This window comes from Amblyomma mixtum, chromosome 3, assembly GCF_055824585.1.
Source record: "Amblyomma mixtum isolate Tamu chromosome 3, ASM5582458v1, whole genome shotgun sequence".
NCBI classification, from domain to species: Eukaryota; Metazoa; Arthropoda; class Arachnida; order Ixodida; family Ixodidae; genus Amblyomma; species Amblyomma mixtum.
The window spans coordinates 326707773-326851951 of NC_143014.1; the positions used below are offsets into that span (position 1 = coordinate 326707773).

Sequence of the window (144179 nt, forward strand, 5' to 3'; positions counted from 1 at the left end):
GTCGCTTTGGGACGTTAAACCCCATCAACCAAACCATAGTGGTGACTGCAGTCCGGCGAACAGGAAAACAGCGGGAATGGCTCCTAAACGACACTCCTTATTTGGGCTGACTTGCGCCCGCAAAGAAGTGAATCACTCGGCGGCGGCGCAACAACAAGCGTGCTCGGCGGTCGTCGGACAGAATGCCCGCAGCTCGCTGCATCGCTCAATTTAAATCCGGGAAGGAAACTTCGAGACAACAGGTAAAAAGTAACTACAGTAATCTGGAAAAACGTAGATGCAGTTCTTCATGGCTGTGATCAATCGAGATTAGTCCGGTCGCTTCCCGCGTCCCGAACAAAAATGGCTGAGGCTTAACTTGGTTAAGCCTGGAGAATGCGAAGCATCAACGTGTCACGTAATTTGGAGGCGCACAACCACAGCGACGGCGCGAGGTGGGCCCCCGTTTCTCCACTGTCTTGACGTCATCGTGTCACGTGGTGTGACGTCATGTATCACGTGATTTGGAGGCGCACAACCACAGCGACGGCGCGAGGTGGGCCCCCGTTTCTCCACTGTCGTCACGTCATCGTATCACGTGGTGTGACGTCATGTATCACGTGATTTGGAGGCGCACCACCACAGCGACGGCGCGAGGTGGGCCCCCGTTTCTCCACTGCCGTGACGTCATAGTGTCACGTGGTGTGACGTCATGTATCACGTGATTTGGAGGCGCATAACCACGGTGAAGGGCTGAAGTGGTAGCTAAAGTAGTATGCTTCGCATAAAAAATTGGCAGTGGCTTAGCTCTGGTTAAGCCTGGATATACAAGCGAAAAGCTGCAGTTATGCTTTCTTTGACGTCATGGCTGTCGCAGTTCGCGCACAAAGCACTGGGAGCACCACGATAACGGGGTAGGCAAGCCCTCCTTACGCATGCGTAGTAACTGTGGTAAACACGCGTCCGCAACGAAAGATATTTGAAAGGGTATGCGCTAAAAAGACGTACACAGGAAAAGGATCCTTTTCCTGTGTACGTCTTTTTAGCGCATATCCTTTCAAATATGAATATGTACCAACTAGCCCGTCAAAAAGCTTTACCAACGAAAGATGAAACGGTGGCGAGGAGGCGAGAGCGCGGTAGTAGCGTCGGTGAGGAGGCGGCGTAAGTACATGCTGACTGGCGCGCGGTGCGCCGAAAGGTCAGGCGGCGGAGTCGGCGCGGCGGCGGCTGCGGCCACCTGCGCCGCGCGTGACGTCGCTTGGTTTCGCGCATGCGCAGCTGTGGCAAATCTTGGCTCGGACGGCTCACGCGAAGCGAGGCTGTGGTACGGGTAGTGAAGCTTTCCGCTTCAAAATGATAACGCCCTGTTCCTGCGACCTTGAGCGAGGACGAACGGACGCTACAATGGTACGTGGCAGTATGAAGGTAGTTCATGCTGCCTTACAATAGCGCAGTGTTCGAATTTGGCCCTGTACTCAATGCAGCACGCCACCAGCAAACATTGTGTTTCCGCTGGGCATCCTGCGAGCACAGTGTGCTCAATTTCGCTTCAGACCACAAAAAAAAAGCACCGAATTTGCTTGCGCTGAAGCCTGCAGGGCTTTAGAGAACTTTTTCTTGGTTTCAAAAACCTACATAGCATCATCTTGTCCGCTGCTGCGAACTCCCCGTCTACATTAGCTCATCGCACTGACGTAATTAAAATTATAGTTCGTACGTCTCAGTAAATTAGGTAACTAATTCAAGTTATGTTTAACTAACTGATGTCCATCACGAGTTAGTGTGTTTCTAAAAAACAAAAAATAGCGCTATTTCAAACACCTTATCTTCAGAAATTTTCTTATTGCCAGGTACTAATAAATAAAAAAAGTGCTCACAGATACACTCATTATTAGAGTTTTAGCATAGCAGAGAAGCATTAAGCTTATACTGGATTACCGGACCTGGTCTCATCCTTGCCACTGCGCGTGCGCAGGAAGCGTCCGGTAATTCGGTATACGTCTGCGGTAAATAAGTCCCTGTTGCGCTAAAGCTATCTATCATATGGCAGTTTTCAGCGGCGCAGAACGCGTGAACAACCGCCGCTAATGTGAATTAAACATTATGCCCAAATGCACAGCCTACCATGAGAAATGGCATATTCATTGGCATTTATTTATTTATTTCAATTCTGTCTGCTCGCCCCCCCCCCCCCCCTCTCCTTGATGCTCTTTCCATCCTTCGGACAGTCTCAATCGATACCCGCGCACTTTCCATCATCTGGATGCCCGCTCACACTGCTCCCGCACCGGGAAACACGCACGTACACGGCGCTGCTCGAGGTATCACCTGCCGAGCAGGGCCGTTGGCCGACTCCGTGCACCCGTGTTCTCCGCGAAGGGTCGCGTGGTCGCCTCCCACGCCACCACTGTGCATTAGAGACGCTGACTACACCGGTTTCCACCGGGTGATAAATCTCTTACAACACCTGAAACAGTCCTTTGGCGACAGCTTCAAGCGTTGTCTCTTCCTATATAAGACGACCGAGTGTGCCGCCTTGCATCCCGGCGGCTACAGCCCCTACTAAGCCCCCTGCGGCGAACGTGCCGATAAAACCCATATCCTACGGGCTTGCTCCGCTGATTTCACTAAACCAGAGCTGCGTCCCATTACTTTTGTGCGGTGGGAGGCCACGCTGCGCAGCTCGGACATGGCTGTCCAACTCCGGGACTTCGAACGATCCACCGAGGTTGTCACAAAGCAGTCTTCCGATCCCCTAGCGTTGACTTCAAGCTCCGTTTTTCTTTTTTTTGGTACTGATTAAGTTTCTCCTTGCCCTCCTGTGTCTGCATAACCGTTCTGATGACATAGCGTTAATGAACGGGCAGTGTGCCAGTGTGAAACGACGGAGTTCTACCAGGCTAAAAGCAGGCGGCCTAATGAGCTTCAAAAATAGCGTTACTCAATTGGTATATCCCGGGCCTGAAACTCAGCACCGCAATTATTTAACTCATGAAAAGAGAATTTCGATGTGCACACGCGCTAAAAATCGTAAGTCCTTCTTTAGAACTCGCGCAATACCAACCACAACACTGACGTAATGCGTGTTCTGTTTGCACAATCGGCGTTAAAGACGTTTCAGCGTAGTACACTATATTCCGGCGTTAAAGAGGAACTAGCCGGTGACACCATCATGTCCACTGGCCCAGGGCTGCGCGGAGAGCTGCGTCACCGCGCGCTCGATGCTGCCCCAATGTATTGGAGCGAAAGCGCTTTTTTATCCTTTTTGCCTGAGCGGGTGTCACAGAAGTGGCGGTGTCTTGTAATTGACTTATATTTATATATAAAACTGATGCGACTACGTTTATTTAAGCATAGTGTGTCCATGTAGCCTGTATGTGTCTCTGGAAGAGCACAAATACGTGCAGGCTGTTTCAGTTAGTTAGACAGCCCCCTCACAGTGCGCTAGCGGCAACGTACATGCTGCTTGTTTTGTGTATCTCTTACTTTTTCCAAGCTGAAGGTCACCCCCTAACACTGCCAAAGCCTTGAGCTGCTTTTGTGTATTGGTAAATTTTTCTCGTCCGCAGGGTGATTGCTAGTAGGACAGAAGTTGTGGGGTACATGTCTCTTTTGGCTGTGTCCTACTTTTTTCTGTTCTAAGGTCACCGAATCCGCTGTCGAAGCCTAGGGCTTCTTTTAGTTATCCTTTAATTTTTTCCTCCTCCAAGGGGGCGGCCATGCAGTGTCAAAGTGTAGGCGCCTACGTGTTTACTCTTTTATGTTTTAACTACTTAGTGCGCTTTTTGCTGTTTGCTTTTTCGACGCCGACTCTCTGCGCTCCGCGAGTGCCTTGTCTCATAACGCCCGAGTACTTAAAAGGGGGCCGTATGGGAATGATTTTCCGTCCGCTCCTCGGAGGAAAAGCCGGCGTTGCGTAATCCCGGCACTCCGAGCCTCTGCACCGCATCCTCAAAACCGCAAGCTGCTGCCGAATTACCGTCGTCTTCGGGGGTCGCCCTGCCCGTGTCTTTGTGGATGGACTGTCGTCGCGCTCCCCGGTCAACTGTATATTCGTTCCCGTTCTGAACTTTCTCTACAGCTGTCCCTAACTGGACTCTCGCCTTAGTTCTGACCTGTGTAGAGGAGTGTTCTTTTCCAATGTATAACTTAATTCAGTGTATTTAATGTGATGCGTTTTTCCGCAACTGTTTTGTAGGATGTCCATTACGCCCTTGTAAAAGCTGTCGTAGTCTTCGTACCGAACCTGTAAACGTTGTTTTGTTGTTGTTACCTCTTAACACGCCTCTGTCTCACTCACTACGTTTTGTTACCGGCTGCGCTGGGCATCGAACGACCAGCTCCTCATTTTCATGACTCGGTGATGACCTCGCGTGATCCCCGAACCCGTGACAGCGAGACTGACTGAACCAACTAGCGACAATCCTACAAAGTAATGCACCAGTGTAGTAGAAGTTATGGGCTTCAAATGCCTAACGATTATTTGCAACAATAGAGACTACGTAAATTTTATTAAGTCAAAATTTACAGCTGTACAAATGTTTTATAACAAAATTTTACATTCGTTTAGAAATTTACACTTTGTTGGCAGACGTACGTGAATAACCTTGGTGGCCAGATTTCTGAACCAAAACTATCATTTTCCACTTTTAATAAAAATGCTTAAAAAATGCTTAATGACAACATAATATTTGCTAAGTCAAGAACAACCACATTTCTGCAGCAACCAAAACAGCATAAGTTCGAATCTCATTACAAAGACATTCCTGTTGAGCTTTCTAATTTTTCATGCAGTGTGGCTTGACGTTCGTGCTCATAATGGCAATTTCTTTTCACGGGTATGTTTTGCGTTTTATTAACTGAATATTTGGAACCGTCTAAATTTTTGAAACAAAATTCTACATTTGATTAAACAGTTTGACTTTGTTGCCAGACGTACATGAATAACCTTGGTGGCCAGATTTCTGAACCAAAGCTATCACTTCACGCTTTTACTAAAAATGCTTAGTGGCAGCATATTGTTTGTCGAGTCAGAAACGACCACATTTCTGCAGCAATCAAAAAGCAAAAGTCCCAACCTCATAACAAAGACATTGTTGTTGAGCTTTCAAATTTTTGATGCAGTGTGGCCAGACGATTCTGGTCACAATGGGAACTTTTTCTTTTTGCAGATATGTTTCGCGTTACAGTAAAAAGTATTATTTTATTTTTCTGTTGTGAGGTGGCAATAATTTATGCAACACCTAGTCTAAATCTTAGTGAGTCGACTGCATCAACGATGTTACAGCAGCACCTAGGATCGAGCAGAGATCGAGCGCCCGTACCCGCGACCCGATGCAGCATTTAGCCCTGCAGAGGACCTGGCCAACCCATATGATGTTCGCATGCGCCCAATCCACCACTTCAGTGGATAGTAAGGAGTCACGGGAGGTTTTGCTCAGACGGTCATAAGACAAGTCTTCGAAGCCGCCAGGTCCCGAGGGATCTCGGCCGTCTGACAAGGACAAGTCCGCCCTCCTGCCACTTATCTGAACTCAATAAAGTTTTTCTATGCTAGCTATGCCCGTAGCGCGTTCCAAGTGTTGTTAGCCCTCCGCTACCGACTAGCAGATTGTTCATTTTTCTTTAATTTTGCTGCTCTGCCTTGCGGCCAAAACAAATTGAATATTTTCTCTATAACGGCGGTGCAGCGGCAGTGGGATTGACCAAGTCGGTGCGCTTTTGGAGGACAAGACGGAGGTGGGTGGGGAGCACATACATCAGAACTCCAGAAGCGTGCACGGTGGGGTCCGATGAGCTAATCGCGCGTGTACTTCTGAGCGACGCGCAAAATTTTCTGTGTATGCAGTACCAAGCGAAGAAGCAAGCGACACGGGCAGAACACTTCACACGACGGCGCTTCTCTAACAGCGCCTACGAGGTCCACAAAGAGTGTTAATTATTTATAGTCCCAAGTTCCTGCTATGCAGCCCGCGGGGCTGGAGGGAAGCAGCGGAGTACTTGCCCTTTGAAAAGAAATGCATAGGAAAAGAAAATGCATATGAAGACAAAAACAAATGAGCACGCGCTGAGGCGCTGATTAACGGGGAGGACTCTGCGTAGACCTTCGTCAGTGCATGCTGCTGTGTTTGCAAAGCCATAAAGGCGATCTAGTAGCGCCCACCACCTACTGAATACACGCCGCCGTGAAATCAAATGACTCCATTGTCCCAGCCGCCTGTCCCGGCGGCCGCCGGCGCACTCGCTCAACGCCGAGCATGCGCAGAGAGCAGTGGGGGCGATATGTAGTGCGGAAAACCACCTGCAGCTAGCGAACTGTGCCCGTCGTGCTTTTCAAACATCGGTGCTAGTTGTTGTCTGCCGAAGGCGTCGTCGCGCGCGCGGAGGAGCAGAAAAATTGAGCGGCAGCACCCCCGAACTGGATGCCGCCGAGCAGTGCTTCGCGCAACATGGCCGCTGAACACGGCCATGTCTGGTTTGGGAACACGGGGCTCTTCCTGACAATTGGTGCGCGGCAGTCATTTCTCCGTTCGTCCCGAACCAAGGCAGGACGCCCACGCACGGAGCTGACCGTATACCGACCAGTGGATACCGGCCAGTGGATGGGAAGTTGTTCAATGACAGGGAGCGAGCTTCCGTGGGATGCACTGCATGGCCCATTCGATCGCCGACATAGCCGAGCTCGAGCACGCCGCGGCGGCGAGGCAAGTTGCAACACCTGCTGCTGTTGCTGTTAGACGTGTCGAGTGCATTTCATACCCGACACTTGAGTGGGCCGGAGTGGCGGCGGCCGTCAATTACGCTGTGTATGGGCTGGTACGGGGCTTTTTGAGCGGGCGCGTTTAGGCGTACGGGTTCGAGGCGCACTCTCCGAGCCTGCCCCTAGACCTAGGCTTGCCGTGGGGCTTGTATTTGCACCCTTTCTGTTTCATGTGGCTATGTCGTTGGTTACGGGCTACCTTTCCTAGGGCGCTCTACACAATGTGTACCAGGGGCATAGCTAGGGAAGGAGGCTTATGGGGCTTCAGCCTCCCCCCGAAATGTTTTCGAGCTGTCTCGCACCGCTGACCAAACAACCATCGGCGCCGGAAGTCATTCTGAATTTTGTCACCTACAATGTCTTTTTCAGACTAGAAAAGACATTTTGGCACGAGCATTGCTAACTCTGGTTGGATTTCGTGTCAATGCCCATGCACCTTGAGTCACGTAACGTAACCATAATTTAGCATCATGATCAAAATTACCATGCGAATACGAAAATTTAAGACATCAATAACCGATCATGATTGACCTTGCTTAGTGAATGCCCTGCCCACGCGGCGTTTTCCAACATACACACTCGGATATCGGTTATTTCAACTTGCGGCATCATTCGTGGCTTTCGTTTGTCCTTCTCTTTCGTTTTATGTAACTGCTTTTACTTTTTCTTTGAACCAAAAGAATACCCTTCTGTAATTATAGGCGCAGAGTAATTGTCGTCGTGTAGGTAGTTATAAATTACATACTTTGGATTTATTTCTGCGTTGTTCTTCTATTATTCTAACCATATGGTTGAGCCGTCGCGGTGGCTTAGTGGCTATGGTGCTCGGCTGCTGGCCCGAAAGACGCGGGTTCGATCCCGGCTGCGGCGGCTGAGTTTCTTTGGAGGAGAAATTCGAGGCCCGTGTACTGTGCGATGTCAGTGCACGTTAAAGAACCCCAGCTGGTCGAAATTTCCGGAGCCCTCCACTACGGCGTCTCTCATAGCCTCAGTCGCTTTGGGACGTTAAACCCCATAAAACCATAAACCATAACCATATGGTTAGAGAGGCTGGCTAGCTGTCCTTGACTGGTAGCGGCCTCTTGCGCTGGATGGATTGTGGTGCGCTCAAGCTCAGGGTCCGGGCTTCTTAACAGGGTCTCCCAGGCTTCTGCTCTATTGGCAGGTTTACCGCAGAGGGCGCAGTAGGGGCTGTAACCGCCGGGTAACATGTCGGCATAATGTCCAATGTAGCGAGAGACAGCGTCTGAAGCTGTCGCCAAAGGACTGTTTCAGGTGTTGTAAGAGCTTTAGTCGGTAATGCACAGTGATGGCGAGGGAGGTGTCCAAGCGGTCCTTCGCGGAAAACACCGGGTGCACAGGAGCCGGCCAATGGCCCTGTCCGGTGGGTGAGACCTCGAGCAGCGTCGTTTGCGTGTGTTTCCCGGTGCGGGTGCAGTGTGAGCGGGGATCCAGATGATGGAAATGATGTGGCCATCGATTAAGGCTGTCCGAAGGATGAAAAGAGCATCACGGGCAGAATGCCGGCCTTTGGCAATGCTGAGTAATGGAACCAGAAAAAAAAATTAAAAAAGGGCAAGGAACCTGTCTTTTCTCAGAGTAGGCTATGCATTTGGGTCGAATTTTGAGTTCATATTTGTGGTGGTTGCTCAAGCGTTCTACAGCGGAGCAAACCACCGCAGGAAAATGCTACATAATAGAGAGTTTTAGCATATTGATTTACCCTAGAGCGCGCCTGAGCTAGAGCGCGCCTGAATTATTTCCCCTAGACGGTACTGAGCTCACATGCCAAACCAGTCGCAGGATGATCACTTGTGACGTCACCTGGCGTTACCGCACTCACCCAATGTGTAATCATATTTTATCCGCCTTGTGCGGGATATCAAAATAATCGGCTCTGCATATACTACTGAGCCGACAGATAGTATAGCCAAAGCATTACTCCACTGATGGCCTCAAATGACATGACATTAAATTATGGAGTCAGAACATTTTAAGCCACCTAGTGTAAGATATCGAAGTGATCAGTTGTGTATGCCCTACTTAGCTGACATGACGCAGCAGTCGTAGGTCTACGCCACTCGTGACGTCACCTGACGCGCCGACATCACGGGGTATCATATTTTACACCACCTTAGGATAGCAAAATGACCGGCACCGCATGCTGTACTGGACCGACATGACAGTATATACCATTATTATTACGCCATTCATAGCGTCACGGGATAGGACATGAAATCAAGGATTGAGCACGTTTTAAGCCGTCTTGCGTAAGATATCAATATGATCAATTTTGCATGAGCTACAGACCTACCATGACCAAACAGCTGTAGGGCTGAGCCAAGTGACGCGGCCACTATCACAGTGTCAACATATTTTGAACAATCTCGCGCGGGATGTCAGGACAACCAGCGGTGCATGGTATATTGGGCTCGAAAAATAGTATCATCAGATTATTGCGTCACTGATGACGCCACGTGACAAGAATTCAAAGCGTCAGAACATGTTAAGCCATATTGAGCAAAATATTGGAGTGACGGTTTCTGCATGCCCTATACTCCGTTTCATACATAGCAGTCAACGCAGCTGCGAAGGCTGCGGCGCCTCTTTACGCTCCTTGTCCGCATCGTAATGTAGTGCGTCGAAAGTTAAAAGAGTAATGAACTTAAAATTAAAGTAAATGTTGATAGATATTGTATTATAATAATAAAAGTGTTTTATTTTGCAAAAAGATTGCTTTTTTCATGTTCTTCAAAACAGAGTGCCTTAGGTTTCTGGTTTTTTTCCGGCTCCTCCTGTATCAGGTTTTCGCAGCTACACCGGCCAATGATGTCTGCTTTCGTCTTTCGGTTTCTCAGTCCGCGAAAATGGCACCGCTATTTCCTACTCGCTTGTTTTCTTCGCCCACTACGGCTTCCAACACATCTCCTGCTCAACTATTCTCCAAGCTGAAGTCTCCGAAAATTTCGAAAGACTGCAAGCAGGTGATTGTCAACGTTACTCTAGCGTAAGGAAGCGCTTCCCGGAGAAGACTGTGTGTGAAAGGCCTTTGTACTAGAATAAGATCACCGCAAAAACGACCTAGCGGGGTGACAATATCTAGCTCTCGCAGTGCTAAATATGACAGCTTTGCACTGAACGCCATCCGACTCAAGTTACATCGTATGTATGCCTGCCTTTTCCCTTCGAAGCAAGTAAACAGCGCTGTGTTTTTCAAAGTAGGCATTAGAGTTTGACAGTTTCGAGTTTCTACCTAATGAATCTTTTAAGAAAAATAAAAAATAAACAAAAAAACCCAGACAAGCCGGGAGTCGAACCTTGGCCACTTATAAAATGATCAGACAGGCGCGACCTTCGTACCACTCAGCCACGACGCGAGGCGGACGAATTTTTTTCTTTATTGCATGGAAGAACTTCCGTAGAAATGAGGAAAACTTCAATCAGACTGGTTCGCGTCTCAAGTTACCGGGCTGCTTAATAGGAGCCCGCCGTAGCCCTAACTCACCAATGCATCCCCATCAAAACATCAAAATTCAGGGAGGCACACACATGCATCTAGGCACGGCAGCCAGCTTGGAGGTTCTTCGCGTGCAGCATATACACTCCTCACCAAAGCACACTGTTCCCGAAACAGAGATTTGGACGACCTTGGTGGCTCGGCATTTCTGCCCATCATACGGCTTTTCCAAAGACTGAATAGTCCCATCAACATAAACAGATCATAAGGCACAACAGAGTTTTTGTCAACAGGCAGAAATCTAATAGTGTATGGTGTAATTTCAATGTACTTCTTAAGAGTTCGTTGTAGTATGTCCCAAAAGAACATGGCATCACGGCACAGGATGAAGCAATGATCAATTGTCTCAGGCACGTTACATAGACGGCAATTCACATTCCAGGGTACAAACATCCCCTTGTCATTAAGAAATGTCTTGACAGGCAGCGTCGCTGTATGTAGTTTGAAAAAGAACGTTTTAGCGGCTGCCTGAATGCACATCCGCCTAACACGCTTTAGAACACTGATGTCCAAAGACCCCAGATAAGGCTGCCGATACAATGGTGTAGGGAACAAAGACTCAGTGAGAGCCTGGGTCATCTGTTTTCTCGAGAGGCTATACAGGTAATCTAAAGAGAAGCGCACAGCGAGGAAATTGAAAGTGTCAGCAACCTCCTTAAGGAATCCCCATAAAGTCCCCTCACGAGCCTGCACAGTCGGTGTGAATAAGTAACGCAAATGAAAACTAAGCCGCCTAATGAGCACAGCTACCAGAAACGGGTGGTTTGCCGATTTGAAAAAGAAAAAACGGGAAACAAGTTGATGCACGAACAGGTGAACAAGGCCGACTCCACCACCCTCTAAGGGAAGGAACAAGTTGTCACGCCTCATGGGCTCCCATTGAGAGCGCCAAACGAATGTTGCAAATATTCTGTGTATTGCTTGCACCTTCCTCCTCGCACAATGCAGGACTTGAAGGACATACGCGAGCTTTGCAAACAAAAATATGTTACAGACCTGTGCCCTCGCAAACACTGAGAGTTCCCTACCCATCCAAGCCTGTGTTTGCCGCCGTAGAGTTACAATTTGTGAATCCCAGCAGGCTGTACTGTTGCGAACTTGGTGCTGCGGAACGCCTAGGTACTCAAGAGGGCTACAGTCCCAGCACATGCCACCGAACTGGCTTGGCTTAGTTCCCCAATAACCCAACCAAAAGCCTTTGGATTTCTCTAAATTAAGAGCCGCGCCTGATACATCGCAGAACTGTTTAGTCAAGTTTAGAGCCTCAAGTACACTCTTTTTGTCAGAACAAAAGAGGGCGACATCATCAGCGTAGGCTAAAACTTTAACTTCACATTGAGCCAGAGAGAAACCGCGGATAGCTGCGCTGTTAATACATTTTGCTTGTTTTTACGGTGGACTATTTTCGTACCTTTGGCAGCGTTGACTGCTATGTATGGAACGGAGTATACTTAGCCCATATCACCAACAGGAACATGACTACGTCATGTGTCACGTGTACTCTTACGTGACGTGACGTGTGACTTCAGTCATTACTGCGTCAGCCTATTTAAGGTACAGGAAGGAAACCTCTGCTCAGTTGTTCTTTTCAGTAAAAATTGATCATCCGGCTGTTGCTGGCCGTGTTGATGTTCCTCCCGCAGCAAAAGCCGCTATCTGCGAGAAAAAGTTATTTAATATTCTCCTGACATTCCATTGAAACAAGTGACGTCATTGCGGAAACGAACTGGTTGCCATCGTTTTGAAGGAGATGGCAGTGTAGCTCAGCTTCTATGATCCGCGCCAAAGAAAAAAAGTCGCTGCTGACGCATGCATTTTACTTATGAAAATGACCGGTGATGGAGGCACCTGTATTTCCTTTCTTTTTCTTTTCGACCGCATAAAATTCCCTTTTTTGGTGAGATCGGACTCTGAGAGATCACACTGCGGTACCCTATATGTAGTACAGGGCAACTACTGTTTTACTTCAGAGTCCTTTTAAGGGACCATGGATGCCAAATTCACCGGATCTGTTTTCTGTACGGCACTAACACGATTTTGCTGTCATATGACTTTATCGCTTATGGTGTTACCTGTCATGATTATTTATTTATTTATTTATTTATTTATTTATTTATTTATTTATTTATTTATTTATTTATTTATTTATTTATTTATTTATTTTTTGTTTCCTCAAGGGTCCACAGGGGACATTACATGAGGGATGGGCAAACAAAAGAGTTAGTATGAACAGAGATGGTCTTCAATGGCGGTTTTGAATGGAACAGGATTGATGATGGTCGCCACTTCGGATGGAAGGTCATTCCAGTCGTTGGCTGTTCGAAGAAAAAATGACTTTTTATATGTTTCGGTGCGGGCCCGTTCAGGGTAGACGGCGTTAGGGTGACTGTTACGAGAAAAGCGATGAGCGCGTGTCATCGGGGCAGTTTCATGATCGGAAGTGTGATAAAATTGTGATTGTCATTGTGAAGTGTGATAAATGATACAGCGAAAGACGGGCGATTTTACGCCGGCAGGTCAGTGTTGGTAGATTAAGCTGAGATTTTAATGCTGTAACGCTAGTATAATGAGAGTAGTCTGAGCAAATAAATCTGGCGGCGCGGTTTTGGACTGCTTCGAGCGTGATGATTAGGTTAGTATCGTGGGGATCATATGTAGCACATGCGTAATCAAGTTTAGGACGTATGAAAGTTATGTAAGCAAGAAGCTTAATGGGAGGGGGAGCTAAGGATAGGTTACGGCGTAAATACCCTAGAACTTGATTAGCTGAATTGGTGACGTGTGAATATGATGCGACCAGGTTAAATCTTTACTTAAATGGATACCAAGATGCTTGTATGAGTCAACGGACGAAATAGGATTGTTGAGAATTGTATAAGTATTTTCACGGTGGTTGCGCCGGCGATGCAAAAGAATAAGTGGCGTTTTACTGCTATTTAGGGACATGAGCCAGGGACTAAACCATTCTTCGACGCGTGCAAGATCTTCTTGAAGAATGGTGGCGTCGGAAGAATTATGTATTGGGCGGTAGATAACGCAATAATCCGCGAAGAGTCGAACATTAGATCTGATGTTAAAGGGTAAATTATTTATGTAGATAAGGAAGAGAAGAGGACCTAAAACGGTCCCCTGAGGGACGCCAGACAAGCCAGGGGAGAGGGATGACGAGTGTGAGTTAGCATGAACAAATTGATAACGATCAGTAAGGAAGGCTCAAATCCAATCCAGAACTAGGGGATGAAGGTTTAGGCGTGACAGTTTAAGACTTAGGCGCGCATGTGGGACTTCATCAAATGCTTTTTTCGAAATCCAGAAATATTGCATCCGTGGGAATGTTACGATCTAGGCATGCGTGTAGATCATGAAGAAAGAGAACAAGTTGCGTGTCACAGGAATGGTCTTTACGAAAGCCGTGTTGGTTAGAATGAAAAAAATTGCGAGATGATAAAAACTTGGCAGTATGAGAATATATGATATGTTCCATAATTTTACAACAAACACAGGTTAATGAGATTGGCCTATAGTTGAGTGGTGAAGATCTGTTACCTTTCTTGTAGACTGGAATGACCTTCCCAATGCGCCAGTCCCGTGGTAATGAGCACGAAGAAAATGACTGCTGAAAAATCAGAGACAATATGATACTGCACAGGTCTCTGGTGTTTTTGAGGATTTCGGCATTGATGCCGTCAATAGCGGCGGATGAAGAATTTTTTAGTTTATCGATGACCTTGGCGATGCCGCGCAGTTCAAATGCAATGTTATCCATTGGCGTGTGAAGAAAACTGGACGCATCAGGGAGGTTATTAAGTGGTTCGTTTGTGAATATAGAACAAAATGCGTCATTTAGAATATTTGGAACCTGTGATTCGGAAGAGGAAACACCAGAATTATCAGTCAGAGAAATTATGCTGGAAGTGGAGGGGCAAATAGTTTTCCAGAAACGCTTCCGGTTTTCATGCAGCATGTTAGGCAAGGTGGATGAGTAGAAGTTATTCTTAGTTTTGATGACCTCGGTATCGTAATTAGCAGCGGCTAATTATGGCATGAGTCAGCATACCTCCAGTACAATCCGCGAGCCATACGTGCTTAATGGCTGTTTTTTTTGTGATTTGCAGGCTGGCTACAGGTGCGGAATATAGGTATGCTGTGTATCTGACTCCGCAGCGACGCGCGCGCTTCTAACGTCGGCGCGAGCGTCTGGAGGGGGAATGGCGACGGTGATGGAGCAGCTTCTGCGGTTTGTCGCAGAGTTTATTTCAGGCACCTATGGAGCCTAGCAAGAGTAACCACAACTGCTGTGTTGTTGGCTGCAACAGCACAGGTCGGAATTCGCCAGGTGCCAAGTTTTGCCGCTTTCCGACGAGACACTGGGAGCACGAACGGCGAAAACTTCGCATGGGTTCAAATCGTTTGTTGTCAGAAGTAAGCTCTTGTTACAATCTTTGTGCGTAACTGTTTTCATCATACATGCTTTTGTGGTCGTCTTATAAAGACGACATCTATAAAAGGTTATCTATAAGATCTATTAATGGTTGCTTTCCTTTTTCATATGCGCTGTTTGGAGTGAAATAATGTAGTAAGCTAATAATTCCCTAGCTATTTTTCTTTGCCGTGGCTCCTTTGTCGTCGGCCAGTGGCAGATGGCCACGTTACTTCCCTCACATTTTGGTTCATAAAGGGACACTGAAGCACTTTCTTTGAAAATCGGGCTCGAAGAGGCGTCCTATAGTTTTTCGTGCTGTATGCTAGAATATCGCATCCGAATAAAGCAAAAACAAGCGCGAATTGCATTTTTTAGCAGAAATATGCGGCCTGTGAAGCGGGGCATGCCGTGCGGCGCGTCGTCAACTGCGACTGGTCAAGAGGTCGTGACGACACTTTGAGGACCGGAGAAGCTGCCGATATTGCTCTGGCGCTGCGTTGGGTGCCTATCGCGGCTTTCCGTGGCGTTGGAAAAACGAATATGGCGATTGTATCGGGCATGGGCTGTCTGCCTTATCATGACAACGCATGGACTGTCTTATCATGTTGTGACAGTGCTACCGTAAACTGTACGCTTGCACTGCTACTGGCCCGCCCCCATTGCCTATAAAAAGGCGTGCTAATAAACCCTGCTGGTTCGTCTTGTTCCTGCTACCATGTAGTTGTCTCTGTCCTTAGCGCGCCACACATCACGTTACATGGTGTCCGAAGTGGGCCTCAGCGACAACGATAGAGCTTCTAAAGGAGCAGTCACACTAGGCCGACGATCGGCCGATTTCAGTCTGGCGACGGTCAGCGGCAGCGATTTTCGTGCCGTCGGCACGTCTGTCACACTGCGCAGACGCCGACCGAGCGCCGATCATCGCCCGACGAGCGCATCGCCGTCGCGTTGGCGAGATAGCAGCCGTCGGCCGACCCGTGTGTCACACACTGCAGACAACAGCGCCGACCTCGCGCCGGCGTTGTACTACGCCGACAGCTCCACGCTGCTGCTTCGTGCGCGCGGCTCGCATGGTATCTTTGTGCCGCAGAAACGGACTCGGAAAGCCGGTGCAATGGGTTACGTTCAAGCAGCGTGCACGGCTGTTGCAGCATTGCTGCTGCGCTAGGTGACTTACGAACCACCGAAGAAAAAACCAAGAACTTGTCGCCAAGTGCAACTGCTATTTCACTGTAGGCGACTTGTTTAATATCGCGTCGATGATAGTGCTTGTGCCACATGCCTCAAATCAAGCGCCTTTCTTCAATGAGCCCGATCCGTTCAGCCTCCTCTTCGGTTGATATCAACGCTGTCGGTGACAGGATGATGACAGCAGTCGGTGGAGCAGAGCAGAACTCGTGCAGTCGTTCGCACGTGCAGTGGAATTTCAAAAACGGGCGAAGTTTTTTAAACCCGTGATAGCGGCGATGGCCATATGGCTTGATGTTGCTGGGCGTGCATTATTTGTTTAAATAATGACTGCACTTCGTGCTCTGAGCTGAGTATTCGCTTTTGGTCGGCGAATGTTTTCGCTCGGCCACCGATTTGCCCAAGACACGTCGGCCGACGGGTCTCGTCGGCATCTTTGGTCACCGACGTTGTCACACTAGGACGACGTTTGGTCGTTGGGGGCGTAATCGTCGTCGTCAGTGCAGTGTGACTGACCAGGTTGGACGAAGCGACCGCCGATTGTCGGCGTCGCCGTCGCGTCGGCATCGAGGTCTCGTCGGCCTAGTGTGACCGCGCCTTAACGGCCCCGCCACCCTTGAAACTGACCCGCAGTCTCTCTGAAAAGTGGAAACGCTTCAAACAGAACTTCGACCTGTTCCTGCAGGCGACCACAACGAAGGAGTAACCTCGAAGCGAAGCTGCAAAAGCCGCGCTCGTGCTGAGCGTAGCCGGTGATGAAGCGCTGGACGTGTTCAACACGTTCATGTTCGTGGCAGCAGAAAGCAAGGACGAGTATGCAACGCTGGTTGGGGAAATTCGAGTCCTACTGTGCCGAGGTGAGCAACGAAGTTCCTGAACGTTATGTCTTTCGCTCGAGAAAGCCGGTAGAGGGAGAGCCTTTTGAGAAATTTGTACGGGACCTCAAAAAGCAAGGCGCGCAGTGCAATTTCGGAGATCAGCGCAATTCACTGATCAGGGGCGAAATCGTGTTTAGCACGAATGACTGAAAGCTGCGCGGGAAAATGCTTCGAAAAAAGCCTTTAACATTGCTGAAAGCTGAAGAATTCTGCCAGGTAGCAGAGTCTCTCGCACAACGAAACGAATTCTGGAAAGCTGCGGAAGACCGCGTCGATGCCGTTTCAAAGCACGCGCCACCGTCACGAAGCAAAAGTGGTGACGAGTCCCGCAGGCAGTACCGTTGCAAAAACTGAAACCGACGGCACAGGCTCAGACGGTGCCCAGCCTACAGGAAAAGGTGCCACGAATGCCGCAAGCTTCACCAGTTCGCAGTTTTCTGACAAGGATTGTCTAAGGTTGGACACGTTAGCAAAGACAGCAGTGACGACGACTCGGACATCCTAGAAGTTGGAATTGACAAAGGAAGCAACAAAGACTGGGTAGTGGGAGCTCAAGTTTCCGGAAGAAACATTTTCTTAAAAGTGGACACCGGGTCGCAGGCCAGCCTGCTACCGTTCTCGGTGTACTAGAGAGGCACAGGAGTTGATCCCTACCAGTGCGGTGCTACGAGCTTGCAGCGGGAGCGCCCGAATGCTGAGGGAGTTGAATACGCTGCACCAGTTGTTTCATTGTAGAAACCGTAAATATTGCCGCGAATCTTTGTAGCGTTCGTTTGTAGTGTTTGTTTGTTCATGCTTCAAGGCTGCCGACACGCCGCTTTATCGCTTCGTTTGTGACGCAAGACGCGCCTAGATCTATATCGATTGATCGCGTCCAGACGGAGCCGATTCTACTTTGCGCCAGAATGTTCTAGTAACTTTCCAAGCTTTATCTTGAGTGTTCGCTATCAGCTTTAAAAAGAGCACGGCCGAGAGCGGCGGGCGGTCTGTTCGACGACCGCCGAGGCACGCTTGTTGATACGCCGCCGCCGAGTGATTCAGTTCTTTGCGGGCGCAAGTCAGTCCAAATAAAGAGTTCTGTTTCGAACACATCCTCGTTGTTTTCCTGTTCGCGGGTTGCAGCCACCACTACGCGACAATATTAATAGCTTCGATAGTGTTAAATGTGCGTTTGCTGTTTTGTATGCGTGGTTTGTTGGTCTTAACCATTTACACTGAAGCACCAGCTGAATGTATGAGAGTTCAGTTGACTTTGCTGATTATTGAACTTAATGTCTGATCCCCCTCCCTAAAATGCTTTAGATTAATTATTTTAAGCGCCGTTTGAGCGCTGTTTTCCTGTTCGCGGGTCTGCAGTCACCACTACGTGACATTTGGTGGAGGTGCTAGCGGATGTCCCTGTCGCCCTCACCCCCTGGGAGCCGTCAGAGCAGCCCAAGCCGTCTCGAAGCAGATCACGCGAAAGCCGCAGAAGCCGTCCCCTCCGCAGGCGAAGGGCGCAACAGCCGTCGTCTCCAGAGGTGTCCACCAGAATTCGGACTGCTACCGGACCACACGCGAGCGAAGAAGGACCCCTCAATTTCGACTTCAGCCATGGCTACGACACCAGCCCCCATTATTTTACACCAGCCCCGACTGCCGCCCACGTTCTACGCTTCACGGGCGAGTATCCCGAGGAATGGCTGGAACAGCTTGAGCGTGTCGCCGTGTTCAACAGTTGGGACGACCAGACTAAAATGAGCCATATTTTCTTCGCCTTTGAAGGACCAACGAGAACTTGGTTCGAAAACCTAGAAGCTTCTCTAGCCACGTGGGAATTATTCAAACGGGAGTTCCTGAAGGCCTTCACGAGCATCATCAGGAAAGAAAGAGCTCAGCTGCTTCTACAGTCACGCATCCAACACCCGAACGAGTCAGTGACCGCATACGTAGAAGATATGAAGCGCCTTTTTCGACGAGTCGATCCTGACATGACGGAGGAGAAGAAGGTGGAGCTTTTGATGCGTGGTGCTAACGAGGCACTTTTCGGCGGTCTGACCCGCAACCCGCCGAAGACGGTCGCGGAATTCACCAGTGAAGCAGCCGCCATTGAGAGAACCTTGGAAGCACGAGCCCGTCATTTTCCTCGACAGCCCCAAGTGACCTCGACTGCCCTCTCGGATGGCACAGCATTCGGAGGCAACCTGCGGGATGTTATCCGCGAAATTGTACGGGAAGAGCTGCGTCGCCTGCTACCATCTTCCAACCAGCCTCAAGTAGCGACCCTTGAGAAAATCAAATGCGAAGAAGTGCAGAATGCGCTTGGCACCCCGTCATCTTCACCTCCAGCTGAAGCTCCAGCCTTAACGTACGCCGCTGCACTACTCAGTCCTCAGCCCCAACGCGAGAGCCTAATTCCGCCTCTTCGACATGAACCAGCTGTACCCGAACGCCGTCCCCCTGCCCCCGCCCGCCCAGCCTACGAACGACGCCCAAGCCCCTGGAAGTGCGACGCATGGAGGACTTCCAACAACCGCTCGCTTTGCTTCAATTGCGGCTAAGCCGGTCATGTACTTCGCCACTGCCCGTACAGACGCATCGGGCTGCGTGGTTTCGCCATGGATGCCCCACGACCATTCCCTGGCCAGCGACCACGGGAAATCGACGACTACCTGCACAGAGGGGAGTACGTGTCGTCAAACCCTCTTTCCCGCTCGCGGTCGCCATCCACCGCACGTTTTGCATCACCGGGCCGCAGCTTCGCTGCGGCTGTCCGAGGAAGGTCCCCTAGCCCACGTAGGGGAAACTAAACAAAGCAACCTGTGGAGGTCAGGTTGCTTGCCGAGGAAACGACGAAGATCCTCCAGCGACCACGCCGTATGAAGACGTCGCACCCACTACGCCGACGCCGCATCCAATGACAACCTCGACCACGACGTGAACCACCTTCGAAACGACGCCGTCATCAGGAAAAGCTTCGACCGTACGCCCCACCCACAATTCACATATCCGACGAAGCCATGGCCCGACGCCGAAGACGACGTGCAACGCCAGAGCCAGGACATCCGACTTAGAATTCGTTATCGACGGCCGGAAAGTTACCGCTCTGGTCGACACAGGAGCCGATTATTCGGTGATGAATGGACCATTCGCTGCGCAGCTGAGGAAAGTAACGACCGCTTGGGACGGCCCACAAATTCGCACCGCAGGGGGCCACATCATTACGCCATCAGGACGGTGAACAGCGCGAGTTACTCTCAAGGGATATATCTATCCCGCGACCTTCGTAGTGATACGGCAATGTTCCCGCGAAGTGATCTTGGGCATGGATTTCCTTACTGAGCATCAGGCGATCATCGACCTGCGATCCAAGATGATCACGCTTTCCAAGGACGAGGCCATCCCATCGATTAGAACTCCGGAATATCACGTTGCGCTTAGTGTCCTACAGGAACAAGTGAGTGTCCCACCCCGCTCAAGTGTCATCGTCACCGTAGGCTCCAAAGGAGCGAATAACACTGAAGCCGTTATCGAGGGGAACATGCAGTTGCCTCTCGACCGAGGAATCGGCATCGCAAGAGGCATCGCACATTTCTGCAAAGGACAAGCCGATGTACTGCTGACTAACTTCAGCGAAGAATAGCGGCACGTTAAAGGGGTGGAGACACCAAAATTTTGAGGCTATAAAAAGCCTGTTATGGGATTTCTCTCTACACAAGGGCACTCACAGCCAGATATTGGACACAACAAACGCTTAAAAAATATTTTAATTCGGTTCCAAAGATTACCTAAATGCTCACTCTCACGATCTATGCCCATCGCTAGCGCAATCAACGCTGACGTCACAAGGGGGAAAAATAAGAAACGTTTTAGTGACGTCATATTAAAATACAGTGACGTAAGATGAGCGGGGCACAGCCGCAGCCATGAGGCACGAGTGACGAGCCACGTGAGCGCAGCTGACGCACCAGCGAGCTTGATTTGCTGCGAGCCGCCACTCGTTCGGTTATTTTTGTGAACTTATTCCCGAACTAGCCAGGCTTATTGGAGTTTCGCAAAGTGCTTCGCATCCTCACGTGAACCCGCGAAGGCGATATTAGCGTGCGATCGTGCTCGTGTCGGGACAACCGGACGATTGCTCGCTCAACGACCGTCATGCCTTTACATTACTGTGCGGTGGACTTCTGCTCCAGCAAATCCGGAGACCCTGTGAGTTTTCATAAGTTCCCCTGGGACGATGCCCAAAGAAACGCCTGGACAGACTTTGTTCGGGCTACTGGGCGGCACTATTGGACGCCGGGGAGATCGAGCATGCTTTGCTATCTGCACTTCTGCTCGGACTCGTACGAGCACAAGTATGCGGCCAGTTTCGGGATTCCGAAGAAGCGTTGTCTCATGCCCGGTGCCGTGCCGACGGTGTATCCCACTGCTGCACAACGTCTCCTACCGCCTGTAAGTTGAGCAACAGCGCCAAAGCGTCAGGTTTGTATTACATCCGATTGTCTGCGGCCATGTTCATTGAGAGCGGCGGTAATGCTGGCGTATTGATGTTTTGCGCAGTGTGTGGCTGAGGTTGGCAGCGATGATGGTGATCTCTGCGAGGAAACGGCCATGGAAGAGTAATCTTCGAGCGCAGGTATTACTTTTCCGCTGATCAGTTTCGTTGTAAGCCTCAATCGCACTGTTATGTGCAGTGTCGAAAAATCGAACTCAAAATCATAGAGACGGTCGTTGGTTAACAAGTACACTTACCGATTCACCTACGTCGGCTAGACCACTTACAAAATAGTGCTGTGTCATTAGTCTTAAAACTTCTTGGCATGTTCAATATGGCTCATGTGCCATTTGGTGGGAAATATGTATGGAATTATCTACACTCATGGAAATGAGTGAACAGTGCGCCTGATGGACCAATCACTAACGTGATAGTTGGAGGCATGTCACATACGGTGTGGGCTTTGTGTGTAAAACTTGCCTTCAAGACTTCTCTGATAATCATATTTTGCTCCAGCACTTGGTCATCATCTGGTCATCATCACCACCACGCGGAGCCACAGCGGGCATTGAGTGCAGTACACGCGATGCCCAGACTCAGTGCACTGTGCAAGTGTCACTGAAGGCGACACAAGGTACAGTGCGTCCAAAAATTAAAAGTATTGGTGTGCAGACAGACAGTGCAACCAGGACTGTGGGTGAGTATGAAATCTCTCCGGGAAAATCTGGCGGTGGCTGTGTGTTGTATACGGCCTTTGCTCCTGACAGTACACATCTTCTTGTTTCTACTTTAATTCCATAATGTGTTCAAGAGAAGTATCAAGAGATGTGGACAATTTATTTCTGAGTAGCTTTGGCCAGGGAGTGTGATTTAGTCGCTTTTTTGACCAATCTGTGAACTGATGACTTTGATGCTAGGTTTTTTTATTGCAATGTGGCCATAGAGAGTACTGTTTCTAAAACAGTACTCTCTATGGCCACATTACAATAAGTTGTCTTAAGCAACAGGCTTAGTGCAGATGTTTCTTTTCGCTAAGGAAAACATTTTTTATAAGCAAGTGTTAAAGAAGTAGCCCCACAACTGTACAGTCATAAAATTTATTACCGTGAACTCGCCAGTATGCGGCAAGTAGCCTTGAGACCTACTTGTGGCGATACGCGACGGCTGCTTTCTGCAACGTGATGGAAAGGGTTATGCCGCCTTGCGTGCTTCCGGCGAGCTGTGGGACACACCTCCCTTTCCACTCTCTTTATGAAAGCGGCTGCCACATATCACCACAAGTAGGGTTCGAGGCTGTCTGCCACGCGCTGCCGTGTTCACGCTCATAAATTTCATGACTGTACTTGTTGCAAAATGCACGCTTTTCAAGGAGCTGTTGTGCTCCTACATTCTTCGGTATAAACATGTGCACATCCATAGCCCGCCTAACCTTCGATTCCAGAATGTCAAACCGAGTGTGATTTTGCGGACATTGCGATCTCAGAGGACCAAAAGCCGAGGTGCTCAACCCCACAGCCACCAACACCAGAGCCACCGGAGTTGCCACTGACTTTTCAGGATGACTCAATGGACATTACGTATGAGCCATCTTTGAAAAACTCGGCAGCGTAGGTGTGCCTCATGGCTCGAAGCTGATTTTTCTTTCCATGCATGGCTTACAGATATGCAAAATTTTTGGTCAAAATAGGTAGTTGAACTGTAAAAGTTTTTCGAGATATTCTCTTCAGAAAGTTAATTTTCAAGTAGTACCTCTTAAAAGCCTTGACATCTGAAGGAAAGGTGTGAATGATGCTGCATGGAAACAAAGCAAATGTGTTAAATGAAACATACATTTGCTTTACAGTTCTCTTGTTGAACCACGTCCTCGCAAAATCATTGTGTTCGAGGAAAACCTCCTGGACCTTGTGAAGTTTTGCAGGAAATGCCACCTTCCTGCAGAGTCATCAGTAGAGGTATGGAAATACTTTTTGTCTTTTAGAGCAAACAGCCAGCTTTTCTGGAATGCACCTTTTTTGAGCGATGTCCTGTGTGCGGCACACCTCTTCTCCCATCCGTCATTTTTGTCAGCCATGCCGTCCGTAAATGGGGAAGAGTTATGAAACAAAAGCTTCACTACGGGACTTCGTCCTTCGATCACTGGGTGCCCAGTTTTGACCTTCAGCTGAGTTAGAGGTCAGACTATGAAAAAGCGAGTGTTCATGAAAGCTGAGCGCGCATTTCTCTCGGACATCAGAGCTGGTCGGGTGTAAGAGTGTCGGTGCTCGCAACAAACTCTTGCTGCTCAGGAAGGCATTGACTCACGAGGGGGACTCTAGACCAAGCATGCTTGAGTGCACGTAGCAGATAAGCACTTCCTCAGACTTGAAGGCTTTTTGTATTGGGATTATTGGCGGGACGTTCTTGGCCGAGTAATCACACTTTGCAAAAAGTACAGTCACGTCCTCAGCGTTAGCGATTAGTGCTCGCGCCTTCTCGAACTTTTCACCTTTAGCTGTGGTCTCCACGAATTGTTCGATTACTTTCTTGTAAGCAAGAACATCAGTGAGTGCTTGAAAAAATAGTACCTGCGCATGGGAATCACTGTGGCCACTTGCTGAACTGGCAATCCAAGGGACGTGCAGGCAATATGAAATTCACGGCATGCCTCCCTGGAGCCTGTAAGCATTGCTGGTACATGAACAGCCAATTCTCTCACAGCACTGAAAGATGGCATCTTCATAGACTTCGTCGCAACAACGTTCAAAAGATGACAAATGTCTGTTATGGGCACCGCGACAAATTCTCAACATGACTCGTTAAGTTCGGCAGTCATTTTCTGCATATACAATGCAGAGTCGAAGACTATCGCTGAAGCACCGCTACTTTGGATTTTTGAACTGTAATGATGGTAAAGGTACTGGAAGGGAATTCGGTGTAAGGAATATGGTTTCAACAGAAAGGAATGGCCCCAAGGACAGTTCAGTGTGGCTGTGTTCCAGGTCGAGAAAAAAAGTAGTGTAGAACATTTCTTCATGTGAAAATACCAATTTGTTTTTCAAGGTCAGTTAAAATTTTGGGTTTTTCAGTTTACCATTTCAAACGAAAATGCCTCGGGGCTCATATTTTGTGGTTTATCAGTAAATACCGAAAGCATGAAACCCTAATGATTTTCTCCCTAATGCAGTAAACACTCCAGTCACGCCGTATCACCTCACGGCTTTGCCTGCTCTTCAGCTTTTTCTGCCATCCGACGTCAAGGCATCCCCTGATGAAACCCCTGACCAGAATTTCCAGTCCCCTTAGCCGCAGCCACGCCATAGCCAGCATTGAGAGCGTACTTTAGCGATGAAAGTTTTTTTCCCAATGCAATAACCCTCTGGAATGCCTCACGCAACGACACAGTCCTTTTATGCAATGTTTACAAACCATTTTGTCGGCCTCACTATGAATCATTCAACGACTTTCACTTGTGCAAACTGCTGCACATGCATTTTTTTTTCAGTATTTTGCCCGTCCTTTATCTCTAATCCCGTGGTCTTCTTCATGTTATTTTTTTAGTGCTTACAGTTTGCAGTGTTGTGTTCATTGTGCGTGCGTTTTTCTTATGCATGTATTTACACCAGTTGTACCGCTTACTTATATAATGCCGTGGGGCCTTTATGGATAAAATAAATGAAATGAAACAAGAGGCGCAGTCCTTAAATTTTGGCACATATAGGGTAATGTATAGGTCCGTTTTCTTTCTTGCGCAGGTTTCTGGCTCCCTCGCTGTGGTCACGTCCACATGCCAAGATGGCCATGTTTTGAGATGGCACAGCCAGCCAAAGAAGAGGCGCTTTGCCATGGGGAACCTTGCTCTGGCCGCTGCAATTCTATTCACAGGCGCAAGTCCAACACAATTCCTGCGGCTCTTCAAGAGTGCTGAAATTGCATGCTTTAGTAAGCGCACATACGATCGCCTGCAGAGGGACATTTTAATTCCTGCTGTGCACAAGGTGAGCATGGTTTGTCTGAAAATGTTTCTGTGTTGACCAAAACATCCTAAACACTAAGATGCGCATGAGACTAATTATGAAAATAAATTTCTGAAGTGAGTCAACGCCCAGTCCTGAGAAAATGGACAATCCTACGTAGTACTACCATGTCCATTAGTGCATTTGTATTGTTAAATGCATTGCTTCAAGGTTCTCGCTTCGTTAATTCCTTTATTTCTTTGCCTTACTTCTGGGCCTGTAACACTATATATATATATATATATATATATATATATATATATATATATATATATATATATATATATATATATATATATATATATATATATATATATATATATATATATATTGTTACGGGGATGGCCCAAACAAGAGCCAGGCACTCGCGTTCTGTGATGGAGTAATTCTTCTCGCCGGAAGAAAGAAGACGGCTGGCGTACGCAATCACGCAGTGCTGGCCGCGTTGTCGCTGAGCAAGGATGGCGCCAATTCCGTGACCACTTGCATCGGTGCGAAGATCAGTCGGGGCAGACGGGTTGAAATGGGGAAATACAGGAGGGTTGGTGAGGACGCCGATAAGGCTGGAGAATGCAGTAGCCTGCTCTGGTCCCCAGGAAAAAGGAATGCCTTTCTGCAACAGATTGGTGAGAGGGCGAGCGATGGCTGCGAAGTTCGGGACGAACCGGCGAAAGTAGGAACAGAGACCGATGAAGCTGCGGACATCGCTGGGCGAGCGGGGACAGGGAAAAGCACTGACGGCACGAACTTTATCAGGGCCAGGTTGTACGCCACTGGCATTCACCAAATGGCCGAGAACTTTGAGTTCGCGGTGGCCGAAAGTGCATTTTTTTTAGTTGAGTTGAGGACCTGCGCGGCGGAAAAGTGCCAAGATGGACGAAAGGCGAAGCAGGTGGGTTTCAAAAGAGGGCGAGAAAACAATTACATCATCTAAGTAACAAATACAGGTCGTCCACTTGAAGCCCCGGAGTAACGAGTCCATCATCCGTTCAAATGTGGCAGGGACGTTACAAAGGCCGAAGGGCATGACCTTAAATTGGTAAAGGCCATCAGGGGTGACGAAAGCTGTTTTCTCGCGGTCTCTTGCGTCAACAGAGATTTGCCAATACCCGCTACGAAAGTTGATGGCAGAAAAGTAGCGGGCGCCATGTAAACAGTCCAGGGCATCATCTATGCGCGGAAGGGGATAGACGTCTTTCTTCGTGACCGTGTTGAGATGACGATAGTCGACGCAAAACCGCCAACTTTGGTCTTTCTTTTTCACGAGCACGACAGGAGATGCCCAAGGGCTGTTTGAAGGCTCGATGATATCGTTGGCCAACATCTTGTCCACCTCCCGCTGGATGACCTGGCGCTCTGGTAGCGACACACGATAAGGACTCCGGTGTATAGGTCTTGCATCGCCGGTGTCAATGCGGTGAGTCACTACCGATGTTTGACCCAGAGGAGCAGAAGCGAAGTCAAAAATGTCGGTGTAGGACACCAAAAGGTTGTGAAGATCCTGTGCATGCTCGGGGCTCAGGTCAGAAGCAATCATCGCAGAAATGGATTGCGGAACTTTGGCCGGGATGTCGGGCGCTTGAGAGACAGTAGAAGGCGGTCCAGATGAGAGAGCAGTGACGGTACAGTCAGTGAGAGAAGACAAAGTAGCAAGCGATATGCCTGCAGGAAGAACTTGTGGTGACAAGCTGATGTTGAGGACAGGAAGGTAGGTGCTATTCTTGGTGACGCTCACGATGAGGTGCGGAAGAAAAACATTGCGGGAGAGAACGACATCGGCGAGTGGGCGGGCAAGGTAATCCCCATCAGGAACCGCAGGAAATGCTGACATAGGCAGATAAACGGCAGAGTCGGCGGGCAGGCGAGCGTACTCGATGGAGCGAAGGCGGGGCGTGGAGCTTGAGGGTGTGTCGGCTGAGCTGAGAGGCAGGTTCAATCGTAGAAGGCCGCTGGAGCAGTCGATAAGGGCAGAGTGAGGGGTTAGATAGTCTAGACCAAGGATCACATTGTGAGGGCAGTGTTCGAGGACGGTGAACAAAACTGGGATGTGATGATCGGCAAGAGTGACGCGGGCAGTGCACAGGCCAGTGACGGCAGCAGTGCTGCCATCGGCAACACGAACGGTGGGCGAAGCGGCAGGGGTCTGAACTTTTTTGAGGCGACGGCAAAAGGATGAGCTAAGAACCGAGACTTGGGCGCCAGTGTCAATGAGGGCAGAAACAGGAGCACCGTCCACAAAAACGTCGAGCAGATTACAGGGCGAAGGCTGGGTCAGTAGAGGATTTTCAGGTCGGGGCACCAATGCAGCATCACCTCCGGGAGCTGCACTGGCTAGTTTCCCGCGAAGCGGCCTGCAGAGAACGGTGAGTAACTGCGGTGCGGAAGAGGTGAGCGGGAACAGTGGGCTGTCGGGGAGGGAGAGCGGCTGGTTCTACGAGGAGGCGGTGTGGACTCGGCGCTGGGTGGGTCATTCCGAGGCGTGAAGCGACGGGGTCCATAGTCATAACGGCGGCCGACGTAGGGCAAAAGTCGGGGAGGTGCGGACCAACGGCTGCGGCAGTGGCGAGAGATGTGGCCTACGCGCGAGCACGTAAAGCAGATCGGCCGGTCGTCAGGGGTACGCCACTCATCCGGATTGCGATACCTTGTGTAACTTGGGACGAAGGTGTTGCGGGCCGTAGCAGTAGCGACCACGGGAGACATGGGGCTCGCACTCCGAGGTTCGACGGGACGATGGCTGGAGGGCATGCCCAAGTTGGCGACCTCCTGGCGGACAACAGCTTGAATAAGGGATATTGTGGCCAGGGTGTTGTCCGACAAGGGCGCGTTGGTCATAACAGGAGCCAGGGCCTCCAGTTCACGACGCACGATGCGAGTCACGTTGTCGGGGTTTGAAGGCTGCCTCAGTGTCGGCAGATCCTCGCACGTGGAACTAGCAGCTGTGTTAAGGCCCGTTCACACTTGCCCAAAAATCCGGCGAGCGAAGCGGATTCGCTCGCCGCAAAAACAAGGGCCTGTTCTCACTTGTTCACGCGCGAGCGAGGCGGATCCGCCGTGCCGCTGCTGTTTCTCGCCTTTCCACACCGCTTCGCTGATAGCGGCATACACAGATATAGTGACAAAAGAGCATAAATTTACGCTGCGTATGTACCATAAGCGTATGCATGCTTACGTACGTTAAACGCAGGCGGGTGGTGGTGGTGGTGTAAACTTTATTGCCCACGACAAATTACAGGTGGGGGGCAGAGCCCCCCTCATGGCCTGCGGGAGTGGCCCACACAGTGGGTTCCTCTCTTACAAATGGTGTGCCAGACCCTGGAGGGCCAGCCTGTTAGAGGCACTGGTGATGGCGAGTCGTTGGTCTTGGAGTGCTGAACTGGACATCAGCTGTTCCCAGTAAGTGAGTGCCACCTCTGGGGGAGGGGGGTGCGGGTAAGTGGAACAGGTTAGCAGAACATGCAGAAAGTCGCCTGGCTTGCCACATAGTCGACAGGAGGAGGAGAATAGGTCAGGGAAGCGTCCGTGCATGACTATCGGGTATGGGAGTGTGCGAGTTTGAAGCCTGCGCCAGAAAGTTGATTGCGTGGTTGATAGCGAAGGGTGAGGAGGTGCGTATATCTGTCTGTTGGAACGATAGTGTTTTAGGATGTCACTGAAATTTAACAGGCACTCCCCTTCGACGGAGGAGGCGGTGTGCTCACCCGCCCGGAGGGTAACATCTCGGGCGAGGGCATGCGCCTCCTCGTTTCCGGGTAGTCCGGCATGTGCTGGCGCCCAGATGAGCGTTACGGTTCTGGAGGGATTCCAGCGTCGGAGTATGCTGCTGGCTTGCCGAGAGATACGACCAGTGCTATAATTTAGGATTGCTGTTTGCGAATCGGATATAATTTTGGTAGCGGCTGAAGAGGAGATGGCTAGAGCGATAGCCGCATCCTCTGCCGTGGTTATGGATGAGGTAAGAATGGTTCCTGCCGTGATGGGGCGGCCGTCACTGCGAACAGCCACTATAGCTGCTTGTGCGCCTGATGCGTAGAGCGAGGCATCAGTATATGCTACATTGGGATCCTCTCCGTAAGCTCTGTGTAGTGCCCGGGCCTCTCTGCGCTTTTGATCGCGCTCCGGGTGCATGTGTTTAGGGAGGGGGGGTATCTGAACTGCAGCTCTTATGGGAGTGGGGATTGTGTCAGTGCCGGGTATAACGCCGACAGGCGATATGCGAAGAGACTGCAGCAGAGCTCGTCCTGCAGGGGTGCGTGTGAGTCTGGCTAGTTGTGCCGTTTTGGTGGCCTCACAGAGTTCCTCGAAAGTGTTATGTATTCCTAGTCGAAGAAGGCGCTCTGTGGAAGTGCATGGGGGAAGGCGTAAAGCTGTGCGCGTACTGCTCCGAATGAGGCCGTCTAGGCGTTCTCTATCTTTCGCTAAGAGGGGCAGATACGGTAGTGCATATGTTATTCTACTGGTGAAGTAAGCCTGTGTTAGTCGAAGCGTGTTTGGTTCCCGTAGGCCCGATTTTCTGTGTGCCACACGTTTGATGAGCCTAGTGGCTTGTTGTGTGTGCGTGTGTAGGCGCATTCTCACTTTTAGTTCAGCGTATGCTAGCACAGACGCCAAAATAGACTTTACCTATAGTGGCGCCACCTGGTTGTCAGGGCGGGAACCATTACTGTCAAAAAACCGACTCTGCTGTTAAGCCTAGAAGCGGCAGAATCGTCACTCTGAATAAAAAAAATAAAGCAAGTTTATCACTTATACGTCTTTGTAGAGGCGAGATGAGTCGAAGCGAAAGACTTGTGCCGAATTTCTGGCCAGTGAACGCACTGAAAAAGGCAGCAACAACGAGAATTCAATCCGAAGCGACGGGTCCGGCTTCGAAGAGCGCCGCCATGTTGGTCGCCGCGCGGCGGAAATGGGTCCAGCCCGATCGCCCTCGTCGCGCCGCTTTCCGCGTCGCTCGGCGTCAAAAGCGGCCGAATCCGCTTCGCTCGCCGGATTTTTTGGCAAGTGGGAACGGGCCTTTAGGCAGGCGGTCAAAGCGGTGTGCAATGCGCCGGTGCTTGGCCTGCTCAAAGCGTCGATACACCTGCAAAACGGAGTCAACCGTAGAGCAGTCCCGGCATAGAAGAAGGTGGAAGGCATCGTCGGCAATGCCTTTAAGAATGTGGCCTACCTTATCGTCTTCGGTCATGTTGGGATCGACCTTTCGGCACAGTGCCAAGACGTCTTGAATGTATGTAATATATGATTCAGTGGCCGTTTGGGCGCGAGCTGCAAGTTCTTTTTTGGCAGCAAGCTGACGGCCAACTGGTTTCCCAAACAGGTCGTGGAGCTTCTGCTTGCAGGCATCTCACGTGGCAATCTCTCCGTGGGTTTCGAACCAGACGCGTGCGGTGCCGGCAAGATAAAATATCACATTGGCCAGCATCAGCGTGGTGTCCCACCTGTTGTGCTGGCTAACACGCTCATAAAGCGAGAGCCAGTCCTCGACGTACACGCCATCTGTACCGCAGAATGCGCCCGGGTCGCGAGGGTGGGCTACGACGACAGTTGGCGTGGCAGGCGCAGACGGAGGGGCCGGGTCGGTAGTCGTCTCGCCGGTTCGGCCCGTCGTCTCGTCGGGTCGTCGCATGTCGGCTCGAACCCGCGACCTCCACCAAAAGATGTTACGGGGATGTTACGGCGGTAAGTCTATATTGACGGCTGCTCTGAGATGGCCAGCACTCAGCTCAGACACCGGCCCAGCTACCAACTGGCAACGTCGTCGTCGTTCAGCGCACCGCCACTTCTTCGTTCACGATTCGTCCACTTATTGAGTAACCAGTTCATTGGTAACAATATATATATATATATATATATATATATATATATATATATATATATATATATATATATATATATATATATATATATATATATATATATATATATATATATACGGGAACAGCAGTCTTTGGTGAACTGTGTGAAAAGGACTGGAGCCCAGTTGGCAGGTGACAGCGGCGCAGATTCCCCTGGCTACAGTGCTAAATACGGCAGATACTCACTGCTGGACACTCCATTGAATCGTATAATTGACATGCAACTTGTACAGGCAAGAGCTCTTTTCGGTTTTGACACGTACAGTATATTGGCTCCGATCAGATTAAACTTTTCTTTCCCTCGACCTCCCGTTGCAGTCCAATGAAGTTTCCAGCAGTGGTGGCATGGAATTAGAAGGCCTAAAGAGGGCACTGAAGGGCCTTGATGACAATAATGTCCGTGTGCTCGAGATAGTCACCGACAGGCACACTCAGGTGCGCAGCCACATGCGACAGCACCGGCCAGATATATAAACTCAGTTTTAGAAATAACCCTTGTACTCGAAGTACAGCGAGAGAGATAAAAACCGTTCAGTCACATGCCTTTATTGTCTAGCCAAACAGATGAAATAAAATCTTTGTTCATTTGCTCCACTGTACGCTGCTCGAACGCTCTATACAAGTGTGCTTACCTCTATACGTCTATAATTTCTGATCACTGCAGACTTAGCCCTGCTGTTCAGTGCATGTAGAGTGGTCATATTGTGCATACATATTGTATGCGTATATCGTATGTTCATTTTCAGGTTTGTACTGTTCTAGCGCTAAAATCCCTGGTCCCACATTTCGCCGGTGTTAGTCTATGGCATCTGGCAGGCTAAAGGCAGCCTGCTTGCAAGCCAGCCATCCAGACAGTATCCTATCTAAGATATCACCGACGTTTGTCTGAAACCTCTGGCAGACTGGTGGCAGGAAGGTTGGCTGCCTTGAGTGGGTTTTGGTTCTTAACCAGGAAAAGCAGTGCTAGCGCACCTAATTCACATTTGGTCACCTATGTAGATTGGCTGCCATTTTTTGTCCGTGCACGGTGCTATTGACTGCATTATTTTTTAGAGTATAAATCAATGTAGTGTACTCATCATTTCACAAGACTACCTCTCAAGTGCATGATGGCTTTTTCAGTGAAGTGGGTTTGCCAGTTGCTTTTAAGCAGAGCAGTCCAGAATAGTTGCCTAGTTTCCTCATTTCTTCTTTTTTCTCCAGGGCTGAAAAAAAAGCTGCACGCTGTCTCTCGGGCACGAGGCTGTGGTGTGATAGAAGAGTGGGTGACTTCTATCATCAATCACCTCTATTTTTCCGTCAAGATTGCTGCTTGGAGACAACAGACTGCTGCAGAAAGAGGTGAGCTCGCGGTAACCATCTGGCGGTCACTCCTCAACCACATGCAGAACAAGCACTGTGGCCGCAGTAAGGAGTATGCCGACTGCGAGCATGGAGACCTCTTACCCAGGAAGTGGATTTTTCAGGTACTTCTATCGGACCTGTTGACTTGCCATTTGTATCAAAGGGATATCTTTCAGTGTTATTACGCAGGACGAATAACTCTTATCAGTCACTAATGACACTTCCAAACTTGATGATAGTTCGGTTGATGCATTGCAAGCAAGAAGAGTGCGTGCCTGCTCATTGCTCTACTCTTCATTATTTATTGTTACACTAACCCTTCAGAATGTTTCTTCTTGCATTTATGTTGTATCCTTGAATTTTATGCCGCCAGGTACTGATGCCTTTGAGAAGCTGCGTGGCGTGGTTGAAAACCATCGCCTGCTTGCGGACATCAAGCAGGTGTCACCAGCTTGCCAAACTTCAAGTCTGGAGTCATTCCATTCCCTACATTCCCTACTGCATCGGTTTGCTCCAAAGAGCTACACATTTTCTTTTCATGGAATGCTCGCAAGGTATGAAGATATCAGTTTCTTCAATACGCCTCAACAGTACATTGGTGTAATTGTGTGCTAAATATTATAAACCGCCAGACTTTTGTGTTAAGTGCACCTGCATTGCTGTACAACTAAACACTTTGTTGTTCATGCATAGAGCTATCACTATTTACCAAAGTTAGGGCGGACAGTATACACAAGATTTCTCATTGTGAAATTTGCAATCATGGAAGTTGGTGTAGCTATATATGAAATTAGTGCAACTCCATGTGACCGCAAGTTGGAAAATGCGACAAGGTATTCTGTCTGACTGCACTTTTTCTTGGGTTTGCTACTGTGCCGATAACCCCCTTGCTTCATAGAATTCTTTTGGCTTCCCCTTTAACAATAAAGGACTTTCAATTTTATTGAATTCTGGAATAACATTCTCGCATGAATACCTGCAGTGACAGTCATGTCTGTTATAAAGAAGTCATAGAGATGCTGCTTTACAGCACTATGAGGCTCATGAAAGAGTGAGCAGTGATTACTGAGAAACATGTTTTGTCCAAGATGCACCGATGCTAAGAGCTGCAATAAGTTTATGATCATGTGCAGCAGTAAAGCAACACACAAAAGAAAAAAATGGCTGGCATTTAGGACAGAAATGCACCGGGCTGAGGCAGACAGCTCCGGGCTCTCCACAATGTATGACAAAGCATTTCATCGCGTTTTCCAAAAAAAAAGATTGGGGCACTTAAGCTTTGAAACGATAGCTTTAAAGGGCGAATCCCTGGGAGTCTTCATAGTACTCCTGGCATAGTGGTGCAGCGGTTTAAAGATGCCGCACTGCCCAGGATGGCAGGTGCTTCCTCCGTCCAGACTTGAGCGACCCATGTTGCTCCCCGAGCAACCTTTCGAGACCAGACCCGTCATTAATTTAAATGCCACCTGCCACGGTGGTTAGATTGCCCACCATCCGGTAGGCAGATTGTGATGGCGCCTAAAATCAACATTGCTCCTCACATTCGGCCTTTCGTGACGTCAGACCAGAACCCCGAATTGATTGATTGATTAAACTCTGCCTCTCCCGTAACCGAGAGTAGAGTAAGCATGAAATGTTTACGGGATTAATGTCATCTCGGTGGACACCCGAACCGCACCGTACAGGAAGGGAGGAACGCCACCACCCGTTCAGCGCGATGCCTTGCCATTTGAACGCAAGGTTTTTTCAGGAAAGGAAATGGCGCAGTAATTCTCTGCATCTCGGTGGACACCCGAACCGCACCGTAAAGGAAGGGAGGAACGCCACCACCCGTTCGGCGCGATGCCTTGCCATTTGAACGCAGCGCTTCTCCCCCGGGCCCCTGTGCGCCTGCGCGGCTTTGCTTCGATGCGCGAAGCCCCTAAGAGATCACGTATGACAACGAAGTGTATCGTGACATTTATGTGCTTTTTGCACGCGTTATTAGAAATCGGAAATTATAATTCCGTGCATTATCAAACGCACAGCTCAACTGATATCTTGATAAACATTGAGAAGGCACTGGCAGCAGTTATTTTTCGTGACTCCTTTGGAGACCAACCGGCGCTTGCATGCCGGTCGCGTAGGAGGGCTTAGAGAGTCTCGTTAAATCTCGTTAAGTCTCGTACGGTGCCCGGATGTTCTCGTTTCAGAGCCCGGATGACTGGAATTCAGTGCCCGGATGACTGGAATTCAGTGCCCGGATGACTGGAATTCAGTGCCCGGATGAGTGGATTTCAGTGCCCGGATTATAGCTCTCGGTCTCGGCGTGACGTCACCACACTGCCGACAACGGGAGCTAAAAGCATTTCATGCTTAAAAGTGTTTAAAGGTTTGCTCTCCTTGCAGCTTGCATGTAGGCATGCTTTTTGCAAAACTGGATGCAAAGTATGTTCTCCTTAGCAGTTGTGTAGGTTGTGGTGTGCACTTTTGATATTCAGCATCTTTTTGCACAGGTCAGAACTGGCCGCTCTGCACTACAACGAGAATGCGGACAGGGTTCAACGCAGAACTGCCATGCGAAGGCGTCAGTGAGCAGTGAAACACCCCAAAGCCAGGAAAGGCAGCCCAGTGGCATGCCCAGTCAAAGAGCCTGCAACTTTTGGTGCGTATACAACTGCAGGGGGAAGGCAAAACTTGAATGCCTACAGTTAAAACAGCATATCTAGCCCACTTTTTGCTGCAGATGCGTGCACGAAAGATTATACGAAAAATGATATTGCTTGCACCAATAGCCTTGAAGCAGTTGTGGCATGCACAAGCTGCTTCCAGCGTTACTGTACACCAGGAGGGACCACGCAGGTCGACACAAGCACGGGCTGTCGTATACCATCTTTTTTGTTGAAGTTACTGCTGTGTATAAGTTGCACCCGTGTGTAAATGACAGCTTCGCACAAAAATACGCACATTATCGCACTAGTGTACAGGACACACCTGTTCGCACATTCAGTAAGCACTGTAAAGACGCATTGGGAGAACTTTTTCCAAGAGTTTGCGATAAAAATATATGCTTCTGGCAGCTGCAGTATGCAGACATTCCTCAAACTGTGGCCCGCATGCCTGCAGTCACCCTTTTTCGTAAGCTTCATTAAGCGCATAATGTTGTCCCATGGATGACATTTCTAAAAACTTTTCTTTCCGATCATGGTTACTGGCCGTGGTAAAAAATGTGGCTCAGTGTGGCGCCCACAGCTGAATACAACACTGTGCTATCATCAACTTTTTCAGAGACAATTTCACCTTACTCTAGACCAACCTATGGTTCACTGGGACTTTTGCAGCTCAGCTCTTTGCAAAGTGCAAGGTTTAGAGAAATGCAGTTATTTTTCAGTGACGTGTTTAGAAAAGCTGCTTCTGTGCCATGCAGCAGCTATTTTTCTCAAGGATGCCAGAGGAGAGCAGGAAGCTTCAGTGTCATGTGTTTTCAACTTGTAAAAGCAATTTGGGTACTATTAAACTAAATACCTACACTGCTGCCTTGTGTACGTAAAGAAAGCAGAGAGACTGCAGGAGAAACCCTCATACTTTGTTTTTTGAATGAAGTTTGATATGTTTTTTTCATTGCTTTGTGTGTGCCTGGTGCAGGTTATGTTGGGCATCTGCTGGAAATTGTGGATGAGCTGGTGGAGAGTGGCAGTTTTGGGGCATCGCATTTGACAACTTTGCCTTGCCCACCGCCACCACTTGCAAGCGCTTTTGGAGCAGTGGACAAGGCAGCGCTCGTGCGGAACCACCTTTCAAGGTTTGAGTCGGATGAAGGCCGAGCTAGGCGCATGGAACGCACCAGTGATGAGGGTGCATGATGAGTCACACACTGTCACGTCTATGGTGGTGGCAATCTGTGTCAGCAACTTCCCACAGGTTGTGTTGAGGAAGCTTGTGTATATACTGTGTTTACCCGAGTATAACATGCCCCTGAATCTATGATGCCCAATTTACATGACCGAGAAAAGGAAAAACTTGAAGCCCCACTTCTCACATGCATGTGATTGCCACATAAGAAAAAAATGACATTTTGATATTTTCAGGTGGGAACAGGGTTTTATTCGCCTGAACTTTGTTCACTGTCGCTCTCGGACTGGTCCTTCTCACTCTCTGACCAAGTCTTGTCCTCAGTGCCGTCCATGGCATTAGAAATCCACATTTCTTGAATGCCTTCACAACCATAAGTGATGGGATCCCAAGCCAAGCTTTGGCCACCCACCTAGCCATTTCCTTGATTGAGGCATGCTTCAGCCTATTGCTTCAGCCATTCATTAGCCACTCGCTATGAAGTGCCCGAATGTGCTCTTTCATGGGCTTGTTGATACATACATCCTGTGGGTGTAGTTGAGAGGACGTTTCAGTGTGGCAAGCTGCAAGCTTTTCTTTGACATGCCAGTCTAAGTGGTCCTTGAAGGCATCCAGAACAAGCATGGAGCAGAGTCTGAACGAACAAACGTAGCGTTTAAAACAGGACACAGAAAGATGAGGACAGGACGGGGCTACAACTTACAACTGAATGAAATCGATAAACGAAAGACACATCCCTTCTCGAGCAAATACACGCATGCGCAAACTTTAAAAAATGACAAAACTGTGATAAACTAGAAAAAACCGGTAAAAGAAAAAGAAAAAGAGATGAAAAGGCGTGGAATAGCCACCGGTCATGAAACTGTTTACAAACATTAAGTGCGTCTTAGAAAGTCTCTTTCTTTTTCCATTAGATAAATAGATGGTGTGCTAATGCATGTGTCATTACCGCGTTGTGATATTTCATGAGCTTCCAGGATTTCCCTCGCCAATTGATCTTTACCCCTTCCTAAAATCTTCGTGCGGTTCAAAGAGGGAAAGCAACCTGGGCAGCTCTTGCAATGCTTTGGCAAGTGCTCTTCAGTTTGCTGACGAAGCGAAGATGCGTGTTCACTCAGCCTCACGTTTAGACATCTGCCCGTCTGCGCAATGTGCCCAATGTACAGCAGAGCCCCAAAGTAGTGCCTGGCCTCTTGCACCAGACACAGTCTGTACAGTCGAGACGAGGTCAGTGTGCACCCAATGCTTCTCGTTGGCATGCGCTATGGTGCTTTGCAGAAAGTGCACAGGCATGGGGCACTGTATTGTATTTGAACAAAAGAAAAGGAGCCAATTTAGTACCTTATGCTGTACAGGCCAGCACTGGGGCTACCTGGGCCTTCTCGTTGCTGGACGTTAGCACGCGAACTTGTTCCGCCCCTGTCGACTCCACTGTGTTATTGGGGGGGGGGGGGGGGGGGCATATCAAAATAGACTGGAGGCTTGTTGTGTTGATGTTGCCGATCTGCCCAAGTTGGTATGTGTTGCTGTGCCGCAGCGATACAACATCTCAGTGAAATGAAATAACCTTCTCCTCGAAAGCTTTCGGCAGCTTCTGGCGAGTTCAATTTTGGCTTTCGAACCATTTCTTGCTAAAGCACAAGGTAGAGGAACACCTTCATCTCTTTTTTAGCCACTGGGCCCTGATTCTTGAGGGTAGAGGCTTTGGGAAATAGCTGAAATTCTTTTTTCAGTAATTTTTGAGGGGTTTTGTAGCAGCACCACCAGCCGTGCAGAGGACAGGTGGCAGCGGCCGCCGTTGATGATGACACCGAGGTGCATCCTGGTTGGACCTCCTTCTCGCGCTGGAGCCTCTCGCGATTCTGTTCTGGCTGGCTCAAGGCAGCGCATCGAACCTTGGCACTACTGCCAATAAATCAGCCGATATTTGCCTCATCCCGGCCTCATACTGCTTGACGCGACAAACTGGCGACTACGGATGTCAGCTCGAACACCCGCACGCAGCATGGCCAAAGCCTGCACCCTGTCCTGTGGTGGCACCTCTGGCCATGTTTCTACGCTGCCTCTTCGCCTTCCCACATTCTCGGCTGCCGATCCTTAGCTGTGGCTCGCCCAAGTAAGCATCCAGTTCTCTGTGGCATGCATCACTTCCCAGACGCAGAAGTTTTACCACGTTGCTGCATCGCTTCCACCCGAAGTTGCTGCTGAGGTACATGATCTTCTCACAACCTCGGCGCCCTTTGACACGTTGGCTGCTGCACTCATCAAGTCAACAACAACGTCAGAGTACCGCCGCCTGCAACAGCTCATCTGCTCCGAAGAACTGGGGGATCGCAAACCTACACAGCTGTTGTGGTGGCTCGAGCAGCTCTTGGGTGACAAGGCTACCACCACCTTCGACCATGCCTTCCTGTGTGAGCTGTTCCTGCAGCGCTTGCCCTCGTCAGTTCGCATGGTGCTCATCGCTGCCCACGGTTTGTCTTTTGAGCAGCTCACCGAGCTTGCGGATTCCGTCATGGACATCTCCTGTTCCCCGGTTTCTCTCGGCGCTGTGTCGCGACCCCTCACCCCGCCGTCATCTTTTCCCTCCCGATTGGGCCTCCAACGCCTTCGTGATGAGTTCCACGCCCAGATTACCCGTCTCTCTTTCTCGGCGGCGGGCGTCACCTGACCGGCATGGCCCACCACCACCTGCTCCAGCCGTCGAGTGCTGGTACCATTGCACCTTCGGGGACAAAGGCGCGTTGGTGCTCTCCACCCTGTCGTTTCCAGGGAAACTCCCACGGGCACCACTAGAAGCGGCGAGTGGTGTCGGCACGGAGGCCACCTGCTTATCCTTCATTCGCACTTCTAGCCTCCGCACTTCTAGCCTCCAATTTCTAGTGGACCCCGGGGCAGAGGTGAGCATCTTACCCCGCACCCTTACATCGTCACTCCCCACCATTCTCGCCCACAGCTCCAAGCTGCCAATCTCACCCCCATCGCTATGTATGGAGGACATGCCCTCACAGTAAATTTGGGCCTCCGACGTGTATTTTGGTGAGTTTTCCTGGTCGCCGACGTGCGCTATTCAATCCTAGGAGCTCATTTCCTGTGCCACTACAATGTGCTGGTCAACATGCACTGCAAGCGTCTCGTGGACATCATGACGAACTTCCCTGTTCAGGATCTCTATCTTCGAGGACCGCTTGCCTCTATGCCCAGCGTACCCCAGGCGTCCTTTGAGACCATCCTGGACGAATACCCGTCCCTAATCTGCCCATCCTACTTCTTACTGCCCGTCCAGCACCAGGTCACGCACCACATTGGGGCCACCGGCCTGCCTGCGCACGCTTGACCTCGGCGCCTTGCTCCAGACCGGTTCCAGATTGCCCGCAACAATTTCGAGCCCATGCTTGAACTCAGCATTATCCGACCCTCCCCTAGCCCCTGAGCCTCACCTCTCCACATGGTACTGGAGAAATCACCGGGGGCTGGCGGCCATGTGGTGATTACCACGCTCTCAACAACGCAACAGTTCTGGGCCGTTATCCCATACCTCGCATCTCGGATTTCACAGCATTGCTGCATGGCGCCACCATTTTCTCCAAAATTGACCTGGTCAAAGCCTACCACCACATCCCTGTGGAACCATCTGACGTACCCAAAACTGCCTTCATTACACGCTTCGGCCTCTTTGAATATATCCACATGCCCTTCTGCCTCCGTAACTCAGGACAAACATATCAACGCTTTGTGGACACCGTAATTCGGGGTCTTCCCTTCTGCATGTCTTACATCAATGATCTCCTCGTCTTCAGAAGCAATGATGAACAACACTTGCAACACCTCTGGCAGCTTTTCCACGTCTCTCTGAATATGCCCTCATCATCAACAGAGCCAAGTGTGAATTTGGCAAGTCGGAGCTCGACTTCCTCGGCCACCGCGTTCACCGCTCGAGTACCCGTCTTCTCCCATCCAAAGTCAAGGCCATTCAAGAATTGCCGCAGCCTACTTCAATTCACAAACTCCGTGAATTTCTTGGTGTTAACAATTTTTATCGCCGATTTATCCTTCACTGTGCAGCCCTCCTCAGACAATTGATAGGCATGCTTCAAGGCAAGAAAGCCAAGTCTGCACAACTTATGTGGTCTTCCGCCGCTCTAGAGCCTTTCGAAGTTGCCAAAGTGAAGCTATCCAATGTCGCCCTCCTGGCACATCCTCGTCCTGATGCACCACTACACCTCATGACCGACACCGGCGTTGGAGTGACCGACACCGGCGTTGGAGTGACCGACACCGGCGTTGGAGTTGTACTTCACCAGCTCGTGGATGGTGCCTGGAGCCCTCTATCCTTTCTCTCCCGGAAGTTTTCCCCTGCTGAAAGCTGCCACAGTGCTATTAGCTGTGAGCTTTTAGCCATCTGCATGTCCGTTCGGCATTTCAAGCACCTCCACTAAGGTCGGCAGTTCCACATTGTCACCAACCAAAAGCCACTCACTTTTGCCACCAAGTCGGAGAGCAGTAAATTTTCGCCACGTGAAATCCGTCATTTCTTGTACGTGACGGAATTCACGACAGACATCAGACATGCGCAAGGCCTTGACAACGCCCCGGCTGATGCACTTTCACTGCTTTCCTCACTTCTGCCACCTCGTCACCCAACCTCGATTTTAGCGCTCTCACCACAGCACAGCACCAGAATGCGGAAATTAAGGAGCTTCTCAAGGGCCCCAGCTCATTGGCTCTTCGTGAAGTTCTCCTCCCTTCGTGCCCCGTGCCCATCATTTGTCACACGTCGACAGGCACTCCCCGCCTGTTGGCTCCCTTTGCGTTTCGTCGCCTTGTTTTCAAAGCCCTACACGGCCTCTCCCATCCTGGATTTCGCGCCACGCAGCATCTCATTATGCAATGCATTATGCCTGGCATCAACAAAGACATGCGCTCCTGGGCCCGTACCTGCCTAGCACGTCAACAGTCTAAAGCACAGTGACAAACGACATCTCCTTTCGACTTGGTCCCTCCGCCATCAGCACGTTTCGACATGGCCACATAGATATCTTGAGCCCTCGGACACCTTCTGCTGGATATTCCTATCTGCTTACGTGCATTGACCGTTTCACTCGCTGGCCTGAAGCTTTCCCTCTCCCCGATGCCACCAGTGACACCATCGCCAGAACATTCGTCGCCGGCTGGGTGTCACGATACGGGGTTCCCTAGACTGTCACCACCGACCGTGGCCTCCAATTTGACTCTTCCCTTTTCAAAAATTCATGGATCTACTTGGAACGTCTCAAATTCTCCCTACTGCTTACCATCCTATCGCCAACGGCATGATTGAAAAGTTCCGCCATTCGCTAAAGACAGCCCTCAAAGCACAACTGGATGCTACTCACTGGACTTCATCCCTACCACTTGTTCTGGTTAGCCTACGGGCTACTTTGAAACAAGCTCTCTGCTGGACTCCGGCAGAACTTGTCTTCGGCACACCCTTCCGTCTTCCTGGCGAACTTTTCGACGTCACTGTTTCCTCTCCAAGCCCTGAATTAGGTGACGCAGCTTCGCAGATTTTGCCGTTGTCTTCGAGCTCCTGCACCTCGACACGAGACTCGTACACCTTCGCACGTTTCTCCTGGGCTTTCAACTCGCACTCACATGTTCATTTGGCGAGACTCCATCCGCAAAACACTTCGGCGACCTTACGACAGCCTATTGCGCATAGTCGAAAGACAGTCGAAGTTTTGTATCGTGGACGTTCATGGACGCCCTGATTCCCTTTCCATGGACCGCCTGAAGCCAGCGTTTGTAGGGGACGTTCTCCCCAGTACACCTTCCTGTGCGGTTTCTCTGCCGCAAACGTCCTGCCGCCTCTCTACGCCATCTTCCCCTGCTACTCTACAGGAGCCACATGTCTCGTTCCGGCTCCCAGCTCTGGCGGGCTCCTTCACAGCCCCACCAGCCTCGCACAGCACAGGTTGCAGCGGCCACCGCTGAAGACGACACCGAGGAGCGTCCTGGTTGGACCCCCTCCTCGCTCATTGAACTTTGGCACTACTGCCAATAAATCAGCCGATGTTTGCCCAGCCTCATATTGGTTGACGCGACAGTTTCATGCAGGATTCCAGGACACTGTGGGTGGTGATGTGTGATGTTTTGTTTTTCAACTCCTATAATGGTTTGGTTTATGGGTCCTGAAGCGCCTCAGGCTATGAAAGACGCCGTAGTGAAAGGCTCCAGAACTTTCGACCCCCTGGGGCTCTTTGACGTGCACTGACATCGCACAGCACACAGGCCTCTGGAATTTCTCCTCCATCGGAATGCGACCGCTGCGGCCAGGATTGAACCCTCAACTTTTGGGTTAGCAGCCGAGCGCCATAGCCACTGCGCTGCTGCAGCGGCTCTCCACTCCTATAATGCGCCCACGGAACAAGTAATCTTATGCACACTGAGGATGGAGGGCACAGGCATGGCTATGACGAAAGGTTTCGTGCCATATGCAGCAGATGGACAAGGTGGCTGCTCAAGAAAGCAGTGATGCTGTCGAAGCCTTGCAAAAGTGCAAGTAAGGGAGGTGTTCGGTGCGTGACAAACTTTTGGGAGAATTTTTAAGAATATTGTATCCAAGTGCAATGTAGTCCCAATACTTCTTGAACATATGCTATACTACTAAAATCATCCATCACCCACCAGCAATTTTATCAAGCTGTGGTCTTCTGGTGTGACCTTGGCAGGAAATGTGAAGAGGTGAAATGTGACATGAGAGTTAAGGGCTCTGCAAAAAAAAATGACATTCAGCTGGACAGATGGGGCAGGTGCAACTCCTGGTTGTCCCTCTTGTGAATGTCTTTTGCACAACCCCTAGCCAAGGGAGTGACACTCTCATAGAGCCAATGGGGACGTTTTTTTTAGAAGGCGATGGTGGCGGCACTTGGGAGAGGCGGTAAACGCATCAAAAATCCAATATGGCGGCGCGCGTTTAGGCGGCTGGTTGTGGCCGGTTGCTCGCGCTACAGTGCACTGTACCCGCGCATTCCTGGTGCTGGCGGCCGCTAGCTCGATCCAAGCTTTGTAAATAATGGTGATTAACTGATCCCGCGCTGCATTCACGCTTGATTTCCTAAGTACTTACGGAATCTGCTCACTCGCTTTTGTATTTCGATGTGTCTGTTGATGTAGCATGGTGTATGGTGGCGAGCGGCGCGACTGCTTAGCAGCTGCGCTCGATCGAGAACGAAAAGCGTAAATGGTTTTTGTACAAAGAACAATTTATTAAAAGAACATCAGCAGTGACAATCGATGTCCAAAAAGTGATTTTAAGTATGAGTGACATTGCAGTATCAGTAACAGGCATCCTAAAAATCAAAATAAAAAAAACGCCATTATGTAAACCTAGCAGACATGAGCGCACAGAGAATATATAGGGGATAAAAAAAGGTATCAAGGTACAGTATACATAATAAAATGCTACATGACTGAATATACGTTTGTACGCGACTTTGTAAGAGATTTAGGTAAATAGCAGAGAAGTAAAACATCTGGCCTGTATTGAAACGCATCAGTCTGTGGCTATGAATAAACACACGCAGAGAAAGGCAGAGAAAATTTTCAACCTTTGACTCGTGTAGAAGAAATCACAGTGCGTTGGGCTAGGGACAACATAATATGCTGCAGTGCTAGTTCTTAGTATAAAGACTCCAAGAAAAGCTCACTGTGTGACTCGACATGACGCCAATGACGCTGCTGCAGTGCGAATGTCGCCGACGTCGCCGTTTTCGCTTGCGCGGCTGACCGTGCGTCGTCTGCTTGTCGTCTGCTGCCGCGTTACCCGCGTCGTCATCTTCGCAACTAATTTCTTTGATGTCTTATTTTTAATACCTATGGCTGGTTATAATTTAGTTCATAAGCATGTTTTTATTATTGATAGTGGTCGAAAAATTTCATTTTTATTAGGCTTAACTGCAGCCTCGTTTACCGCCGATACCAGGATCGCTGCAATCGTTTCGACCGGGGCGCCACCCTCGGCGCGGACGCGCAACTTGCAACATGCCACAGCCCTGCCCTAGCTTGGATGCTACAAAGCTACTTGCTGTGCAACATGTCCTACTGTATATGGCACACATGCAAGCTCTTGTTGCTTGCTTTTTATCAGCCTAATAGTTTGTGCCTATGTCCCTATTTTCTTTGTCATTTCCTGTTTTGTGCATTGGCGTCAAGACATATTGAGCTATCAATCAGTATTTAATGTTACAGATGTTTGTTTGCATCAGGAGTTGGCACAACTTGTTACTGTGGGGGAAAATGAGTGGTCCATTCTGGTGTTACATATATGTCGCTGTGGCAAGATTGAGACCCCAAGAACTGTTCCGTTGTCTTTCTGTTCCTTTGCTTATGTCAGCATGTCATGGCTGGTATACCAAAATCATATGTTTAGTTCTACTCTTGTCGGATTGGTGTTTGAGATGCCTATTATTGTCATTTTCCTGAAGAAGATTGGCTGCACTTCATGTCACGCTTTGAGCTTCAAGCAAGTGCCATGTCACAGTGCCCTTTTTTTGTTGTTGTATGGGGTGACCAGGAAAAGTCTTCCTATTTTATTCCAGAAGTCAAAACCAGTTTGGAAATAATTGCCTGAAAAGCAGTTGGGGTGTGTGTTGGAATATTGTCTAACCAAAGCATTTGTTACATCCTCACAGTTAAAGCAGTGATGAAGGTATATGGAGTTCTTGCTTGTGTGTATACTCCATTTCATACATAGTAGGCAACACTGCCAAAGCTAGTGTGCCTGTTCACAGAGGCTAAGTCCGTGCCCAAAAAGTAATCTGCCATACAACCAAAGTGAACACAAGCATACAGGGTATGTCCGGAAAGGAATGCAATTTTATCTGTAGAAAAATATTTATTGATGATATTGTTACAAATGTTTAAAATTCTCGAAAGTCCCCTTTGGCATCTATACATTTTTGCTTGCAACTCTGCCATGCACTGCACGCATCCTGGAAGGCGTCGACAGGAAGCTCGTTTAGAGCCTTTGCCGCAGCGGTTTGGATCGCTTCGATGTTGCCAAAACGGACTCCTTTCAGGGCGCTGTTGATTCTCAGCAACAGAAAAAGTCTGCTGGAGCAAGGTCAGGACTATAGGGGGGCTGGGGCAGCGTCGCCAAGTTGTGCTTGCCCAGGAACTCCCATACGCGCAGAGAAGTGTGGCTGGGAGTGTTGTTGTGATGCAACTGCCATGTATCAGCGATCTCCCTTTGCGCTTGGAGGACCCTTTTTCTCAGTCTCTCAAGCACACCCACGCAGTAGAGCGCTTTGACTGTCTGTCCTCAGGGTACAAATTCTTTGTGAACCACACCCTTGGCGTCAAAAAATACAATTAGTATTGTTTTCGTTTTCGACTTCTCATTCTTGCCTTCTTGGGGCAAGGGGACTTGTGTTCGCGTGCAGATGCCATCGCATGTCGTGACACAGCACTATCAGTAGGTACATGGAAACAGCGATTCTGACACTCCCAGAGCTTGGGGCAGACTGCGCAGTAATGAAAAGTTGAAAGTCCCCCCGCCTAACTCAACCAATCCGAGCGCGGTAGGGCTGATAGCAGAGCTAGAAAAAAATACTTGCATTACATTCCGGACACACTCTATATATCGTTGCGAGAAGCCTAAAGTGCCGTGGCTGGCCACATTTTCATCCTGCGACTCATCAAAGCTTCGAGAAGTAAACTTGCATGTGGCGGTATGATACGTGGTTGGTAGGGCAAACGGCTTCTACTAATTTCGCGCCCATAAAGTAGTCCACACACAGTTAAGTTACAGCCAGAGGGCCCAGACACTGAGTGCCTCATAGCTTTGACGGTGATTTCAATGCTACCACATCTTTTGATAGCGGTTTTTGTCCATACACTCACCAGAGTTTCGATATCGACAAATGATACATGGCGGAGTAATGTGGTTTAGCGGATGCACTGCTTCCGCGGCCTCCGCAGTGTTTCCTGCTATGTGTAAAACGGAGCATAGAAGTTGTGGGACAATCAGTGTCAGGCATGCTTGGACGTGTTGCATGGAGCCCATTTTTTGTTATTCGTGAGTACCAAATCAGCAATGTGGATATATTGCAATGCAGCAAGAGCAATTACAAACTGTTGCTGTCACACGTTGCTGTTTAACTGTGTGTGGGAAAACCTCCGTCTCAACTTCCTGGTTGTGGATGCATTGCAATGCGGCAAGAGCACAGGTTGCTGTCACGCGTTGCTGTTTGACAGAGTGTGAGATAACCTCTGTCTCAACTTCCAAGTGTATGAGTTGGAATTATTTCATCATGAACCTGGAAATGTACGGCTATGTGGCCACATGTATGGCGGCTGTTATTTTCCATGGCTGCCTTCAAGACCTTACCATGCAGCCTATGTGCCTAGCTGCAGCAGGGTGCAACAGCTCTCTGAACTTATGTAACTTGCTTGACCAAATTGATCAGCATGAAAGCTTGTTTTTGCGCCTAGTAACGCATGGCTTCACATTTTACCTTTGCGCTGTGTATCGTCCACCTGATGCAACGGATTCTTTCATGTCTAGTCTTTTCGATCATTTAATACATTACCAGAATCGGAATCTAATCCTTACCGGTGACTTCAATCTTCCTGCCATCGACTGGGACAAACCGTCGTATGGCCTATGTGCCTCATGTGATATTGTTTTAGTCCTGATGTTTTTTCTAAACCTTAAGCAAGCTGTTCGTGAATACACCAGACAGTCATCTGTGCTAGACCGCCGCCGCGGTGGCTCAGCGGTTATGATGCTCGGCTGCTGACCCGAAAGACGCGGGTTCGATCCCGGCCGCGGCGGCTAGAATTTCTTTGGAGGAGAAATTCTAGAGGCCCGTGTACTGTGCGATGTCAGTGCACGTTAAAGAACCTCAGGTGGTCGAAATTTCCGGAGCCCTCCACTACGGCGTCTCTCATAGCCTTAGTCGCTTTGGGACGTTAAAACCCCAATAAACCAATAAACCAATCTGTGCTAGACCTATTCTTTGTTAGCCAGACCTTTTTTGATGGAGTGCTTGACGTTGAACCGGGAATATCAGATCATTGTCTTTTGTACTTTTGTTGTGCTTCGCCTGGTGCTTCGGGGGTGCGTCCAGCTAAAATGATAAAGGACTTCGTTCGTGCTGATGATAATGCAGTCATCGACGCCTTACAGTCGCTGTTAAGCAGCTCTTCCGGGAATGACGTTCATAGTTTGTGGCATCACTTTAAGAATGCAGTGCAGTACTGTACCGAACATTTTATTCCACTTAGAAAAGTTCATATCAAGCGTCGAAATCCTTGGATAAGCCGAGAAATTCTTCAACTGAAACGCAAAGTGAAGCGACTTAGGAAGAAAAAGATATCTTCATTACAACAGTTCCAACTACTGAAACAGAAACTTGCTTTAAAGTTAAAATCAGCAAAGTTTCATTATTTTAACATGACGCTCCCCGAATTCATCAGAAGCAATCCCCAAAAGTTTTGGAATTTTTTAGGTCGAAAGAATGAGCAGTTGAGCAAGGTTCGAATTAATGACGACCTTGTGACCGACTCCACAGTGATTGCAGAGGGTTTTAACTCTTACTTTCAAAGCGTATTTCTGACGGAGAGGGCAACCACAGCTAGAATTCGAGGTGAAGATCTTGGTAACGTACCGGCTATTTCTGTGAATGGTGTTCTGTCGATGCTGCGTAAACTTGATGATAAGAAATGTTCTGGTCCTGATGTGCTTGCAAATGCTTTTCTTAGACGTTTTGCAACACAAGTATCCGAGTTTTTAACACAGATATTTCAAGTCTCGTTAATTTCTGGTGATGTGCCGGAGGACTGGAAAATGGCCCGCGTTGTACCAATCCATAAAAAAGGAGATAAGCTAAGTATTTCTAACTACAGACCGATTTCAATTACTTCTTCTTGTTGTAAGTTAATAGAACACATAGTCTCAGGGTACCTTAATTCGTTTCGAGCTGAAAATAACATTTTATCCCCTTTGCAACACGGCTTCAGAAAGGGTATGTCCACCGTTACGCAGTGGGTTTCTACGGTTAATGAATTCCAAATTGTTCTTGATAAATCCGGGCAGGTTGATGTTCTTTTTTTAGACTTCCGCAAAGCTTTCGACACTGTTTCTCATGGCAAACTCATTTCTAAATTAGATAGTATTGGCGTCCCTACTTATCTTGTCAACTGGATTCATTCTTATCTTAAACATAGAAAACAATACGTAGACGTTAATGGCTGTAGATCTAACGATCTTCCGATTACTTCAGGTGTACCTCAAGGCAGCGTCTTAGGGCCACTGCTTTTCCTAATCTATATCAACGATCTGTCTACTTTCATCCCCGGAAATGTCTCTTTAAAGCTTTTTGCAGATGATTGCATACTTTTTAATACCATAAATAACCAGAACGATCACTACATGTTGCAAAATGCGCTTCTAGCTGTTCATCAGTGGTGCGTAAAATGGGATATGCAACTAAACCTTGTAAAACTGTTCTCTTACGTATTTCGCGCAAAAAACATTTTAGTTCTTTCTCTTACACCCTGCAAAATCATTTAATCCACGAGGTTACACAATACAAATATTTAGGGGTAACGTTAACTCATGACTTAACATGGACTTCACACATTGCAGACATTTGCTCCTCGTCCTTTTCCAAGCTTTGCTACTTAAGGCGGAAGCTTAAAGATGCCCCAAGTAAAGTTAAACTCCTTGCATACTCAACATTCATTAGGTCCAAATTAGAGTACGCTTCGGTATTATGGGATCCATTCACAAAGAAAGACATATACAAGATAGAGATGGTGCAAAGGAAAGCGGTTAGGTTTATTTATAACAAATACAGGAGGTTAGACTCACCTACAACACTAATGAAAACCAACCATATTCCATTACTTGAAGTACGCAGAAAAATTTCCCGTCTGTTGTTTATGCATAACCTTTTAACACATAAGCTAAACATACCCCGCCCTGTAATTCTCAAACAATTGTCGCGCCGAACACACCATTCACGAATTCATTTGCTGGAACCCATTTTTGCAAAGACTGACTCATTCAAGCACAGTTTTTTTCCGCGGACTGTTTCCGACTGGAACTCTCTTCCCGAGGCCATTTTCCAGTCCTCAAATTTTAGTAAAGCTCTTGAGAAGCATTTTCTCGAGTGAATGAGCGTTGTATTTTTGTTATTCTCCTCATTGTTTGTAACCCCATGTATTTTTCTTTGTATTTGTCATTTTCAATGCCTTGTATAGCCCCTCCTGCATGGGCCAATCTATTGGCTTGCAGTATTATGAAATAAATAAATAAATAAATAAATAAATAAATAAATAAACAAATGCCTGGCAATGCATTCATTCACAACAATGTATCTAAAGGCATGGCATTATTCAAAGGCTTCTTAAAAGTGCGTGTGAAAGTCTCATACAGCAGATAACCTCGAACATGCTGATTGCACACCTCCATTTTTCCTCACCACTGGTCAATCCACAGCTTGTAGAAATGTAACGTGGAAATCAGTATCCTTATCACCTTTCAACAATCTGTGCAAAACATGTAAACAACTTTCCGAAATGTCTACGGTTCCTACTCCCACCTCAAGGGCTTTTTTTGGCTACCTTTTTTTTCAGTATAGTGAGTTGAAGCTGATTGTCATGCATATGAATAAAGCACTACAGTTTTTATGACTTATTTTTTTCAGGCCAGTCGATCATTGCACACCTCAAAAAGGAAATAATAGCGCACAAAGGAAGGCAGGATGAACGAGAAAAAATGGACTAGAGCTAACTTTCAACTCAGGATTCGATAAATCCTGAGATAAATGTTAGTGCATGTCCGTTTCTTCTCGTTCGTCCTGTTTTGAATATTTTCGTTTTGAAGTGTGAACCAGCAACATGCCCAAACATGCTCTCTTCTTACATGTATCACACAACTACTCGGGGTACTTAAACCCAGCATAGCGAGCGGCAGGAAAGGCGTTCCTTATCTCGCTGACGACACAGCTGGGGAGCACTTTGCGATTTTTCCGGCCGAGCCAGACCCATATCCAGTGTACAAACTGCCTGTATGCAGTGTACCTGTACCTGCTAAAGGATTGAGAAAGAATTAATTAGCAAAAATTTGGTACTAGGCTGGTACCACTTTACAATGACCAAGTGCCTCATGTCAATTACAAATGCTAACAGCTGTTATTTCTTCTGAGCATAGGTAACAGAAAATTGATAGCATAATTGTTGCTGATACCAAATGTATACTCTCGGATATACACACAAAATCTCGGACGGTGAATGTGCACATGATTTGACTCGACGCACTTATCTCGTGAATGGCGCATTTAGTCTATAGCGAGTGATGTAGAGAGCACGTGTGTACATGCAAGAATCTAATGGCGCTGCATGGCGCTCTGGATTGCATAAAACAATAGGTAAATACAGACTCATAAAAGCTAACTGATGCATTTGTAATGCAGTACAGTTTCACTACTACTACTACTACTACTGTGTTTCTGGAGCGCGCGCGGAAATATGCACGCGCCCGTGATAACGGAGAGCTTTAGCGCAGCCGGGGACAGCCGCACGGCAACGCGTTACCGTTGCTAGCTACCGTGTCTACCGTACGGCGGTGCCAGAGGTTTTTAGACAACGGCTATGTTTTCAGTTTTTTCATGAAACGGCTTTCTTCTCTATCGGTGTTAAAACTCGCTAATTAGTCGTGCCGCACGTCACATTTCACAGGCACCCTGACCGTAAATAAGTCCTCATACGTACTATCAGCGTCAATTGAAACGCGAACAAGCCATTTGAAACGCGAACAGCACAACTCGATGATATTACACTAGGGAGGCAAAATACATGAGCAGTTGATTTTCCCATCGAAGCCGAAAAGACCGCTCTTCTGAAATGTTAATAGCCCACGCCTGTATTTCATCTCCATCTTCTAACATGCTTGATTTTTTGTGCTCGCGTTTCAGGTGTTTTGTTCGCATTTGATTTGACGCTGACAGTACGTGCGGATATCGGGGGCATCGACAAGAGAAGGCCTGTCTTCTCTTAAGGCATAGTAGGCCACCGCCAGAGCATTAATGTTGAGGCATATAGGTTCAACCCCGGGGTGGTTCGTTATACACTTGGCCCCCTCAGGCACTTGGGCGGCCACCTTAGGGGACTTCTATACAGCATATGGACTCGTGTTCCATCTCCATTGGCCTACAACGACCACAGGTGCACCTGCAATAAATATACATATCAGTGTATCTCGTAGTATACCATGTCACACAGCCAGAAAACTTCGGAATAAAACCCACGTGCATGCGCGCTACCACCCGCCTGTGTACACGCTCGGAAATAAACATTGCCGAAATGTTGCGTTGCTTTGATCGCTCGCGGCCGACGTAAATAATCTATGTTTTGTTCATTAGTTCTGGCAGCGTAAGTGCAAGATAAGCGTAAAAGCGCATAGCAGTAATACCCAGAAGAGTGCACGTCAGACACTAACAGCGCAACGAGAGAAAGGACAAACTATAATGTATTGCTGCAGTGGAAACCCTAGCTCTCATGATCAATACGATGCCTGCGTTGGCATAGCATTATTTTCGAGAACGTTAATCATCGCAACTTACCAGTCGATGTTACCCCTCCGGTGAACTTCATTTACGGCCTGCGGCGCGGCATTCTGTTCCTCGTCGTCGCTGGCTAGCGAATCAAATCTAAAATGATTATCAGGGTTCTCAATGGAGCCGCATTCATCGTCGTCTTCACTGCTGCCATCAAAAAAAAAGTTGATATCCTCATTGGAATCCGATCCGTCAGAATCCGAGCTGCTGGGACTATCCATGCCGTTGTTTGTTTCCATGCGCTGGTCAGCACGTGTGTGTGAAAGCAGACGATGCAGCAGTAGGTACGTCAAAACTTTTGAGGGCCCACGTGACCAGGCGAAGTAGTTGATCTTCCCCCTCTGTGACGTCACTGTACAACTCGGCGTTCCGAAACCGAAACCGAAAATCGTTCAACTAAAAATGGGATAATAAATTATTTCCTGTGAATATATGAATCTTTGAGTGTGTATCATCCTTCCTGGAGCCATAAGAAACGTTTGAAACAAAGAACGCGCCAACCATAAATTTGATGTCTCCACCCCTTTAACACAGGAACGACGATTGCATTCCTCGACGAAATATCCCACGTACGAGACTTCTTCGCCCTCTCCGACCCATCCGAAGAAGCTTCTCCTGACCAAGAGAACTCGCCTTCTTTCGACATAAACCCAGCCCTGCCCCGGAACAGACAAGACCAGATCCGCAATCTCCTTCGAAGCTACAGCGAGTGCTTTTCGTCATCGCCGAAGTTCCGACAAACACCAATTGCCAAGCATCGCATTATAACCGACCAGCACGCCCGACCTCTCCGCCAAAGTCCCTACCGACTGTCGCCGCGGGAACGACAAGCCATCCGGGACCAAGTGGAAGAAATGCTTCGCGACGACGTCATCCAAGCTTCAAAGAGCCCCTGGGCCGCACCGGTTGTTCTAGTGAGAAAGAAAGACGGCACACTTCGATTCTGCGTTGATTACCGCCGCTTGAACAACATCACAAAGAAGGACGCCTACCCCCTCCTCCGGATCGACTACACACTGGACCGGCTGTGCAACACTAAGTATTTCTCATCGATGGACCTCAAGAGCGCCTACTGGCAAATTGAGGTCGATGAAAGAGATCGCGATCAGACCTCATCCATCACTCCAGATGGCCTCTTCGAGTTCAAGGTGATGCCGTTTGGTCTCTGATCCGCACCAGCGACATGGATACAGTTAGTAATGGATACAGTTGCTGGCAGGCCTGAAGTGGCAGATTTGTCTGGTATATTTAGATGACGTCGTTGTCTTCGCCTCGAACTTTGAGGAGCACCTAAAAGGCTTCGAACAGTACTAGACGCAATCAAGTCGTCCGGCCTAACGTTGAAAGCATAGAAGTGCCACTTTGCCTATGAAGAGCTGCTTTTTCTAGGCCACATTGTTAGCAAGGAGGGAGCACGCCCAGACCCGCAGAAAACAGCTGCTATCGCAATGTTTCCGCCACCGGCCGATAAGAAAGCTGTGCGCATATCCCTCGGACTGTGCGCGTATTACCGACGATTTGTCAAGAACTTTTCGCGCATCGCTGAGCCACTGACTCACCTGACAAAGGCATGCGTGCCATTTAAATAGGAAGCGCCGCAAGTGGAAGCCTTCAAGGAACTTCAGCGTCGTTTACAGTCCCCGCCGATCCTCGCGCACTTTGATGAAAACGCCGAGACTGAAATTCATACCGACGCAAGTAATGTGGGCCTAGGCGCTGTCCTCATTCAGAAAACTGACGGAGGGGAGAAGGTCATCGCATACGCTAGCCGTTCCCTGTCCAAAGCCGAAGCTAATTATTCGACAACTGAGAAGGAGTGCCTTGGCATCATCTGGGCTACGTCGAAATTCCGCCCCTACCTGTACGGACGACCGTTCAAGGTGGTCAGCGCGATCACCACGCAATGTGCTGGCTCGCCAGTTTGAAGGACCCCTCCGGCCTCTTCGATCGATGGAGCCTGCGGCTCCAGGAGTTTGACGTAACCGTCGTTTACAAGTCCGAACGCAAGCACTCTGACGCCGACTGCTTGTCACGAGCCCCTGTAGATGCACCACCGCCAGACGACGATGAGGACGCCTTCCTGGGGCCCATCAGCTCCAGCTCTTTTGTACAAGAACAACGCGCGGACCTCGACATAAAATGCCTCATCGAATACTTGGAAGGCAAGGTTTCTTCACCCCCCGCCTCGTTCAAGCGAGGGTTGTCTTCATTCTGTTTACAGAAGAATGTCCTTGTGAAGAAGAACTTTGCAGCGAGCAAGACAGCCTACCTCCTTGTTATACCTGTAAGTCTGCGCGGAGAAGTTCTTCAGGCCTCACACGACGAGCCGACAGCTGGACATCTCGGGTTTTCTCGCACCCTCCGCCGCATTCAAGACAAGTATTACTGGCCCCGACTGTCTGCCGATGTCGCACATTATGTGAAAACCTGCCGAGATTGTCAGCGACGAAAGACCCCTCCAACCCGACCAGCAGGATTTCTGAACCCCATTGAACCCCCCCTCAAGGCCCTTTCAGCAGATCGGCATGGACTTGCTTGGCCCTTTCCCGAAATCAACTTCTGGAAATAAGTGGATCATTATAGCGACCGACTGCCTGACCCGCTAGGCCGAGGCAAAAGCCCTACCGACGGAACAGCAGCAGAAGTCATCAAATTTTTCGTGGAGGACATTCTTCTGCGACACGGCGCCCCCGATGTGCTCATCACTGACAGAGAAACAGCATTCACAGCGGAAATGACGCAAGGCATCCTCCATTACAGACAAACCAGCCACCGGAGAACAACTGCATACCACCCGCTGACCAACGGACTGACCGAGTGCCTGAACAAAACCATCGCCGATATGCTCACCATGTATGTCGATGCCGAACACAAGACCTGGGACGTCATCTTGCCTTACGTAGTCTTCGCCTACAACACTGCAGTGCAGGAGACCACCCAGATGACGCCTTTTAGGCTCGTCCATGGTAGAGAGGCCACGACCACGCTAGACGACATGCTGCCGAACGTTACCACGTTGCCGCGTACCTTCAACGCGCAGAAACCCGAAGACTTGCCCGATTAAGGATCAAAGACCAGCAGCGGACCGACGCCAGACGCTACAACCTACGAAGACGCAACGCGGAATACAAGCCAGGAGACCGAGTCTGGGTTGGGACGCCCGTTCGCCGCCGAGGATTGAATGAAAACTTTTGCGCCGCTATTTCGGCCCGTACAAGGTTTTTCGGCGGCTAGGTGAATTCGACTATGAAGTCGTCCCTTACCAAATGACTGCATCCCAGCCACGCTGCGTACCACCAGAAGTAGTCCATGGCGTACGCCTAAAGCCCTATCATGCACGCTATAGGTGCTGTGTTTCAACATTCGGTGTTTATTTTTGCGCAGTCCGTTTTTCATTGTTTACAGCCGCATTATGTTCTAAATCAACGAGTCGATGCTTTTTTGAGAGGGGAGTAACGCCGCGAATCTTTGTAGCGTTCGTTTGTAGTTTTTGTTTGTTCATGCTTCAAGGGTTCAGACACGCCGCTTTATCGCTTCTTTTGTGACGCAAGACGCGCCTAGATTTATCTCGATTGATCGCATCCAGGCGGAGCCGATTCTACTTTGCTCCAGAATGTTCTAGTAACTTTCCAAGCTTTATCTCGAGTGTTCGCTATCAGCTTTAAAAAGAGCACGGCCGACAGCGGCGGGCATTCTGTTTGACGACCGCTGAGGCACGCTTGTTGCTACGCCACCGCCGAGTGATTCAGTTTTTTGCGGGCGCAAGTCAGCCCAAATAAAGAGTTCCGTTTCGAAGACATCCTCGTTGTTTTCCTGTTCGCGGGCTGCAGCCACCACTACGTGACAATATTAACAGCTTCGATAGTGTTAAATGTGCGTTTGCTGTTTTGTATGCGTGGTTTGTTGATCTTAACCATTTACACTGAAGCACCAGCTGAATGTATGAGAGTTCAGTTGACTTTGCTGATTATTGAACCTAATGTTGATCCCCCACCTAAAATGCTGTAATTATTTTGAGCGCCGTTTGTCCTCTAACACATTTGCTGCATAGTTGCTGCTGTTTTAAACATTTTTTAGCCTCAGGGATTCCTTTCCCAAATCGTCCTGTTTTCATACGAGTTTCCTGCGCACAAGTTCCCTGCATGTATTGTGTCAATGCGAAAATTGTCTGAAAATTATGTATGAATGAATTCACGGCGTTTCAGAAAATAAAATGCACCTGAACGTGAATGTTTTCGCAATAATGACATCCTTAATGGTGCTCTTTATTGTTTTTATAATACATTTCTCACCCTAAATATCAGGAATACAAACACAATGAAGTAAAACATTTGAACGTGTCCTTTGACAAGACGTCACCTGCGTACCAATAGCGGTGCTTGAGAACCGTCATGCTGCTAGCAATAAATGATTTTTGTAAACGGCTGCCTCATCTCTACTAAATTGCTCTGCGTTCGGGGTATTCGCAAACATGGGAATGTTTTTGCATTGTGCAATAATATGATCATCAATAATATATACTTAAGTAACCACAAACTGCCGCAGGATTGGACGCACTACCACAGGAAAGCTACACAGGACATACATTTTCCCACTGCGAGAGCGCTAATTCCATCAGTACGTATAACTAATCAGCCCATTTCGTTTTTTTTTTTCATTTTCATTTTGTTTTTTTGTTGTCTTGTGTATTGTTTTTGATTAATTTATTTCGCATATCTTTCATTATTTTTTGTGTTTCATTTGTTGTTCTTATTGTGTTTATTGTTTTTTATTTTATTATTTATTCCTTTTATTTTATTTGTGAAACGCATGCATTCATTAGATGCGCCTTTATTCATGCTCAAACCTTGAGCTTTCGTGGCGGAGTGTTAGCGTCTGCGCTAACTGCGTCCATTTCCAGCCTCGACGCAGTTACTTTTTAAGTAGTGACGCCGAAACGCGGACAAATCTGCCGAAACGGCTGCTAACGACAGTACGAGGCATTAAAGGCTCTTGCCTTAAGAACTCTCCAGATGCAACACGAGCAGCTATTCAAAAAAAACTAGCGGAGGTTTAGCGCTTGTTAAACCTACTGTTACGAGCGAAAGCTCTGTTAAGCATAGTTATGCACGGTTTGCCGACGGAGTCGCTCAAGCGCGAGCCTCATCTACTGCGAGACAGAGCGACCGAGCGCCAACGGAGAAGCTGTTATACCCCCGCTAGTCACGTGGTACAGCAACGGCGAGGCTCCGAGCGAGCGTACCTGCGTCGCCTCTTCACAGCAAGTCACATGGTATAGCGCTACTTGCCACACCTCCGCTCCGTCGGCTCAAAGGTGAAACGAGCACGAAACTTGGCCTTGGGAGCTGTGATACGCGTATTCGTTATAATAGAGTGGTGAGTGTTTGAAGTTAGCAAACGCTTCTAAGACCGCTGCCAGTCATTGCTTTCTTGTGGTGTGACAGCTGCTTTGAGATTTTCATAAAAAAAATGGCTACGTATCTTCAGAGGAAACCCGTATTTACAATAATGCCTATACCGGGTGTTTCAGCGAACACATTCAAAAATTCCTGAAACTGTTGTGTTCAGTATACCAAAAAATAGGTGCAGGATCACACTCTCTGCCCCGGCGGACACAATATGCTGCAAAACCCTCTAATTATCCAGGTAATCAACAAAAACCCACTAATTAACATTTTAATTATCGTAGCTGGGTGGTTACTCTCTTTAGAGAGTTTGATGCCGTGAACAAGACGATGTCATATCAGTTTTTTAAGCGAAGAAAAACTAAATTTCTAGAACCCTGGAGCGCTGAAAAATGCTACGCTTTTTCCCGCACGCGATCGAAACTGAGCGCACGAGGAGCGCCGCATGCATGGCGTAAGCGAAGAGTCCGCTGCTGGCGTGTCGTAATGAATGCAGCGCCCAATTCCAAGCGCGTGTGCTAACTTTACTTGCTGGAGAACTTCGGCGCTCAGCTTAGACTACGGCCGGCGTTATCGACTGCGTCGTCACTCGAAGAAAGGGAAATTAGTCATCGTCAGCTACGGGAACGTCGATTTTGAGAGCCCTGATGGGCGCATCTGCAGGCATTTTTTTATGTGTGTATGTGCGTGCCACTTCCGGTATGGCTGCCCGACAGGATCATTTTTGTGCGTCATCATGAATTCATTTACTCACTGGGTTGACCATCTGTTTTCTTACAATCGCTGCGCATCAGGAACCACGTCCGAAAAAGAAAAGCTTTGTCAGCGTGGCAAGGAGAGCTTGCGCGGTAGGGGCTGTGTGCTATCGGGTAGTTGTTCTTATGGCTGGGGTAGCCTGTGTTATCTTCAGTTTCCCAATAGAGTGCAGTCGTTTGCATTTCAGGCGCTTGTCTTGGAGACGTGCCTGTGACAAAGCCATTGCAGTGCTTGTGTTTCAAATCAGTTGAATGTGTGGAAGTGCTGCCTAGGATTAAAACGTCACGCCACTTGTGTGAATTGCTGGAATGGCCGCGCCAGCAAAACCCGAATACTCCATTGACGAGAAGGTGGACATTGTGATAGCTGATGTTAGCGCGCAGATGGACGCGGAGCTGGCATCCTGAGTGTATGCTGACCAACATGCTGGTCGTCGTGAGCCGACTTGTCCTACGTTCGTATCGCTATTTAATCGATTAAATCTACTGGATCAGTTTATGTTCAGAAAAGGAACAGACCAGGGAGCGCAACCGACGATTTTGACATGGATGTTTTCGCGTACTTTTCTGTCAGGCCAGAAGCAATTGTCAGGGAAATCGCCAACGCGTAAGGAGCCAGCCGGGCATCAGTTTGGAGGTCACTATCAATGCACAGCTACCACCCCTATAATGTGTGTCTTCACCAGGAACTGACACCGAATGACTTTCAGAAACGGTTCTATTTTTGAAACTGGTGCCTAATCAAATGTGACGAAGACCCGGAATTTTTGTACCGAGTGATTTGGAGAGACGAGGCCCAATTTTGCAGTGACTCCATTGTCAACTTGCACAATGCGCACTATTGGTACGACAAGAACCCACATTGGCTCCGTCCGCACAAGCACCAAGTAAGATGGTAGCAAATGTTTGCTGTGGCATTTATGACAGCCCTATTGTCAGTCCTTATTTCGTCGACAGAATTCTCACTGGGAAAAATTACACAGACTGAGTCCTAAAAGGCGGCGTCTCTGAATTTGTCTCAGAGCTACCTCTGGCCGGGTTTAAAAAAATGTGGTTTCAGCATGACGGAGCTCCGCCACCTTTTTTTCGTTCCGCGGTGCAATTCCTAGAGAGCATCTTTCCCAACCAATGAATTGGGCGGGAGGGAACAACAGCGTGGCCTCCAAGATCACCCGACTTGTCACCACTGCATACCTTCCTCTTGCCAGCGAACCTCGAAGACCTGAAGGAGCGTATCAAGCTATCAATTAAAAAAATTCCCCGAGAGATGCTCATTTCCGGTGTGAATTCCATCAAAGACCGCAGTCTACTGTGCATCGCAATGAACGGCAAGCATTTTGAACACGTGATGTGAAAACGGCTTCTTTTTATCCCATATGCTAGTCCTTGCCTGGAGTGTCCAAGTGACTACAACCAAATAAATCCATAAAAGGTACAAATTTCATTCATTCCTGTTTTTTACACAACTAGAAAGTGCTAAACATTAGCGGACAAGGTTTCCTAATTAAGTACAGCCTTTGTCAAAAGTTTGGAGCCCAGGGGGTTTTCTTTTGAGCCACACTGTGTCGTTCTTAAAGGATCTCTAGCGCTCCAAATTTCCTGGACATGAGAAGATTTCTGGTACTGCCTCCTGCAACAGGTAGGACTTCCATGAATGCTCCTGGAGTCCCGGTATAAAGCTTGGAAGTGAACCCCCTGGGCTCTAAAATTTTGACAAAGACTGTACTTGCACTTCTTACGGCTCGGGACGTGTCTGATCCAGCACACGGCAACCGTATTCAGCCATTGTAATATAAAGGCACCAAAAACCACACACAGACACAAGACAAGAGCCGATACGGAGCAGCTCACTGCTAAAATTTCAATGTTCTCAGTTAGAATCTTTTTCATCTACGAAGTCATTCTCATTTATTTTCGCAGTCAAGCCGATACCGCATAGAAGAAACACGCTTGACAAAAATGGTAAAATGCATGCCGATATATCGGCACTATTTAACGTTAAACAGTAATCTGCGCACTGTGAGAGAAGAGTACCTTTATCCCTTTCACGAAGCTGATGACAAAAATAAAGAAGATTAAAAAACTCCAGAATTAACCGTACAGGCCCTTACAAAAAATTCTTTTGCGATTCTTTAGAAAGTCTTTCAAATTTACTCATTATAATGTAATGTGTTTCTTTTAGATCTGTATGGAATTTTTGTCCAGAGTTTCAATAACTAATTGGCCACCGCATTGTTATAGGAACACGGCTAACGTCTGTTAAAAGAAACACTTTAATGACTTGCTTTAGAAACTCCTTGAGGAGTCTGTTTAGAAATCCTTTTGAGTGCACTCGTTTCATTGTAGCGTGCTGCTTTTGAATCTGTATAAAATTTGGGTACTGTGTTTCTATAACTAATTGGCCACCGCATTGTTATAGGAACACGGGTAATGTCGTTTAAAAGAAACACTTTAATGACTTGCTTTAGAAACTCCTTGAGGAGTCTGTTTAGAAATCCTTTAGAGTGCACTCGTTTCATTGTAGCGTGCTGCTTTTGAATCTGTATAGAATTTGGGTATGGTGTTTCAATAGAAATATTTTAATGAGTGTTTTTTGCAACTGTCTGTAGAAGTTCTTTAAGCTTCCCTCAATAGAGCTTACAGTGTAGGTATTGAACCTCTATATCAGAACGTCTATAAGTACTACCGAATGAGTTTCAATAACTAACTGGCCACCGTAGTGTTATAGAAACGCGATGAGGTGATGCTATAGAAACACTTTAATTAAAGTGTCTTTTGCAACTCTCTAAGGAGACCCAATAAAAGTTCTTTAAGCTTTCCTCAATAGAGCCTGCAGTGTAGTTATTGAACCTCTATAAGTATTACCGAATGAGTTTTAATAACTCATTCACCACCGCATTCTTTAGGAACACAAAGAATGCACTGCTACAAAAATACTTTAATGAATGTCTTTTGCAACTCCCTCAGGAGATCCAGTAGATCTCAATACAGCCTACAGTGTAGTTACGGAACCTCTATAATTGACCAGTGCATTCTTAGGGGAACATGGAGAAGTAGGTAGAAATACTCCTCACACCTTAGCTCCTTTACAACAGTTTATAGACTGAAGTCTCAGACTTGATTGGGAAAGTGAGTGAATGTGATATGTGCTGCAAAACATGCAAAAATACAAGAAGGTTTTTCATGCACCTCTTACTTTATTCATTATTTGATTTCCCGAGAGAGCAGGGAGGATAGGCTGCTCTTTAGGCGAATAGGGTCCGCCTTAAATTCCCGGACAGTGAAGCCTGCACAAAGAAGCACGCAAGTAGATCAGTAATTTGACATAAAGCTCACACACTCTTGACAGTTTTAATTGCCACCATCATAACTAACAAATTTTAACACAATGAGCTTAAAGTTAGCCACTCTGGTCGGACAGAACTTAAATCTGCAGTGAAGTTCCACCCACAGTCTTGACTACCACACTTAGATAATCACAAATTGGAATAACATGCACAAAGAAAATGGAGGGTACACTTGAGCTCCGCCTTAAGGGTATGGTGGGATTGCGGTGGGTTAATGCCCCCATATGTGGAATTGGGCATTCTTGATTCTACATTCATATCTCCTTGGGAGCCTTCACAACACTCCTGGTGCAATGGTGCAGCGGTTAGGTGATGCACCAGTGCCCTCCAATGGCAGGTGCTGTCACCGGTGTGGTTGCTCTTTCCAAGCAATCTCTCCCGACTAAGAACAACTTTAACTTCCACCTGCCATGGAAGTCAGTTTGCTCACAATCTGGCAGTCAGATTGTGATGACATCACAAGGTCACATGACCTTGAGCGGCTTCTTTGGCTGTGAAGCTTCAAATGGTGGCTAACATCGACACCGGACAACCTTTTCCGACATTTTCTCGCATTAAAATGTGGATGCATCTGACTTTAACACTGCGTCGTGAGTCACCAGGTGGTCAGGTCTTGTATGCAAGCTCTGTGGCCATGAATACTGAATCATGCGATGAAGCTTTGGGGTAGAGGTGGTTTGGGATAGAGCATGCACATCGTGTTGCTGGTGTCATCATTTGGAGGCTCAGAGAAGCTGGCCTCACAGGTAGCCTAATGGTGAATCATCCTGCACCCAAGGAAATTTAAGGCCAGTCTCCCCGTAGGATACGACGCATAGGAATTATACTCCATTTCATACATCAGGTGCAACACTGAAATGTACAGTAGTAGTCTGCAGGAAAAAAAATACAGGGAGGTGTGTTACTCCATCCTTGCTCTGTGACCGAGTGTATAGTCTGCGAGTGCATAGAGAGACTGATGTATGCACCTGATGTATGCAACTGAGCACAGTCGTGCACCAGTAATATGACCCCTGTTAATATGGACAACTGCAATTAGGGACAGTTCTTCTGGAGACCAAATTTTTGCATCATATTTATGCCTCGTTAATATGGAAGCTCACTGCCCGGACAATGGACAAGGTAGAAATGAATAAAGGCCATTGGAGCCCGTGTTTTTTCACCACAGCAATGAGAAAAAACCTTGACTATCCGAACTGATCTTTCCTTTCCTGTATTTTTGGAGGGGGGGGGAGTGAAAAAGTGGCAATGCCTGATAATGTCCTTTTCTGTTTCCATGCTTTACAGTGCTAAGGGGCCTAGTCTCATAATTATACAGGGTGTTGAAAGTTAGACTTTACTGATTTTTTTTAAGACATGCGAATCGCTGTACGATAATGCCGCTTTTGCTCCGTGGTAATGCTGCCTGGCGGACACAAATTGGGGTAATAATTGTCTGCATAAATTCAGTAATTAGCTAAAAATCATTGATTAATTTTTTATTGCCTGAAGTTAGCCTGCATATTTATATTGAGAACTTGGAGGCATTTGCTTTTCAGGGCTATTCCATTTGGTACAATTTTAGTAACACGCCTGTGCCCTGAGATAAGCATGTCTAAAATTTCATCCCAGTTCATCTAATTACGCATGCGAGACCGCGGCTCTCGGCGTGAGGCACCTCCCTCGTGTGATGCAGCTGTTGCGTATGGCACTCTGCCTTGCAAGAGTGTGGAGTGAGCGGCGACACAGATGACTTTTCGTTCTCAGCAGCGTTTTCCTTCTTGGCGCGCGAAACCAATGAATCATGAAAAGTCCCGCATCGCCGGTCGCTCTTGCAAGGCAGACTGCCATATGCAAAAGCTGCGTCACACGAGAGAGGTGCTTCATACCGAGAGCTGCAGTCGCGCATGCGAAATTAGATGAACTGGGATGAAATTTTAGACATGCGTATCTCAGGGCACAGGCGTGTTACTAAAATTGTACCAAATGGAATAGCCCTGAAAAGCAAATGCCTCCAAGTTCTCAATATAAATATGCAGGCTAACTTCAGGCAATAAAAAACTAATCAGTGATTTTTAGCTAATTACTGAATTTATGCAGACAATTATTACCCCAATTTGTGTCCGCCAGGCAGCATTACAACGGAGCAAAAGTGGCATTATCGTACAGCGATTCGCATGTCTTAAAAAAATCAGTAAAGTCTAACTTTCAACACCCTGTATATAGCACAAGATATGAAAACACAAGAAGATAGATGCTATCTTGACCCCTTCAGTACTTTTCATCCCAAACATTTACCAAATGGGCCCAGTGGCAACTGGCACTCTTGCTGCAGTTTCCTGGGTCACTCAGTGTTTAATGGGCTGACTGCAGCAGCAATGTTCAGTCCTAGTCCCTATGAGTCATGGCCAGTCTTGCACACATTACAGAATGCAACTTATTTCAGTGGTCTATTACAGCCCCAGAGGTAAACTATTACTACTGCGTTATTTTCCTTCAAAGTTTTATTGTAATTATGCCAATATACTTGGACCACAATGAACTAGAGCGGCTTGCTTGACATGTTGTCATTCACTTTTCAGTTTTTACGAGCTGTTTTTCAAAGCTAATGTAGTAATACACAACTCTAGCAGTAGTGCTGGTTTCAATAGAATTCTTGCTTTATACACTCTCGTGAGCTATATGATATCTCTGCCTACATGCTCTGCATGGAAGCTGCCAAATTCGTGTAGTAGAAGGCAAATAACGGTGCCATCCGACAGGACCAGGAGCCCCTACAGAGCAGTCACGTGATATTTTCCAGGATGAGCACCGCCAGAGACAACTATCACTCGCTCGTGGCCCAGGAAGAATTGCGCGCAATGCTTCTCCGCACCCAGTTCCATGAAGGAAAGATCCCCTGCTAGCACCAGCATTTGCCATCAAGTTCAGGTTGCCCAAGTAGTACCTCTGGTTACTTGTTTTTGGAAAAAAGTACCGAATACTAAAAAAATGAAATACCCAGAACTTGCCATTTAGCAAAAGTAATGAATTACAAACTTTCAAGAATATAGAATTTATTACAGTAATAAATTATTAGTTCATGCTTATTTATGTTTATTACATTACTGGTGTACTTTAGCGCTTATATGCTGTAAGACAACCTGACACTTCAGCCAGTTCTGTTATGCTGATCAATGCAGTTTTGTCCTTGGGAGTCTACTCCATGTTGCAGCTGGACTTGAAGTACGCTCTTACATGTGTTTTTGAGTGCACTACCACTAGAGCCCCAGTTGCAGCTTTCACCATTGTCACCGTGGGAGGTGTCTGTTCAATTAATGACTGATCGCGACAAGTTGCTTGAGAAGAGCAAGCTGTGTATCGCAAGCCCCAACAGTTGTAGCACCTGAGATCGCAGGCCAGTGGTGCATTGCTCAACTGCTGGACCACTGCGCCAGGAGTGCTACGAGAACTCCCAACAGTATGAATGAGAAGTAGAGAACAACCAATTCCATATATTTGGATATTCCCCTTAACGCTATCAGGTCATACCCTTCAGGAACAGCTTGAATCTGAGTTCACAGATCTTTGCAAAGCTGAGCCCTGAACAGGAATGAAAATGAAAACTGAAGTGCTAGTGCACCAAATTCACATTTGGCCCAGCCACGCTATGTCGTCGCTTTTGTCATTTTGTGCAGAAAACAAGAAAACAGACTATGGAAAGTCTCCCGTAGGCCATCGTCAAAATTTCTTGGGTGCGGCACAACCTGCCAGTGATCCACTACCGAAGCCAGTTTCTTTCAGCCATCAAGAGATGGGAAAAGCTAATTGGCATGCATGGTTTTGAGGGGCACTCTGAAAAATCATAGCTCTGCCATTGATTCAATGCATTACTCACTTTTGATGGCTGCATAGCATGAATACACAACGCGACTGATGCCAATGCAATCAATGCGATAAAAACTTGGTTACGCTTAGCTGGGACATCTGGTATACAGCAACCCCTTTAATTTCCAGACGTTCAAAAGAAGGGAGTTAAGGTCAGCCCCCATACAAGCATACCCAAGCTCAGATATGTGCAGTAAAATGCATGTTGCTGACTTTTCACATATGTGCACGGAAGAGGATACGAAAGAAAAGCAGTTCTAATAAATGATCAAGTGGTGAATTCGGACAGCAAAAAAGAAATGACATACCAATGATGGCGCCCACTTTCAAGGGGTCCAAGGCCTCCCTCAAGGATGCCTCAGGATGTGCATTGGACTTCTTCCCAAAAAGGGACTTCCCTTTGAGCTCCTCCACGGTGAAGAGCTGCCGCATCAGCCCTCGCGCGAACTTTGCAGGGGCTCCTGGGCAGCTGCCCCGCAATCTTTCAAGGGCGGTTTCCTCAACCAAAACACCGCCCCCAATGTCCACCTGGCAATGAAATATATATATATAACACGACTTAATGCCATGAAAAGGCAATCTACAAAATGCAAGCTGATGCACGCAAGTTACATTTGCTATGCCAGGCGTTTCAGGGAAGATTGTGAAAATAGGCATTTTAGGGTAAAAATATGGCTTTTGCTGCATAATATCACCAGTGTCGGCGGACACCGGAAAGGCTCTGAATTTTTATAAGTAGTAAGCTGGCTAACCAATTTCTGATAACCTCTTAACTATCATGGATAGGTGACTGGTTGCAATTAGAGATATGTAGCCGGCTGTTAGTAACAGTCTTATCAGTTATTAGAATTTCGAAAATGTGATTACCCTCACTGCTTTAGCTTGACAAAATTGTGGCTGCATTTGGCGAAAATACATCAAAAACATACAGACAAATCAACCCCTCCAGAACACGTAACTAGCCGAAAAAGCCAAATTTTTTTGAGCCACAGCACCAAGGATAATAGAGCTTTTAAAATTCTAGAAACTGATATGGCTATTATTAACGACCAGCTACAAATCTCCAATTGCAACTAGGTGCCTAACTGTACTAGTTAAAATATTAAAAAGTAGTTAAAAGTAGCAGTTCGGCTTAAGACGTCTGGTGTTCGTCAACACTGGTAATACTATACCGCAAAAGCCATATTTTTACCCCAAAAAGACTATTTTTGGGAACTTGAAAGAGTTTGCTGAAACATCTTATATAGAAGAAAATAAGGAACTTTATGAAGGCTTTTCACCCACATGAATAAGTGACAAAAAGCTATCGGGAAGTATTCATGTAACATCATGGCTGCCATTTTGTATAGCACATATGTTTAGAAATGCAGGCTGTAGGTGGCAATAAGACAGTTCAGCATGAAATGAAGCAGCAGTCACTGACCATAGTCCAAAAGAAGGGAAAAAGTTCTGTTCACAATGAGCAGCACAACAGTGGTGGCGAATTTATAACCAAAGAATATGATGTAACAATCGGGCATAGATGCTTGGCATAGGGCCAGCGTTTTTGTTTAAAGTCGCTTGCATCGCCTGGATGAATGGAGATTCCAGAAGAAGGCACATCACCAGGTTCCTTTCTTTGGATAAGAGAGTCACTGCTCCAGCCAATCTGGTGGCCAGTGTCATATGCATGGCCCGTGAGCGCATTTGTGGCATGGTTGTGGTTCGTCATATCACGTTGATGCTCCTTTGCAAGTCTTGAGAACTTTCCTGTCTCACCGATGTAAGCATGATTACAGTTCAGGCATGGTATCTTGTAGATGACTCCTAGAAACTGTTCATTTGGTAGTCGGTCTTTTACGTTCATTTTTGATTCCGTAGCTTGCCGACAGGCATGCGGGCCATGCACACAACACTGGCCATCAGATTGATGGAAAGAAACGAACCTGAGGACGTGCCTTCTGCTGGAATCGCCATTCATCCAGACGATGCAAGCGACTAAACAAGAATGCCAACTCCTTGCCAAGCACCTATGCCCTATCGTTACGTCACATTCTTCGCTTATAAATTTGCCACTGCTCTCATCCTGCTCATTGTGCATAAGAAAGCCGTACGGGCGTCGAAACTTCTTTCCCTCTTTTTGACTATGGTCAGTGACTGCTACTTCATTTCATTGCCATGCCTGACCAGACGGATCTCCATCAAACTCTCTACTACACAGTCAAGCACGCCACACTACCTTTGCTCATGCTTCATGTAAAACAAAATGGCGGCCACTAGACATCACTGAATACTCCCTATTCCTCCTATTACACCCCCCCCCCCCCCCCTCACAAGACTAGCTTTCCTAGTCAATGTGACTTCTAGGGCCCCGTATCAAAAGGATCACGTTCATGTCAGCCAGAAGGTGACCACAGATGCTTTCAGTCGTTGCATGCAGTAGAAACTCTATTTTAAGACTTTCAGTGGGCGGTCCTCGCGAAACTGTCCTATAATCCGGATGTCCTTTAATCGAAAAATCTCGCACAAGTGATGTATTCGCGTATAAATGCACTAACTGGGTGCGAGTTGCCTCAACTGTTTAGCACTATTGAAAAAAGCTGGCTACCGCCTAGCTGCTGTAAATCAGAAGTGCCGATACAAGGCAAACATTTTTCTTTTAGGTAAATTAAAAGCTAAAGTGCAATGCATTGCAAGTATGGCTTGTGGGAAGAATTTCTAGGAGCAGGGCTGCAAAAACTGCACAAGAAAGTCAGCAAAAAAGGTCACTGTTTTCAAGACAAAGCATTAGTACAAAGTAGAGGCTTTCAAATTGGGTTCCTGGGATTATTTTTTTTTTGATAAGGCAGGAAGGTATAGACATCAAAACACACGAGTCGCTCAGCACATTTTAAAAGCTGCTTGGGGTTCCCAGAGGCTAGAGATTGACAACCCGGTATAGCAAGGCTGGTACTTATCTTAGGCCAATACAACAAAACAATACAATACAAGACATTCATTACAACGGCATTCTCTGACAAGCAGTATAGTGTAGAACCTTTGTTTAGCTTCCCATCAATGCAGTGTAAGCCACGTCACGTGTGAAAAGCAATGAGATTTCTTTGGGCCATAATACAATCGAACCGCAATGTACAAACAGATAAAAAATCATTAAATACTTTAAATATCCTAAATGTAAAATTTCGCTAAAGCTTGTGCAGGAGAAGTGCAATGCATCAGTGAGAGGATGGCAACTGGGAGAGACCTATCCCGAAGCTCTAGCACTGTCTCAAACCATGCCAAACGCCAGTTAGTGTGGCAACCCCACATTACAGCAGTGTCGTGTGAAAAATTAAACAACAGAATGAAAACTATCGTAGTTTTTGCCAATGCCATGATAGCTGACGTAAAGATAGAATGGCTACTGGAAGGCAACAAAATTCCATGCTGCTAGTTCTGGGACACTATACATGGGTACGAGAGCCGCAAAATGGTGCTGACCGCCTGGCTGCGCACAGTTCCTGCCACTAAGCTTTTGTGGTGCTGTTAAAAAGTGCAAGTGTGAACCGTGCTGCTTGCCGCACCGGCACCGCCAGTTACTCGTTTAGCAAGGCAAAGCCTGCCACCTGTCGCCCATGCGGGAACAGCTTGGTGCTTGACAGTTCGATACATCAGTTTTATGGCAAACTGCACTCGATATACTATGAAGTAAAATTGCCTGTGTATATTCAAAATATCTAGGAGCAGTTCAGTATGCCCAACAATTCTTAATATCCATGCTAGTTATATTGGAGTGACTGCAGTGGTTTGGGTGACGGTTTGAAGCTACACTTAGCGCATGTAACCCACAGCCACCAATGCAAGGTGGCTCTCACCTGGAACGGATACCCACTTGCTTCACTGCCAAAGGGGCAGCTAGCTGTCTCTTACTGTGGCATGCTTCCTGTCGGTGCATTAGGCAATGGTGGTCTGTTAGCATGTCACTCACTCGGTGTCTCTCCTCCTGGCGTGCTTCGCATGAAAGCCACTGTGAAAGGTCTTTGAACCTTTATTTAAACAAATAAATAAAATAAAGCTTCAAAGCACCTCTCACAATGGCACTGATGTGAAGCACGCCAGGAGGAGAGACACCGAGTGAGTGACATGCTAACAGACCACCACTGCCTAATGCACCGATAGCAAGCATGCCACTGTAGGAGACACTTCTGCTAGATTGGGTGCACTTCACCCTGGCCTTCGTGTCAGATGTAAAAGTCATGCTTGCATTTTTATCTTTCCTGGGGCCAACACATATTACGCAAGACAAGTGCAAAAGCACAGAGATACTGCTGCATGGTGGCAAAGCCTTCACCTAACAGCAATTCTAGGTGGAGCCTAAATGAAATATATTATCGGCACAGTCATACCACTTGTTGCAGGCAGCTGTTGACGTCCGGTATCGCCCCATGGAACGTGCCACGTGAGGAAAACCATACACAAGTGGAAAGATATTTCTCTTTCCAAAGTTTATTTGTTTAATTATCGGCTGTCAAGTTCGGGAAAGCAGCCTTTACACAAGTGTGTATGGTAGAACCCTGTTCCCATCCAGAAGATGTAATAGCTTGTAAGGGGAAGAACTTACCTGGGGGCACGGCCGCACTGTGGAGCTTGTGTCAATGCTTTTCAAGTCATCGACAATTTTTTTCAGTTTTTTTAGAACTTTTTGAGAGTCTGAAAGAGCAGTTCACCAAAATATAAAGAACTGAAGTGACAGCATAACTCCACATTTTGCCAGCTGTTTTCTAGTGTGGCCATCTACCATGGTGCTCTACTAAAGAATGGCATGAATGAGCCGCATGATTATAATTTTTGTGAGTGCGCCTGCTAAAAGAGTTGATTTATAACTTGCTTATAGTAGCAGCTGTACATTGGACAATTACATGCAAGTGATCAGCAAGACAATAGCCATTTCAAAGCATAGGAAACTGAGAATAAGCTTCAACACAGTGGCACATCACGAAAAAGCATACGCCGTTTTAACAGTAGGTATATTGAAGATGAGTTATGAAGCCTGTTATACCATCAGGTTGAACTCAAGGCACACCAATAAACATTATCACAGCTCTTAACAGCAACATGATGATATGACATACCATGGGCAGCCTCCAGCTCCTCATTTCTTCGCTTAACTGAAGCCAGTTCTTCTTGCAAGCTTTCACACCGAGAACATGGCTGCGAATGAAAAAAAATTTGAGGACACTTAGGTTCCACGTTAAGGGTATGGCACGATAGCATAAATGACTCCCTTCAGTGGCCTAGTGTCCTCTCTGCAGACACGGACACTGTTGGACATGGCACACAAGGCCTCCCTTTAACCAAGTTGAACAAACATGCCTCAGTGGCCTAGGGGCAGAGGTTTGGTTGACGTATCACCGCAATTTTCTTTTGAGTGCAATTAATTTACATTTGTAACTGAGGAAGATGCAGTGTTATGCAAAGAAATTGGTAGTACTATCACTGATATGAGAACAAATTTAATGCAATGACAGTTTACCACAAATTAACATAAAAAAATTAACTTTGAAGGACCATGTAACATGGACAGATGGTCTGCATTGATAACACAGTGGCTTTCATAGGAAGCAAAGTGCTTCTGTGGGCACCTGAGGTAAGGAGGAGAGGCGAAGATGGAAAATATATTGGGATAGAGTGGCTGAATAATCCAGGCAAGGAACACAGCAAAAGTTCCAATGGGAGAGGCCTTTGTGCAGATGTGGATCTACCAGTTGCATACCACTCTGTGCACCGTGCTACTGGCTTACAAATGTGCCATCATGCCTGCACCTTACACACAAACGCATATACACAAAGTATTTTGCTGGTGACTCATCGTTTCTCACAGGAAATTCCCAAGCTGGCAAACAAAACACATGCTGCTCCTTTATGAGCTGCTGCTAGTGAAAATGAGTCGCATATCCGTTAGAAAAGCTCCACTGATGTAGCAGTGCGTGAAATGAAGAATAGAAACTATACTCCATTTCTTAGTTCCAATGTATATGTCAAAAGCCTCACCACTTATTGAAACAGTACACACCTGAGATTTGATGCATTATAGCCTTAGTTGCGTAGTGTCTAAAGCCTCACTGCAACATTAGGTACTGACAAATGTACATAGCAGAGATTGAAGGTACACATTTCTAGATGTGGCATCACATCCTGATATCATATGTTTGTCACGGCAATCTTTTGGGCCCGAGCAGCTCAGATGACCAACTGCCAGGCTTACAACTATCTTAATGAGATCCAGATAAGGTTTACGCTTTCAAAACACAGTTGCTTCACTCAAGGCTCTCAATCTATGCAAGCATTCTTTACACACAGCATGGGCGTGCACCATCAGCTTTGTTTTTCCTTCACATGATCATGCTTATAGGAGTTCCTGGTGGCGGAGTTAAATATATACAAAAGCTTCGATAATGTCACGATTTGGGAATATTATTTCACCAAAGCATTTGTCTTTGTGAACTCTGAGAACAAGCCCCAAGGATCCTTGCCATGCATTGTGTGAAGTGCACAAAATGCCACTGTGTTCACAAAGACAATCATTTCGGCAGAATATAATTCCCAAATAAAGTGATATTATGGAAGCTTACCTCAAGTCTTCTGGCCTGCAAATGTAGGTGCGCGATTCTTCTCTTTGGCCATGCTCCTGAAGCATGGCAGTGCATCTCTAGTTGCACATGCATGAAAGCCAAGAGCTATTGCTCAATCCTTTACATATTTTGTATTTTCTATTATAAAGCCTATTATAAAGCTTATTATACATCATTGATTCACCTTTAAATCCTTCAGGTTGGGGCATTACATAAGGGAAGGGGAGATCTAAAATATTACAGTAAATATCATAGTCCAAAAGTAAAGGTTGGATGGTGTCCTTATTGACTAATGGAGGCTGTTAGCTCAGGCAGTTGCTTTTTTAAAATTTATTGTTGCAAATGCCACATGTATTGAATTGTGCACGAAATGAGGCAATTAAATTACATGCAGTTGGTACTATGTCAAGGTGAAAAAAAATCTGAGGGCACTTAAGACTGCTTATGTGCTGTAAAGCCGAAAGCATTAGTGAGTCATCACGAGTGCTTGACCTCGGCACAGGTTGCATACTGAAAAATGAAACGAAGATGCGCCTCCGAACACAGATTCAACAAATACTGAATCCACAAAGATCCGAGTGAAACACTCACACTCAATTTGAATACCTGTAGCGAGCTGGCCTCCAACCTGACTAAGAAATGTAATATGGAACGAGAAATTGTATGATGCCAACCACAACGGTGTACGATAAACAGTTACATCAAAATTTTAATAAGAAAATTTGATTTTTCAAAAAGGAAATGGCACAACAACTGTCTTGCATCTCAGTGGACGCCTCGACCGTGCCTTAAGGAAAGAGTAAAGTCTGGAAAGGCATACAGTTGAAGCTGCATGTGTCATCGGTTCGAATCCGTGTCGCAAGCTAGCCTCCAACTTGACTAGCACATAGAATGCATTTTTTTTCAGTGCAAAAAACACGGCGAAGAATGGAGATACACATAGGACAAATGCTGTCCTTTCTTTGTCCTTTGTTTTTTGCACTAAAAAAAATGCATTCTACATACCAAGAGCAACTCGCCAGCCTTTCCACTTTGACTAGCACATGCAAGTTATATACAATGAGAAATCGTATGACACCACCCGGAATGCAGTACGACAAACAGTTGCTCACAATTTTGATATTAATGTAGTCGGGGAAACTGGAGTCATATTGAGGTCAGCCAGTGGGGGGGGCGGGATGCATACGATTGTCTGAAATGTCTGTGCTCAGCTTGCCGAGTCCATCATTATATGGCCACTTATAACATCACCCTATTTTTCATGCCGTCACTGGAATTTTCTGTACCTTCTGCGAGTAACACACACATGCACATGCCGCCGGCTTTTCTTGTAATGAGGCCAGTAAGGCTTTCACCTTGGAATATTTGTACCTATCAAGTCCATGCAGTAAACTAAAGGACGGAAGCCACATAGCTATGATTATCAGCACTTAAGTTATCACAAACCAGAGAGCAAGCCAGAAAGATGAGATACCCTGCCTGTAAATGCCAGCGATGATATTTATTTATTTATTTATTGAACCTCACAGGCCCGAACCGGCATTGTGTGAGGGGGGTTACAGTATCAAAAAGGGTTTCAGCAACAAGAGGCAAACACTGGGTATATAAGTATCAAAACAGAACATAATTCACAACAACTAACAGAAAACTAAATCGTACCTACACAGCGAAATACTTACAGGTGCACACATACATATACACAGAAAAATAAGGCTAACATGGTAACACATGTACGTTGTACAAAATAACACATGTACTTAGCGCTAGCAGTATAAGTTTAAAACATGTTCACGGAATGACGCAGGGTTAGGTAACGATGCAATTATATCAGGAAGATCATTCCAGAGTGAAATGGCACGAGGAAGTGCAGATGAATTGAACGCTTTTGTACGACCGAAGATGCGAGAAAAACTAAGATGATTATGCAAGCGTCGAGACGTGCGCAGTGGATTGCTGAGTGGCAGAGGTGATGGTCTATCTGTGAGCACGTACTTGTGTATCAAGCACAGAAGCGCGACTTGGCGGCGTTTATCTAAGGGCGGGAGATCGTGTTCTTTTTTCATTTCAGACACACTTGATTGGCGGGTATAATTGTTAGAAATAAATCTGGCAGCTCTGTTTTGTATCAATTCTAATTTTAAGTTGAGATAGTTTTGATGTGGTGACCATATCGGAGATGCATATTCAAGCTGGGGGCGAACGTAAGTCACGTAAGCTAACTTGCGAACATGCGCAGGCGCATTTTTTAGGTTGCGGCGGAGATAACCAAGCGAGCGAGATGCTTTAGCACAGATGGACGTGATATGCTCAGTCCATGAGAGGTGCGGTGATAAAAGAATGCCTAGGTATTTATAAGAGGTAGTCTGAGCCACAGGCACGTTGTTCAGGGAGTAGCAGAACTCGAATTGGAACGTTTACGGCTGAAAGTCATTGTTTTACATTTGGAGGAATTGAGCGTCATGAGCCACTTTTCACACCACTTAGAGATAATATTAAGATCCTGCTGAAGAAGGTTATGGTCATCAGTCGATTTTATTTCACGGTAAATTATACAATCATCAGCAAACAAGCGCACAACAGATGATATGTTAGTTGGTAGATCATTAATATAGATAAGGAACAACAAGGGACCAAGAACACTGCCCTGAGAAACACCAGAAGTAACAGAAGAAGACGGCGAAGAATAACTATTAACAAAGGTAAACTGTTCGCGAAAGGAAAGGAAGTTACGGAGCCATGATAAAGTTAGGGAATCAAGACGAAGTGCTGACAACTTGGAGATTAGACGGCAGTGGGCTACACGGTCAAACGCCTTCGAAAAATCAAGAAAGATGCAGTCAGTTTGTTCATTTTTATCCATATTAAAATTTAGATCAGTTGTTAGCTCGAGCAGTTGAGTGTCACACGAATAACCTTTTCTGAAGCCGTGCTGGTAGTGAAAGAAAAAGTTATTGTACTCAAGGTGGCGACGAACATTAGAAGAAACAACATGCTCAAGTAGTTTACAACATATACATGTGAGCGATATTGGTCTGTAACTGTCAGGAGAATTTCTATCACCGTTTTTAAAAACTGGAATGACTTTTGCCATTTTCCACTCTGCAGGGAGTTGACCTGTCTCTAGTGATTTCTGGAATATACGACATAATATTTCGCTAGAAATCGGCTTAGTATTTTTGAGTACCATGGAATTAATATTATCAACGCCACACGAAGTGGAAAGGTTGAGGTTGTCGATTAGAAGCGATATGCCTTCAGGAGTAACAGTAATGGGTTCCATATACGGCCAGTCAAATTCGGGGACAAATGGTACACTGGAATGATCTTCCTTAGTGAAGACGGATGAAAAACATTTGTTGAACTCAGAGGGGATATCATTGTCAGGAACAGGAACATGTGCGTCTCTACACAGAGAGATGTGATTAGTATTTTGCTGCGGCGCAATAAACTGCCAAAACTTTTTAGGCGCGGATTTTAACAATGCGGGGAGATCATGAGAAAAGAATTTATTCTTCGCGTCACGTATGGCAGCACAGTACGAATTGACACAGACTTTGTAAGACGTCCAGTCATTCTGATTGCTAGTCCGCAAGGCTCTCTTATATAATCGTTTCTTTTTATTTCTAAACCTTCTAAGGGACTTGTTAAACCAAGGATTACACTTATCATTGCTCACACGGACTAATGGGACGTGCAAGTCAACCAACTCACAGATCTTTGCCCTAAAAAGGGCCCAGTTTTCATGCACCGTTCTAGAAGAAAAATGTGGCAGAAATGTGAACCGAAAGAAAGTGTCAAGATCAGTGTTAATCCGAGAATAGTTGGCCTTATTGTAGTCCCGTATCTCTTTAGTTTCACGACCGGAGTGCCTATGACTGATACTAATTGGTAATTGCATCAACTTGTGATCACTGAAATCATCAAAATATGTAATATCGCCTATGGAATCAGGAATGCTACTAAAAATTAGGTCTAGAGTATTTGAGCCACGTGTTGGATGGTTGACAATTTGAGACAGGTTAAGGTCCAAAGTCAAATTTAGAAAATCTTGGGATGTGCTGCTAGCGGTCGATAAATTTGACCAATCAATATCTGGAAAGTTGAAGTCACCGAAAAGGTATATGTGATCGCATGGATATTTCAATATAACGGCATCAATGCTAAGGTGTAACTTCTCAACAAAGCCGTGACTCTGATCGGGGGGTCGGTAGCAGGCACCAATAAGTATCTTTGTCGATGACGAGACGAAGGCTGTCCAGACAATTTCAAGGGGAGAATGTGTTTCGACTACGAATGACCTGATGGTTTTCTTGATGGCAATCAAAACGCCTCCGCCCTTTCTTTCTGAGCGGTCACGACGATATATACAGAAAGTATTTCTGTCAGACAGAACTTCACAGCTGTTTATATCAGGGTGTAGCCAGGTTTCAGTTAGTATGATAATATCAGTGTTGTTGTCATCGATGAAAGAACAGATCTGATCGCGCTTCGGAAGCAAGCTACGAATATTAGCGAATGTTACTGATAAACTCGACCCCGATGCGCTTCTTGCAGCGCCTGCATGCGTATTAAGACCTGATTTCCGAGCTAGCTAGCTGCAAGAGATTACGGAATCGGTTTCACTGTCATATCTGTAGGTCCTGTCACCCATTCGCATTTTGTCAACAGACAACCTGAACTTTTTGTCATTTGCTTTGGCATACTGTATCAACTTTTTTCGTGCCATGCGGGTGGCAGCAGAAAAATCCTCGCTGATAGAAAATCCAGTGTCTTTTAGTTTGCGAGCAGCAGCTAAGACCGTTTGCTTATCCTTAAAATGAGCGAATTTTGCTATAATTGGTCGATGCTTTTCGGAAGCAAACTTTCCTAAACGGTGGGTGCGTTCAAATTTCGATGGGGTGATTGTAATTTCCAGGTGCTGAGAGCAAAAGTCTATTAATTTTTCTTCGGATTTTGGCCAGTCTTCTTCAGGGTCGTCCTCGATACCGAAAAATAACAAGTTGGAACGCCTAGATCTATTATCAGCGCTATCGCATCTTGAATGAATGGACTGCAGTTCTTTCGTAATATCGGACATGACATAATTAGAAGCACTGGTTGAGGAACTACTGGTAGAAGCAATAGCGGTTTCAAGGGCAGACACCCTGTCCATTAGACGTTTGATTTCATTGTCAGTGGATATTTGTTTTTCTTTAACACTTCTCAGCTCGCCTAATATTTCAGCTTGCCCTGCTTCAAGTCTTTTCACTGCGTCAAGAACAATTTCAAGGGTATCAGGACCCGGGTTCACTTCGATATCACCAGACAGAAGTAGTAAAAAATCAAGCAAGGAAGCGCGAATTTGCGACGACAACGAAAGGTATCTTCTAGTCATATCACACAGTTCTACTGGGCACGACACCGCTACAAAACAGTAATTACTGCTCTTAATACAGGTACAATGGCTCAAGTAACTAACCTGAAAAAGCAGGAAGGTTGAGTGCCCCATTCCGGCAGCAGTATCGTGCCCAGTCAAGGCCGGTGCAGGTGGGCGTTTATATGCCGCGCCGAGTATGCCGATAGCGGCTGCTGACGTTGAATGCCGGTGTTGCCAGGCGAATGTTCCGTTGTAGGCCAGGCTTGACCAAGTGTAGCATGGCCTGACCGAGCACAAAGTATGCTCCTCGAAGAAAGTGTGTCGGGTAGGTCGGACTTCAGGCGGCCAGGCCAACACACTACACAGTAGTGGCACCTGAAAAAGCAGGAAGGTTGAGTGCCCCATTCCGGCAGCAGTATCGTGCCCAGTCAAGGCCGGTGCAGGTGGGCGTTTATATGCCGCGCCGAGTATGCCGATAGCGGCTGCTGACGTTGAATGCCGGTGTTTCCAGGCGAATGTTCCGTTGTAGGCCAGGCTTGACCAAGTGTAGCATGGCCTCACCGAACACAAAGTATGCTCCTCGAAGAAAGTGTGTCGGGTAGGTCGGACTTCAGGCGGCCAGGCGAACACACTACACAGTAGTGGCACCTGAAAAAGCAGGAAGGTTGAGTGCCCCATTCCGGCAGCAGTATCGTGCCCCTGAAGAGAACACATCGAATATCACAACAATGCCATGAGTCCCACTGGGGTGCCTCAGTGGTTAAGGTGCTCAGCTGATAAGACTGAGGACCCGGGTTAATGGAAATCAATTTGAGAGTGCTAACAGACATGACAGAACAGCACAGATGCTGTGCATGCCTAGAAATCAAATGATTTATTATGACAATGCAAGGCAGCAATATGAAGGAAACTTAGTAAGTAAAACTAAAAGCATAAAACATTAAACGCAATAAATCATTTGGTTGCTAGTCAGCGCTTTTGTATGTGTTATTCGCTTAGGTTCTGTCTGTTAGCGCTGTTCAATTCGTTTCCATCCAGAGTGGCCGCATTTGGAGCTGAAAAGCAAGGCGCCCGTGTACTGCGCGATATCACTGTGAGTTAAAGAACACCACGAAGTCGAAATTAAGCCGGAGCCCTCCACTACAGCGGCCCTCAATGGCCATGTCGCTCTGGAACGATAAAACTTCATATCTCATACCATAACCATTCGGCAATTTCCTCGCTGGTGTCCCAGAACCCTCCTCGCAGCGCCGCCCCTCCTCCTCTTTTTTTCTTTCACGGCTGTTGGGCTCTTCTGTCTATTCCTCCGGCGAGTCTGCCTCTGCGCCCCGTCGCCGTGGTTTCTTGCGGTTCTGTCGTGCAAAACCGCGATTCTGCGCGTCTTCTGGACCACGCGGTCTGTGTTCTTTAATATTTTTCGTGTTTTATAGCTTAATTTCTTTATTGTTTTGTTTCTTTTCATATTCGCATTTTTTCTTTTCTTTTATTTGACTCACAAAACCCGTGCGTTCACTAGATCTGCCTTTATTCATGCTCAAACCGTGTTCGTCGCGGAATGGCAGCGACGCAGCGACTACCCTTAAAGTGCCAAATGCCCTGGTTCGATTCCCAGTCTCTAAAGTTTTTTTTTTCTTTGCCGGAACTCGAACACACTTGCTAGCATTCCCTGCTCACGACAGTATGAGGCATTAAAGGCTTTTCGCCTTAATAAAGCGATTCTGCTCGTATTTTCTTTCACAGCTGTTCTGCCCCTGGCAGCTTCTAGGGCGGCCGGCTCGCGATTTTCGCGTTGCCCTTCGAGCTATTTGTGTGGCCGGCACGTTCCTCGCGCAAAGAAGGCGACTGCGCACGTACTTAAAATGGCGTTAAAGGGCGATTCACGCGACGGCAACGCGAAAATCGCGAGCCGGCCGCCCTAGAAGCTCGCCAGGAGCAGAACAGCTGTGAAAGAAAATACGAGCAGAATCGCTTTATTAAGGCGAAAGCCTTTAATGCCTCATACTGTCGTGAGCAGGGAATGCTAGCAAGTGTGTTCGAGTTCCGGCAAAGAAAAAAAAAACTTTAGATCTAGACTGGGAATCGAACCAAGGCTAGTCGCTGCCATTCCGCCACGAACACGGTTTGAGCATGAATAAAGGCAGATCTAGTGAACGCACGGGTTTTGTGAGTCAAATAAAACAAAAGAAAAAATTGCGAGTATGAAACGAAACAAAAATATAAAGAAATTACATCATAAAAACACGAAAAATATTAAAGAAAAGGCACATCTAGTGAACGCACGGGTTTCGTGAGTGAAATAAAACAAATAAAAAAATGGAAATATGAAAAGAAACAAAACAACAAAGAAATTAAGCTATAAAACACGAAAAACATTAAAGAACACAGACCGCGTGGTCCAGAAGACGCGCAGAATCGCGGTTTTTCACGACAGAACCGCAAGAAACCGCGGCGGCGGGGCGCAGAGGCAGACTCGCCGGAGGAATAGACCGAAGAGCCCAACAGCCGTGAAAGAAAAAAAGAAAAAAAGAGGACAAGAGAGAAAAAAGGAGGAGGAAGGGCGGCGCTGCGAGGAGGGTTCTGGGACGCCAGCGAGGAAATTGCCAACCATTCATACCACGACCGTCCCACACACTGCCTGCAAAAGTGCACGCTGGGGCACTTGCCAATGAAATTACGTGCGCTCTCAGTATGCATCGCGTGCACATACCAGACAGAAATGGCACTGAATATTTCATCGCAAGTAGCAGTTTTTACATCCCTCGAAAAACAGCGCCATACAAACCAAGCAGCGCGGGTAAGTGCGCCATAAATCGCCAATAACCCAGACTTTCTCAACGCTCTAATCGATACGATGACAGCCATCGACACAATTCATTTACTAAGTACTAGGCAGTGCAACACGCCACTAACCTCTTCATTAGCGCTCAACTCTGGCGAGTCAATGGAAAACTCTTCGCTGTTGAGCCCAGCCAACGCCAGGCGCGAGCGCTTGCCCTCGAGCACGCGGGCTTTGCCTGGAACAAATAGAACAGTAAATAATGGCAAGCAGAACGATTCAAAACCCGCTAACATGAGGAAATTCGTCACCACTTACCTATGTCGAGGATCTCTGCGGGAGCAGCGGGTTCACCTTCCTGCCACTGAAATAACTCAATGGTGCCCCGCACATCGCTGATGGCGCCAGGCTCCGTTAGCAAACGGAACCCGACGGCCGTGTTTAGCATGGCGCGTATCGGGTACACGTCCCATTTATCTTCCTCAGTCCATTTTATGAGGACGTGGTCCATTGCTAACGAAGATCGAGGAGAGATGGATGCTCACTCAGAAAACTGACATCGCGAGCACCACGAACGCGCTATTTGTCAAACTTTCTGGCTTGTATTGGCTAGCGGCTACACACGGCAACAAAGCCATTGCCAAGGCCGATGGTCAAATGTAGCAAATACCTCAGTGAAAAAATATTTAAATTTACCTCATATAACTCAATTTCTTCTTTACTATTAAAACAAAAAATTGAATTTTAAAAGTAGCTAACATTTTATATTTATTTGCTTTGTTTCTTAACAACTTTTTGCTCTTTTTTGTTTGTGTTTCGGTTTCGATTACAAATTTTTGCAAAGGCCGCTACCTTCTAATGCTTCATTTTTTGCACGGGCTTTACAAGCAGCAACCGTGTTGCTGACTGTTGTGCACTAAGTTTATTTGTAGCAAGCAAAATACTGCCGAAATTCAGAAATTCTCGGTTAAGGCGCCAAATATCTTCCCGTCAGGTGCACAACAAAAAGAGAAGTATTGCGAGTCTTACGTCTCTTTTCTCGTTTTTTTTTTAAACGTATTTGTAGCGCAGTTTAGATCTAAGCATACTTGCTAATATTTAGTGCGCACCTTGCGTACTATTAATGCTCTTCTCTAGGCAATCGGTATTCATATTGCGCGGGAAAGCAAACGCCGTAAATTGCAATGTGCAGTCCCCACATCCGGTATGTTTAGCATGAAAACAATCTAGTTTTTAGGGCGCTAGCACAAGGACCCCACTCGCTTATTAAGGCGAAGCCTTTAATGCCTCATCGTTGTCCACAGAAAGCTGTCAGTAGTAGCTTGTCAGTAGAAGTGTCACGCTTTTGACGGGTGTCCACCGAAATATGTGAGACAGCTAGTTACTGAGTAATTTCCTTTCCTCAAATGCCATTTTCAGTTTCTTCATTATATACGGCCCCTCTTTCTTCTTTCACTCCCACTTCCTCCCTTCCTACTATAGGTGCGGTTATGGTGTTCACCGAGATGACAGAGAATTACTGCGCCATTTCCTTTCCTCAAAAAGCGTTCCGTTTAAAGGGCTATGCATCGCGCCGAACGGGTGGTGGCGCCGTGGACTCCCTGGCAGCGCTACAACACGCTTTCGCGCTAGGCGAAGCTTAAGCATCATTAATTAGCAACTAATTAATAGTGGTTATTAATCAGTCATTATGAATTAATTAGTAATTGGCCATTACTTAGCAATTAGTACTTAATTACGTGTGACGTCATCCAGCGGTGACGTCACCAGTGCCACAGAGGCAGTCAAAGTGGTGCGGAAAACGCTTTCGCCTCTACGCACTTTAGACAGTGAAAGTGCCCCCTGAATTTTTTTCGCTGATTTTTTCCCAGTCCCTCTGTGGCTGAGCGGCTGGGCTGCAGGTGAGCTTCCTAGGTCACGTGACCTGTAGCGTCATCGCAACGTGTCCACCGGATTGTGAGCAAACTGCTCACTGGTGCACGTGGCAGCGAAATTAATGAATAGTCGCGACAGGCTGCTCAAGAAGAGCACCTGGGATCTCACAAGCCCCGCCGGTGGCAGCACCTGCCATCGCACGGAAGTGGCGCATCGCTTAATTAAACGCTCACTACTGCACCAGGAGCGGTATGAGAACTCTCATCTATCTATGAACGCAAAGTAGAGAATGACCAAATCTGTATATGTGGGCATTAACATATCAAGTCTATCGCTTTATACTTTTAAGGCGGAGCTGAAGTGTCCCCTTCAATTTTAGTGCCACAAGGCCCCCATAAGCACAACACTAAGCGCACCTATACTGCCTCGCCTAGCCACTGAAAAATCGTCTGTCATTTTTTTATTAGACTGTCCGCTCCCGGTACATAACTTACATAATCCAGGTTCGCAAACAAGAACATATGTGCAGCCACGGCGCAAGTATCCCCCCAAAAATCACATAGAATAAGCGTAAGGAATTTCATGACATAATCGGGGTTCAAGAAAAATTATACTGTACAATCTGCACCTGTTGACAGTCTGCAAAGCGCAAAATTCGCGCTTTGTTTGTTTTATATTTACTCATTCTTTCCACTTCGCTCAAACCCACAAATATCGCAATATCGTGTTCGGAGTTAACCCATGGGAATAGTGCTTTCGCATTAAAAATAACTTTAATGTGACATGATATACATTGGTTCGTGCTGCAGACAGCCTGCATATTTTTTTTTCTCTTAGCTCTTAGTCAAATGTTATGCAAGCGAAGGTGAAAATGTGGTCACTGGTTGCGCCATGGTGTTCAGTGCTATTAAAAGCACGTCCGGGACCTGTCTGCGCGTCGATCGGTCTTTTTGATCACGCTAAGGTTGCCATTCCATGTGTAAAAATTTTTAAACGATGACAGGACACAAAATGTGATGTTAATTCAATATTTATTCCTAAAGTGCCCTGCGGAGCAGCGATTTTCTATACCGCAAAGGCTTTATAGTCGATCGTGCCAATAGCAGAGTCCAAAGGGGTAAAATATACGTCATAGTCTACGAATAGATACGAAACATGCTGTGAATTCTTCCAGTTGGCAGTCTCATGCATTAAGTCGCTTAATATTAGAGTAACCTATTGAAACAGCTACATTTTCACCCTATCACTGCAGCGTAGAGGCAGAAGAGAGTTAAAAAATATAGCTACGAAAAGATTGCAATAGGCGTGCCGCAGCAACCACACGCCCTGGGGGGTACTATGGCGATGGAAAGAAATGCGAACAGAGTGGAGCCAATATAGGCGCTCTGCTGTTCTAAAAAGACCCCAGAGTACCCTGGAATGTACCATGGACGACCCTAGCATATTTTTGCTAACATCGAGGTAAAAGCGTGATGAAAAAAAATGCGAACGGCGGAGCGCCTATATAGGCTTCCACGTGGTTCCCACGTGGTTTGTCTCTCACATTTAGTTTCTATGTTGACAATAACTAGGTTGTGCCGCTCACAGAAGTCTAGCATTAACTTCCCGTTACAATCCGTGTATCCATCCAGATCCTCGATGTGGCCATTCATGTCTCCAAGCAGAATAATATGGGCACCGCCTCCAAACTGCTGTATATCCTCATTGAGGAACTTAACTAGATCCTTGTTTTCTTGCCTGCATTTGTCCCCGGTCCCTAAATGAACTACCCCTAGCCATGTTCTTTTGCCAGCAATTGTACCTGATACCCAGACATGTTCTTTGCAAGTTGATTTTATTCTTTGCCAATTTGTTCCTTGATCTATCAGCATACCTACGCCTCCTCCCTTCTCCGTTGTTCTGTTGCACCCTTCCCAGACATAGCCATCAATTAAAGGTGGATCTTCTAGATCCGTCAGATGTGTCTCGCATAGAGCGTACACACCTACTTTGTCCTTTGTAAAAGGATTTATAATGGTCCGTCGCATTCCTTTTCCATAGGGTAAATCTGTAGTTGTGACTGGTGGCCTAATGGGGACCATTCACTCAAGCTGTGTTGTGGAATGTGCATGCCAATCGCAGTACGTTCGCTGTATGTGCAGTGGGCTACGCCCGGATTGTCGGTGATGTGTTGAGAGTTCTATTTGTACATATATAAATGCATGCAACTCGAGTTTAAACAATTGGAATGCGCATCCTTGACCTTTCATTTTTGCAGGCATTTAAATGTCTGCAGAACCACATTTCATGCATGTATGCAAAGCCTCTGTCAATCAACGACAACAGCGGAGGATCACATCAGAAGTTAATTGTCAGCAATGCACTCAAGGACGCTCAAGAACCACAAAACGTGTTCTCGTTTAAGCCCGATGCGTGCGGAAACCACGGGCGCATAAAGGTGCTAGCACTGCACCGAACTGCTGCCCTGCAATCCGTTGCGCGAACTTCCGAAAAAAACGCCGTTCGTAGAACACCAGTTCGTGCAGGGAATGCCCAGCGCAAACAGGCGAGGAGTGTGTTGGGGAGGGGAGGGGGAAGAGAGGGAAATGCGCAATGAAAACCATTGAAGCATGAGTTAGCATGCCAGCTCCACCCGCTGGAACAAATGCCAGCTGGCTGGCCAACGATACAACGCAGGAATAAGGCATATTTTTTTTTCAATTCGCATTCCGTTTGTAAGCGCAACCACGACAGTGGCACATCAGTCGCGTTGCAGTGGAACTCATGACTGCGACGGAAGTCGACTCCAGTCCACTTTTTGAGGGAAAGTGCATAAGCATCGAGGAAGAGAGTACAGGACGAGTCAAACCTCTCCTTAAAACCTGCTCTTCCTCTCTAAAAGTTATACCCCTGCTACACGGGCGTTTCGAATGCCTTCCAACCGAATGTCATTCGACTCGACTGCCAAATGTGCGCTGCTACACGACGTTTTTGAACGGCATTCGGTTGGGATGACATTCGAGTCGACGGAGCTACGCGGAGACATTCCAGATTTTGGAATGCCTTCGAGCCCGAACCGACCATTAGCCGTCGCCGCTGCCGTCGCTTCGCCCCGCCCACAGCCGAGCGACTGCTTTCGGCTCTGTAGCTGTTCATTTCGATACCCGCTGCTCGCTTTTTTCTGCTGTTTGTTTAGGAAATAGCTCGTGCTCTGTCTGAGGGAATGCTTGAAGATAATATTACACCAACGAACATTAACCACGTCAGCATGAAATTTTCACAGGAGTGCGCCGATGAGGACGACTGTACTCATACTGTTGTTTACATTGCTGCGTACGAACAGCTAGAGCTCTTTTCGTGACATAAAACGTAATCTGTGTTTTAGTTCTATTAAACAACCTGTTTTCTTTTTTACCAGCTGTACCCGTGCTTGTTTACGCAGTGCGACAATGTGTCGGAAGCGATGATGCGATCGCACGCTTGAGAAACACGACAGCCGGGTTGTTGACATCGAGCACGACCGGCGCTTCTCGCTTCTTGTCCCGGCTTCCTCCGACGTGACCAGTACTTTATTTCAAACTACTTCATGCAGAAGTATGTTTGGCGACCATTCGCTTTAACTGGAACGGCCTAACTTGTTATCCACAAGCTAGCGACGGCGACGACTGCTGCTGGCCGTAAAGCCCGACTCGGCAGTCTGGGTCACATCGGCGTTTGCCGTTCTTCGTATACGTGCCCTGCGGTGTAAGCAATAGTTGATTTCAGGTCGCTGTTGCCAAAACTACACTCGGTGACCATTTGCATTCGCCAAAGCTTGTGATTCGCTCTTCACAACCACCGCGATCATAGATCCAACCCGGCGGACTCGCTAGGCCTAGTCGTCGCGGAAGGGAAGGGAGCCGTCGTCGACTGAAATTAATTTGGCAAGCGCTTACCGCTGATGAGTGTTCAGGTGTGCACATGTGAAATGTAGCCGTTCGTATCGCTCATTTAGAAGCGCGAACATATTCACACGGCCGCCTCATCATCGTGCTTTCGCTCAGCCGCCGACAAGGCTGACCGTCCGCCGATCGGATTCGTCGGTGTCGTTGGCCTGACAAATCTGTCCCATTACAATGATATTATAGTAAACTAGATATTTCACTATAATGGCATGCTGCTGCTGAGCGTGATATATAGTGTCGTTGTCGGACTAGTGTGACCGCCGCCGTCGTCGTCGTTCTACACTGAAAACGAGCTGAGGCTTTCGAATGCGTTTGGAAAGTGTCGTGTAGCACCGCGGGAGTCTCCGCCGCCACCCAGGTGTGCTCTGCTGTGTGATTCCCGTGCCGCCATCAGCCGCCTGCAGACTCCCGCCCGTGGCACCCCGTTGCTGTGCGCGTTACGCGAGCGCATTGAGCGCCTCGCGGAGCGCAGATGCAGTATTCGCGTGCAGTGGGTGCCCGGTCACTGCGGCATCCGCGGCAACGAGCAAGCCGACGAGCTCGCCACCGCCGCACATCAGCTTCCTCCCAGCGACGAACCGCTCGCCCTGGAAGACGTGCGTGCGGTGATCTACGACCACCTCCGTCAGCAACACCCGGACCCTCGCATCGCGCGAGGAGAGCGCATTTCTCTCGTCGGCGCGCGCTCACTGTCGCGCCTCCAGCGGGCTATGATCATCCGAGTGCGCGTCGGCTGCGTGTGGCCCGGGGAAAGACGGGTGCGCCACGGACTTTCGTCAAGCGACGCGTGCGCTGAATGCGGCGCAGTGGAAACATTGGAGCACATGCTCCTTCGCTGTACCGCTTCTGCAGGGCCGCGTCGCGAGATGCTCGCGGCATACAGGGCGCTGGGAATCATCCCGGACAGTCTCGAAGCGCTCCTGTGGCCGCGCGGCAGTGCGCGCACCCGTGACAGAACAATGGTGAGCCTCAGTGCGTTCATCGAGCAGGCGGACTTGACTCCCCGCTTGCTCTACGCCAGGTAGTGCACGCGTGACACGAACGCTCCGTGGGTGCTACCTCGGACGGTATACGCGGCCGGGCGCCCCACCCCGGCCGCTAGTGCAGTGTGCCGCGCGCGCGATTAATCCGAGACAGGACGCTACGTGCGCGCGGCTATGTACATACAGTTTACTTCTTGTGTAAGTGATTGTGCGCAGTGGCCGCTCGCGCGCACTTATTTTCGGACAATGCTTGGACATTAGCGCGCGAGGGGCGCGAACTTGATTACTTTTGTATTTTGTAAATAGTGTACAAAGCTCTACCCTGTCCTTTCTCGCTGTCGCTCCCCTCTATACTTCTCCTCACTATCCTCTTCCTTTCCCTTTCGTTTCCGCCGGCTGCAGCTCGGGTGCTTAAGATATTAGATAGCAATTGCCGCGGCCGGCAACACTCTTTTGCTTCACTTTTTATTTTTTAAATAAACCACTACCACCACCACCGCGGGAGTCCGTCAAGTCCGAATGTCATTCCAATTCTCGAATGTCATTCGACTCGGATGTCATTCGAACGTTGCCGTGTAGCACAGGTATTAGCCCAAGACGCATTCTGTCGCATATACAAACGCGGCTTTTGGCGGCATACCAACTAGACAGCTTGAGACATTCCAAGAACTCCGTGCTGTATCGTAGCCGCGCTTTCGCTGGCACCTGGCGTCGCAAGCGGCTAGATGCGTTTCCCGAAATAAAAAAATAAAAAAAAGAATGCGCAGCCACTTTAAGAAAGGGCTGTGTTCGGTTCTCAGGTCTGGATGCTGAGTTCCTTCTTTCTCCACCGAGTTTCTGTGATTTTTCTTCCTGTTTTCTATTTGATTTTTATGCAGAGTTCCTTTCCTTCAGGTGAAACATATGCGCGGGAGCCCAGCGACGAGTACGCTGTCGAAACTGTCTACGCTTTCTGTGAGCATTGTTCCGTGTTCGACACTTGTCAAAAGTGAGCTTAGTCAGAAAAGAGCTGGGTAACTCCTGAAATGCAGCGAGATCCAGCAGGAATTCGAAATGCTTTCAAAAACGTGTTTTTCAGGGAAAACATGCAGCAGCGTGTTTTCTGCTTTTGTACGCACTGCTGAGTACGTGCAAAGGTAGCTTCCGGAAGCGTGGGAAGCCAGGATGCTGCATAGCTCATGAAAGGTCTCTAACCAGTGAAGGACTCCTTGGACGTAGCCAGAGGACGTAGCCACATCTCTCGCTGGGCTGTTTTGTGAATATGCGGCTCTGGTTTTGTGCACCCACGCACCTGCGCTAGCGCGGCGGAAGCATTTTTAACGCCCAGAGAGAGGGCGTAGCTGAGTTCCTTTTTTCTCCATCTGGTTTCTGTGATTTTTCTTCGTGTTTTTTATTTACTTTTTATGCAGAGTTCCTTTCCTTCAGGTGAAACATCTGCGCGGGAACCCAGCGGCGAGTACGCTGTCGAAACTGTCCACGCTTTCTGTGAGCAAGGTTCCGTGTTCGACACTTGTAAAAAGTGAGCTTAGTAAGAAAAGGGCTCGGTAATTCCTGAAATGCTGCGGAATCCAGCATACATTCGAAATATTTCCAAAAATGTGTTTTTCGGGGAAAACATGCAGCAGCGTTTTTTCTGCTTTTGTACGTACTGCTGAGTACGTGCTACGGTAGCTTCCGAAAGCATGGAAAACCAGGATTTTTTTTTTAAATAAACCACTACCACCATAGCTCTTGAAAGGTCTATAGCCAGTGAAGGCTCCAAAGACTCCTTGGACACAGCCATATCACTCGCTGGGCTGTTTTGTGCACCCGCGCTAGCGCGGCGGAAGCAGCGGCGAAAGCGGTTTGCAACAGCCCGGAGGGAGGGGGGGGGGGGGGGGGGGCGTTTCTCCATTTTCCTCGCCGGATGGAAAGGTTCGTCAACATTGCAGAGGCATGCCATATCTGCATTGCTTCGCCAAATAGCTCTTCTCCCAACGGGTTCCTGCTGTTCTGTGTTCATCTGTGAATAAAATTCTGTTTGAAAATGCGAAACATACTACCGGTCTCCTCGGCGTGAGGGTGAGGGGTGTTCGAAAGCACAGCTGCAGTGTACAGAAAGCCTGATTCGTGTTTCTGGGAAAAAGTTCTACCAAAGTACGCATTCATAAACTAATATTGTAAGGGAAAATCACTCTGCAAGGTAGAGAATGACGGTGTACGCGTTGCATTCCGGCCTGGGTGTATACCTATAAAAAGCACCGGGCGACCCAAGGGTCCGCATTCAGAGCAAGGCCACGCATGCGGCTTCCAGGCTTTCTTACAGTGTTGTCGATGCGAAGCAGTCAGGTAGCAGAGGGACTTTAGCAGTGTTACCTTGTAGACTAATGCTGAATATCTCCCCTTAATTGTTTAGTGAATTTAGTGTCTATAATTATTTACTGCACATAGTGTATAGTGCATTGCGCATTTCAAAATTCAGGAGAGTAATTTAACATGCCGTACAAGAGAAAATATGGCCGTTACTTATTTGACCCAAAGTGCGAAGTTCCGTTGCGGTCAAAGTACCGCTTTAAGAACACAGAAAATTCTAGCAGCGGATGCTTCAACGACCTCTCTGTCAAGGAGGACTGGAAGAAAAACGACGCCACAGGTGAATCTTTTCGTGCTGCCAGTGGGTCATCTGATCCAGATAAGGCGTCAGCGTTTGCAGCACCTTCAGCCATGGCAAGTGACGAACAAACAGTAGAGGGACGCACGACAGTAAGAGTGGATCCATCTGAAGATCAAACGGAGGATGAAACAGAAGAAGAAATTGGAAACGAGACTGCTGCGACTGTCGAACCATGCAGCGACTCTGCTTCTGAAAGTGGCGCGTCTGATACTTCATTCTACGGTCAAGTTCAGCGCCCCGATGACCCACAGCGTCGCCTGACTGACATGGTAAGCGAGGATTCAATTCTTTTCGCACCCTACGCTGTAGGTGCACTGATGCGATATTGAAGTTAAATATATATTTTTGCATATGGAAGTATACCTATACGTCTGGCGATCGAAATCTAAACGAAGGCTATTCAGGAACAGTCAGGCGCCGGACGTAAGTTATAAAACTGTATTTGCCCAGATAATTATAAAAAATTGCTAATTTACTGCGCGGTTAACAGTCTGGTGATTATTGCAAACAGAGTTCGTAACCAGTTTTTGAAATGAAATGCGATGAAGTGGGCGGGATGATGGTCGCCAGTTCGGAAGGAAGGCCATTCCAGTCGCTAGATTTTCTGAGAAAAGTGTAATGGTTGGTTTGTGTGCAGGCTTTTTGCGGGTTGACCCCATTAGGCCTGACTATTATTAGAAAATCCTTACGTGTGCGATATGGAGAGCTCAGCGTTAAAGTGTGATAAAATTTACGATACAAAACAGACGGCGATTATGATCTGGCCAGGTTATATCTTTACTTAACTGATTAGTAAGGCACCAAGAAGTCAACTGGCGTAATAGGATTTTTGGTAATTGTTTAAGTAGTATCCCGGTGGTTGCGCCGGCGATGGGAAGAAAGAAGGGACGTTTTAGTAGTATTTAGCGGTCAAGTGTTACACTGTGGGCAAGAAGGATAGTCATCGGCAACTACGTGGCAGCTATTTGAGAGCGACGAAGGAAAAGAAGGTGCGTGCCGAGATACAATAGAGCCCCCCGTCGTGGGTATGTGCCGTGCCACCTAGGTCACCGTGATAGGTTTCACGTTAACCAAATTGCCCGAATAAACGTAAACAAGTCAGTAGAACGAAATCAAAAGTATCGATGCGATCGGTGGCTACGAGTCGCATGATAGCTCGAGAGGACCGCTACTGGCTGAGGCATGCACACATCAGTGACGCGCTCGACGCATGAGCGTCAAGTTGCAGCGGCATGCACGTTTCATCTGCTATGGTCCCTAGAAGTATACGTGAGCTTCGGTAGGATGTTAGGAGTCTGGGATGATTTGCCTGTAGAATTATTCTGCTTTTCGAGCAGAATGACATAACGCTCTAAAGTTTGCCACAAATACGTGCACTGAGAACTGATTTTTGTGCGAACAGTTTTCACGTATATGCATTGTAAAGCAACTTTTATCTTTAAAATTGCTAGGCAGTTCGAAAACGATCTATGATATTCGTTGCATAGAAGAGGGCCTTGTATGCTGACATCAAGAACTCGTGCAGTTTCTCGTTAACTACATAATAGCCCTTTTTTGCTCAAAACGCGCATAATTTTAGTCGAAGATATGGACAGTGACCATTCCTATACTCTCGTGAAAATTTTCAGGAGACTCAGGCAAGCTGCCTATTTATAGAAAATTGCTAGAATTTCATAGGTATAGCTTTTACAATCTCTGAAACCTTCCTTCATTTTCCTTTCTGTCCTCTGGCACCCCCTCCACACCCACACACATAAGCACTCGAACGCAAATACATACACACACACACGCGCGCGCGCACGCAAATACATACACACACACGCACACACACGCGCACACATGCGCGCGCGCGCACGCAAACACATACACACATGCGCGCGCACACACACACACACACACACACACGCGCGCGCACACACACACACGCGCGCACACACGCGCGCGCACGCAAACACATACACACACGTGCGTGCGCACGCAAACACACACACACACGCGTGCGCGCACGCAAACACATACACACACGCGCGCACGCAAACACACACACGCGCGCGCGCACGCAAACACATACACGCACGCACGCACACACACACACACACACGCACACAAACACATACACACGCACGCAAACATATACACACGCACGCACAAATTGTACTGGAATATAGTACGCTGTATGCTGTCATAAATGTTAGACCAGCTTAAACCCTTTGTTGTATAAAAACAGTACGTATAGTCGTGGTTTTGTGTGTTTTGTGACGTGGAATATGTCAGTGTGGTTTCGGTGACAGTGCCGCATGAACCTATTAAGCAGTAGCATACGTGTGACATTTTGGGATGTCATTGTTTGCTCTCATTGTTGAGTAAATAAATCAACTTCAACTGCCCATCATGAATACTGACCCTTGCACTGCCATCTTGCTGCTTATTCAGTTATTTTTTGTGCATGCTAGCACGCGGAGCAGAATGAGACATGAGAAGATGCAGCTGTTTTATGCGCTGATAGCTTTTTTCCTCTATTAAATTTTCTGTAAGCTGAGGCTTGTGTTGTGTATTGTGTGTTCCAACAGGATCAATCACTTTATCCTGGTGCCCAACTGACCAAGGCTGAAAGTATCCTGCTGGTCATGGGCCATAGCCTGAGGCACTGTGCATCAAAGGAGGCAACGGAGAGTGTGCTGAAGCTTGTTGAGGCCCATCTTCCACAAGGAACAGATTTTCCGTCAACAAAGCACACTTTCTTCAAGAACTTTTCCGTGAGCGATCAGAAACGAAAACACTTCTATTGCAGTGGGTGCAATTCGTACATTGGTGAACTTGAAAAAAGCGCTTTGAATGTGTCATGTTCATACTGCAAGAAGGAGCATTGTACAGTATCTTTAAATGCACAGAGCTCTTATTTCTACACTGTAGATTTCGAAAATCAAATTAGGGACATCCTTGAAGAAAAAGGCAGTTGCCTTAAAATTCGTTCCCAGGCATATGATGTTAGTGACATCTCTCAAAGCGGTGCTTACCACAGACTGCCACTGCAGCCAGGTGATCTCACTCTTACTTTTAACACAGATGGTGTGCCACTCTACGAGAGTTCCGGTTTTGGCATGTGGCCACTACTGCTACAAGTAAATGAGCTTGAGTATAATGAACGAATGCAAAGGCTCCTGCTCGCTGGTCTTTGGTTTGGCTCCAAAAAGCCAGCCATGAACACATTTCTCTTACCTTTTGTTCAGCGCATGAACGTCCTTTCAAGTGGAGGCATCACTTGGAAGGACAGCATGGGTAAAGACAGGATAACAAAGGTGTTTCCGGGACCGTGTTCTGTTGACAGTGTGGCGAGATGTGAGGTCATGTGTATGACGCAATTCAATGGGGAGCATGGCTGTGCATGGTGCGAAGAACCTGGAGAAGTTGTTAACAAAGGCAGGGGCCACTGCCGTGTCTACCCCGCGCGTTCATGTGCTCCAGTCCTCAGAACCCACGAGTCCTTTCTCAAAAATGCAAACAAGGCAAAAACTGACCCAAAACAAGCCAGCTGCGGTGTGAAAGGGCTGAGTATCCTAAGTATGCTCACTTTTTTCAGCTTCAGCTCCAGCTTTGTTGTTGATTACATGCATGCCGTTTGCTCAGGCTTCGTAAAGACAACAACACTGCTGTGGCTTGAGTCAGAAAAATGCAGAAATTTTCGAATGCGTCAGTGCATTGAGGAGCTAAGTGCTAAGCTCGTTAACATGTCTCCTACATGGGAGCAGTCTCGCTTGCCACGCCCATTGTCTGAAGTGAGACGGTGGAAATCGTCAGAATGGAGAAACTGGCTGTTGTTTTTCTCTCCTGTTCTGCTGTCCGGCTATCTCCCAACAAAAAACTACAACAACTGGATGAATTTTGTTGAAATGATGCACTGCATGTTGGCTCCCACAATTTCTATGGAGACAGTCAGGATCTTGAGAACAAAAATGAAGAAGTTCTTAAAAGAATATGAAAGTTTGTACGGCAAAGAGTGCATGACATATAATGCTCATCTGCTTACGCATCTCATTGATAGTGTAAACCAGTGGGGCCCCCTATGGGGATACTCACTTTACCCTTTTGAATCAATGAATGGAAAGCTGGGGAAGTTCGTTTGTGGGACAAGGTTTGCAGAAAACCAGATCATTGATAAGTTTTGCCTTCTGTCGGCATTGCCTAAACTCTGGCAGCATCTATCACCGAGTCAAAGAGAAAGCCACATAAGTAGTCAATTTTGGACTCTAGTAAAGGGTTACAGCTTGAGACAAAGGTATACCAAAGTCGGCTCACTGGTACTTTATGGCAAAGGGACGACAGCTAATCATAAAGTCCTTTACAAAAAGATGAGTCTAGGTCATTTCTGCTTTTGCACAGCTGACCTTGACAAGTCTAGAAGATGCAATTCTTTTGTGAAGTCGGGGCCCACATTTGGGCGAATTCTAGATATTGATCATGTTCGCTGTTGCACAGAAAAGAGTTGTGTTTGTGATCACCAAAGAGCAAACATTAATGTTACGATGGAGGTGTTCAGAGCGAAAAAAACCTGCTGACCAGTGTTAACAGTGCCAGCAGCTTCACGCTTGTGCAGGTAGAATCCACAGGTGTGTTTATAACAGCGTCTGTATCATCCATGAGGAAGTGTATGGCCATTAAGTGCAATGAAGAAATTTACTTGTGCTCTTTGTCTGACATGATGGTTCTGGAGGCTTCGTGAATTAAACTTCTTCAACAGGCAGTCCACCACTTATATGAATTGTTATATGAGGTTTACAGTCGTGCCTCTCTAACACGACCCTTGTAAGTATGGATGACTCAATTTTTTGGACAATTTTTGCGGTGAAGGAACTTTTGCAGTGTATTTGCGCTTGGTTAATATGGAAACTTATTGTGCGGACAATGTATAGGGGGAAAATGCGAATGACTCAGTGATGGCCCTTTTCTTTAGTGGTTTCATGCTTTACAATACAATACTGCAGTTGGCACGCTTACCATATTCCGTGTTACATGCATGCATACATGCAAGCCACACTGAGCTCCTGCCAGCCGACTGAGCGCTCATATGCACTCAGGATGGGATGGTAGTCTATTACTAGGCGCGTGCACCCCATTATCTGAAGCACATGGCGACAAGGGTAATGGGCTTGTAGGTTCTAAAGTTATGTATGATTTCGTCTGCAATGGCCATGACTATGCTCTGAAGCAGACTTTATGCATAGCTGGTTATTTTTCTTCTGAATATTTGTTTCTTCGCGGTTTGTTATTGCAGATGACTCGCTTTATGAATAGTTTTTCTCGGGGAAACAAAGTATCTCTATAAAAGAGGCACGTGTGTCTCATCTATGCTATCTGCAAGGAATTTCGTAATGTATTATTGTCAAGGATAATGCTCAAGGTTTTCCGTTTAAGATTCGTGTATTTTATGTGTGCTTTGAACAAAACTGTTTCAGCCATCAAAAATCTGGCTGCAATGGAGAAAGTTTTCCGTTGTTTCGCATGGTTTTCAGTGCTGCTGCTTGTTCTCCCATCTTGTAAGATACGCGTCTGCTGTTGAGCTCTGCGTTTTACCTTGCATCTTTTCATGTGCGGAGATGTGTGGTTTTTGTTGAGGATATCTATTTTCAAGAGAAAATATGTGAGAGCTGTATCTTTCCGGTACTCACCTATGTGGCAGAAACGGACTGGATTCTAAGAGAAAGCCTCCGTAGGAGACAGTGGCAGAAAGTTAGGATTACAGATGAAACTGGGAAGTTTGCAGGAACAGGATGGCCGCAGCTGACGCAGAACAGGGTTAGTTGGCGAAATACGTAAGGCCTTCGCTCTACAGTGGACGTTGTTACTGTGATGATGATGATGTAATGGCATTATGTGCATCTTTTTAATACATGTGTTAATCATACCAGTAATTGATGCATTAGTTGCTGTACAAAGCTAATGCTTCTAAATGTATCGGGTCACAGTGTAATCGTTGAAATTTGTTTGTATTGTATGTCTGTGTTTGAGGCAGAAACATATTTCCACATGGTGCTACAAATTGACGAGCATGCATCTTTCATGCTCCAAATGACAGCTTGTGGAATGTAACACTGCATGCATGTTGTATCCATGTATTACCACACTGCTGTTTTTGCACTGGAGGATCTTCATGAGCAAGATTTGATGGAAATGCAGCAAGTGCTTAGTGCAACGAGTACTTAGGTGGAACAGAGAAAGTGCAATAATCGTTGCAGTGACGCAAATCATAAGCATCCTGTGCTTCCTGATGTCTCGTTTGCCCATGTTTTATAGTTTGTGGGAAAAAATAAATATTGATAAACATGCGGGTTTGTGCCACGGTACACAGCACATGTATCATGATCTTCTGTGAACTGCCTATTCAATTTTTTCCTTCGATCCTTCCCAAATGTCTTAGCTGGCGGCCAAGCACTTTTGTGGGCTACATGATTAGTTCTCTTGATCAAAAAACTATCACGATAAAAAGTGCATGGCAAGATCAACCGTTTGCTTGATTCAATGAGTCGACCTTCACACTCAAAGGCAGATTGCTTGACAAATGTACACATGGTGTGAATAAAAAAGGCTCTGCGGCAGGAGCTGCCCTTTCCCTTTTATTGCTGATATATACACCCCAGGAGGAAAATAAAGTGAAGGGCAATATTTGTCGGAAAGGGGCTGCCGTTACCAGTAATTTAGCGTGTATCTCTAATTAGCGAGAAGCGTGTAATTTACAGTAGCATACTAGGACTCAGACAACGAACTGTGCTTACTGCCACCAGATAACACAATCGACAATGATGAGAGGGGCGGATTGTGCAGGATAGGTCTTCTGTGTGCTCGAGCACTGCACTCGCTCCTAAAGTCCGCGTGCTATGGGTTCTTTTCAGATGAGCTGTGAATGCCATAGAGGTGTTTATTCATATGGAAAGTAAGTGTGTACTACGGTAGTTCCTATAAAATTCGACAGTTCGTATAGCGAAGGCACAAAACAAGCTCTATAAAATCTGGCTCATTATGAAGTCTTACCGAGCCAGTTCATTAGAACCTGTTTTGACTGCAAATGGAGCGAGTTTATATAGGGAATGCACGAAACAAGCTCAATAAAATGCGGCTCATTACGAAGTCTTACTGAGCCATTTCTATAGAGCCCCTTTTGACTTCGAACGGAGCGAGTTCGTATAGCGAAGGCACAAAACAAGCTCTATAAAATCTGGCTCATTATGAAGTCTTACCGAGCCAGTTCATTAGAACCTGTTTTGACTGCAAATGGAGCGAGTTTATATAGAGAATGCACGAAACAAGCTCTATAAAATTCGACTCATTACGAAGTCTTACTGAGCTATTTCTATAGAGCCCCTTTTGACTTCGAACGGAGCGAGTTCGTATAGGGAAGGCACAAAACAAGGTCTATAAAATCGGGCTCATTATGAAGTCATACCAAGCCAGTTCAATAGAACCTGTTTTGACTGCAAATGGAGCGAGTTTATATAGGGAATGCACGAAACAAGCTCTATAAAATTCGACTCATTACGAAGTCTTACTGAGCTATTTCTATAGAGCCCCTTTTGACTTCAAACGGAGCGAGTTCGTATAGCGAAGGCACAAAACAAGGTCTATAAAATCGGGCTCATCATGAAGTCTTACCGAGCCAGTTCAATAGAATCTGTTTTGACTGCATATGGAGCGAGTTTATATAGGAAATGCACGAAACAAGCTCTATAAAATTCGACTCATTACGAAGTCTTACTGAGCTATTTCTATAGAGCCCCTTTTGACTTCGAACGGAGCGAGTTCGTATAGCGAAGGCACAAAACAATTTCTATAAGGTTGACTCATTATAAAGTCTTATTGAGCTAATTTTATAGAATTCCTATGGACTGCCAACAGAGCTGAACTTTATAGTTATGTCTCATTAAAGAATACATAGACTGCTTAATGAGCTGGCTCAATAGGCAGCGAGTACCTATAGAGATCCTTTAGAATCATTAGGCTCTCTATACATGTTCAAAAGAAACTCGAAATCCATTTTTGTAAGGGGGCAGAGCTCCAGGTGTGGTTATCGGTGTTCCCAAAAGCGACGGCCGCGTAGGAGGTGTTGGCAATAATTTTTCTTACTCCGAACGATGAAGCAGTCGGTAACGCCGGCCGCGGTGTAAGGTGAGCGCCAATGTTCTCTAGCGAGGTAAGTTAGCACGCGCGTTTCGAATTAGGCGCTGCATTCATTGCGACACATCACCAGTGGAGGCTTCGCTTACGACATACTTCCGGCGCTCCTAGTGCGCTCAGTTTCGGTCGCGTGCTGGAAAAACCGTTGAATTTCTTCGAGCTGCAGGGCTCTAGAAATTGTTTTTCTTCGTTTCAAAAACTGATATGACGTTGTCTTGTCCACTGCACCAAACTCCCATTTGGGACTAACCACGCAGCTGCGATAATTAAAAAGTTAATTTGTAGGTTTTTGTTAATGACCTGGATAATTAGAGGGGTTTTGCAGCATATTGCGTCCGCCGTTCCAGAGACTGTGAACCTACACCTATTTTTTTGCTGTATTGAACTCTCAAGAGTTTTTGAAAGTGTTCGCTGAAACAGCCAGTATATGCATTAGTGTAAATACGGGCTTACTTTTGAAATTTTCATTAAAACATGATTACGTATCTGGAAGCGGCTGTAACACCAAAGGAAAACTATGACTGACAGTGTTCTTGGAAGCGTTTCCTAACTTGAAACACACACCGCTATATTAGCTTGTACTTTTAATGTATTTTAACTAATTGTAATGTAATTTATTTACATTTGTGCACTTTTCAGGTAACGGCCTTCATTACTCTTAAAAAGGAGCTTTGCCATCTATGATATTGAAGCTTTGTGTATCGCGCTGAAATTAAATTTAATGAGAAACCACTCACCAATGCTTCCTTCGGACAGAGCCTGCATCCCAACTATCCGTGCAACACGGCGCTATTGTCCACTCCCCGAAAGGAGAATGCTATCTATGGTCGCCGATATCGTTTTCAATTACTTAAACTTTTTTCACCTACTTACATGTCAGGGGAGTTCCACGTTTCCGTCATTGTTTCCAAAATCGGTGTAAAAACAGATAATACAAACATTAAATTTTTTGGCGCAAGGCTTTGAAGGGAGATCATTTCTTGAAAGGAGTACAAGCGCCCAAATCTTTAGCTGGCGTGCGCGAGCGGCGACTTTTCTGTGCGTCAGCGCCATATGACGCAGCGAAGTTGGAAACAGGATGAGGCTAAGCGCATGCTCACAAAGCACGCTCAGCTCGGCGCGTCGTCTGCCAGGCTGTTCCTTCTTAAGGACGTCACCCCTCCTTATCGCGTTTCGACGAGCAGGCAGCGTGAGTAGGCGAATGGTTTTGCTCGTATTTTACGTTCTGAAGAACAGCGTCGCAGCAGCCAAGAGAGGAAAGAAAATTTAAAGATAGGCCGAACACGCCCAATCATGCGATAAGCCCGAGGACATGGATCGGTCATTTGTTACTTGCTGACGCGAACACTATTTTTCATCTGTATGAAGGGCGCTTATCAACTGTGCAGGCTTTATGCTTCAGCGTGGCGACGAAACTAAAAGGCCGCTGTGAAACTGAAGTGAAGCTGCTCTACAGCCGTGTTCGCGGCGTTTTGCGATAGTTATCAGAATGCCACCACATATACCTGAGGCAATAAGACTCCGAATTATAGGAATGTCATTGGGCGGCTCATCGCAGAAGGAGATTGCTAAAGCAACTGGAGTGGCTGCGGCTTCAGTGGGCAGAATCACACGTGCCTACCGGGACGAAAAAAGGATCGGGGATGCTCCTCGCTACCTCATCAGGAAAACAACAGAAGAAGAAGACTTGCAGATTGTTGCCTGCGCGAGTGATAACCCTTTCATAACAGCGGGTGAAATAAGGGCTACCCTCGGCCTTAATGTTTCAGACGAATTAATTAAGCAACGGCTAAAGGAAGCAGGGATCAGAAACAGGACGGCTGCACAGAAGCCCCTACTTTCCGACAGTGCCAGAGCAAAAAGGCTTGCCTTCGCTCAAGAGCATCTGCAGTGGACCGTCGACGATTGGCAAAACGTCCCGTTTACAGATGAAAGCACTATCTGCACTCAGTGGGACCAGAAACAAAAAGTATACCGTCCAGTCTCTAAAAGGTAAATAATTAGACTTGTCTTTTGTCACGTGGCTTGCTTTATTATATACCATATCATTATTTTGCTACCGACTATCATTAATTCGGATTAAATACTCCTTTTTTTAGGTATGATCCCCGCTACGTCCAGAACGTCAAAGCAAGTGGCCGAACATCTGTGAATGTGTGGGGGGTGGTTACGAAGGATGGCCTCGGGCCTCTTCATCGCATTGATGGTCGGCTGTGCTCCGAAGCCTGCATTGGAATCATTTACCACCAGCTCCTGCCTCACGTGCTTGATGGACCATACAAAGATGGATATTTCTTACTGCAGCATGATCTCTCTCCGATCCACACGGCTCACGCAGTTACCGCGCACCTTGAGAACCTTGGAGTGATGACGCTAGACTGGCCGCCCAAGGGCGCGGACATGAATGTCATTGAAAACGTTTGGGGCATTTTAAAAGCCAATATGTCAAGAATGGGCCTCCATACCGCTTCTTCTGATGAATTGTGGGAGGCTATTAAAAGTCAGTGGGAAGAACTGAAGGCCGACAGCGACCTTGTACCGGCGCTCTACGACTCCTTGCCACGCCGCATGTCTGCTGTCGTCGGGCTTGGCAGTGACTTCACCCACTACTGATCGGCCTGTGAGCGCCCATTATTGGTCCACACCATTTTTTTTTTTGTTTTATAGCGTTCTAGCAATCATGCAGCGCGTAATAAAATAGTTTACGGCACCATTTTGTGTTGTTTCCCTTAGATGCTGGCAAAGGGCTTCAATACGTTTGACAGTAACAAAAATATTTCTTACGATCCTGAAAAATAACGCGTGACACAAGCCGAGTATTTAGGAGCGTCCCTTTGCGATGGCATCAATTATGTTTGTCATGTCGCTTGAGATACACGGGGTAGCATTCTGATAACTAACGCGAAATGCCGCGAACACGGCTGTAGAGCAGCTTCACTTCAGTTTCACAGCGGCCTTTTAGTTTCGTCGCCACGCTGAAGCATAAAGCCTGCAGAGTTGATAAGCGCCCTTCATACAGATGAAAAATAGTGTTCGCGTCAGCAAGTAACAAATGACCGATCCATGTCCTCGGGCTTATCGCATGATTGGGCGTGTTCGGCCTATCTTTAAATTTTCTTTCCTCTCTTGGCTGCTGCGACGCTGTTCTTCGGAACGTAAAATACGAGCAAAACCATTCGCCTACTCACGCTGCCTGCTCGTTGAAACGCGATAAGGAGGGGTGACGTCCTTAAGAAGGAACAGCCTGGCAGACGACGCGCCCAGCTGAGCGTGCTTTGTGAGCATGCGCTTAGCCTCATCCTGTTTCCAACTTCGCTCCGTCATATGGCGCTGACGCACAGAAAAGTCGCCGCTCGCGCAAGCCAGTTAAAGATTTGGGCGCCTGTACGTACTTGCGCGAAAGACGGGGCGAAAACGAGGAAACCCACACGACATGTAGAATGCGCACCTACATGTATATGTGTACAATGCGCACAACCACTGGAAAATATTTCTTAAATATGCCGTTTTCATGTAATTTTCTTTCTGCGTGGGATCATATTGTTACGTTGTAGTTATGGCAGTCCAGCGGTCAAGCAGACAGCACCAAGGCTCTCAAACGAAGCTCCTTATTTGGGCTGACTTGCGGCCGTAAAGGATGAATAGCGCGGCAGTGACGTAAGCAACGAACGTGCTCGTCAGTCGTCGAACTACGAATGCCCGCCGCTCGCTGCATCGCTCAGTTTAAAGCCGGCAAGGAAACTTTTAGATGACAGGTCAAAATCAACTGCAGTAATCTGGACAAACGTAGATGCAGTTCTTCATGGCTGTGATCAATCGAGATTAATCCCGTCGCTTCTCGAGTCACGAACCAAAATGATAACGCCCCGTTCCTGCGGCCTTGAGCGCGAACGAACAGGCACTACCCAGACATCACCACACGTCCTGTAGACGTATTCAAAAGATACAAGCGTCCTCATGATTTCTTACTGTGTCTTTCGGACGTCCTGAGGACGCTGCCTAGTCGATGGTCTTATAAATGTCACCTCGATGACCTAATGACGACCCAGTTACAAATAGACCCTTTTGGTTGATTGCAGCTGTTCCTGCTGCTAAATGTAGTTATTGCGGTAATTAAAGCGCGGTCATTATTGCGCTAACAAAAGCGCACAGGTGAATTCTTGACAAATTTTTGCTTGCTTTCTTACATCTACCGCGCGGCTAAACCGGCTGTTTTTTCCTTTTGTGCAAAAAAGCGCAACGGCATCGAGTTGGGCAGCGCTGTGCGCTGCCGTTAAGATTTACCTCCCGCGCTGCGACGCGTGAACATGCGCGTCGCAGCGCATGGTCAGCAGGCGCAAGCAGGCGGACGCGTTGCTTTTCTTCGTACGCGAACACGTGCGCAGCGGAAAACCGCACTGATGTTCCGGAAACGAAACGATTTCCTTTCAGTTTCTGTTTTGCAGTAATCGAGAGTTGATTGCGTATACTGTCTGTAGCACTGTGTTTGCATTGCCAGTAAGTTAGGAAACTGTTGTACTTTCGAACCTTTCCGGATCTGTCGCTTACCACGGCATCTTTGGGTACCCATGAGCGCCTTGTGTCACCGCCACATGGAGGAAGGAAAATTGTTTTTCCTTCCTCCATGCATCGCCACCTTCAAATCGGTCAAGTCAAGTCACTTCAAGCCAAACCAAGCCAAGCCAGGGCAGTGGGGTAGGAATTGTCATGGGAACCGACGAAGTAGCGCACTGAAAAAGTCATGGAGGCGACGGTTACAAACAAAGGTGAGATGCTTGACGTTTTGTCTTAAATTTGCTTTGATAGTAAAACTTGCGAACCTAGTAGTCATCGCGATAGGTAAAACTGCTTGTTGCTTGCGCTTGTTTCTATGGCATTCGCGGTTTTCTTTTTGCTTTTTGTTAAAGATGACACCACGTTCGCGTCATTTTTAAGCCAGACCGCCAGACAAGGCGGACAAGACTTCAGCGCCATTCAAAATGTCGGAAAGATCTGATCGGCAGTGACGCCGGGAGAGGAAATGGCGTGTTGACGCGTGTCTTCAGCTGCTGAACTTGGAGCGAAATCAAATGCTAGCAAGGCCATCCACTTCGCGTCAACTGGAACCCCCTGCAACGTGCGTTGTGCGTGCTTTGCCCAGAACTCCTACATCACGGCCTGGTGCGAAGAACAGGCGCATGCCAAGCGATCTTGGGGCAGACAGTGGAGAAGTGACTTATGGTGTGTCATCGGACAGTGACGAGCACTATGTTGTCGAGGCAGCCTGCTCGTCATGCTCTGACAGTGATTATGGGTCGGCGTGGGTCTGGGAAGCTGCAGAAAGTCCCGGCGTGACGGTGTTGAAGGAGGCATTCCTCCTGCGCCCAACTCCAACGACGGCACTTCCACGGGAGACGGCGTATCTGATGCTAATGTTGACATCACAGAATTGAGGCAGAAGCTGCAGAATTGGGCAGTGCAATCGCAGTCATCTCACGCCGCGGTGACATCGCTGTTGAAAGTTCTTTGGACATATGCTTGTTTTTCTTCTATGCCATCGTCTGCCAGAGCCCTGCTTCAGACTGCAAAGAAATGTGCAGGATTTTTGCAGTGTGCAGGAGGAAAATAACGTCACTTCGATATTAAGGTAGGATTGAGGAGGCTTCTGCTAAACTGTGGTGAGTTGCCTGCAGAACTGAGCCTCAGTTTCGACATTGATGGCCTGCCAGTTTCAAACAGCTATAAAGGTTAGTTTTGGGCTCTCCTTGGCCGGATCAACAACATCAGTGAGGAAGTGCCATTTTTTGCAACTGTCTTCTTTGGCAACAACAAACCACAAAGTGCGAATGAATTTTTGCGGGACTTTGTGAACGAGCAGAAATGTCTCATGTCCACAGGCATAACATTTGGCATATTGACAGTTGCTGCAATGCTCCATTCTATAATCTGTGACGCACCTGCTAAAGCTTTTGTGATGTATATTAGAAGCCACACAGGCTACTATAGTTGTCCGAAGTGTACTTTGAAAGGAGCATATTGTGAAGGTAGAGTGTGTTTTCCAAGTTCTCCTAGACAACTACGAACAAATGACAGCTTTTGTGCACAAACACAGGAGCAACACCACACTGGTGAAACAGTTCTTGAGGAACTACCTATAGACATTATAAAAACTGTGCCATTTGATTATATGCACCTTGTTTGTCTAGGTGTAACACGCAAGCTGCTGCTGTTATGGACTCGTGGTCCAAAAGAAGTTAGAGCAGGCGGCAAAGTCTGTAGTGAGATTTCAGAGAGGAATAGAATATGTGCCTTGTGACTGCAAAAGGAAGCCAAGGGGCCTGTCAGAGTTAGATGGAAAGCAACAGAACTTCGCTCCTTTTTGTTGTATGCAGGACCTATTGTTTTGCAATCAGTAATTCCGTCAGAGATGTACAAAAATTTCCTTGCTTTGCACGTGGCCATACGTGTACTGTCAAGCACTGCTGCTACAGCAAATGACGTTAAGTATGCAGAAGACCCGCTGAGCTTTTTCATTAGCAGGTTTATTTAGGTCTATGGTCAACAGCATGCCTCACATAATGTGCATGGTCTGTACCATCTAGCTGCTGATGTGTTGCACCTAGGGCACCTGGATGCTTGGAGTGCATTTCCATATGAAAATTACATGTATTCTTTAAAGCGCATGCTCCGCAAGCCAGAATGCCCTCTTGAACAGCTGTATAACAGGTTGGCAGAGTAGGGCACAGTTTTCATTGGCAACCTGAAGGCAACATGTTACCCACTTTTCACATCAGAACATGAGTCAGGGCCACTTATTGACCCTTGCCAAGGGCCACAATTTTTATCACCACATGTTTCGCCAGTGCAGAGACCTGTACACTTTGTCTTGTTGATCCTCGATGCTCGGAATATGCATAGTTTCGCAGCCTTCAAGCCTGTCGTCCTGGCCTCTTCACAGCACTGCAAAAAAATGCCTGAAAGTGCTTTTTAAGAGAGAGAATGTTGTTTTTCCTCCCCACCACCTTTGAGTATTTGCCTAGAATACGCACAGTATCTGATTTAGCTCTCTTGTTTACACACCTGATGTCGCACAGGTGTGTATATTGTTGGCACTACACACTGGTGGAGTGGGATAATACTAGTCAGGAAATGAAGCAATGGGACAGTCTAAAGGTATTGTTACTGAAAATGACTGGAAAAAAACATTAACCTCGAATTTGCTGATGATGCAGCTATGCTTATTTAAGGGATGAAAGGTAGGATAAGCTTGAGAGTCTGTACAAGCATAGTGCTACAGTTTGCTTCAGTTTAAAGGCATAAAATGTAATTCAAAATTCTGGAGTTGAAGAGGGGTAGTGAGGTATCATAATAGTGGGGGTGTGCCTTTGCAATGTAGAGGTGAATTGCCCAGATCATGAGCAAAATTAGGCACATTAGGAGTAGCTTGGAAAACATTTCACAGCACAGCCATATATTCAAACGGAGAAAAAGGCTCCATTGGAGTAAGAGTGGAGTCCAAAACAGTGACAACACTTCTGGGTACATTTTTGGGTGCGTTATCAAAGAGATTTCATAACAATTCAAGATGGCATTTATAAAGTGCTAAAGATGATGTTTTCTTGAAGGAAGTAACAAATTCTGTAGTTTTGTAGTTTGCTGATGTCTTTTTATTATTAAATGACCAATATCTGTATTTGTTCAATTTTGTGCTTGTAAAATAAATTTTCTGACTTCATTAATCTGGAGCCAGTCATACTTGTGAGGCTTTGCTATGTTTTGCATACTGCTGAACATTTACACAAGAAATTATGGCACATGCATATATGTTTCTTTTTTTATGGGGTGATCACTACGTTTTAGTGAAGTTTCCAGAAGAGGACGACGCAATCGCAATAACTGACAAAGGGTGGATGTCAAGAAAAGGATTTTGTTTGTGGCCTCCAGAGATGAGGCATGTTGAGAGCCTTGTTACGGCTGGAGCAACACCGGGCCCAGACAGGAAAGAACTGCCGTCTACAGCTGTGCAAGTCTGGTAAAATTGATTATTGTGTTTGATTTTCTGTTCCCGCATTGTAGCTGGCTGTAATGTTTAAATTACTTGCGCTTATACTTAGTCTTTCACAAACAAATTATCTTATTTACTTGTAATACAAAACTCTACTGAAATAGAAATCAGCCATTATGCATTGTGTTAAAGTAGATTATTACAACTAAGCATTCATTATTTTTAACTAACTCTCTCATATATCTTAGTTTGGTTGGTTTATGGGGTTTAACGTCCCAAAGCGACTAAGGCTATGAGAGACGCCGTAGTGGAGGGCTCCGGAAATTTCGACCACTTGGGGTTCTTTAACGTGCACTGACATCGCACAGTACACGAGCCTCTACAATTTCTCAAATTGAACCACCGCGGCCGGGATCAAACCCGCGTCTTTCGGGTCAGCAGCCGAGCACCATAACCACTGAGCCACCGCGGCGGCTCTATCATATATCTGGACATATGTATCACATGTATTGCTATCTATGTCAACCTGTTCTTTTTCCTACGTTTAATGTGCACCCACAAAGTCTGCCCTATTGCTCTGTTCATGCACCCCTTGCTTGCTTCTTTCATTATGCAGCCGCGATGAGATCCTTGAAATACCTTTTTTTGGTTTCTTTTTCAATTTTTGGGCCTGTGTAGTTCATCCTCGCATTATAATCATAGTCATGTTTAATTTGAGTAAATGCTGCAATTCAATAGTCAGTGTGAACTGTAGTCAGTGCGTTGTAGGAATTCTGATAAATTAGCCAATTTTGCGCACGACCATTTGGTAATAATAAAAAAAGACAAGAAGACATTTTTGCTCTCTATGACAGTAATTTCAACAGCTACCCATCGTTTTTGCCTTAATGCCCTTCCAGTTGTGCACCTGTTTTCTTAATAGTGCACACTACCACGACATCGATTAGTTTTCTCTTCACTACTGATTTCTGGAAAAACCTAATAGAAATAGCGAAACTATAGTCACAAGAAAATTTAGAAGGAGGTGCACATTGTTAGCTACGTGCCTTGAAAAATATGCTGCATGTAACACGCTATGTGATAAGTAATGAAAAAACTTGGCTAGCCAGATAAGTTATTGCCAAGAAGAGATTAGAGCAGCTCGTTGTCACTGTTCAATACATGTTCAGTACATTTCAGAGGGTCACGGTTATGTTTATATTTATCATTTTTAAAATAGATGTGTCATTCCAAACGGGCTGCAGTCAAACCCAGTTGTAACAGTATTAAGGCGCGGAGATGATGGCATCGCTATAGCTGGTAGCTGCGGCAACCGGGTTGCACAGAAAAAGATAAGCGCAGACAGCTTCAATCTCTTTCATGATACTGAAAGAAAGTGCTCTAGGCCATTTTGCATCCATAGACACCTGGCCTGTGCTCACATTCAGTAAAGGATAAAATTAAAGGTGCATTGAAGAGGAATCTGAACTCGTCTTTTTGCCGTGGGAACTCGACCTACACGTTCCCAGCAGTTTTAGAAACTTCGATTTGTTGCTCTGTGCAGCCGATTTTCCTAATTAAATCGGATTAACGTCCGGCTCCCACCTTTTTTTTTAATTTCCCGCATACGGTGGGAGGAGTCGACCAGCGCATGGAGTGCCTTTCAGGCAGTCGCGTGGCGACCTTCCTTTCGCTTTTATTTTGTTTCTTTTAGGTTTCCGGACATAAATAGGTCTAGTCAGGAACTACATAGCTGCAAATTAGGCCCGCGGAAATAAAATTACGCGTGAACTCTTTGCTTTCGACGATCACTACGTATCACTCCACCGATGGCAGAGCGGCTAGCCGCCATCGGACTGGGTGAACGGTTGGTCGACTCCTCCCCCCCCCCCCCTTTGCGGGGAATTCAAAAAAGGAGGGAGCCCGACGTTAATCCGATTTAAATTAGATAAATCGGCCGCACAGGGCAATAATTCGAAGTTTCCAAGAACGCTCGGAACGTGTAGATCGAGTTCCAGCGGTAAAAATACGAAGGGTGTATGCTTGGGCTTGTTGGTTCATATTTGAAAGGTAAAAACTTAGAGCAAAGAAACAAGGACACAGAAAGACAAACAACACACAGCGCCGTGTGTTGTCTGTCTTTCTGTGTCCTTGTTTCTTTGCGCCACGTTTTTTACATTTAAAAATACGAGTTCAGATTCCTCTTTAGTGCACCTTTAAGATGGCGACCATTGTGGCAAAGTGTGCAAATTTGATCAGCTCACCAAACTGGTGTAAATGGCCTTTTAACAGCATAGGATTTTGCTTGCTGGCACATTCCACGGGGAACATGTAGCCATCAAAGCAGGGCGCACAGGTCAAGTTAGGAAATAATTGAGAACAAGGATAGTGCTGTGCCACATGCAGATTGTAGCTGGCACTGCGCAACGTCATTTTGGCCTCTAGACTTCAAAGTGCATGCCACTTTGTCCGCATGGTTTGTCTGGCACTGTGTCATCACAACAGACTTTTCGTGCAAGGAAAGCTCGCAGTGACAATAAATATGCGCATACAGCTGACTGCAGAGCCAGTGCTTTGTAATAAGGTAGTGCTACTTAAACTTTTAGGCACATATGGTGATGCAAGGTCACACCTGAGAAGAGCAGAAGACATGGCTGACCTCCAAAGCGAAGATGACCTCGGGAGGGGAAGAAGGAAAAAACATTTGGAATGTATCTGAGCATTTGGAATGCTCAGACACGGATGATGATGAGATGAATCTGCCAAAACCACCACACGTTGTGATGAAAAGTAAGAGTTCATGGCGCTTTTTTAATTGAACATTTAACACTTAACAGCTAAATATTCTGCACAAATATATTGTGATCTGTTAGTGCAGACGAAGTTTGAGACTGATGATACATTTTTTCTTGAGGACAAGTTTTATTCTTCAGAAGGACTTTTATTCTTCCTATTTGCACTTTGACGTAACAGTCATTATCTTGTGCTCGCCAACCATTTTTTATTTTATAAGCTTCCAAGCATGGCATCCACTAAAGAATTCAAAGTGAAAAGCTGTGAACCAAAACAAAGGTACAGCTCTGAAAATCTATTTATTCTTTGCTTTTGTTTGGGCGAAGAGGCTTAAGTGTTGAAACATGTATGCAGAAAAACTGTAGACAAGGCTCATAGTGAAAATTCTCTTAGTGTAATGGCGACAAATTATGACAAATCTTTTATGAACAGTAAAAGGGCTGTAGTTCAGGTTATTTAACATCTTTTATAATGTGTGTACTGAAAATTAAATTTGAGTGGCAGTTTGATTCATTTTGCTTTTATTTGTATAAAGGAGCGAGAAATGACAACAATAAAGGCTTCGGAAGGAACCAACAGGAGCTATGTATTCATTGTAAAGCTTTGAAATTCGCGGTATGATCTTTTTGTTTGTTACACAGGCATTGTAATAAATATAGAACTCACATGTGCTGCTAATTTGTATTCATAGAGTTAAAGCTCCCGCTTTGGTTCTATAGTGTTAACATAAGAGTAGCACAAAACCAGGACGACGGGAAAAATGGGAGAGAACACACACCCACAACACAGGCGCTATTCTTATGTTATGGATCTGTACCGACTGGCCCAAAATTCCACCCTAGTGAACTATAGTGTTAAGTTTGTTAAAAAGGCACTGGTTATTTGAGCATCACATAATTAAAACATTTTTTTAAGCTTTACAGTTCCAATTATAAAGGGTAGTCTGTATTATTCAAGCAGAAAATTTGTTGTCCTGTGGTATGAACAGCGTCACATGAGTATGACTTCGGTTACAAGTCAATTAAGAGCAGTGCCATGAAGTCAGTTTTAGTAGGTAGAGCTGTCTCTATACTCTTTTTATGATGGCAGCGTCATCACATTACTCATTTGCTTCAAAGTAATGCAATTTTTTGTACTAAGTGCAAAACAGTTTTAATTGAATGATATAAATTTAAGATTTGTTGCATGCACAGGTTAAAGTCAGTCCATATATTTATATATTCACCCATTAATCCAAGCCTAGAAGTTCTCTCGAGCTTAGCAGCTGTTTATTTATATTTTTAATTCAAATATATCTTGTATGTACAGATAATAGCCAGGATAGTGAAGAAAACTATTTATCCAGGAGCCCCGGCCAAGGATTACCGCGCTTTTGTAAGTTAGACATGCTTTGAAAGTAATATTGTGCATCAGCTGTGCATAATATAGCGCCCTCTTTCTGTTGCATTCCTCAGCTCGTGCTTCCAGCAGGCCGCACAGTCGTATCCCAGGCGACCAAAGACGTTACTCGTCACAGTGTTAGTTTACTGCTTCAGGGGCACTTCTATGTGTTCCGTTCCTATATGAGAGTGTTAATTCTGGTTTCATTGTGACCAGATGACTATCTAAGTCACGAGCCGCAGAGGATGCTACCTGCGCACCCATCAAGACGTAGCAATGACCACTTCCAGCCAGGTGAGCCTGTGAATGCATGATCTTTTTGTTCTATAAATAAATTGATGTTCCCACACCTTGCAGCACATATGCCAAGGACCGGTGGCCATCCTCTGATGTCAAGCCCTGCTCCGGCATATGCCCTTAAATCAGGTAACCAAAAGTGAAATAACGGCCTTTCGTCAGTCAACACAAGTGATCCATGAAGTCGCTTTTGTTTTTGCTAGACATGTGGTGGTGCTTTTTCGAAGAAGTACTCTCAATTGGAATGAACAACAAAAGACAGTTCAAACCTTATTGCAAATTTCACACCTCATTTGGTAAGCAGTGAGCATAATCTGGCACATTTAGGTTATGCTAATGAATGTTTCGAAAACCGAATTTTAAATCAACTGTGGTGCATGAACTCAACTCTTCCTGTCAATAGTACACGTATTTTAGCATCTGCATAGCATCTCTATACAGCAGCAGTATGTTTAGCTTCAAATAAAAGGGTTTTTCGGCTGGCTGCTAGAACAAGTGTTCGTCATTCAGTTCTTAGACTAGCTATGAACAAGGTCCAGAAAATGTTTGCTTTGAAGCAGCTCATTTGCACAAACAAGAGACATTTGTGAAACTAGAGTAAATATGCATTTCGTTCACTGTCGATGATTCGAATGAGAAGGAAGACTAACTTGTTATCATGTGAACTCGCGTTGGAAGGAACCCTTTTAAATCACCTTGATGTTGGGGCCCAACCACCACTAAGAATTATGGCAAGAGAGCTATTATCATGAATCCTGCATAATGCAGAAGTTATAATGAAAATTTCCAGCGCTTTATTACCCTGCAGTTACAAGCAGGCATACTTTTCTATTGCAATACATATCATATTGTATTTCAATGGTTGGATTTGATTTTATCCTTCTAAAATTGGTGCCTAGAGCAAAAGCTACCGCACGGATCAAGGAACAGTGATTGCTCAGAATAGTGAGTGCTGTTGCTGCCATGTTATAGTGTACCAGCTCACTCTGCCCTTTTTTTAATTCATTGTGCATATATGTTCATTTTTTCAGAATTTCAACAACTTCTTAGAACAAGTCAAACTGTACTCCTAAGACTTGAGCAGCAGGAAAAACAGCTGCAGGCTATTATGGACAAGCTCAGTGCTGGAACTCCCATTTCAACTGACCTAGGTAAGGATTTAGTGAAAACTCCATTCACCGATATGCAGACATTTCAGGAATTTGATGCAAGTTTGTCGTGTAGCGAGACATTCAGGACACGACTAGTATGGTGATCTTTTTTTGCATGTTGATGAAGCATGAATAGAAAAGGGCTCGTAATTAATGATATATTCATTCCTTACAGCTCCACCAGCTCTCCAGCCTAGGGGGCTCAGCTATAGGCCCAGCAACAAGGAGAATGCTTGCAGCACTTCTTATTCTGCAAGTGGCTGTAGGGTACAGCTGGTTGGGGCAGAAAGGGCAGCGCAACTTCTCTGCACTATGCCAGTCATATCGTTTGCATTAAGTTACGTTTATGTTATATCCGTGCTGCAACACTCTAGGGGAACCCTTATGGCTTTTTAAAGCTGCCGAGGAACTCACCAACCTTTGCTTCCAATGCTTTCAGCCTGACATGAACGCAGAGAGACATGTGGGTTTACACATTCTCAACAACTGCCCAATTCCCTTAATGAATAGCTGTATTGCATAGGAGTTGTTAAAAGCATTATAGTATGATTAGCCCCATGATAAAGGGGGTAAAGAAAAGAAATCAGATGCAGCATGCATGAATAGAAGTGCTTCGGAAACCTAATAAAGCTCACTGGAACACCCGGTTTGAGAACCCCTCCCATAAGTAAAAAAAATCATTTTCTACACTAAAAAAAAACGTTCAGCATAATATCACAAAGGTGGCATAGTTGCGGAGTGACTTAGAACGAGGTTAGCTGGGTAATGTTTTGGCTTGAAAGAAGCCTTCAGGGTTAAGAATGCAATGAATAATTCAACTGATTAGGTGAATTCATGAAACTCTTGTCAAGTGAACAAGTGACATTTGATACAAAGGGAAGATGAAGATGATGTGCAAACAAAGCTATTATGGCCTAAGTAATGGGAAATTTTTGTTTTCTTTTTCCTTGGAAGTGTTATAAATTGGAATTTTATCTCCTGTGGCTGCAGCACATTTCAAAGAAGCTCAGGTCTAGAAATCAATCAGGCAGTGGGTATTCTCCACGACTTACCTTTAGCACACTTTTAGCACCACCTTAAGCCATTGTGCAAGAGTGCGAAATAAAAAAAAGCAAGACATGCTCTAGGAAGTTCGGCTTAGGCAGTGCTTCTAGCATTATATCTTGAGAGCAGCAATTGGTAACTAGAAAAATTATGCATCTGTTAGCTACAGAACCAGGAGATACATTATAGCTCTGCAAATGAGATAAAAAGGCTGTGACATGGTTTCTGTAAGGTTCCTTGTTAGCTCTTGCGTTTGGCAGCATTTTCACTCAGTGTTCATCGCATAGTGATATGCTTTTTAATGCCACGCAGCTTCATATGATTGCTTGAATTTAATTCGGGCATTATGAATCACTGTCATTGTCAATGGTTTTTCCAGAGGCAGTGAAGAAATGCTTCAGTGAAGGGAAAAAATTAACATTGAAAATGTCATCAAGATTTCAAGATTTGGTTCCGACATGCTGCAGAGAGGCTACCAAAACTTCATTTGAAGTAAGCTCGTGCTCACAGCAATGGTAAGTTGTACTGTAACTGCTGCTGGAGAAGAAGCAATAGCAGGTTATTGCTGTATGCCATAAGTCTCCCGGAAATATCTTGAAAGCAATGATAACGTCGTGCCGCCGCGGTGGCTCAGTGGTTATGGCACTCGGCTGCTGACCCGAAAGACGCGGGTTCGATCCCGGCCGCGGCGGCTGGAATTTCTTTGGAGGAGAAATTCTAGAGGCGCGTGTACTGTGCGATGTCAGTGCACGTTAAAGAACCCCAGGTGGTCGAAATTTCCGGAGCCCTTCACTACGGCGTCTCTCATAGCCTCAGTCGCTTTGGGACGTTAAACCCCATAAACCAAACCAATTATAACGTCGTATCGTAGCCTTTTCAGATACAATGGTTGGTCTTGCAAAACATGTCTGCCACTTTTCACCAGCTGCCCCTTCAGATCATTTCATTTAACAAATTCATGAAAGAGGAGGAGTATCTTTCGAGCTAAAATTGCTTTAACTTCTTTGTGCTGTACTCTAGGAGCTCAAATATTACATACATGTATTCAACATGAAAAAAATTCTAGCTTTAATAAACAAGAATTCAGGGCGCTATTAAAGGCATTATATATTTTTCATTGTGGAAGCACTTCGTCCGTATGCAGTAAAATACAAAAAGAATAAGCTGTTAATGTTTGCCTCGGGGTATACCGCCGTTACCAAGATTGATTCTTTTAGATGAAGACACCGAGCTGCAGGAAGTTGAAGAATTGGAATTTTCTGAATGAAGAAGAAAATGAGCATTGAAATAAATATTTATGCAGTACTATTTTATGTGTTGTTCCTGCTAGCATTTCTATGCTAACTGAACTGATACATTACGGGCGTTCTACTGCGGTTGCTCAATCACCCGTCGTGACTCTCTTCTCTTCCCCTTCCCCAGCGCAGGGTAGCAGGCCAGATATTCAACTTGCCTGCTGATCTCTCTGCCTGTCCAACCAATAAACTTATATATCAGCCAGTTTATTCAAGACAGCCGTTACACCTGATCTTTTCTGGCACTGGGTGTACTAGAACTTACAGCCAGTTTCCTGCATTGCACAGTTCATATGCATGTGGAAATTTGCAGCTTGGTTATAGCTTCCAAGTCTTGCACTATATTAGTTGTCTGCAGTAGCATCAGTTACTGTTCTTGTTCGAGTGAGTGCCAGCTAGGTGCAGCTGTACACGTAATGGAGCATAAATACGAGTAACAGTTAACAATGCTGAGTGTCAACTGCAATGAGGCCTTCAATGCAGTGTCCTCGATATGTACTAAATTAGTTCCTTGTAGCCCTTTTTAGGACATATTGAGAATGCCCTAAATTCAGACAAATGTCCTGAAAATGTACCACAAAAGGCCTGGGGTGCCCTTTCCAGGATGTTCTCAAAACGTACTGGGGCCGAACAAAAGGACTTGTGAGACCCTTTTGAGAATCATTGAAGGACGTCCTGAGGACAACCAAACATCCCAGTGAAGGTATCCTGAGTACATTTTCAGTACATCTTGGAGGGCCTCAGGAGGAAATCCCTGGATCAGCCCTTCCTTCGGTACATCAGAGATTTTTATTATGGGGCAGAAACGGCCCTAACCTTTCAAGGGTCTACGCCTTATGACAAGCCGACGAGAGGACTAAGGCAAGGTGACCCCTTATCAGCAATGCTTTTCAACTTGGTGCTGGATGAATGGTTAGAGGCTTGCCCGCCTGAGATCGGCTTCAGGAGTGGGCCATTGACGGTCAATTCCATGGCCTTTGCTGACGACTTATAATCATAGCATCAACCCCAGCAGGCCTCAAAGACCAACTGAATGACCTGTTCGCATACCTGGCTCCTAGAGGTTTAGCAATCAATGCTACTGAGAGCTTAGCGGTAGCCTACACACCTGACGCCAAGCGGAAGATAACAAAAATTGACACCGACCAGCAGTTCAACATCGGTGGTGAATGGGTACCAAAGGCGGCAGCAGAAACAACGTGGCGTTACCTAGGCCTGAACTTCTCGCCCAGCGGAATGTCACCGGCCGACCTCACCACGGACCTGAAGTTGTTGTTCCAACGGGTCGGCGCAGCGCCCCTGAAACCGCAGCAACACCTGGTGGTTCTCCGCTCGTATTTGCTCCCTCGACTGATGCACCGAGTAGTGCTCGGACCGGTGTCAGCAAAATCACTCATAAAATTTGACAAAGCCACCCGAGCCGCAGTGGGACGCTGGTTACGCGTCGCGATGCACTCAAAGAAGCATCCCCTCGATGCTTTAAAATGAAAATCAACAAAGAGAATGCAAACTTCGACTCCTTTAGCGTTCATAATAGGCTTTAAGGCGCACGACACGTACGAGTTTCGGGCGTGTGCGTCGTCGATGAGATGCTGTCAGGCCGTCGGGGAAGACTTCATAGCCGAGATCCCCGATGCGGCGGACAATCCTGTACGGGCCAAAGTAGCGTCGCTGCAACTTTTCACTCAATCCACGGCTGCGAATTACCGTCCATATCCAAACACGATCACCTGCCTTGTAATGCGTGTCTCGTCTTCGCAGAGTGTAGCTAATGATGTGAAATCGTTAAATGTAGAAAAAATTGCTTCCTTCTGCATGCGAGATCTAAAAGTTTCAGAAAAAGAAAAGGTAAATGGAATTATCACGCGGTGCACGAAACAAGTTCTAGGATTGCCCATCTGTACATCCACTCACCGCCTCCTAGAGCTATGCATTCATAATACTCTGGAAGAAATTACGGAAGCAGTGAGAACGTCCCAAATCGAACGCTTAGCCGAGACTACAACCGGCAGGGCCATTCTAGAAAAACTCCATCTGAGCTGAGATAACAGAACCACCGCCAAAGTTGACATGCTCGGAGAAATTCGGGACAATATAGTTGTACCCCCATTACCTAGGAATATGCATCCTATTCATCACTCAGTGCGCCGGGCCAAACGGGCAGAGGCGCTGGAGAAACGCTTCCGTTCCTACAAAGACGAGGACGTGGTCTACGTGGATGCCGCTGAATATGGTAAGAACACGATGATCGTCGCGGTCATCAGTAATAAACTACTCCTCAAAATAAGTGCCTCCATACTCTCGGGTAACCCAGAGACTGCAGAGGAAGCTGCCATAGCACTGGCTTGTGTAGGAACAAAAGCGAGGTACATCATCAGTGACTCCAAATTTGCCATACTAAATTTCAGCAGGGGCCGGGTCTCCCCTCTAGCGAATACAATTCTAAGCAGTCATGTAATAGACCGGAAAATTACACTAGTCTGGACACCAGCATATGCATCCCTGCCTGGTAATGAGACGGCCCACGAGTTCGCCCGAGGCTATTCCTTCCGGGCGGACCCGAGCGAGGTGGTCTTTACTGAAAGGGATCGCATGGTGAGATACAGAGAAATTACACAGCACTACCATTTGCAACGAGCTAAGCTTCCACCAGCGGATAGATCCTTGTCCAGATACCAAGCCATCAAATATCGCCGGTTACAAACTTACACCTTTCTAACCCGGCCCTCTGGAGTCTTATGAACCCAGGGCAATTTTCAGACAAATGCGCAAACTGCGAACTTAGGGCCACCTTGGACCACATACTATGGGAATGTCCTCATGCCCCCCGGGAGAGACGAGGTATAAACACGAAAGATCAATGGGAGACCTTACTACTGAGCTCCGACCCGGCGACTCAGCTACAACTCGTCCGACTGGCCGAAGCCGCCGCCGAGAGTCAAGACCCTTCGGCCGTCGTCTAGGCGGGTAGCCCTCTGGCTACCCTCTGCCTGTTGGACATTAAAAGTTTTCCTATTCTATCCTATACTTCTGCATGCTTTGCCCAGGCACGAACTCAGTGGGCAGTCGGTGCCTGCTTATTTTCGTCATGCTGGAATTTGTGCTTGTGCTTTTTACTCATAGGCAAGTTTTAAGCTGTGCCATTTAGCACCACTTGTTATACTTCTCAGATTACAAGCCGGTGTGCATCGGTGGCAAGTTCCCAAAAGAACAGCCACCGCTATACATTCTGGACCATTTTCCAGATGTAAATTGCACTACGAATGCGGCACTGAAGGTTCAGGCCGAAGGCAAAATTGAGCAGTACGTGCGTGCCGTGCTTGAGAGCATAAGTGCACAGGCAGCATTCAATGCTGACCTGTCATTTGAAAAAGAAGAGCTGAACTGGGACACCAGTTAGCCCATCTACTGTAATGATATTGATGATGTCACCGCCTCATTGACTCCTGAGGAGCAGGCGTTATTTGCTGCAAACATTCCATGCACGCAAGCTGAAGGTGTAGTCATAGCTACTGAAACTATGAGTCGAGCAAGGTGTCCTCGGTTAGTAAGAAGCAATAGTTTATTGCTGTTTGTCAGTACCTTGTCCTTGCAAATTCTACATACACTAACATTTCTATCATATAACCTGCTACCTTATGCATGGTTTATTTCTTCCAGCTAGCAATAGGAACAATTTGAATTTCAGTTGGTGGTACAAGGAGCGATCACTGAAAATATCAAGCACAATGGCACCCCGAATCCTCACTAGGTAGCGGCCGTTTGATACGTTGGCACAACAGCTGCAGCAGTCGAAGACTCCACATGTGCCTGCTGTAATGTATGGTCAGCGTCTAGCAATTTTTTCCCGACACTAACTAGAATAGAAGGCATGTATACATATTAAAGAGCTTCAAAAGAAAAATTACTGTATTCTACTTGTATATATTTTTCCAATATCGCCAACAGCTCTGCCTGAAGTGTTGTAATTGGCTAAGGAAATCAGCTCTTTGTAATGTAATTTGGCATTACTTGGAGCGATTTGAAAAGGGTTATTAATGTTTGACTGCAGGCGTGCGTTATGCCAACTGAGAGAAAAATGAAGAAATGAGATAAAAATCACATTAGATGCAAAGTGTGCAAATATAATTTTCATTGTGTTTTGCGGACATGAAATGTGTAGTATTTACGTCCATGAAACAAACATGAACTTAGAAAACAAGACGCAGTAGGTTAAATGTGTGTATGCATCAGTACTCCTTAAGATTTACCATCTGTTTAGGTAGCAGATGCGACTACTGCATAAAAAGCTTAGAAAGCTGTACTAAAAAAAATGTGATGAAAAGCTTGTGTCGACACATCTGTGGTATGTGTACTGAAGTGAAATGCAGACAGAATGACATTTTTTTTCTGTGTGCTTATTGCAGGAACTGCCACGGAAGCAGAGGCAAGAAGAGATTTTGAGAAAAAAATCGGCACGAAAGTAACACAGGTTTGTGACTGCAACTTTAACCTGCTCTGCAGTAAACATCTAGGCTAATCAGTAATTACTATGTAATTACTATGAAAGATTAGACTCAAAGGAAGAATCTTCAAGATAAGAGCTTGTTTTATTGTCTTCATCATCGATGTTTCGTACTTCTCGTGCTACTGTCACAAAAAGAAACAATTTAAGCAGCTTGTTGAATAAGTATTCTAATGCTTTCATGTATTGCTAAGCTGCCTTCTTGGGTAAACCACCAAATGCCTTCTTTTTTGCAAGTTTGGTGCCTAGCATTACATGAACGCTATATTTATCTGTTATGAAGCAGAAATCCCCGCTACATCGGTAGAATGACTTATGCCTTACAGGTTGGGGTCGTCATCTACCTTCTGGAGCCTTGGCTCTCTGCAAGCTCCGACGGGTTGCTGACAACTTCAAATGGCACTGTCCTGCCTGAGATAAAGTGCCCATACAGCAGGCAGGATGACATCATCATAAACAGTGAATTGTGCGAGAGCTATGTTAGCTATGTGGTGTTTGAGGATAGGAAGTTGCGTCTGTTGCGTAGTCTCCCAAGTGCAGATAAGTATGTATGTGACCAACACAGAACAATGCTTCTTTTTTGTGTTCAGCAAGAAGCAAAGCATCCAGTGATTCTGTTTGCTCTATCATGCGTTGATGTCTGGTATCCTGAAAAGCATAATAAAACGAAATAAATAAACCTCGACAAATGAACAATATCACGCTTTATGCAAACGGTGAACATACGTTTTGAAGCATGTGCCTATCTGTGGCGTCCTGAAAGCGCTTAAAAAAACGCAATAAACACTTTGACCAAACAACAGTATCACTGAAAATGCAAAAGGGCAAACCTACATTTTAAAGCATGTTTTCATCTGTGGCATCTTTAAAACCACAATAAAAACACCGCTACTCAATATGCAAACGAGATAAACAAACTTTGCTGGCAGCATCCAAGCCCAATTGCGGCTGCTCGCAATGGTCCGCTGTTGTGGCCTGGTAATGGTTCTCCTGAATACAACAGAAAAACTATAAAGGTCATACCTAAAATAATGGCTACAGTAAGAGACAGTGCAGACGCCTTTTAACGCCTTTGTTACCTAATCAAATTCCGGCGACTCCGAACGGCGATCAGGCTCTTCGTGGTGTGTGCCTGCCCCGTCCAAGTCCGTGCTAGCACCCGCACGCGTTGCCCACCTGCGCAAGCAAAATGGAGACGAAAGCAAGTGTTAATCGTTCGGCTTGCGCGCTAAAACAAGGAGATTCAGAATTACTGCATACGCCGTAGCAATTTGCTTCACAGCCTAAGTTCAGACACGCGTGCATGTTCGCACGAAATTGCGACGAGAAGAGCGCGTGGAGATAGACACTGTAAACTGGGAGCCTGTGGAGAGGTGCGATGTTCGGCAAGGGGCCGCCGGTAAGAGGCCGTAGTCCAGATAGCGAGTGCGGACGCTCGGGAATTAAAAATCTCAAGCGGTCGGCAAGTGCAGCATCGAGTCAGCCTTAACAAACATTTGTACGCGACGGCGAGTCGTCTTCGGCCGCTCCAATTTATTTGATGCGCCCAGCATCCGTGCCAGCGAGACGGCGGACGGACCCACGTCGCGCTTGCGCTACCGGCTTCGGCCTTTTCGTCGGCGGTGCCCATGCTGACAGGTGCGCTGCTGCAAAGTACTGCTTTTGACAAAAAAAGAAATTTTTACCTTCTGTATCTGTTAACGGCCGCGGAAGTGTCGCAAGGGACTGTGCGGCGATATGCATCGGGGAAAATCGTTGATATGTACGGTGGGTGATGCATGTTGTTACTTTTTTCATTACCGACAAAATTCCGGCTGAAAATTCTCGTATTCGATATTCGCTGCCATGCTTCGCCGTTCGGCCTGCGGAATAAATAAATCATATGGAACACACCCTGATTTGAAGTTAATATAGGCTACACGTGAAGGTGTATTCTGTGCGAATTGACTTACCCTGCACGCCGCACAACCTGAATCCAGCGCTGCCGCCTCTCTGTTCGTACGACTTCCCAAGAAAATGAATTAAAGGTCACGTCCTTGCCGAAGCCTTCCTCATTGAGGCACTGATAAACACAGCAGTACCGGCGATTCCGGCGTTTCATTCGTCGGCCGTCGATATCTCTACGTGCCCCGCTTCCGTGCACTGTCATGTTAGTCCTACCAGACCCCTAGAAAGTGGCCGCTAGAGCGGCGCTCTATCCGCGTCAAAAACTCCTTTGCTGGTTCTCTATAAGCGCCGTTCAGGCGTCCACTGTCCCAGAGAGACAGTTATGCGCATTTACTTTCCTTAAAATTATCGCAGTGTAAAACGTTGTCAACGCCAACGCCAATGAACGCAACGAACGCCGAAGGCCTATGGCTTCAGCGCCGCGTTTCTGGCACAACGTTGTCAATGCTAACGCATGCAGCGCGCATCTGTCACTACCGCCACGTAGCTTAAAGCACGATGGATGTGTCCACTGTTCCAAGAGGGCAGTTATGCGCCTTCTCTCTGGTTCAGGTGTCCACCGAAATGTGTGAGAAAGATAGTGCACCATTTCCTTCCCTCAAAAACAAATTTACAATTTTTTCCATCTGCTTTCCAAGCTCCCGCTCCATTAGTTTCGCAGCTTAAAGCATGACTAAGGTGTCCACTCCCGGTTACAATCGACAACGGCGACGGCGACGCCGCGAAACGCAGAAACGGGCACCAAAGTGTTGCGCTGTAAAAGAAACAATAACCTTATTGGTGGATTTGCATAATCAGGCCTGGGGAGCTCCTTCAGAAAAGTAATAAACAGCGCGAAAAACAGGGACAGCAGACAAGACACAAACAACAAGACTGGCGCTGAACTAACGACTGAAATTTTATTGAAAACGGCAGAGCTTTAAATACAGACAGGTCATCACATTTCCAAAAAGATAATGACTCTCCATAAGATTGTAATGGCAGCATCAAAACCACTTCAAAGGATATCACACAGACCGATAATCACGGGAAGACATGTGCAGCAACTTAAAAAACCGGATGAATCATGAAAAACAACAAAACAGGAAGTAATATCGTATCAAAGACTGAGACACGAAGTCAATGAGCGTGGCAAACGCCGAGTCAAACGCGTGACAGCAACAACAGATGTAAAACCTAAAAACAAAACGTATTGAAAACAGCGACAAGGAAGTGTGAGAAAGCAGTACGGAAAAACAAGGCACCCAATGAAGAGAAACCTAAAAGCACAAAGGCGGCTAACCAATGCTACCGTCCAGAAACTCGATTTCTTTCTTCGATAAGGCAATTTATGGTTTGCTCATGCACCAATCACCTCCCCTGGATATGAGCCAGGCCTCGATCACCTCCCTCTGGCGTTGGTCTCTCGCTCTGGCCCTAATTTCGGACTCACCAAACATAGGCTCACACTTGAAGTCACCGTCCGATCTGCAGTCATACCCGCAAAAACACTTCCTGAATTTCTTGCAGTGGTCCGCCAGATATCCGCCCGCATTACCATTCACACACCGTCCACGTTCCGCTGAACGTTCATTTACACATATGCCAGCCTGCCCTATGTATGACTCAGCACAGAGAAGCGGAATCTCGTACACGACTCCCGTGGAACAGTTCATCGATTGCATCGCATGTTTTATTCCGCAGTCATCATGCTCTTTTGTCTTGGTCATCATGCTGTAGATGTCAGACAGCTTGCACGGCGCAGAAAATATTAGATTAATCTTGTACTGCTGGCTATTTTCTTCAAATTGTGCGAGGTTAGTACGGGATGACGTGCACAGGATTTATATCTTGCTGCCTAGCACGCTGTTTTTTGGGCTTGAGCTTTTAAAGAATGCCATCTGATACATTGGAAATCATATTTGCTGGATACCCAGAACCCCTCAAACGCCTCACTTGACCCTCAAAGCTTCCCTTTGCACAATGCTCACAACTTTTTGTCAAGGCTTACTGCAAGCTATTACTAACAATCGCCCGTTTGACAAGCTTGGAGTGGGCGCTGTCATAGGGAAGGGGGGATTTTCTGGAGCGAGGGTTGTACATCGAACAGATGCGGCGTTCTGAAAAATAGATGCATAAATCTAGGGACTGGATGTGGTTGTTCTGCATTGGCTCCGAAGAGAGAGTAAGGCCACCGGATTTATCTTCGAAAAGGCTTATAATCGCTGGAATATCCAGTGGGCCTTCACGAATGATGAGGCAATCATCCACATACCGGAACACTTTGGTCACGTTTCAATCAATCAATCAATCAATCAAGCATTTTTTATTCAAGACTATAATACATAACTATTGTCTTGGGGGACGTGACAAAAGGCGGAAAAGTGCCTGACGAGGTCACGCCACCCTGTGGCAAGCAGCGGTTTGACACTCATGCAGAGTGTACAGCAGAGTTTACATGCCGGGAAATGTCTTAGATGAAACTGTATCCCCCAACCCCCTTATTATATTTTTTTTACAGTGCAAGAATATGTACAGGAACGGAGTACAAGAATAAGTGCAGCAACTTCTACTAGCAATACATGTTTGCGCCAGGAATATGTTGTGCTATTCGTTTGTTCATCGCTTCGAGATAAATGTTGCACAGGACAGGTGCCAGGGACGACCCAATGCATATGCCGTCTCTCTGGACATCGTACTTGCCGTCGAACTCAATAGCAGTTGACTTCAGGTAGAATTCCAGAACTACGAGGAAGTTGTCGCCACTAAGACCGGTAGCATTTCGTAACTGAACCGCTCCTTCCTCCTCTATCTTGTCTCTGACAGCCATGAAGAGGCCCGCATGCGGCACTGAGACAAGATAGAGGAGGAAGGAGGGGTTTGGTTCTAAAATAGTACCGGTCTTAGCGGCGACAACTTCCTCGTAGTTCTGGTATTCTACCTGAAGTCAACTGTTATTGAGTTCGACGGCAAGTACTATGTCATGTCCAGAGAGACGACATATGCATTGGGTCGTCCTTGGCACCTGTCCGGTGCAATATTTATCGCGAAGCGATGGACAAACGAATAGCACAACACCTTCTTGGCGCAAACGTGACCAAGATGTTCCGGTATGTGGATGATTTCATCATCATTGGTGAAGGCGCACTGGATGTTACAGCGATTATAAGCCTTCTCGGAGATAAATCCGGTGGCCTTACTCTTTCTTCGGAGCCAGTGCAGAACAACCACATCCAGTTCCTAGATTTATGCATCTATTTTTCAGAACGCCGCATCTGTTCGATGTACAACCCTCGCTCCAGAAAAGCCCCCCTTCCCTATGACAGCGCCCACTCCAAGCTTGCCAAACGGGCGATTGTTAATAATGGCTTGCAGTCAGCCTTGACAAAAAGCTGTGTGCATTGTGCAAAGAAAAAGCTTTGAGGGTCAAGTGAGGCGTTTGAGGGGTGCTGGGTATCCAGCAAATGTGATTTCCAGTGTATCAGATGGCATTCTCCAAAAGCTCAAGCCCAAAAAACAGCGTGCTAGGCAGCAAGATAGGACTCCTGTGCACGTAATCCCGTATTACCACAAGCTCTCGCACGATCTGAAGAAAATAGCCAGCAGGTACAAGATTAATCTAGTATTTTCTGCGCCGTGCAAGCTGTCTAACATCTGCAGCATGATGACCAAGACAAAAGAGCGTGATGACTGCGGAATAAAACATGCGATGCAATCGATAAGCTGTTCCACGGGAGTCGTGTACGAGATTCCGCTTCTCTGTGCTGAGTCATACATAGGGCAGGCTGGCATATGTGTAAATGAACGTTCAGCGGAACGTGGACGGTGTGTGAATGGTAATGCGGGCGGGCATCTGGCGGACCACTACAAGAAATGCAGGAAGTGTTTTTGCGAGTATGACTGCAGATCGAACTGCGACTGCAAGTGTGAGCCTATGTTTGATGAGTCCGAAATTAGGGCCACAGCGAGAGACCTACGACAGAGGGAGGTGATCGAGGCCTGGCTCATATCCAGGGGAGGTGACTGGTTCGTGAGCAAACCATCGATTGCCTTATCGAAGAAAGTAATCGGGTTTCTGGACGGTAGCATTGGTTAGCCACCTTTGTGCTTTTAGGTTTGTCTTCGCTGGGTGCCTTGTTTTTCCGTACTGCTTTCTCTCACTTCCTTGTCGCTGTTTTCACTACGTTTTGTTTTTAGGTTTTACATCTGTTGTTGCCGGGGGCCTCTGGGGTGTTATTTCGTTGTGTTGCTGTCACGCGTTTGACTCGGCGTTCGCCACGCTCATTGAATTCCGTGCCTCAGTCTTTGATACGATATTACTTCCTGTTTTGTTGTTTTTCATGATTCATCCAGTTTTTTAAGTAGCTGCACACGTCTTCCCGTAATTATCGGTCTGAGTGATATCCGTTGGAGTGGTTTTGATGCTGGCATTACAATCTTATGGCGAGTCATTATCTTTTTGGAAATGTGATGCCCTGTCTGTATATATAGCTCTGCCGTTTTCAACAAACTTTCAGTCGTTAGTTCAGCGCCAGTCCTGTTGTGTCTTCTCTGCTGTCCCTGTTTTTTGCGCTCTTTATTACTTTCCTTAACATGAGCCACCGACAAGCCCATACCAAGATTTTGATCAACTGGGGTCCGCCCTTATCACAGTGACCAGAACCGACTACGCACTCCCTTAACATAACAGCGTTTGGCTACCCTGGTTTATTACTTAGCCACAACCTCCTGTATTGTTGCACCAATTGACCAAGGCGGCGGTCAGACCTGTAACGCAACGGATGATGTTAACAATCCCTGGCTCCGGTCAGGCCGCCATTGGAAAGTGAATCTGGCAACGTCTTATAGAAGCTTATTCAGTGAGGCTAGTCTACAAGTGCTGTTAGAGAAATTGGCTGGCAATAAATAGGATGGCATAGCGCTAAGTGAAGTAGGTTAGCAGGACAGATGAGGTTACATGTGCTGCTATGGTAGCGCCCGCAGAGATCATATTGCACCACAAGTCATTTAAAAATGGCGACACCCCCCCCCCCCCTTCCGTGGCCCCGCCTACCCACTAAGTTTTTTGCGACGCGCATTGGTGTTTTCTTTGTTATACTTGATTTAACAACGCATAAAAGCGTTTACTTCGATAAGTATTTAGAAATATAGTGTATAGTTACTTCAAAGTTTTCTCTAGTTAATTTAACGCGGCAGCAGCGCTGCGTTAGTTCGGATATCACCGTGAAACGCGCTTTTGGCGCGAAACCTGTTTAAGCCTGGTCGGCGTTCGGCCGTTCTGCTTTAGAGCTCGTATTTCGTTACTTTTGAGCCGGATCGCAGGTGTTTATTGGATGACAAGTGTACAGTGTTAGTAGCAATGCTTTTATGTCCTCAGAATCTACGCAAGAACCGCAAATTCTGTGGAAACCAGTAAACGAAACTGAAGCTTCAACGTGTCAAAAAAAGAAAAGTGAAAGTATGAAATGTAAACAAAAGTAAAACAAAAGGGTTTTCCAGACTATCTGAAGGGAAGAATGGTGAACACTACGCATCAGTGGCGTTTTAGGCCGAAGTGGCAGAAAATAAACTGCGGACAAAAGGAACATTTCCTCTGCATGCGACAGAGTTTCTTAAAAGATTTTTTTGTGAGTTGTTTTTGAATACCAATGCAACTTTCTGAACCAAATAAATGTGTTGTCACAATTACTTTTTTTTTGTTAACACTTTTTCTGCATAAAAAAAGTTAGAATTTGAACGTCTCCAGGTAGCGCAAGTAATAGGCCGAATATTAGAAATTAATGGTCTCACTCTGGTCCTTTGTAGGACCGGCCTTTGCCGGTACGCTTGCAATATTGGGACGATTACCTGTGCTGCTTGGGTCTGTTATATACATGTTTTTAAAACAGCAATGGTTAGAGCCACCATCATTGTTTTGGTTAAGAACAAAGCGTGCCGTATAAAGAACACCTAGGAATAGTTTCAGTGCTGTGCTTAAATAAACTTTTCTAAGAATGTTTCTTCAACAAAGAGAAAACAAAAAAAAACAATTATAGCAATACTTTTAAATGTTTTCAAAAATTTTGCACGATGCTTTGCATACTTTTAGTCGACGTTTATTGCAGACAGACCCTGAAATTTAAGCTCAATTCTTGAAAATAAAAAAAATTGCGCCTCTCCCGTAATCGAGAGTAGAGTAAACATGAAATGTTTACGGGCCTAACACAGGCTCCATTGCTCGGCTTAAGCAGCTGTGACGGTGGCGGCATTGAAATCCAGGACGATGCAGAAGCGTACGCGGGCACGACGAGACGCAGGCCTGACAAGAATGCACAGGGTGGTCCACTCTAAGTGCGAACACGGCTCCGCGTGGCCGCGCTCCGCGGAGCGCCAGCGGATCCGGCGCGTTCGCGCATCGAAGCAAAGCCGCGCAGGCGCACAGGGGCCCGGGGCAGGAGCTTCGTGTCGTCTGCTACAGCGCTGCGCGCACCTCAAGCGAGGTGCAAGCGAGGTGCGCGCCAGCGCGGTAGCAGACGACACGAAGCTCCTCCCCCGGGCCCCTGTGCGCCCGGCGCTTGTATGCCGGTCCCGTAGGAGGGCTTAGAGAGTCTCGTTGAAACTCGTTAAATCTCGTACGGTGCCCGGATGTTCTCGTTTCAGAGCCCGGATGAGTAGAATTCAGTGCCCGAATGAGTAGAATTCAGTGCCCGGATGAGTGGGATTCAGTGCCCGGATGTTGGCTCTCGCTCTCGGCGTGACGTCACCACACTGCCGAGAACGGGAGCTAAAAGCATTTCATGCTTAAAAATAAACAGCGAAGACAATGGCGGAAGTAGCTCAACACCTATGGCCACATTCCATCCCTCCCTGCATGCTCAGTGCGCTCTCGTCAGCCCGGCCGCAAAGCAGACGTGCGCTGACAGCGTAGCGAGAATGGGACCGCGGGCGAGTCAACGGCTGCTTTTGTGTGGATTTCAACGCATTGAAAGCCTTGACGTGTGTGTTACGAACAAAAGCGTGAAAAGAGACGACGGCTGTGTGAGAAGCAATCTGTGTGGAGTGTTCAAGAGGAAGTAGTCGGCGCAACGGGGCCATACGTCAACGGCAAGTGCATCACGCGTTTGAAAAATGTTTAACGAAGCCATGCTACACTTAGTATCAATTGATTTCATGTGGGGCTGATCATCTATCCACCGCAGCTATGTTTGCGTAGTAGTCCCGAAGGCATTGCAACCGGCAGCGATGCTGCGTTTATAGAGATTGAATGCTCTACAGTTTGAGGAACAAGTTCCTGATTGACTCAGATAATGAAATCAGTTCAGATCTGCTGTGTGAATGGCCAGTTAGAATAGCGAAAAACACATTGTTTCTACACACGCATCATAATGCTTTACATTCCGAGGATCTACAGTGATTTGCTTTATGTGCATTCTCCTCAGAGAAGCTAAGCTCCAAGCGCACAAAAAGAAAAGGCACTTCTTAGTGAGTATGTTTCGAAGTCAGAGGACTTTCACTTTAAGCATTTCATGTAGGCACTCCATCAATAGATGCCAAACCGCACATGCCCTCATGTTACATTTTGATTGCATCTTTCTATTTACTGACAAGTACTTTAACACTAGAAAGGATTTTGCGATGAAGGTAAATTCAACACATAAATATACAAGAATTTAAACCGCTATTATTTTTATTGATCCACAAAATGAATTTAGATGTTCGGAATGCAACAATTAAATATAGAAAATTTTTAACCGCTGTAGGCGTTAACATGACACAAATACACACATAAAGGCTTATAACAATGTGAAAAACTATATTAGCACTCTCAGAATTACGACATCGCACACTTTCATGCATGCAGAATAAAAGAAACGAAGTTACGCGCTGATCCACACAGAAGCATAACAAACAAAGTAAAGCTTCAGATGCCATTTCCAAGAACGCCACCATAAACCTGTTACCCACTTAGTGTAATCTTTCCCTGTACACAAAAACACAAGGCAATTTCTTAGACACCTACCAGTAATGGCGCACTAAAACACCCCAGACAATGTAACGCTCTTCTAAGTTAACACTCATGAATTCAATTCCACAATGGACTATTTTCGGGTAGACCCTCTGTGCACGCGCAAGCATTCACGATCTCCTAGGAAAACTATATAATGATATCTTCGGTACCTTTCCTGCAGTATTTTATAGTGTTATGACATTGGTAAACAAAGCAGTACGTAGAGCCACCTGTAATTAGCGAAGTTTGTCTTCGCCTTTCGAGGAAATACCATGCCGTTCACCTCGCTGACTACAGGCTAAAGGAAAGAGCGGTGTCCACTTTTCGCCCACCCCCATCCCCCCTGATAACCAGGTAGCGCCACTCACGCGCGCTAAACTGCAGCTCACGGAGCATATACAATGCTAAAGGTCGGGCATGTACCAAGCTATCGTGGATTAGAGGACAGACGAGAACTAGGTGTGGGCTTGCTCATCCACCGGGACATAGCTGGTGACGTACAGGAATTTTATAGTATTAATGACAGGGTGGCAGTTATTATATTTAGACTTAATAAGAGGTACAAACTGAACGTCTCACAGATATGCGCCTACATCCAGCCATGATGACCAGACCGTCGGAAGCTTCTATGAAGACGTGGAGTCGGCAATGAGCAAAGTAAAACACAGTACTCTGCACAGATTGGCGACTTCAGTGTCAAGGTAGGCAAAAAGCAGGCTGGAGACCCGGCACACGGCGACTAAGGCATCGAGTCTAGAATAGGAAGGGGCCGTTAGTTGAGCTCTCAGAGAGACATAATATACGGATCATGACCAGCTGCATATGACCGTTACTTACCTATCGGGAAGGAGCATGTAGCCTAATTAAAGGGTTCAGTTTAAACTGAAGGCACCACGGCGAGCTATGGAAAGGAAAATGACATGTGTGCCGCTAGGAGAGAGAGAGAGTACAGGAAAGGAGGTTTAGGGAACCAACGCGAGTTAATCACATCCTAGACGAATAGAAGCAGAATTCTTGGACAGGGCATGTAATGCGGAAGACACTGCAGTGGAAGACTCAGGACTGATTTAAACTTTGTGCATTTCGACATCCAAGAAATGGGTTCGCGGCGGCTGGTTGTGAAACCGTGACAATTTGCTGTGTGAAAACGCCAGAGCCACTGAGTCATCGCTGCCGGTCAAATTAGAGTAAGTTTTGGGACCTTTTTATTTTCGTCATTTTTTTCGAAGCAGCCCTGTATGTACTTTTACTTGTTGCAAGATGACCACAGTTTTTGAATGCAAATGAAAAGTATTGTACAGGTGCCGTCAGAATTAAATGGGAGGCAATATTAACGAAAACTTTTATTCATTGCCCCCCCCCCATTCATGCATCCTTGAATATATATGTGCAGCCTAATTGTGATTGTGCGAATTTCACTATGCACCAACAAACATGGACCATTGTGCTTTCGATTTAAAGAAATTAAATTTTTTTCGCAAAGTAGCCTTCCATTTACTTTTGACGGCGAGTGTACCTTATCGGCGTGCTAACGCCGCTCCATATGCAGAGGCCGTCGCTGCAGGCACTCAAGGCGTGCCACTGTTGGCTGCAAGACGTCACCCTCGCCCTCTCAGCACAGAGTGCGGTGTAAGTAGCAGTGTTCAAAAAATAGAGATCACTGCAACGGCCCGCACTGGGAGAATGCGAACGCCCCCCTCGGCACTCGTCGCCTCTGTTTGCCTCTCCTCATCGTTTTCTTTTTTTTTGTTAATTTAACTATTTAAGTAGCGTAATTATCGTACGCTTTAAGTCAAGATCGATTTATTTCCTCTGATTATACCTTCTTTTATCTCAATCAAGCATTCTGTTTTTCAAATTTGGCACGGTGGTTGCCTTCCCGTCCACTTGCTATATCCCCGTCCAGCCTAGTCAACCGGCCAAAGGTTTTTACTAATAATTAAATAACTAATTAATCTGTGTCAATGAAACCTTTTTATTCGAATAATTGTCACTCATAAAATATATTTCAACCCATTTCAAAATTTATTTTCCCTCCTTCGCCTATTTTTCCACTATTTTGCCGTCCGCGGTCGTTTTCTCGTCCGCTCACTATATCGAAGTCCGCGCTATTTTGACTTTTGTTCGACATTTCTAGCTCTAATTAATGAACTAATTATCCTATGGAAATAATTTTTTGTGCCGCATACTCACATCATCCTCATTCGATTACAGCTACTCGTTTGACTTTATCTCTTCTGAGAACGACAAAACTGCTGCGGACACGTTTTGCGAACATGTTTTGTGGGCACGACCCTGCCGACATAGCCTAGAAACGTTTTCGCATTAATAAGGGCATTTGTTCACTGCTCCCTTCTCGCGTCCATGCTTCATTTCGTTGAGCCTAGCAATGCTACAGGCACAAAAAAGACAGCCTTTACCGTCCCCTAGGGTTTTCCAGTTCCGTTATTTTCCTGTCCCATTCGTTCTTGGCATCTCCTTGCCTTTCCATGCACTGCAGTAACATTCATAAGTACTGCTGATAAAAAGGCAGTGCCACGATCGGAATGCGATATTAGGGTACGCTCATTTTTTAGTATCTTTTTTCATCGCAAAACGTGGACGGGAGTGTATAAGCTGGTCCCAGTCTTTCTAAAAGAAGGTGTACTGAAGTCATGAAGATATCTGCCGCTTTTAGGCGCTCACACCGGATGTCAGTTTGCGCTGGGAGCTGCAGCAGTAACATTCGCACCTCACTCAGAGACGATGACCCCCCCCCCCCCCCCTTTATGTAAGGTTGCCAAAACAAGCAGAGTAGGAGTGCAGTTGAGACTTTTATTTTGAGCCAGGGATAAAGAAGCCTGGTTTGTCTTGTATTGTCCTGGCTTTTAATATCACACCCTCTTTTACATGAAAAGTGGCATTGTTTGGTTGTTGTGCGGGAAATTTCAGATGCCTTATTTTTATTCAATTCCGGGTTCAGGCTGCTTAACCATTGAAATTTGGTTGTTTAATTATCATCCGCTCACTCTCAATTCTGGCATCAGAAGATGGAATCAGGTTCCGTTCCAGATCATTCGAAAGAGAGCGTTCCGACGGGCCGGTGCCACCCACTTCTTCAGCTGCAAGCAACATGGCCCCTGAAGAAAAAACACGTAAATAGTGGTGCTCAGTTTTTCAGAATGACCTTCTCTCTCTCACCCGGGCGCCCGATCACTGTTGGAGCCCCACGCCCGTGCGAGACAGACAAGAACACGTGACACGTGACCGCCATCAGTCGCTGCACTGAAAGTGTGTGCGCAGTAAAAGGCTGCGCAGTTTTGGTTCGGCGTGCGGGGTTTCGCAGATATTGTTGTTCATCTTTAGAAGGAAGACAGTAAAGAGAATTCACCCAACATGCCTTATTGTCGCAGTGACGAGAAGTGCAATTTTTACGTTTCATTTCCGGTTGATTTTTTCGCTCAGGGCGTCTCAAACGCGCTCCGTCACGCTATGTCGATTATGATGTGAAGATGCCTGTGAAGGTTCCTGTCTTCGTTTCTGTATTTCTTCGCTGTTTTTATTTGTTTTTACATGCTGTTATCTGTATATGCTTGTCATTTCTTGTTAAATGTTTCAATATGCCCCTCCTGCACGCCCTGGTGGCACAGTGAGTAGCGCGCTCGGCTGCTGACCCTAAGGACGCGGGTTCGATCCCGGCCGCGGCGGTCGAATTTCGATAGAGACGAAATTCTAGTGGCCCGTGTACTGTGCGAAGGTACCGCACGTTAAAGAACCCCAGGTGGTCGAAATTTCCGGAGCCCTTGACTACGGCGTCTCTCATAGCCTGAGTCGCTTTGGGACGTTAAACCCCCCTAAAGGTAAAATATGCCCCTGCTACTACACTCCGCTTCATACATCAGGTGCAACGCTGTCAAAGCTAGTGCTCTTTTTTGCGCAGTCCGCATCCGTGACAGAAAATAGTGTGTTGCTTGTGGTGAGCGAAAAATAACAAATGCTTTGCCGACAGGCTTCGTGGGTAATACATTTGTCATCAGCGTGACAACAAACTATGTTATTGCGAGCGAATCGGTCGAGATCTGTGATTTTGTATTTTGCGTTTGTCGTCTTTTTCCATTTCACGTTTTCGCTGTCCCCGCTGGCCGCCGTTTTTACTCTTTCCGTCCGCCTCCCTTTCACTTTTGAGAAAATGGCGTTCAGCTGAGTGCCTGCGGCCAGCTCTCCTGTACGCATTTTCCCGAAGGTTCGTGCACGCCAAGCAAGTAATTGCGAATGTGTTCTGCCGCACCACGATCCGTTTTCCGGAGAAGTCTGTTCGGGAAGTACTGAGTGCTGTGAGCGAGGACACCGGAGTATCTCCCCGTAGCGTTGCCAAAATCAAGGCGGAGCGTCTGTGCGGGCCTGTGGCGTCTCCGAAGAAAAGACCTCGCGACGTGAAGAGTTCAAGCTCGCGAATAGTCAAGAATGATAGCTTCACAGTCCATGCCATCCGTCTGAAAGTGCACAGTATGTACGCGACGAGGGAAGTCCCAACACTGGGCACTATGCTAAAGGCTGGCAATGAGGACGACGACCTGCCGAACTTCAACAAAACCACATTGTGGAGGTTGATGAAGGACGTCGGATTCACATTTCATCAAAGAAAACGGAATCTTGCACTGATCGAGCGAAGTGACATCATTGCCTGGCTTCGCAGGTACGTACCTGCAGGCGATCAAAGAAGGGCAGGTACGAGTCGTTCCTTGCTTATTTTCTTACGCAGCACGTTTAGACTGGCTTCGCATAGAGGTTTATGTTAGCTTTGCAACCTCGTAGTCGGAACAGTGAGTGTTGCTTCAGGATAACAGATTTAGAAGAAATCGTCTTAACCACGTTGCTGTTGCCGACCTTTTGCGTAGTGGTGATGTTTCACGACCAGTTGTGCGCTACGTTTCGGTGGGGCACGTGTCTGCATGGGTCAGATTAAATTGCTAAATCCCAATTGGTGCGGCAAGCAAGAACAGCAAAACTGCCAAAAATGTAGCACTGCAATGGGTGGTGCCACCACGTCGTAACTGTAGGAACGAATGGACACCCACAGTACACTGCCAGTTGCTCCGGTGGTGCGAGTTACTAGCGCTACTGCTGCGAACGTTGGCAATTTTTCTTCGCAGTCGCCGCGAGTGAAGAGATTTCAGACGTTGCCGAATTAGTCAAGTACCCCATGCAAACACACCGTGAATATAAACTGGCTACCGAATGCCGCCTGGGCGTGAAATATAAGCCCGAACAAGGGAGCAATTAAGCTGAGATAATTCTTTTTCTCGAGTGTCTTTGAGCGGCTGTTTGTGAGACAGGGGTCAGCAGTGCGTTTGTCGCAGTGCATTGCCTACTTACATGCTGCAGCGTGTTTGTTTACTTACAAGCATTGACTCGTGTACTCGGTTGTTTTGCATTTACAGGTGCATCGTCCACCTGGATGAAACCTGGGTCAACGCAGGGCACACAAAAGAATACGTCTGGCAGGACAAGACTGTAAAGTCATCTCAGGATGCCTTCCTGAAAGGTTTTACAACGGGATCGGCTGCGCCTTCGGGCAAATGGGCCCGTTTGGTCCTTGTACATGGTGGGAGCAGTGCAACAGGATTCGTGGAAGACACTGCTGACTTCTTCAGAGCAAAAACGCGAAACCACGCTGACTACCACTCTGAGATGGATGGCAATTACTTTGACAAGTGGTTCACCCACAAGTTTTTTCCAAACATTCCGACCAATAGAATTGTCGTCATGAACAATGCTCCATATCATAGCGTGGCTTTTGAAAAAACACCACTGGCTGTTTCCAGAATAAACCATTTCTCGCAAACACTGCGGGGTCAGCATTCTTTATTGTCCTGTCTCATTTATTGTTTGCTCTTTCGAAATATTTTTACTTAGCGTTATACAACTTTTTCTGCATTCTTACTTGACGCTCCCACAGCTTGCAACTCTTTTTACCTGGTTACCTGGCTGCATGAAAACCCTGCCTGAGCAGCTTCTGCTCTTCTAGGAGAGCAGGGAAACCGAGCCAAGCTGACTTGCCTCTGTATTGCCTTCATATACATTTGTGCACGACAACAAATCTAATTCTTGAGGCAGTACTATTTTCTCTCACTGTGTGAATCAACACTATGTTCTAAATTTAAAACTTAACATGGGAAAACAGGCCATATCGAGGTGGTGTGTGCAAGAATAATTTGACCCGAAAGTTGCAGACCAATTGTTAATCGGGCCACGGCGAAGCACTCACCACTGTGCTAATTAATTAAGCCCGACGAATGAATGTCATCTTTCGCACAAACCTATCGCTTGCATCTAAAAAGTATAGTCGCAATGCTGCAGAATCGGGAAGAAAACCGCTACTGGTGACCAAAAGCCGGTGCGAGCTCACATTAACGCGGTATGCATCAAATGAACAGACGCTTGGTTTGATTTATGGGGCTTAACGTCCCAAAGCGACTAAGGCTATGAGAGACGCCGTAGTGGAGGGCTCCGGAAATTTCGACCACCTGGGGTTCTTTAACGTGCACTGACATCGCACAGTACACGGGCCTCGAATTTTTCCTCCAAAGAAATTCAGCCGCCGCGGCCGGGATCGAACCCGCATCTTTCGGGACAGCAGCCTAGCACCATAGCCACTGAGCCACCACGGCGGCAAATGAACAGATGCATGCAGTTCATTTCAGAACACGCCATAATATTCAAGCGATTCTGAACAAAACGAGTTTTCTCATTCAAGTCACGCGAAATTCAACATGCGATGAAAAAAAAATGTGCGGAAAAAAAAAGTTTCACCATCTGGGATTTGAACCCGCGCACCCCCACTGCCTGTCGACTCTCCGTAGGGAGCGACGCGTTAGACCACACAACCACAAAACAGCGCGGAGTGATACACCTCTCTTTATTTTTTTCTGCGGACTACTTCCGTAGTCTTCAAGCGTTGCACATGGTGTATGAAACGGAGTATAGGACCACACATGGTCTGCACTATTTGAAACAAATGAATAAATAAATAACACGCTGCGCCAGTTCATCGCGCAACTCACGGACAGTTTCTCTGCCGAGACAAGATCGCCGCCTACACAGCTCGTCAAGTGTCTGGAACGCATCGTCATGCTCTGTCATTCTGAGCAGCCGGCGCCGGCGTGCCAACGCGACAGGGGCGCAGGATTCGTGTAAGTGCATAAGTGGCATAATGGACGTGTTTCTGCGACGAACAGTGTGGCGTCTATGTGCATGTCCTACGTCAGTGGGAGCAGCGGCGAAAAACCGTGGACGAAATGAACGGAAAATGAAATGCGTCGCTACAAAATGCGGCTGCACAATAAGGTCTTCGAGGGCATTCAGGTCAATCTCATGCAAAAAGATTCAGCTTTTTATTCAGGAGTATTGCATGACTGATTGTAATGTTTCTTTTCTGCCTTGTGTTTAAAACTGACATCTTGAAGGGAATATCTTCATTCTAAGAAGTACAACAAGTTTAAAGGCAAAAATATTGTAAAACTCTGCCTGCGTCGTTTCTCAGATGCACTAAATCATCCGAACCTATACCTTGCCGAACCTATACACGCTTTTTCACTTTCCTGTCGGAATGGAGAATATCTACTCCCATCGGCATGGCGAATCGACGAACATCCCACACGGCACACACTTTTTCGCGAATATTTGTCGTGTACATATTTCGCAGATCGTCAACGCGGCACTCAACTCCACAGCTTCTTCCTTGCGGCAGTCGCAAGCCTCATGCCGCTGGTGCGGCTGCTGTTATGTGTTACGCTCCACCGCCGTGTCTAGAGGTCCTCCTCTCCACCTCGTTCATCCACAACACTAGCGCCTCTCTTTCCCTTGCACCAACCACGGGTGCTCAGTGGTTAGCGCGCTCGGCTATTGAGCAGGAGTACCCCGATACGTACCAGGCCGTGGAGGCCACGTTTCGATGGAGGCGAAACTCAAGAGGCGCCAGTGGGCTGTGCGATGTCAGTGCACGCTAAAGATCCTCCCCCCCCCTCCGCCTAGGTGATCGGAATTATTGCGGAGCCCTCGACTACGTAACCATTTTCTCCTTTTCTTTTTCAGCTAACTCCTTTATCTCTTGCGTTAAGGCGTGGATGAGGTGTCCATCGAGATGAGACAGTTGCTGCGCCTTTTCTTTTCCTCAAAAAAAGAATGGAAAACACCCTCCCCTGCCGCCGCGATGAGCAGGCCGCCCGATTCCCGGCAAGCCACGGCACCTCTTTCTACTTTCACTACCACCGTCCTGTCTACTCCCACAGCGCGATTTTGCATCTTTCCTTTTATCCCTGTCCTCCTTTCCATGCCAGCCTTGGCTAAACCGACATTCCCTCTGCTCCTCGACAGTGCGCTCTAATCGGACGGTGTAGAAGCAACCGGCGGCTCTCGGTCCTGTCTTTCACTCTTTCCCATCCACGGGAGAGTGGGAACGCCTTAAGCCTAACGAGTAACACGGCTACCGTTGCACCCTCTACATGGCTTGTTCTAAACGGCTTCTACAAAGCTATCGCAAGTTTTGCTCTCAAACAATTAGGACACTCACTGTACGCGATAAGGGGTGCTGCTGCGCTTCAGCAATGCAATCGAGTAAATACGAATAGCAGGCTTGTGTCTCTTGCCCAAGTAGCGCAGATAAGCGGCCCAATATTGGAAATCGATGGTTTCACTCTGGTCCTTTGCAGGGCGGGGCTTTACCAATATATTTCCAAAATTGGGCCCACTACCTGTGCTTCCTTGTGTGACAGCCTTCTTGTGTTCAAATTTCTGGAGCGAATAAGTTAACTAGCTAGAATGTATTCTGCTTTGCTGCAGCATCCTAAAGTCATGATTAGTAGCGGGATGGTAGATGCAGAATGAGCACGAGAAGACAACTGTTAGTCCTGTGCGACCCCCCCCCCATTCCCACTGCCTGCGCCAATTTCCCTAGTAACAATAAACTTCGGAAAGCAACACCAACAAGCCGAAATAAACACTTCAACGTTCAATGTAAAAGTTGAGTATCCTTGCTTTCTCTAAGACAGGGCAAATGATCTCTTCTTCATTGCTCAGGACGAACTGACGGGCTAGTTGGTTACACATCTCAAAATTTCCGAGCGCACGACAACGAAACGAAGACCGACAGAAAGGACACACACCACAAAGCGCCGTGTTGTGTCGCTTTTTGGGTCATGGACTGGCAATAATCCTACGCAATCGGTCAGACAGCAGTGCTGGAGGTACACCAACGGAACCAGGTCGAAACAGCCTGGCAAAGAAGTCTCTCACGCTGCTTTTGAGAGTCCGTACATTAGCGGGATTTGTCTCACTTTTGATTTGAAATAGTACTTGCGCCGAAGTTTTCAAGGCGTTACAGGGCTGATTTCCTTCCCACAGTTCGTGCAAAGGATAGCTGCATAAACCCGCTTGCTATTGCAGTATACTTTGAGTGTATTTCGGTTACTGCATTTGGTTCATTTAAAAAAAAAAAACAACTTCTGACGTTTTGACTTAATCTTTTTCCTTCCGGCTAACAAATGTACATAAATGTCGCACTGAAGGGACATATGGGTGAGATATTATGCGTGGCGTGCCTTATATCATAAAATACCTGTCTGCCTACGTCAGTATTGCTCAAAAACTGTCACCTGCATTTTTTTGGCTTCTATGCGGTGTGGTTAATTCTGCTATCACAGCGGTTACTTTGCAAGTCATTTTTTGAAAACTCTTTTACTAAATTCATACCAGCTATCATAGCCGCCAGAAGGATGAATCTTGAAATGCGGGCCATGATTTATTGAATCTGCAAAAAAACAAGAAAAATTAAAGCATGCCAGGGTTTTATGAAGTCTTCTGATTTGAGCTTGCAAGATAGAGATGTTCTATATTCCTAAAAAATTTCGGGAGACCCGTAATAAATGGATTATTCGGGCGCACAATGAGAAGAAATCAGAGTAGTTACTTTCCGTAATAGAAGCAGGTGCAACTTATTTGGAAGGCGAAACGCAAACTAGGAAATACATGATGACTATTTTGGTTGCTGGTTTATTGTGGAAAAACGTTGGCTTACTTAGTTTTTCAAACTGCACACAGAAAAAGGACAACCGCGATACGATATCATTACCAGATTTTTTTATCCATTGTATTCGCCTATGAATATATTTTTTTCTTTGTGGGCCCATCACATGTGACCGCGTATAAATTTTGCCGCGTTTACGCCAATGTATGAAGACTCCAGGGTCTCCCAGGTGACATGAACTAAGGTTTCAAAACATAATTGTTTAAGTAAACGAACCATTATACTTCAGTGAAACCAAGGGAGTGTTGCTCCTTAAAAAATTCGCCGACGTTGTTAAACAAACTACAGATATAGCCGGAAAGACTGGTGTAAATAGAAACGAGTCATAGCGCTAAGAGAGAGGACTGACCAAGATCTTTCCAACAAGGTAGCCTTAGCGTGCCCCTCAGCCCGCTTCTTCCTTCGGCAGGAAAGAAATCTGAGGAAATTAAAAAGGCGCGGTATAATCCATGCAACAGCTAGACCTCCCCAGTACAGGAATGCATGGCATTCGACAAGTGTTCTTAGCACTCGTATCAACACAGTTTGTGCGGGAAATTCTCAGAGGCGAGAATCGTCCTTCCATCTCGAGCACGAAGACCGTATCCCGTGTGGACAGCCTGCTGCGGTAGGGTTGGGGTGGCTGGCCATGGAATAGTGCCGTTAGGCAGGGGATAAGTAGGCAGTGAAAGAAACGAGGACTGCAGCTTTATACCAGACTTCCAGCCTAGCCCCTATCGCGCGCCACCCCAGGTCACGCGCTTATTGGTCAAGATGCGTCATGCATGCACGTGGCGCAATCTGGTGGTCTTAACGGCTATTCTGACCGGTCTCGATGCAGCAGGCCATGTAGAAAAAAAAATTTGGAGGAGAGGCCGTCACGTGATAATTTTGAAGCCGGAAACGAGCTCAGCGCCATGTTGCCCGGCCGCACTCTTGTCTACTTTTCTCCGCGCGCGTGTTTCAAACCCAGCGAAAGAGCTGGCCTTAAGAGACTCCAGGGTGAGTGGCGCTTGGTTTTTGGCCGTTGTTCATGTACGAGAGACTTCGGAAATATTTCTGTGAGACATTTGGCTGCATCCAGTTACTGCTTTGGGCCGCGTCATTCGCACTCTCTTGTTCGAACGAAGCAGTCCGGCCTTGCACGGTCATAAGTCGCATTCGCGAAGGCGCTTATCGCAACTGCGGTAAGCCCGGGATGGAACTTTCGCTTTCACTTATCGCGGTGGCCCACCATAATACAGAGTGTCTTTCTCCGCTTTTGCCTGCATCGTTTTGCGACGGCGGAAATATGTGTCCCTGGGTTCCTCGCAAGCTGCACTGGGCAAAATGCACTGGTATACCTACATCCGGTTCATCATCGTCTCGTGTTAATCGCAGAGCTTGAAGGCTCGTTTCACTAGATAAGGTGAAGGGCACAAAATTTTTGTTCAGTGTAATTGTGTACAAATACACAGCTGCTGCCAAAATAAAACACAAGAAAAGAAAACAAAATCTAGCATACACTTTGAAGAGCATGCTTGTTTGTGTTCTCTCTTTTTTCTTATATAAACTCTTACACATGATGCCGCTGAAATAGAACTTGTTACTCTGTGCCGTGCATCATCTTTCATTCCTTTTTTTTCATGCTGTGTATCTTGGATCGCGCTGTGTATTTCATGTTTCTTCTGTACCAACTATCCCACCTTAATGCAGTGTAAAGTACTGCCTTTAAACTTAAGCTTCGTGAAAAGTTTAAGTGCATGGGTACCCTGGAAGCTTTCCATGTCCAGCTTCCTGGCGCGAGGCTTATATTTCAAGCCTACTTGAGAGACTAAAGATTTGTTGTGGAAAGCTGTAAGATGTGCACATGAGGTTGTAAAAAAATCTTTCTTTGCTAGAATGAATTTAGAACTTGATGCATGAGATCCATGAGCAAGGTTTTTGATATCTGGTTTTTTGCATGCTAAGCTCGCAAAATAGTGGCCCGAATACTGGCCACACTTTGATCACGCTCTCTTATGGATAGCACAACTCTCTCAGTTTTATGTTGAATGAGTGTGCACGTGTCTGCTTTCGGCTGAGCTGTGAACAATGCTGTCATGCATGGTCGCACCGTAGCTTAGTGTTCAAACTGTCTTTTAATGCTGCTTTTATTGTTCAATGCTGCAATCTGCCTGCATTGCGTATGTTTAGGAAGCTGGCTGTGTGAGCAGTTCCTTCTGCGGCAGCAGTAACGAGAAGAAAAATCCTGTAGTATTTTGTTTTCAGTCTTGAATACCGTATTAATTTTCACAGCATGTTTTCTTGCGGCTGGCCATGCCAGGAATGCTTTATCATACAGCAGTGAGGTTGGGCAAATATACTAAAAAGTTTGAGTACTTGACCCTGATTCCAAAGTGTAGTATCCTAACGTGTTCATAATGGTGGCCGTGCCAACAGTGACTTTTGATTCACAACTTCACGAGCCACTCATAGAGGTGACAGAAACGGAGAATGCCAAAGTGTGCCTGTAGTACCATGACAGGGGAGGATTTATTGAAGTGGCGGTGTCGCCCACTTCCTAAATCCTGAAACTTTCCATAGGAAAACCATTCTGAAACCCTTTTTCTCAACGAAAAAAGACCAAGAAATACATGTTTCAAATGTGACAGTCCCTTTAAGAATGGTCCATTAATCCACCCTTTGCAGCATAGCAACATAGCATGTTTCATATCCACAGATCTAGTTTGGTGCATAATATATGTGACCGTAGCGTTTCATACTGATTCTAGTAATATAGGAGTACCCAGTGCTGCAGTATAAGTTTCAAAGTGTTGTGCGTTATTTCAATGCTGTGTTTCACGTTTAACGTGCAGAGCTGCAGCTGTACGGACCAGTTTTATCGACTTTCTGAAATACTAGCTTGTAATGTCACTGCATAGTAGCACACTTTACTTGCGATCGACAATACAAACAATGAAAGTCAATTTACTGTACGTAATGAACACATCGAATTATTTTCCTTTTCTTTCAACATAACCACAGGCATCATTGAAATGTGGATTCTCATTTCGCTAAGTACATTTTACTACAAAACTATCACAGGACATGGGCACAATAAGCATGCGTGAGAAAAGGCCTCCAATTTCTGTTAGAGCTTCGCCTTTTTCGCACTTCTTGACCACGACACCAGCCAGAAAAGCAACTGCAAAACCTGGTAGAGGATACCGGTTTAAACACAGCGCGCGGCCAAAAATACAGACGTAACCTCGATATGAACGAGTACAGTGGTGAGCAGCCTTGTCTAGAGCGCTCGGGCGGTGCCCTTCCTTGCAAACAAATCCAGATTGTGTGGCAGCCTCTAGGGTCCACCTACAACGCTTGCACGGAAGTAGCGCCAGATAGCCTCGTAAACAAAGCAGGCACGAAAACTTTGCCCTGTAATGAGGGGCTGCTCTCTAATTTCGGTTTTTGTTACCAAGTGCGCACTGCTCAAGCGCTCTAGACAAGGCTGCTCACCACTGTACACTTGAGCCCAGCACGTCCCAGAGGCAAATAGCTCGCTAGGCGCTTCAAACGTTACACGCTTCAAACGGGCATGTAACAAAATTTCTGGATACTAAGAACGTGAGCGAGCGCAGCTGCTTCCTCTACAATATCGCTCTCTGCCCATGCCATTGCCCCCGCCGGTCACACAAGCGCAATCGCCGAAAAATAAAAATGGCAGTTATAATTTAATCAACACCAGTGACAATCGCTAGAGCGTTGCAAGAACACGCATAAGTATCAACGAGGTTTCACTGCCGATGTAAACGGGAGCGCGAATGGCACACTGCACGTACAGGACGCGAAACGTCCGCACAATGCGCCGACGACCGCTCTAGCGCACGCCGTATTGAATCACTGGTGAACGAACAGCGCGAATGCCCCTCAGTGAGCAGCGGCGGTCTCCCGACGGCTGCGAGCACTGTCGCAGTAGACGAAATGCCCGTGCGATCGTTGCAGCCGACGACGTTGAAATACGTGCACGCAACAGCGAGAGTTTTGCACTGAAATCCACCTTGATATATGAGTGAACGGCGCCAACGTCAGCCTGTGAGCACGACGAAAAACAAACTCGAGCAGTTGTGGAAAGTGCGCCTACGCCGCACCGCGAATGCTACGCCGGGGCAGTCTGCTACTGCCCAGTTTGTAAACAGCAATTACGACACCGTTGCTATGCTGCGCCCAGACACGATGGCCTCCCGATCAAGAAAAACCGTTTGACTTCCTCCACATTTTTCTCTCAGGGTGTTGTATGGGCAGGGCCCCTACTGAGTTTTCCTTCCTCCATGCGGCAGGCGTAGGCTCAGGTCATGGAGGGAAAAAAAACTAGGAGGGGGCCACATCCTCAGCCTCCGCAAGCCATTTTCCTCTGACGCCGCTGCCATCTCTCGCCGAGCGCCCTTTTGCGCTATGAATCTTGGGAATTTGGCCCTTCATAGTTAGTAGAACAAGCCATGACTTGACTCGAGGTATCTTTTAGTGAACATGCACGTAACTGCGCAGCGCTTATCCGGTGGCTCGGCGTATCCGTGCAGAGGCGGTCTCAGGTTCTATGAGCTGAAATTTCATGCGCACGCAAGCGCTGTGCAGCAAGCGAAAGTGAAACCTGACTAATGGCTACAACTGCCTTGTCACGTGAGGACCACTTTCCAACGATGCTTTCTATTATATTTTTTTATGTCTAGGCTTCAAACATATCATGTGATGCTCCCTCCTAGTTTTTTTTCCTCCACGCCCCAGGTCGCCGGCACGTGGCACCATATAGTGCTATCACGGCGAACTTTTAACGTGTATGGTTGTCGCTTCCTAGTGGTTTCAATACAATAGTCACCTTTGCGATGCCGTACATAATTTCCAGCGCAGCGTTCTTCTTCCGGACGCGAGCTTAAAACGTATATTTGGGAGAGATTAAGCTGACGCTATTTTTTGACAAAAGCTTAAAGGAACAAGCAACCAGAATTTTTAATCTCAACCAAGCAGCCATGCAGCAAGCAACCAAGCAGCAACTTTTGCAGGCATTTGTGCACTGGTACTAAAAAGACAGGCACGGGTCCAAGAGGAGGACCTTGACCGGGTGTATTTACCGTCTTTGTCAAAAGTAACCAGGCTGCCGCGAAGGTTGTAAGCGCAGGCACGCGGCCGTGCGGCGGCGTTGCGTTCGATGTCGCTGGCCGGCGCTCGCCCGCTTCGAGGGTGCAGCAGCTGACGTAACCTTGCACCCTCGCCCTCGTTTCTTAGATATGATAAAACTAGGCGCGTCAGACGTGCGCGCTCCGCTTTCGCGTCTGTCTTCGGAGCATGGTTGCACAGACCGAGGGCGCACTGTACAGCAGCGGTGCTCTTCTTTCGTTACGGGCAACTGCGCTGAAGTGGATACCATGCTCCGAACACGCTAAAGCGCAGCGCGCACGTCTGACGCGCTTAGTTTTATCATATCTAAGAAACGAGGGTGAGGGTGCAAGGTTACGTCAGCTGCTGCACACTCGGAGCGGCGAGCGCCGACCAGCGACAGCGAGCGCACCGCCGCCGCATGGCCTTGCTCCTGCTGCCACAGCATTCGCGGCAACCTGGTTGCTTTTGACAAAGACGGTACGAAAGATGCACAAAGAAGTTTTGCGGACAAATAGACGTGAAAACGTAGCTGTTAATGCAATGCTGCATAAAGAGCTGGTCGACAATTCAGCTTCTCGGTAATGCGATTTTTTAGCGCAGCGGCTGCAGTACTCGAACCGTAGGCGAACGCATACGGAATACTCAGTGCCAAATAGAGGCGGCTCTTTCGACTTAGGCAACGCGCCCAGCGTTCCGTCGGCAATGAGCCTTGGCTCGGGCGAGTGGCCAGCACATTACTCTGGCGCCATCTCTTGGGAGTGCTGCATACCTATAGGTGACGTCATCGGTGAGGAGACTGCGGTGTACCCTTATCTTTACTCTTCACAATTTTTTCTTCCTCCATGCTCTTCACTCTGCCGCCATTCCTTCATTTTTCGCTTTCCTACTCAAGCTTTGTTCGCTATCGCCGTTTTTCCTCCTCCTCTGCCCTCCGCTCTTGGTTACGCCGAGGCCTAGGTGAGGACTAGAGGCCGGATTTTTAGGCACTAAAAAGCACGTTTTAGGCGCCATAAATAGGAGGCTAAAATTCCATTTTAGGCACCTAACGGAGAAAAATAGGCACTATAAACTTTATCAAAAGTGCACACAGTTCCGAACTTCAGCGCGCAATATCTGCCGTATAATAAAAGAAAAACACAGCAAGAATGATTTGGG

At 46.7% G+C, this 144179-nt stretch overlaps 3 protein-coding genes and 3 pseudogenes across 3 annotated transcripts; 3 read left to right on the top strand and 3 right to left on the bottom strand.

Annotated features, from left to right (window-relative positions):
- Nucleotides 1–10268: 10268 nt before the first annotated feature.
- LOC149355859 (uncharacterized) lies at nucleotides 10269–11303 on the bottom strand. The gene has a single exon (XM_089577707.1). It carries the CDS (start codon nucleotides 11289–11291, stop codon nucleotides 10269–10271), a length of 1023 nt encoding a protein of 340 aa, XP_089433833.1. The 5' UTR covers nucleotides 11292–11303.
- Nucleotides 11304–20882: 9579 nt separating this feature from the next.
- Nucleotides 20883–22833, top strand: LOC149355860 (uncharacterized). Its single transcript, XM_089576208.1, has 3 exons — nucleotides 20883–21179; nucleotides 21739–21919; nucleotides 22664–22833. The coding sequence occupies exons 1-3, from the start codon at nucleotides 20883–20885 to the stop codon at nucleotides 22831–22833; spliced, it is 648 nt and encodes a 215-aa protein (XP_089432334.1).
- Nucleotides 22834–31143: 8310 nt separating this feature from the next.
- On the top strand, nucleotides 31144–39581 carry LOC149355861 (uncharacterized; annotated as a pseudogene).
- A 10588-nt stretch (nucleotides 39582–50169) lies between these two features.
- Nucleotides 50170–56242, bottom strand: LOC149355862 (P2X purinoceptor 7-like; annotated as a pseudogene).
- Nucleotides 56243–61213: 4971 nt separating this feature from the next.
- On the bottom strand, nucleotides 61214–80435 carry LOC149355863 (uncharacterized). Its single transcript, XM_089577708.1, has 6 exons — nucleotides 80243–80435; nucleotides 80059–80162; nucleotides 70293–70371; nucleotides 69782–69870; nucleotides 65511–65730; nucleotides 61214–61296 (listed from the first exon to the last, which is right to left on the bottom strand). The coding sequence occupies exons 1-6, from the start codon at nucleotides 80433–80435 to the stop codon at nucleotides 61214–61216; spliced, it is 768 nt and encodes a 255-aa protein (XP_089433834.1).
- An 8745-nt stretch (nucleotides 80436–89180) lies between these two features.
- LOC149355864 (uncharacterized) lies at nucleotides 89181–104242 on the top strand (annotated as a pseudogene).
- Nucleotides 104243–144179: the final 39937 nt, after the last annotated feature.

Coding starts and splice junctions, on each gene's coding strand:
- LOC149355859 (XM_089577707.1), bottom strand. CDS start 11,291: ATGGGTAGGGAACTCTCAGTGTTTGCGAGGGCACAGGTCTGTAACATA.
- LOC149355860 (XM_089576208.1), top strand. CDS start 20,883: ATGCCTTTACATTACTGTGCGGTGGACTTCTGCTCCAGCAAATCCGGA. Junction 21,180..21,738: donor CACAACGTCTCCTACCGCCT/GTAAGTTGAGCA, acceptor ATTTTGCTCCAG/CACTTGGTCATCATCTGGTC. Junction 21,920..22,663: donor CAGTGCAACCAGGACTGTGG/GTGAGTATGAAA, acceptor CTTCGATTCCAG/AATGTCAAACCGAGTGTGAT.
- LOC149355863 (XM_089577708.1), bottom strand. CDS start 80,435: ATGGACCACGTCCTCATAAAATGGACTGAGGAAGATAAATGGGACGTG. Junction 70,372..80,058: donor AGTTGAGCGCTAATGAAGAG/GTTAGTGGCGTG, acceptor TTTCATTCGCAG/CCATGTTCTCGGTGTGAAAG. Junction 61,297..65,510: donor GAAAGTGGGCGCCATCATTG/GTATGTCATTTC, acceptor TTCTTTGTGCAG/GCTTCACTGTCCGGGAATTT.